This window comes from Leuresthes tenuis, unplaced genomic scaffold, assembly GCF_036924035.1.
Source record: "Leuresthes tenuis unplaced genomic scaffold, fLeuTen1.0.hap1 SCAF_10, whole genome shotgun sequence".
In the NCBI taxonomy this organism is placed as follows: domain Eukaryota; kingdom Metazoa; phylum Chordata; class Actinopteri; order Atheriniformes; family Atherinopsidae; genus Leuresthes; species Leuresthes tenuis.
The window spans coordinates 30131101-30275279 of record NW_027325364.1 but is presented as its reverse complement, the minus strand read 5'-3'; the positions used below and the strand labels follow the sequence as shown (position 1 = coordinate 30275279).

Sequence of the window (144179 nt, the reverse complement as noted above, 5' to 3'; positions counted from 1 at the left end):
CCTCCACATACCTCCACCGCCTGACCTTGGCCAGGAAGCGGTCTGGCCTAACCTACCCCCCCCCCACCTCGCCATGCGAGCTGGAAAGGAAGTCGGCCACCGCCATCTGTGCCCCCAGCCTATGGACCACTTAGAATTTAAAAGGCTGTAGTGCAAGATACCAGCGGGTGATCCGTGCATTGACATTTTTCATTCGGTGGAGCCACTGGAGGGGAGCATGGTCCGAGCAGAGGGTGAATGGGCGCCCCAGCAAGTAATACCGCAGAGCGCTGACCACCCACTGGATGGCCAGGCACTCCCTCTCCACCGTGTTGTATCTGGTCTCCCTCTCGAACTTCAACACATTTACTAAACACGTCTACTATTACTGACTCCCTCACAGATCTCCATGCTTTGCAAACTTTTGCCTCTGCAGATGGAAAACGCATTTGGTCCTCTGTGGGTGCAACTCATACGGATGGTGTTTGGATGGGACCTGATGGTAAACCCTGTCTACCTAAACATTTTTTTCCTCATTTTGCAAAATTGACACATGGGTTGGACCATGTGTCAAAAGGGGGGATGCTGAATGCACTCACTGCTCAGTGGTTCACAAAAGGGTTCAGTTCATATGCGCAAAAATACTGTCAGTCATGTATGGTTTGTGCCACACATAATGTAGGAAAGGCATTACACACATCACAAGCTGCACACACTCCACCAGAGAGACCTTTTGAACATTTGATGATGGATTTTGTTGAACTCACACCAGCTGAAGGAAAGAAATATGCACTAGTAATAGTGGACGTGTTGCAAGTTTTCCCTGCAAAAAATGCAAACAGTAATGCAGTGACTAAAGCACTGCTAAACAGAAATCATTCCTAGATGGGGCTTTCCAGAGAAGATCAGCAGTGATAATGGCACACATTTTGTAAACACTGCATTGACTGAGGTTGGTAAATTCCTGGGAATAAGCTTGCGCACACATTGTGCTTATCATCCATAGAGTGGAGGTGCTGTGGAAAGAGAAAATGGTACATTAAAGTCCAAGTTAGCCAAATGTTGTGAAGAAACAGGTCTGCCATGGACAAAAGCATTACCTATTGTGCTTACCTACATGAGAATGAGAATCAGAGCTCGAGTGAATCTCAGCCCATTTGAAATTTTATTTGGCAGACCTCCTAACCTGGGATTGGGACCTGTAACCAGACCCCTCCCTTCCACAACTGTTTGTGATGATGCTATGTTGTCTTACTGTCGAAACCTTTCCACTGTTCTATCTCACGTTTCACAGACAGTAAAAGCAGCCCTTCCAGCCACAGAAAACACACCTCTGCACCCACTCCAACCAGATGACAGGTGGTGAAGGAACTTCGCAGGAAACATTGGAAGTCCAAACGTTGGCAAGGCCCGTTCCAGGTGCTACTGGTCACTCACACAGCTGTTAAAGTTGCAGAGAGAGCAACCTGGATTCATGCCAGTCACTGTAAGAAGGTACCAGAACCAGTAGATGACTTCCACCCTGACATACATCAGCCTAACCAACACGCCTGCAAGGACAAAGATAAGAGTCAGTAGTAAAAGCTGTACTCCACCGGTGTGTTAAGTGCTAGTAACCTCTGACACCGAAGATTGAAACATCCTTACTGAGACCTGCGATGAAGATGATCATACACATGGTGTGAACCATGGCAGAAACTGTTTGTTGTTTGTATTTTCTTATTTGTAACCAGCATGTGCACATTGTATCTTGATTTCACAGGAAGCAATAATACAGGGCTGCTGTATTGTTCCCTGTGTGCGAGGCCTCATTGTATGTATCTCACCAAATGATTCAAATTACTCAAAGAACTTTTTTGCTTTCAAAATTTTTCCTCTAGTGACTTAGAGAGGGATGAAGATAATCATGTTTAATTGTTCATGTTTTGATTGTTTATCATTGGACCCTTTATCACTATGATGCCTGCATCTTAAACTCACGTTGTGTGCAAATGCAGGCTGATGTTTTACAGATAAAGTTATTATTTTCCTTGTTTCTTTTGGGTTGATTAATATAATGGTATTATTATAATCAAAAGGGAGGAATGTAATGGAAAATAATTCTTATATGCATTGTATTGAGTGTTACTGTGTATAACCTGCAAATGACCGAGTTGCAAGGTACCACCCTGTTTTCTTAAATTCCGCTTTACAATGATGGGCTTGTTATAATGAGATAGCTGCACTTTAGGGGGGACAGGGTTAGGCTGGTATTTACGAGTGTGTCTGGGTAACCTCAACTGATGGTTGGGGAGGAAAGTTAGAAGAACAATCAACTATACCCAAAAACAGATGACGTGATGAGCGGGCAATATAACTGTGTGTTTTTGCTTCAGTGGTCAGAGCAACTCTGTATTCTGTACTGTGTTGTTCTCTCTTGCAAGATATTATTATTAAAGCCTCTTATCTCCTCAGAAGAAAATAACTGACTCCCCAAATGCAAGTGTCAGGACAAATGATCAAACTTCTCCAAGCTTCAGTCTGCAGAGAGGTACAAGACAGGGTTGCCCACTTTCGCCCTCACTTTTTGCTATTTTCATCGAACCTTTAGCAGCTGCTATCAGACAAGATAGAAATATTAAAGGCATCCAACCCCAAAATATTGAGCATAAAATAAGTCTTTATGCTGATGATGTATTACTTTTCCTTCAGAACTCACAGACGTCTCTCACTCACACGATCACACTCATAAATAAATTCTCAGCACTTTCTGACTACTCTATCAATTGGTCTAAGACCACAGTTCTGCCCATTAACTGTAGGGTCCAGAATATACCTGCAATCACTTTACAGTCAGGAAATATTAGATATTTAGGCATAAACATTTCCTCCAGGCTCTCAGAGCTAACAAAGCTAAATTATGTGCAATTATTAAAGACAGTAGAGGACGATCTCTATCGTTGGAAGTCCTTACCTATATCACTTATGGGGAGAGTTACAAACATTAAAATGATGATACTACCAAAAGTTAACTATTTGTTCTCAATGATCCCCATAAAACCACCTGCTACTTGGTTTAAGTCACTAGATTCATGCATCTCCAAATTTCTGTGGAAAAACAAACCACCACGTATTAGTTTAAAAACCCTACAGAAGACCAAGGACAGTGGTGGATTAGATTTACCTCATTTTCAGCACTATTCCTTAGCCAATAGGTTACAGTATATATCGAAATGGTTTAAACCTAGCCCAATAGATGAACCATGGATAAATATAGAACAAGCATTGTGTGATAACCTGGAAATCTCTGACCTGCCACTTATTAGTCAAAACGTAAAAAATCACAAATGTTTCAAAAGCATTAACATCAGCACCTCTCTGACAGCCTGGTGGGAATTTCATAAAATAACAAAGTCTTCACTTGTCCCGTGTAAGTTTACACCCATCTGGAACAATCCTGACATCCTGCAAAACAAAAAAATGCTAAACTTTACTCTGTGGAAGATCAAAGGAATGAAACATCTGGAACATATAATCCAAAATGGACATTTTATTTCATTTGATGAGCTCATATCACAACATGAGATGGGCAGCAATAAATTCCTAGAATATCAACAACTTAAGTCTATAATAACAAAGAAATATATCCTCCACCAACCAGACTTACAACTCCCGATTAGGGTAGCAGAATTTCTAAGCATCTGCACCCAAAAACTACTATCAAAAATATATAAATTATTGTCTAAGATAGATGACATGTCTCTACCGTCCTCAAAATGGGAGGCAGATTTATCCATCAGTTCTAGTCATAGCTTCTGGCCACAAATATGTTTGAACACCTTCAGAATGACTCAAAATCCTAATTTATAGCTCATACAATACAAAATTCTTCATAGAACACACTATACAGGACAAAGGATGTTCAGGATGGGTCTAACACACTCAAACATCTGCTCACATTGCACAGATAACACACCTGATGATTATGCACACGCTTTGTGGTTTTGTTATGTATCGCAAAGAAAACTATTCTCATGAACTGGAAAGCGAAGAACAATCTGTGTATTAACCAGTTCAGAAATGTTCTTTTAGATTATATTAGCATGGAAACAATGTCTGCCTCCTCAAAACATCAATTGGCTGAATTTAATTCTCTCTGGTCCCCTCTGATTAGCTTGATCACATAGTGGTGGTGGTGGGTTGCTGTCCCGTCGCTCTGGGCGGTTGGGTGTGTGCTGGGGGGGGGGCTGTGTGGCTTCGGGCGTCTGGTGGTCTCTCGGGTGGTGGGGACCGGGTTGGTCATTGCTGGGGGGGACTGTGTGTCGGGCTTGGAGGGCAGTTTTGGGGGCTTGAGGGTGGGGCTGTCTTGCAGTGTGGGGCGGGGTCCCTTAGGGGCCTTGGGGTGGTGGCTGCTGGCTCTGTACCGGGTGACCGGGCCGCTCTGGCGTGAGTGGTGGTGCTGGGCCTGGGCCGTGGTGGCTGGCCGCTGCCTTGCGCCCGGGGCGGGGCCCTGCCTGTGCCTGGGGGGTCTGGGTTGCCCTGGACATGCCACCGTATGGGTGGGTTGGTGCAGGTCCTGGTGCCGGGCTTGTTGCTCTGGGAACTCCAAGGTGTCCGCAGGTGGTTGTTTTTTTTAGGGTGTTGGGGTGGGGGGTGGGGGTGGGGTGCTTTTCCCCTGTTGGGGGGGGCCTGGGTGATGGTGGGTCTTAGGCCCGGGCTGCTGCGACTGGTGTGACCGGGTGATTTGTTTGGTTGATTTTTGTTGTTGTTTGTTTATTTTTGTAGAGGTCCTCCGGGGTGGGGTTGGGTTGAGTGGGGTGGGGCGGGATGGGTTCCTTCTGGGGGTACAGTAGCTCCCGGAATATGGTGACTGCAGGCCCCGAGCCTGGTGGACATCAGGCCCTCCTGCCCTGTGTTGGGTCCCAGGTAGCGGGGATGCCTATTGTAGCCAGTCTCTGGCTGCCCTCTCCGGGGTGGGAGGGACCGGGAGGATGAATTAATTATTCTGCTGGTTTATATATTGTAAAAATAAACAATAAACATTTATAAAACTTCCCTTGGCAAAGCAAATCTGTTTGGCATAAAAGGTATTCAGCCTACAATTCTGATGCCATAATGCACAATTCCGGATTTTGATATAAAATGAATTCCTTCACTCAAACCAAGTTAACACTGCTTTGTCCTTCATATTTATCCATGTCTAAATAGCTTTAAACAAAAAAGAACGTAGTGCTTTGCAGGATAGGAAAGAACAACACTACATTTTTTTCAGGAATCCGAGAATAAGCTTCTTTTCACGAGTTCTACACAATTCCGGATTTTGATATAAAATTAATTCCTTCACTCAAACCAAGTTAAAACTGCTTTGTCCTTCATATCTATCCATGTCTGAATAGGTTTAAAAAAAAAAGAAAGTATTACTTTGCAGTATACCAAAGAACAACACTAAACCTTTAGGAATCCGAGAATAAGCTTCTTTTCACGAGTTCTACACAACTTCGGATTTTGATATAAAATGAATTCCTTCACTCAAACCAAGTTAAAACTGCTTTGTCCTTCATATTTATCCATATCTGAATAGCTTTAAATAAAAAAGAACGTTGTACTTTTCAGGATAGGAAAGAACAACATTAAACCTTCAGGAATCCGAGAATAAGCTTCTTTTCACGAGTTCTACACAATTTTGGATTTTGATATAAAATGAATTCCTTCACTCAAACCAAGTTAAAACTGCTTTGTCCTTCATATTTATCCATGTCTAAATAGCTTTAAACAAAAAAGAACGTTGTACTTTGCAGGATAGGAAAGAACAACACTAAACCTTTTCAGGAATCCGAGAATAAGCTTCTTTTCACGAGTTCTACACAACTTCGGATTTTGATATAAAATGAATTCCTTCACTCGAACCAAGTTAAAACAGCTTTGTCCTTCATATTTATCCATGTCTGAATAGGTTTCAACAAAAAAGAAAGTATTACTTTGCAGTATACAAAAGAACAACACTAAACCTTTAGGAATCCGAGAATAAGCTTCTTTTCACGAGTTCTACATGGTCGGCCATTCATATCTTCCTCTCCACCATACTTGTATGGTGGGATATTCACACCCACTTGCATCCGAAGACCTCCGCCCCCACTTTTGTTGATATTTAGTCGGTCATTCGCACCTTACCCGCTTTTGGCAAACTATGGCCTTCTTGCAGCCAAACACCTCTGATCTCGCTTTTGATGATGTAAGGTTGGGCATTCAGACCTTGCTTCACCTGCTTTTCACCAAATATAGTCGGACATTCACACCTTCTTGAAGCCGAACACGTCCGCTCCACCTTTTAGTGTTCTATGGGGCATTCACACCTTTTTTTTCACCGCATTTTATAGATTATGGTTGGAAATTCTCACCCACTCTCATCCGAAGACCTCTCCTCCCGCTTTTGTTAATATATAGTCGGGCATTTGAACCTTTTCTTACCCGCTTTATACAATTTATGGTCGGACATTCACACCTACTTGCAGCCGAATACTTCCGCTCCACCTTTTAGTGATGTATGGTTGGCATTTGCACCTTTTCTTACCCTCTTTTTATACTGATTGCTGAAGATTAAGTTGTTCTTTCTCAAACTACAAATTTTTTTTAATTATTGAAACTTGATTTGAAGTGGATAGATAAGGAGGACAAACAGGTTTAAGTCAGGCTGATAGAAGGAATTAATTCTATAGCAAAATCTGTATTTCGTCATATGTCGGGAGATGCTTATTGCTGAAGAAGTTCTTTCTCATTCTACAAAGTACAACGTTGTTTATCGTTGAAACTTGATTAGACATGAATAAATATGAAGGACAAAGCAGTCTTAACTTGGTTTGAGTTAAGGAATTCGTTTTATAGGAGAATCCGAATTCGTGCATAACTCGTAAAATAGAGCTTATTTTCGGATTCCTTAAGAATGAGTCTGGTTCTTTCTCATAATACAAAGTTTGTTGTTTATTGTTGAAACTTCATCAGAAGTGAAGAAATAAGGACAAACCGTTTTAAGTAAGTTTGATGGAAGGATTTCATTTTATAGCAAAATCTGTATTCCTTCATATCTCCTCGAGAGAAGCTTATTGCTGAAAATTAGGTCTGGTTCTTTTTCATACTACAAAATACAGTGTTGTTTATTGTTGAAACTAGATTAAAAGTAGATAAATATGAAGGACAAAGCAGTTTGAACTTGGTTTGAGAGAAGGAATTAATTTTATTGCAAAATCCGAATTCATGCATAACTCGTCAAATAGATAGTGATGTGTCATTCGTGAGCAATTCGTTCGATATGAACTAATTTTTTATATGACTCGGGAGTAACGAGTTGTCTCAGTGAGTGATTCGTTCATTTTCATGCAGTACCCTTCCTCACCACATGGCAGGTGGCAATTTCATAAGCTCAGTCAGCAGGACAGGAAACAGTATTGATTCGTTCACGACTCAACTCCTCAGGTGACGGGTCCTCGCACAGGAAACAGTATTGATTCGTTCATGACTCAACTCCTCGGCTGACGGGTCCTCGCACAGGAAACAGTATTGATTCGTTTACGACTCAACTCCTTGGGTCTTCGTTCATTTGTCACGTTTCAAATTCTACGTTTCATTTGACAGGCTGAAGAGCAGTAGGCACAACAGTTCGTTCACAAACCGGATCATTAATCTCATAGACTATTCTACCATCAACAACTTGGAAACCACAATCGACTCTCTAGATGCAGAAAAAGCATTTGATGGAGTGAACTGGAAATTTTTATTCGCAGCATTAAACAAATTCGGGTTTGGGTCACACTTCATCAACTGGATAAGGATATTATATAGCTCCCCAAATGCAAGTGTCAGGACAAAGGATCAAACTTCTCCAAGCTTCAGTCTGCAGAGAGGTACAAGACAGGGTTTCACCACTTTCTCCCTCACTTTTTGCTATTTTCATCAAACCTTTAGCAGCTGCTATCAGACAAGATAGAAATAAGGCATCCAACCCCAAAATATTGAGCATAAAATAAGTCTTTATGCTGATGATGTATTACTTTTCCTTCAGAACTCACAGACGTCTCTCGCTCACACGATCACACTCATAAATAAATTCTCAGCACTTTCTGACTACTCTATCAACTGGTCTAAGACCACAGCTCTGCCCATTAACTGTAGGGTCCAGAATATACCTGCGATCACTTTACAGTCAGGAAATATTAGATATTTAGGCACATTTCCTCCAGGCTCTCAGAGCTAACAAAGCTAAATTATGTGCAATTATTAAAGAGAGTAGAGGACGATCTCTCTCATTGGAAGTCCTTACCTATATCACTTATGGGGAGAGTTACAACCTTTAAAATAATGATACTACCAAAAGTTAACTATTTGTACTCAATGATCCCCATAAAACCACCTGCTACTTGGTTTAAGTCATGTGAGTGAGGATAGCTGTATAAGGTGATATCCTGTATAACTGGCTTGCTCATTTCTGTGCTTGCACAGCAGCCTGATAAGGAGATATCTCTGAGAACAACATGTTGTAAAACTAGGACCGCACCCACAACGGTCTTCTGAAAGTAACGCCTTATACCAGTACACACACGCACACACATAGAAGAAGAGATAAGATATAGACGCACACACATCTCATAAGGCGGAGACTGAACTCAAGTCTATATAACATCACACCCCTAGACAAAGACAGAGCTTTTCCGTACTTTGTGCTGTTCGCATGCATTGTACTGAACTGCTCTCCGCACTTTGCAAACTGCGTAAATAAAACTGTGATTCTTATATCGTCTCCTCTGTCTTCCTCCTTCACTGCATCAACGGACTCGGAAAGAGGTACAGGTTGACCTCAACAATTTTGGGGGCTCGTCCGGGATGTGGTGAGGAGAGGACGGAGTTCATTCGGATAAAAGATTCCTTCACGGTGACAGAGACGGGACACGAGCCGGCACGTTAACACAGAGGTAAGCAGAACCTGTTTTATCAAACTCTGCACATTGAATATCTTAAAACAACGTGTCCTGTCCTGAAACTGGTGGTTGAATCAGCAAAAGACGATAAAAATTTATGTCGATAACTGCGTGAAACTATAAGAGAAAAGTGAATATAAAAGAGGATAAAACAGACTGTCTTTGGTCGTGGCGGACCCCACCGGTTGCCTGACGAGGAACCGGAAGCCTGAGAGGCTGCTGGGTTAGAGTCCCGGGGAGGTGAAGACACCCCGAATTCTACTGGGTTTGAGTCCCTGGGGTTAGAGTCCCCTAAAGTAGTATACTCTACGGAGTTGGGTTAGAGTCCCTTGAGGTTATACTCCTCATAAATTCTTGAAGTCTGTTTGGGGTTAGAGTCCCCTAAAGTAGTATACTCTACGGAGTTGGGTTAGAGTCCCTTGAGGTTATACTCCTCATAAATTCTTGAAGTCTGTTTGGGGCTAGAGTCCCCTATACTAGAGTACAGGAACAGGGTTCCTGAGGTATTTTTCTATAAGTGCATTTTGAAAAAGTTTGTGAAGATTTTAACGTGCTTTGTGTGTTTTGTATTTGTTTGAGAGAGAGAAGGAGAAGTGGGCTGTGGGAAAAATAAAATTCTGAGGTGTCTAAAGGTGAATGGGTACATAAAACGGTGTCTTGACAAACTCGACAATCAGACAGAGGAAACCTAACGGTGATAACGTAATCTGTCTGAGCCATCGAAACCTAGCGGTGCTAACATAAGTGGCTTGGTTTGTCAAAAGGGTCAGTTGCTCGGGTGTTATGCCATACAAACTGACTGGCCGTTAATAAATCATCACCTTACAAGGCCTGTTGCTCGGACGTACGTCATACAAACCGGCTGGCCTCAGAATTTAGAAAAAGAGAAGTAAAATGGAGGGAGAGTTTGACAGAGAAATAGATGATGGGGGATGGGGCCCAGGTACGGGTGCCTGGAGGCCCCTCGAGCTGCAGTTAGAGAATACGTTAAAAGCAGCAGGGGCAGTGTTACCTAAAAAGGGTAGGGACAGGAAATTAGCCGACATGAAGGGACAAGTGGAACAATTGGTGAGATATAAGGGCAAGAAAATGTCAGACCCCGGTCCGTTAGGGGCCTGGTTGTGGGAAAAGGAGAAAGAATGTAAGGTGAGGAAAGAAGAGCTGGCAGAGCAGGGACAAAAGGCAGGTGTGCTGCAACGTTCAAAATTAAAAAAGGAGGCGAAAGAGCAGGAGGAGCGACGACGGGGCTGGTCTGAGCTGGCGGTCTTCTGGCAAAGTGTGAGACATCTCCATGAGAACGCAGGAAAACCAGGAGGCAAACAAATGGTAACTGCACCTGACACTCCTACATGCCCACCTCCATATGCACCGCCTGCTGCACCGACACCAGGGTTATATCCCACACTATATGTGACTAGTGGTACACTTCAGGTTGGATCCTCAGAAGAGACACTTGTAAGTGACAGTGTGACTGACGCAAGTGCAGCCACTCCTACAGCATCAATCTCTGAGACGTCCGTAAGGACAGGGACGACGTCCAAATCCTCTTATAACCCCTTCACAGGTGATAACCTTTCGGCGCCCCCAGACCCATTCTCGCAGAGACAGGCAAGAGAACAGGCTCCACAGCACACGGTAAAACGAAAAGTCACACCACAGCCACGGAGGCAGGTCATGAGGGGAAGTGAGATTTCAGATTGTGAGGAGGAAGCAGAAGCAGCAGGGACAGCTTCTTTTCAAGGAAAGGGACAGTGGGAAGGTGAAAGACAAGAAGTACCAGTAAGTTTTAGCTTGGCAGGATCATGGAGGGAAGAGGAGGAAGATTCAGCCGTCAGGAAAGAGAGAGAGCTAGATGAGTTATGTCGGAGAGAGATAGAAGAGCTCTGTCAAAAAAGGGACGGACTGATGAGAAGTGTAGAGAAAGAAATGAAGGTGGCAGAGGAACTGACAGATACGATAGGCAGAAGAGTTAGCCAGCACCGACGTGGTGGGACAATCCTTCCGGTCACAATGTACCCACTAACAGCAGTACCAGGACAAGGTGACCGGTACCGACCATTTACTATAGGGGACATACAGGCCATAGTGGAGAAATTACCACCTGTAGCCGAGGGTGGAAATTTGTGGCTCAGCAAATTGGATTCTCTGACGGCAGGACAGAAATTGGCATTGGGGGACTTTAGAGCTATTGCAGGACGATGCATGACGGGTGGGGACATGAGAGAAATTGAGACTATCGCTCATACAGACAGGGTGACAGATGACACCCCTTTCACGCATCATAGCACTGAAATAGGGAAAGCTATGAGAGAAAAATATCCACTACCTAACGCCACCGTAATGCCAAAGATGAGATGGGACCCCAAACAAAATCCCAGGGAATATGTGGATCAGAGCAAGGATTTATGGTTGAAACACACAGGATGCCACCCAGGGAGAGCTGGAGCTCAGAGAGAGTGGTTTAGACAGGCTATACTGGAAGGAGTGCCGGAGAATGTCAAAACAGCCATGGTAAATAACCCGGACATGCTCGGTAGTGAATCCCATGTCTGGGAGAAACACTTAATACACCACCTCACCCGTGCTCAAGATAATACGCAGAAGGAACAGGATGACTTAAAAGAATTGCAGGTTCAGCTGTTAAAATTACAGTTAACGGAAGCTAGACAGAAATGTAATGATAAAAATAAAAAACAAAAAGGGGAAGCTGCGAAGGTCATGTTAGCTGCCGAGCCACCACAGGTTCCTGATTTATTTCCGGTCCCACCATGGGTACCGCAGCCCCCATCAGGCGGGAGAAGACATGGGGGAGGACCAATGTGGGGTGGAGGCTTTGGGGGAGAGGTCGGGGACTAAGGGGCGGTACAGGAAGAGGACAGTCAGGGGAGACTCGTTGTTGTTATCTCTGTGGAGACCCTAATCATTGGATAAGAAGCTGCCCACATAATCCAAGAGCACAGAAAGGTGTGGATAGTGGTCCTCCTGGGAGAGGCAGGGGTCGCGGCTCCGGACCTCCTGTTACTGCACCTATGTATCCTCAGCAGCCTTGGGGAGCAGCTGCTGCTGGTCAGTTCCCATTGTGGGACAATGGGGAGAACCCTGACCAGTCCGGTCAGTATTGACACACCCCACAGAGACTCTCAGACGGCATCACTACGGCAGAACCGATGCTGTCAGTTCAGATTGAGAAAAAAGATCTGCCTTTCTTGGTTGACACTGGAGCCACATGTTCCACATTGAAAGTTGTACCATCTGGTTCCCTGTCATCGCATACCATCACGCTTATGGGCTTCTCTGGGGAGAAAAAGACACTGCCGTTCACTAAGCCGCTACTCACCCAGGTGGGAAAACAGACTGTGACACATCCATTTGTACATTCACCTTCTGTACCGATGAACTTGCTGGGAAGAGATCTCCTGATAAAACTGGGGGCCACGATACTCTGCAGCGCCGATGGCCTGGTTGTTGTCATGCCTGATGGATCTCATTTGCCGTGCTCTGGACCGATGGAGAACATCACTGGTCAATATCTTGTGCAGCCAGTGAATGAACAATACGTGGACATATACTGGGGTCTATTACAGCCGGAAACATCTGAGCGGCGTGGTATCCTCTCGGCTTACCTCCAGTGGAAACCCTGGATTTCCCAACTCGAACCCTATGTCTCACCTCCAGATTCCCCCCATGTTACTCTATTCTATGATGGGTTACAGACAGATTGGTATCAGGAAAATTTTCAGGACCAACTTGAAGGTCGAGATTGGCAAATTAAGACACATAATATTTATGTGGCGCCTGAAGGCGTGGCGGCAGGTGTTGCCCTGACCTCTGCACAACTTCCCTGGTATATGATGGCAGAAGAAGCGGCCCCACATGTATCATTGGCATTACACCCACAGCATCAGGCAAAAGAGCTAGGGAGTATTGTTAAACGGGCACTCCTACAATCCGATTGGGTAAATACACAACTTCCACAAGTTCAGTATTCTGCGCAAGCTCGCACATATCGCATTCAGGTTTCAGGGGAAGATACAGTCACATTAGAGCATGCACAGATCTCTAGACATCATGGCCGTGAACGTACAGATCACGTGGAGGCGGCAGCTCTACTCGCCAGCCTCCCTGAACACCTATGGGCACAGGGTCCGACAGATGTTGGACAAGTTAAGTACAAGCCCATTACATTCCAGGTGCGTGAGGGTCCCCCTATTTGGATAAGGCAGTATCCTCATAAACCTCAGGCGGAAGAAGGACTTAGGGACACTATTGATGGCCTGTTACAAAAGGGGGTGTTAGAACCCTCGTCCTCAGAGTGGAACACACCCATTTTACCTATTGAAAAGAAAGGGACAGGTAAATATCGCATGGCACATGACCTACGGGCAATCAACGATATTCTCCTCACTCCTACAGTTCCTGTTCCGAATCCATATGTGGCTCTAACCAATTTGGATCCTAAACATGAGTGGTTTACCTGCATTGACTTGGCTAATGCATTCTTTTGTCTTCCCTTGGCGGAAGACTGCAGGCACATTTTCTCGTTTTCGTATCAGCACAAGCAGCTACAGTACACCAGGCTGCCACAAGGGTTCGCTTTGTCCCCAGGGATTTTTAACCAGGTTCTAAAAGATATCCTGAGTGATTGCCCACTACCAGAGCAGGTGACTCTCGTTCAGTATGTAGATGATTTGTTGTTGGCAGCGCCCACTGCGGCTCTGTGTTTGGAAGCAACTAAAAATGTCCTTTTACATCTTGCAAGAACAGGGTTCAAGGTCAGCAAAGCCAAACTTCAGGTTGCACGGCGGCAGGTAGCGTTTTTGGGCAGGCAAATTTCCCAAAAAGGAGCAGGGCTCTCCCCTCAGCACAGGTCTACTATTCTCCATCACACTAAGCCAGTGAAGGTAAAGGACATGTTGTCTTTCTTAGGGTTGACGGGCTATAGTAGGACTTACATAGCCAATTACACCGGCTTAACTAGACCTCTGCGGGCCCTAGTGAAAGAACAAGGCATGCGCAACCTGTCAGCGACCCTGAATTGGACTCAGGAGGCGGAGGAAGCCTTTATTGCACTAAAACAGGCCCTCTCCACAGCAGCAGACCTAGCTATACCCGATTATAGCTTACCATTCTACTTGGATGTCTCTGGAACAGAACTTTGCACTAATGGCGTCCTGTTCCAGAGAAAAGGGGGTGAGAGAGTAGTACTAATGTATATCAGTGTGATGCTAGACAATATGGAAAAGCGCCTTCCTATGTGTACACAACAGGCAGCAGGGATAGCAAAGCTCATTCAAAAAACTGCACACATTGTCATGGGACATCAACTGCACATTCTGACCACACATAGCGTTGTGGCCTATGTGAACTCACAGACTTTTACGCTGACTGCTCTGAGACAAAGACGACTGAGCAAAATTCTCGAGGCACCAAACCTGACTTTCACTCATGAAGGCATAAACATGGCAGATCAGCTAGGAACAGGTGAGCCACATGAGTGTACGGACAGAGTGCAGAAAGAGGAGAAAGTACGACTGGACCTACAAACAGAACCGATACCAGGGGCCAGAGAACTGTACACAGACGGCTGTTGCTTCAGGGATGAACGAGAAGGACTGAAAGCAGCATATGCAGTTGTAGAAGACGTGCAAGGGGAACTGATCACACGACAAGCAGAGAGACTGGAAGGACAGCAGTCAGCACAAAGAGCAGAAGTATTGGCAGTAATAGCAGCACTGAGGCTAGGGGAAGGGCAGGAAGTAAAGCTAAAATCTGTGCACAGACCAAAATGAATTGGCTAGATGCGTTGCCCTTAGCCTTAATGTCCATCAGGAGCTCTGTTAATCAGTCCACAAGGTGTACACCACATGAGCTCCAGACAGGGAGAGCTTTTCCTGGACCTCAATCTAAGTTGCCAGGAACAGGACATATTGAACAACACCTAACCCACAAAATGTATTTCCATGAACTCCAAAGTCTCGTTGCAGAATTTTCAAAGCAGGTGGCGAGTAGCAGAGGAGAGGGCCAACCAGCGCCGGCTCCAGAGGCTGAGTGGGTATTGCTGAGGGTCATCAAACGAAAGTGGTCGGAGCCAAGGTGGACGGGGCCCTATCAGGTGACCGAGAGGACCTCCCACGCAGTCCGAGTCAAAGGGAAAGGTGATACGTGGTTCCATTGGAGCCAGTGTGCGACAGCCGAGGAACCTCAACGCTCCCTAGCAGCGACTCACCAGGCGCTGAAAGATTTGCACACTGTACCGGCTGGTACAGAGGAAAAGACCACCAACCAACAAGGGGCAGAATAATCCCCTGGTGGCATTTTGCAGGCAGAAGTAGTACACTTCTGCCTCCTTGCAACGACATCATTTACGAGCAGGAAGGGTGTTAGACCCGGGCTCCAACTCAACCCTCATCTGGAAACGTCAGCCCTCACCTTCTTCATATTACCAGCGACTGACTTTCCTTAAAGAGCACCCGGAGTTGTGCTTCTCAGAAGAACGGGACCAGATGACGTCATCGCAGTTGAATTTGTTTATTTTTGGATTTGTTATACTCATAATCGTGTTTGCTGGGGCTTTGCTTAAACTTGCTCTTACAGGTCATACCAAATTATAATCATTGCAGTATCACCCTTATGTTATCTTTTAATAATGTGTGCTATTTGCTAAGGAGTTGGGTAATGTTGACAAACTATAAGGTTTTAAGCTCCTCTAGGGGTAACCCCGCCTAGAGCACCCTGATGGATAAGGTCTGACTTACCAAGAAAGTTTTGCTTGCTATTTTTATCATACTTGAGACACAGTGAAACATATTAGAATGTTATTGTTTGGGAGTTGGAAAATTCTCACATGTTGTGCAGCCATCACGTGCGTGATTGTACCCCTGATCTTCTGGTTATGTGAACCCAGTCTCTAAAACAATGCATGAACACTCTGGGATTGACAATCCGCTGGATGAATGGCTGACCAAGGTGTTTGGGAAATGGAAGACTCTGATAATGTCACTTTTTGTATCTCTTGCTATATTCGTCGCTATTTTGGTGACTTGTGGTTGCTGCTGTATCCCATGTATTCGTTCACTTGCCATTAGACTTATAACTACCACTATAGAGGGGAAGGCTCCCTCCCCTTTGGTAATGCCACTGCTGAACCCTCCCGATCCTGATACAGATGAAGATGATATCATCAGAATGTCAGAGATTGTGTGATCACCTTGTAGTGATCAAAAGGGGGCGTGGGGTTTTTCAATTTATTTTTAGTCATGTATTGTTACTCAGCCATTTGTGTGATCTCTTAATAGAGATCAAAAGGGGGTATTGTGAGTGAGGATAGCTGTATAAGGTGATATCCTGTATAACTGGCTTGCTCATTTCTGTGCTTGCACAGCAGCCTGATAAGGAGATATCTCTGAGAACAACATGTTGTAAAACTAGGACCGCACCCACAACGGTCTTCTGAAAGTAACGCCTTATACCAGTACACACACGCACACACATAGAAGAAGAGATAAGATATAGACGCACACACATCTCATAAGGCGGAGACTGAACTCAAGTCTATATAACATCACACCCCTAGACAAAGACAGAGCTTTTCCGTACTTTGTGCTGTTCGCATGCATTGTACTGAACTGCTCTCCGCACTTTGCAAACTGCGTAAATAAAACTGTGATGATTCTTATATCGTCTCCTCTGTCTTCCTCCTTCACTGCATCAACGGACTCGGAAAGAGGTACAGGTTGACCTCAACAGTCACTAGATTCATGCATCTCCAAATTTCTGTGGAAAAACAAACCACCACGTATTAGTTTAAAAACCCTACAGAAGACCAAGGACAGTGGTGGATTAGATTTACCTCATTTTCAGCACTATTCCTTAGCCAATAGGTTACAATATATATCAAAATGGTTTAAACCTTGTTGTTGTCACAGTTCCCAGAGACGTAATCGTTGAGGATTCTATATTCACCCCCTCATTAGAGGCACGTGTTGCAGATTGATGACACTGAATCTTCTTCTCTGTTCATTGCTGGCATCATTCCCAGCATCGTAAGTGTTCGTGGCATTGTTAGCCTCTTCTTCTGGATCTTGATATCGAGCATCCTTTTGTATTTCTGGTTTGTCAGTCCTCTCTCTTCGTTCACCAGAGTCTTCGTCTCTTTGTCCTTGAGTTTGGTGATTTTTTCTTCTTTTGATGCCTTGACACAGTGTGACAGGTGATACCACGTGGGAGATCCTTTAACTTGGACTGCTGTACCTGTGCTGCGAAATGGCTGTGCTGCTCAAATGGTCTCTCCTTCATCATATACACAGTTATTTATACATCACCTTCCACCATGAAGCGTTGTCCCTTTTTGTTTCTCCCTTTGTTCTTAAAATGCTGTTATGCATGTCTAAACCAATCTTAATGGATTAGATCATTTTGGCAGTAAAGCGATCTACAATGTGCTTGGTCACAAAGCTGCTCATCTGTGGTAAACAGCTCTTCAGAAATGCATTCTTCAATTGATTTCACTAATTTTATGTAATAATTTTGTGATTTCCTACAAAACTACACTTCTTCTCCCATCTGTCTGAGTATTTAATATTGTCTGGGTCCCGTTAAAACATGAATTGTTCCCATCTAATTTCTTGTTTGCTTTAAAACAAGTATTCCCCATTTTCTATCCCTTCAGTAGCCAACCAGTTTGTATGGAGTACACTGGAGCAACTTGACTGATCAGTAAAACACTGCTTTTGTTGTCACCCCGTCGGTTGTTTCACTGAGACACTACTGAGTAACTACAACTCAACACAGTTTATACACATAACATTCATATACATACTAACAAACAAACAAACAATTATTTATCGCAATTTTGTCATCTCTGTTTGAACGTACACCCAGGTAAATATTCCTGTAGTCTTCTCATACCGACTATGGACCCATTCATTGTTTAACTTCACTGTTTTGCAAATCCTAATTGAATATTACACATTGACATTGAACTTTACTGGATAAGCAGGTCTTCATTGCATTCAGCAGCCTATATATTAGCATCTATGTGTAAGCTGTTCTTCTTTGCATTTATCAGCAGCAAGCAATTCTTCATTGCACATGCATATGAAAATAGTAAAACAATTCCAATGCGTTAGCGAAACGTTCTATATCAGGAGTGTCCATCATGATGCTGGGAATAGAACCTCTTTCCCAGAATAGTTCAACCTTCATTACTCAACTGATCATAACTCCGCAATGAGCACATTTCAAAGTATCATTCCTCTACATGTATTCAAAAATCTATGTGTAAATGTTTAATATTTCTTATATTTGTTGATGTCATTCTGTGTGCATGTGGCCTAAACCCAATCTCTGTGTGACAATTTTAATTTAAACAAGTTGAACACTGGCTCTGATCATTTAAAAAAGGTGTGTACCAATATCAACCTTTCTCAGGTAATTACTGATCCTACAAAACCAAACTTAAGAGATCCTTCAAGGTTGTCCCTGATTGGCTCAATCTTAACAAATCAAAGGTAGAAAATCCGCAGTATCTGAACTTGGTGTTAGTTATCACTGCTCGATAGCCTGTATCAGAATTGCAAAAATGAAAACATTAGGTCAACGCTTGGTATCCAGATCCTGAAACATCTCCATGAGCAGGCTTTTTTTTAACTGATCTGTTGAATAGTTATACTCATGACACTGTTAAAATGGGCATATTATAGCCCAGCTAGGCAATGACCAGGACCCGGGTCATTGCCTTGCTTTTAGGAAGCTTAGAAATAAATGTACAGCAGAAATAAGAAAGGCCAAGTCTGATCATTATCTAAATTTGATTCCCAGAGCTTACTCAGATTTCACAAAAGTCTGTCCTACTGCTCCTGTTTTTAATTAGACTTCTATGCCTTCGCAGTCGCAGCTTTGTCACTCCTTTTAAGCTTATTGTATGTTCTAAATGTTGTTTTAATCGTGTCTTCAAAAGTTTTTTGTTTTTTCTGTCTCAGCTATTGTATATGAGATTATTTTCTCCATTTATCTCCAAGTTTAAATAAATGTTATTACTAGTGTGGCACTTTCTATGTCAAGGGGACAGTGGTGGTACTCTGTCCTGCATCATCTTTATTTCTGCTAATCCATGCTTCATACCATAAAATTGGGAATACTATAATAAGAGTAATGATTAATAATACACAGCTGGTTCCTCTTAACCCACAAAATCCTGGTAATCTGAATGGATGCCACGGCCTTTGTCCATCCATTTTCCCTGTCTTATTTTAGTCACACCCTATGTTCTCATGTTAGCCGTTGTTTTCTTCACTGAGGTTGAGATGAACCCCCTCCTGTTGAGAGAATTCCCCTTTGTAGTCAGACTTTTGCCTCAGAAAACAGTGGTGGGTAACTAATCTTTCCCTACTTCTGAAGGTAGTGATACAATGTGATAAGTGAATCCAAGAAGTCCTTCAGCTGCTGTGGGTGATGTAAGTAGTACCTGAAATGGACCTTCCCCCCATTGGGCTGGACCAGTTCTTTTTCTTTATCACTTTGATGATGATCCAGTCCCCGGGTTTTACTGTCTTCAGAGATTCCTTCACCGGTTCACCTGGAACAGACTAAACAGAAGAGATCTCTCTACTTGTTAATATTTGTATTCTGCTAAGGTTTCTTCTCTTTTTCTTTTTTTCTTCATCATGTCAGTTGATGACTGTGTTTTGACTGTGGGAGTACAAATGGTCTTCCATACCTTTTCTCAAATGGAGTTCATCTTGTGCTAGTTGGAGGATGCATTTTTAGGATGGTAAACAGTAAACCCAATATTTCCCATTTCTTCCATGATTTTTTTCAGTCTTGACTTAATTATTCCATTGTGTCTCTCCACGAAACCTGCTGATTGTGGATGATATGCACAGTGGTTTCTAAGGTCTATTTTAAGTTCTTTGCCATCAGTGAGATGACATTGTTTACAAAGTGTGTCAAATTATCACTGAAGATCTTTTCAGGAATTTCAAATCTAGAAATGATTTATTTTACCCGTGCTTTTGCTACTGAGAGTGCATCTGCTTGTGCACATGGAAATATTTCAGTCCATTTGGTAAAAACCTCTGTTGTCACTGAGCAGAATCGTTTCCCTTAACATTAATTTAGTTCAATGAAATCTACACAATAATGAAATAATGAAATCCAAACAAATATGTTGAAAAAGATACACTGGCTTAGGGAATTATCTTCGTTTTGGTCTTAGATTGCCCTGTGGATTGTATTTTGCACATATTTGACCTGCTAGACAAAACTTTATTCATTTATTTATTCTAAAAAAAAAATTTCAATAATTTGTAAAACCATATGCTGTAAAACCTTGTTCATTATTGCTTCCATCCCTCCTGTTGAGACATGACATGGTCCGTGGCTCAATACTGCAGCATATTTAAACAAATTCTTTGGCAGTATGATTTTCCTTCCGGTCATTCATACGAGTCTATTGTAGATGGCAATTGAATAACATCTAATAATGCTAAAATATTTGTAGTTTATACATTTAGCTGTGGATGTCTACATACCTGTTTTTCCAATGCTGTGTTAACACATGTACAGTTGAGAAGGCATACTGACTGTCAGTGTAAACGTTAACAACCTTTTTGTTATTTAATTTACAAGCTTCAGTTAAAGCTACCAATTTGACTGCTTGAACAGAGTAATTTTTTGGTAGTGGTTGTTTTAAGAAAACTTCAGTTTCTGTTACTATTGCAAATCCTGTAGCATTTGTGCCATCAGGGTTTTTTGCTTGACCTGTCGAATAAATATAGTTATTTCTGCATTTTCATAACGTATATCAGTTAAGTCTGGCCTGGGTAAAACACTGATGGTTATTTCTGACATGCAATCATGAGGCTTTCCATCCGTGGGGTAAGTAGCAGTGTGGATGGATTAAGTGTAGCACATCTCTCGACGAAGGTATTCTCATGAACTGGAAAGCGAAGAACAATCTGTGTATTAACCAGTTTAGAAATTTAGCATGGAATCAATGTCTGCCTCTTCAAAACATCAATTGGCTGAATTTAATTCTCTCTGGTCCCCTCTGATTAGCTTTATCACATAGTGGTGGTGGTGGGTTGCTGTCCCGTCGCTCTGGGCCGGTGGGTGGGGGGGGGGGATGGGTTCCTTCTGGGTGTACAGTAGCTCCCGGAATATGGTGACTGCAGGCCCCGAGCCTGGTGGACATCAGGCCCTCCTGCCCTGTGTTGGGTCCCAGGTAGCGGGGATGCCTATTGCAGCCAGTCTCTGGCTGCCCTCTCCGAGGTGGGAGGGGCCAGGAGGATTAATTAATTATTCTGCTAGTTTATATATTGTAAACATAAACAATAAACATTTATAAAACTTCCCTTGGCAAAGCAAATCTGTTTGGCATAAAAGGTATTCAGACTACAATTCTGCTGCCATAATGCTGAACAGGACAAGGGGAAAAAAACTAAAAACTAAAAACTAAAAGAAAATAACTGACTCTGTGCGTTACTAAATATCCACCACAATAAAAAAAGAACAACACTAAACCTTTTCAGGAATCCGAGAATAAGCTTCTTTTCACGAGTTCTACACAATTTCGGATTTTGATATAAAATTAATTCCTTCACTCAAACCAAGTTAAAACTGCTTTGTCCTTCATATTTATGCATGTCTAAATAGGTTTCAGGCATACAATTCTTCATATTACCCTGTATGAGAAAGAAGCATACTTGTTATGGAGCAATACACTCCTTTTGGGTAACCTAAACTGATGGTTGGGGAGGAAAGTTAGAAGAACAATCAACTATACCCAAAAACGGATGACGTGATGAGCGGGCAATATAACTGTGTGTTTTTGCTTCAGTGGTCAGAGCAACTCTGTATTCTGTACTGTGTTGTTCTCTCTTGCAAGATATTATTATTAAAGCCTCATATCTCCTCAGAAGAAAATAACTGACTCTGTGCGTTACTAAATTTCTACCACAATTTTGGCGTCAAGAACAGGATCCCTCGACTGGTGTCTCTGGACCGGACCGCAGTGCATGGCCAGCCTGGACTGAAGTAGCTGTTCCAGCCTCATACCTCCAAGGCCTTTTCTGAGAGAGAGGACTGGCAGGTCCTTTTCCTGAATACCAGCGCTGGGATCATTTTTGAAATATGATAGTCTGAGACGATAGGACTGCTTTTTAGTTTTTATTTGAATAAAAGAGGGTTTCCCGGTTGTGTCATTAGTGAGACAGAGATTTCACGGGTAAGTGAAACTTTTGAAGCAGTCCGAAGAAGTGTGAAGTACTCCGAAGAAGTGTGAGTACAGATTGAGGTCCTCATTGGAGACATCCTTTGAGTGAAGGAATATATTTCCCCATTCCAAGTCCGAGAATGAGAAACAGTAGGTCTCAGACTTTTGACCCTACCGGGGGACCTAAGCATGATGAAATGAAAAAGAAATATGGTCCAGAGAGTATAAAATGGACAAGATATTGGATAGAAAATTGGGGTTTTCCACCTGAAGGTTCTTTTAGTATGTTAGAAATAAGAAGTTTTACAAATATGAGAAAGGGATGAAGCAAAAAAAAAAAGAAAATGAAGTTTAAATAATAAGTAAGAAAGGTATAGAATGTTGGAAAAAAGAAAGTGTATTAAGAGAAAGAAAGAAAAATGCTAAACAAATGCCATGACGGAATGATGATGATAATTTAATATGTGGACGAAAAGATAATTCAGCTCTGATTAAGACTGAATCTTCTTTTAAAACACCCCCATATTCCACTGATAACACTTCTTCTCCTTCTGCACCTCTGAGCGCTCTCGCTGTGCCGGATCCAGACCTGGACTCCTGCCCTCCATGACGCCTGTAACAACAACAGCCAGCCCTGCCACAAGCCTCTGGCTCTCGGGAAGAAGGGACTTCTTCCATCCTCCCTCGGGAAGAAATTCCATCATCTTTTCCATCAACAATTCTGCCCGACCGGGGTTGAATTGCGTCGCATATTGGCAAAAAAGTTCAAACCGACCGACCTCTGCAAAATAGAGGCCAGTATGCCACAACTGGATTTGCGACTGATGGGGTTTTTCGTTCTTACTTACGAAGTCCCACCTTAAACAGAAAGAACCACACAAGAGATCAATATAAAGTTCAGCTTTTGCAAAAGGGCAGAGCCGTCGCTGCTTCAGCCACAGGTGTATGTGTCTAAGCAACCAACAACAATCTCCGACTACCTCATTGCAGCAGCCTGGTTTTATTCAGAGATAAGAAAGGGGGAAGAGCTTTACAAAAACAAAGGGTTTCATAGAAAATTCAGAACGTCGGTCGTTTACGTGTGCATTTACGTATGGAGGCACATCTGCCAATTAGAGTGTGAGACCTTGACGACAATCATACAAAGAGATACATCAATAAACTAGTGTGAATCAGCCATTGTTGGTTTGTAGTGTAAACTCGGGTGAACTCGGTTGACCTCTGGAAGACTCAGGCATCTCTCTTTGTTCACAAGCACCCTCATTTCCTCGCCACATGACTGGAACTAATGCAGTATATGTCATATAAGATATATATGGTAAAGCGTAGGAAATGCAATTAAAGCATAGCAAGGCACGGTAAGGTAATTGTAACACAGGGTATATCATGAGATAAATGTTAAAAACCCTAACATTTCCCTCCTGTTTATCGAATGAGATACAAAAAACAAAAACATATGCAATCATTTCATGCAAAGCAAGCAAAGTTTCTTTTGGTTCACTGTGGTAGGCAGAAACAGTACATCATTCTATATCACTTGTTTTGGACATTTTCAATGTAGAGGTCATTCTTAGTTTCTTTATGCTTTACACAGTTTAAGAACAGTTATCATAGTCATCACTAAAATCATCATCATCATCATCTTCTGTGGGTTGGCGGAGCAGTTGAAGGTTCACCATGGTGGAAGTAGCCGTCTTAGTGATCACAGACTTGAAACAGGGAATCACACAAGTCGTAAACACACAGAATAAGATCAATACACCAAAGAGGGGGGTCACGATCTTTAATATTGGTTGCCACCAGGTGCCGGTCATCAGCCAATACGAGAAAGTTCCATTGTTGTTGCGCTTTCTCTTGTGACATGGTTTGTTGCAGGTTGAGCAGGGAGGCCATTGCTTCGTTTATGTGGGTGTCATTTTCTCCAGGGATATAGGTACAACAAGAAGTACCTATAATGTGACACACACCACCTTGTGCTGCGGTGAGCAAGTCCAGAGCCAATCTGTTCTGGAGAACCATCAGCCGTGTGGCTTGGAGCTCACGATTCTGGCCATTTTTCACCTGCAAAGAAAAGTTGACAAAAGACTGGAAGCGGTAATTCAGAGTCTCAATATACAGTGCATGTTTTCCAATACCATCCTAAGGGAAAAGGGAATGTATAACTTTTGAGCCTGTGCTCCAAACCTTATGTTCAAATGGGACATCTGAGCTCCAGATAGGATTGTGTGGTTTGAAGATTGCGACACTTCTCTGTTGTCGCTGATGAAGGGAGGGTAGTTGGCCACAGTAGATCTTATAGGTATGGTCGGTGACCCTCACCGGTGCACAGACTCCCGTCCAGTTGATGGGCAACATCGGATATACATTATGTCCGCATAACCACCACCCATTCTGGATGAGGTACGTTCCGTTCGATGGTGCGGACATGTTGGTTGGGGAGCCTTCTCCAGTTGCTGTGGCAATCCCGTCTTGGCACTCAGAAGTGATGTTTAGAGCTCCCATCCAGGCTCCTCCCTGTGGGCAGCCCTTGCTTTTACACAGATGCGTCTAATTTCCTTGAGTGAAGCAAGTGAAGTTCTGCCCTTTGGGAATGTGGAGATATGCTACTTGTGGTGTGGATTTCCTTTGATTGTGATGTTCATGTTAGCCCAGAACAATGTACTGCATGTCCTGTTTTCTACTCCCCAATGGGAATCAGAGTCACTGATCACAATATTGCCATGTTGAAACCCAATACCTGCCATTGAGGCCATATATTTCGCTTCAGTTTCATTCATCCACTTGGCTGCAAGATGGGTCTGCATAGAGGAAGGGGGAAGCTTGGAACACACATAACATCCCTCAGCTCCGTCAGGTTGTCCCACTGTGGATTTCACATACCTTGTGTCGAATGGGTGTTTTGGGGCCCATGTCCAGTCCTTGTAGTCCACATCATGGGTCCATCTCTTTTCCCGGTTTGGTTTGGGATCACTTTGGACACCTAGGATGAACACAGACAATACACACGCTACAGCCGCAGCGCAGCTGAGAAACACCTTTTGTGTCCCCATTGCTGCTCAGTTATCAGAGATGCAGGTGCACCCTCGGCCTATCAGAGTGAGGATCAGTTGGTTTCTTCACTGACGTTGAGACACCTCACTCTAAACAATGAGATCCCTTTGTAGTCAGGCTTCCCCACCACTCTGAAATTAGGGGTCCAACACTCTCTGTAACTTACAGTGGCTGAGGTGGATCCAGCTGGGCCTTTCAGCAATCTTCACTGCAGTAGGTGTGGTCAGGAGCACTTGGTATGGTCCTTCCCACTGTGGGCTGGCCCAGTTCTTCCTTTTGATGACTTTGATGTACACCCAGTCACCTGCTTTGATGGGACTGTCAACCTGTGGAAGAGAGGAATCAGAAGGCAGTAAATTTGCATTGGACACATCTTTCTGGTTTAGTGTCCTGATCATATAATCTGCCAGAGTCTGTTCTTCATCTGCTTTCTGTAAGTCTGATGAAAACACTGGTAACCTATATGGTCTCCCATGGACTATCTCAAACGGAGTTAATCCTTCTGATGTGGGAGTGATTCTCATATAGAGGTTCACCAGGTCCAAGCATTCTGGCCATGGACGGCCAGTAGTTTCCATGCACTTTTACAATCTGCTTTTGATAGTGCCGTTTGTTCTTTCCACAAGGCCTGCACTTTGAGGGTAGTAGGCACAGTGATTTTTCAAATCCATTCCCAAATGCTCTGCCATTTTCTGAACTACTTTATTCACAAAGTGTGGTCCATTGTCACTGTAAATGGTTTGTGGGATGCCGTTGGCTGGGATGATAGTTTTGCAAATAGCCTTAGCTACTGCTAGTGCATCAGCTAGCTTTGATGGAACTATCTCAACCCATTTGGAAAAAGCATCGACCATCACTAAACAGTACTTGTGAGGTCCACTTTGTGTAAGTTCAATGAAGTCCATGTGCATTGTTTGAAACGGGTAAGAGGGTTTTGGAAAAGAGCCTCGTTTTGGTCTCATGTTTCCTTGGGGGTTATGCCTCACACACACAAGACATGCTTTACAAAAATGTTTTAAGTAGGAATTTAATCCGTACGTTGTAAAGTGTTGTTGTATGATAGCACTCATCCCTCCTGTTGACACATGGCAAGGCCCATGTGTCACAATTGCTGCTGCTTTGAAAAGGGATTTAGGCAGAACTGGTTTTTCATTCACTTGAAAAATCCCATCAGAGTTTTGTGTGGCACCTTTTGTGGCCCACATCTGTTTTTCTTGTACTGATGCATTCTGTTGCATATCTGTTAGTACAGTTTGGTCAATAAGTTGTTTATCATCGGTGTGTGATAAAAATTTGTCCATGTCCATGTTTTCCTGTAGCTGCTTCTTTTGCTACTTGGTCTGCAAATCTGTTGCCATTGGAGACTTCATCTTTGCTTGTAGTGTGTGCAGCACACTTGCACACTGCTAATTTGGCTGGCAACTGTATAGCTTGAAGGAGATCAGTCAGAAGGGAGGCATGTGTTACAGGTTTACCTGTGGATGTTGTCATGCCTCTGCGTTCCCATTGTTTTGCAAAATAAAACAAGGTTGAGAAAGCATATTGGCTGTAGTGTAGATTGTTACCTCATGTCCTTCTGCTAATTTGCATGCTCTAGTCAGTGTAATAAGCTCAGCAGCTTGTGCTGACATTTGGCTAGGGAGTTTGACTGCCTCTACCACTCTGGAGGGCAGTTGGACTATTGCATAGCCACTTCGATTGTTACCTTGTGGGTCTTTGGAACATGACCCATCAACAAACCATTTTTCTCCTACAGTGAGAGGTGTATCACTGAGGTCTGGTCTTGGTAACTGCATTGCGTTTTACTGTAGTCTGGTAACACGAGAGTTGTGGTTTCCATCAAGGCTTGTTTTAAAACTACAAATGCTGTCTCAGTTTCAGGGGTCCACTTGATTTTATCAGACATTGTCATGGGGACACCGTAAATGAGATTCTGCAAAGTGTGAGTTTTTTCTGCATAATGTGGAATCCACGCTCTCCAGTAGTTGCAAAGTCCTAGGAAGGACATCATTTGTTTCTTTGTCTCTGGTTTAGGCACATCAGCTATAGGTTGTTTTCTAGCTGTTTGTATCTGCCTGCCTGCCTGCCTGCGGCTGACAGTGTGTGGCCCAAATAGTTCACCTCTTTTCTCATCCACTGGAGCTTATCTTTTGATACTTTGTTTCCAGTTTTGCAGAGGTGCTGCAACAGAGCAAGAGAGTCTTCTCTGCATGCTTCCTCTGTTTCTGATGCCACCAAAATGTCATCCACATACACAAGCAACTGGCTTCGCTCGGGCATGTGAAAATCTGCCAAACAGGCCATTATTGCTTGGGTAAAGATGGTGGGGCTGTCAGCAAACCCTTGTGGCAATCTGGTGTAGGTGTATCCTTGACCCTCATATGTGAATGCAAACCAGAACTGAGAGTCTGGGTGAATTGGGACTGAGAAAAAGGCGTTACTGAGGTCAACTACAGTAAAGAACTTTTTATCAGGCTTTAGAGAGTTCAACAATGTGTGTGGATCAGGTACATTTGGAGCTCTTGTTTCAACTGCTTCATTTACAGCACGTAGATCTTGAATCACACGCCAGTCTTTACCATTTGCTTCTTGCACTGGAAAGATTGGTGTATTACATGGGGAATCTGGGCATGGTCTGATTATTTGCCCTTTGTTAAGGTCTGTTACCGCTGGTGAGATGCCCTTCACTGCCTCATGTTTCAGAGGGTATTGTTTTACTCTGGGCCTCCAGTCTGATCGAGGTTTAATTTGTACTGGAGGTATGGATGTTAAAAGTCCAACATCAGAAGGACCCTTTGACCACAGTTTTTCTGGGATCTCTGCCAATTCAGCTTCTTCTTTGGCAGTTAGAAAAACGTCAGTTTGTCATGGGAGGTGTTGCACTTGTGCTTCGCACGTTGCTGCACCACCGAAAGGTTGTCTCCACATGTCACAGCTGGGACTGTAACTCCAGTTTTCGTCACTGCTCTCATAATCATTTGCAACTGTTGCCATTTTTGTTCTCAGGCCAGCATCTGTCCAAGTTATGTTCTCAGGCTTGAACAGAGAGATATGAGGGGTAGCTGATAACTTGTAGCTGGATGCTCGATCCACAGGGAGGAGTACAGTCACAGCAGCAAATGACCTTCGGTCAGTGTACATGTGAAGCAATCCCACTACAACAGGAGACATTTTGGCAAATTCTTTGACCTATGTGTCATGGGGATCAGTCAAAACATTCATGGTGACATGTAATTGACTATGCGTCATTTCTGTCTCTGGATTTAGTAGTTGTTCACGTGCTTCTTGTAGCATTCTGCTAGGAAGGTGAGGCTCAAACTTTGGGCTCAAATCATATGAACAATACACACTGTTGTCATTTGTGCAGGATGCATAAACGTCAACATCTCTGACTCTGCAAGCTTTCATTCCGTTTTTAATTGGGACGATGGCGATGCCCAGCCGGGTCATCAAGTCTCTTCCCAACAGGTTAACAGGGCATTTTGGTGAAATCACTACAGAGGCTGAAATAGTAAGTTTAGCTTCTTCATCTGCAACAGTCAAAGCTTTAGAAAAATATTCTTTGTGTGTCTGTCCATCTGCTGATTTAACCCAAATGCTATTTTGAGACTGTTTTAAACCTGGGACATGTGTTTTAAGAACTGTTTTGCATGCACCACTGTCACATAGAAACTCTGTAGGTTTACCATTTATTTTCAACACTACATAGGGTTTCTCTTTGAGTGCATTCAAAACGTCCCAAGCTGCATGGACATCAACAACCATCTCATCTGTAGGATTAGAGGAGTCAGAGGTTTTCATGTCTAGTCAGGAGTTAGACCTTCCTCTGTCTCCTCTTCCTCCTTTGTGATTATCTTGTTTTTTCTTTGGACAATTTCTGGACCAATGTCCCCGTTCTCCACAGTTCCAGCATTCGTCAGAATTTCTATCAGATCCAGACTGGAAGGGCCTTTGGCCTCTTCCCCTCCCTCTGTTTTTGCCTCGACCGCCACCTCTCTGGCTGCCGCGGAAGAAAACAGTGGAGCTGCTGGATTCCAAATCATCGGTGTAAAACACATCTGAATATCCTTCTTTCTCATTTACCACTCTCTCAGCATGTCTGGCCCATTGCATGGTCTGGCCGACTGTGCTTTCAGCGGATTCAACATGATGTTTTCTTATCCAATTTCCAATTTCGGGGCGGAATCCTGTGAGGAGACCATTTTTCAGCTGTTGCTGATAAGCAGAACGATCGTTAACATCAACCTCGATTCCGCTATGTATTCTGAATTCTTTTTCAAATCTCAAACGGAAATTTTCAACATCTTCGTCATTTTTCTGTTTTATTCCCGCCAGGCGGCCATAATCTGCCCGTCTGCGGTACAATGTTGCCACTCTTCCTGTGAGAGCGGTCCACTGAGCCTCAAACTCAGCACCGAGTGTGGCTGGCTCATCATTTGGGGCAGGAAAGGCCACATGATTATCACATGCGCCAGTAAAATCTCCTCTGACTCGGGCCCAATCCTTTCCGAGTGAAGTCATGGCTGCTTGGCCTGCTTCAAGCCCATTTAATCTATATGAAAGGATGATTCCTCGCCTGTCCTCAGCCCACTGGGCAGGATCCTCTTTTGCAGGTGTGCATCCTTCCACAGCTTTTCTGGCTTCTTCTAAAGTCCACGGCCTGTACACATACATGTGAGCAGCCTGTCCTTCAACAGGATTAGGATTGGCAACTTGAATCATTGGATAATGTTCGACTGTGTTCTGAGGAGGCATTGTTTCTTTTTTAGAATGACTTCTAAGCCACATAGGGGAAAAGAAGGGGTTTGTGGAACTTGGGTAAAACGTGGAGTTAGGCACAGATTTGCTCAGATTAGGATATAAATCAGAGGTATTCGCTAACTGAGTAGGGGGTGCAGTGGGAGAAATAGCCTCCGCCCCTGCAGGAGGCGAGCGCCCGTCAGCCTGTGTTGGGGGTACCGCAGCTTGAGGTGGGCGCTTGCTAGCCTGTGTTTCATTATTTTCTGGTCTTACAAACAAGCTCGCTGTTTTATTATCTCCCGATTTTCTCTGTTTTGCCTTCTGAATCTGCTCTCTCCTTTCTTCAGATGCCTTCAACCACAAGTTAGCGCCCTGCAACTCTTTTTCCTTTCTCTCCCTCTTTGCTCCATGCTTTGCAGCTACGCTTCCTTCCAGCATCACAACCACTCCTTTCCACTGATCAACTTTCAACTTTTTGTCAACACCAAACTTCTTCTGCCACTTTGACATATAACGTAGACAACCAGGAAATTTGCCAACCATATATTTTTCATCACCTTCGGCACCTCTGGGGGAGGATTTACTGGTTTGATTACCCATTTTTTATTTTAATTTAATTTAGTACTCTGCGTATATTTGTATTAATATATGTCCTTAATACAGATTAAACTTACCTACTTCAACAAACTACTGGTTTGTGTTAACACCGTTAGGTTTCCACCAGTAATGCTGATTCAGTCAGTGTACTCTGTCATTCACACTCTCATTCACTCAGCAAGTATTTTGTACAGCACAAAACACAAATTCTTTCCCTGCCACTCAGAAGCAAACCTTCGACAAGGAACTACTTCTGACAAAGAGCAGTCTCTGCAGAAGTCTCTCTCACTTGGGACTCTAGGCCTCTGCGTACAGAGCCTCTGACCCTTTACTTTCTGGGACTCAAGGTTTTTAGCATCTGACCCTGTACTCTTTGGGACTCAAGGCCTCTCTTCTTACAGAGCCTCTGACCCGTAACACAGCGCTTTTCACTTACTTCTCTGTTGGTTCGTTTCACTCCGTCCGGATCCCATCAATCCACCGTTGGCAGACGAAGTCAGACCTATGACACTGGCCCAGCGAAGAATTTACCCCCCAGGACTTTCTTTCCAGGTCCTGTTGACACTGGCCGTGCACGGATTCAGCGCGTCGTCCTCCGTCCGCCAGCGGTCAGGTATGTTGGGATCCGGGTCACATCACCAAGTTGATGGGGTTTTTCATTCTTACTAACGAAGTCCCACCTTAAACAGAAAGAACCACACAAGAGATCAATATAAAGTTCAGCTTTTGCAAAAGGGCAAAGCCATCGCTGCTTCAGCCACAGGTGTATGTGTCTAAGCAACCAACAACAATCTCCGACTACCTCATTGCAGCAGCCTGGTTTTATTCAGAGATAAGAAAGGGGGAAGAGCTTTACAAAAACAAAGGGTTTCATAGAAAATTCAGAACGTCGGTCGTTTACGTATGCATTTACGTATGGAGGCACATCTGCCAATTAGAGTGTGAGACCTTGACGACAATCATACAAAGAGATACATCAATAAACGTTTGTAGTGTAAACTCGGGTGAGCTCGGTTGACCTCTGGAAGACTCCGTCCTGAGGCATCTCTCTTTGTTCACAAGCACCCTCATTTCCTCGCCACATGACTGGAACTAATGCAGTATATGTCATATAAGATATATATGGTAAAGCGTAGGAAATGCAATTAAAGCATAGCAAGGCACAGTAAAGTAATTGTAACACAGGGTATATCATGAGATAAATGTTAAAAACCCTAACAGCGACCTACCAACAGTGAACGAGGACATAAAGATAACGCTCAATATGAAGCAGCCATCCAAAGACTGTGTCAAGCCATCGCCACTCAATTTCCAACCAAAATCAATATGTCCCACATTTCCACCTGCAAACAGAAACCCGGTGAAGGGACTGATGATTTTGTACACCGCATCCTTGAGGAAGTCAGCAAGCACAGAGACCCTTCACTCCTCCTTCGCTCCTACTGTGCCCAACCCACACACTATTTTGTCTCAAATTCCATCAGATGCACAGTTTTGCTCAGTGGTTGACTTGTCTAATGCATTTTTCTCTGTTCCAGTGCACCCTGATAGCCAATTTTGGTTTGCTTTTTAGTTTGAAGGGAGATCTTGGACTTTTACCCGGTTATGCCAGGGGTACTGTGAAAGTCACACTCATAAATAAATTCTCAGCACTTTCTGACTACTCTATCAATTGGTCTAAAACCACAGTTCTGCCCATTAACTGTAGGGTCCAGAATATACCTGCGATCACTTTACAGTCAGGAAATATTAGATATTTAGGCATAAACATTTCCTCCAGGCTCTCAGAGCTAACAAAGCTAAATTATGTGCAATTATTAAAGACAGTAGAGGACGATCTCTATCGTTGGAAGTCCTTACCTATATCACTTATGGGGAGAGTTACAACCATTAAAATGATGATACCACCAAAAGTTATCTATTTGTTCTCAATGATCCCCATAAAACCATCTGCTACTTGGTTTAAGTCACTAGATTCATGCATCTCCAAATTTCTGTGGAAAAACAAACCACCACGTATTAGTTTAAAAACCCTACAGAAGACCAAGGACAGTGGTGGATTAGATTTACCTAATTTTCAGCACTATTCCTTAGCCAATAGGTTACAGTATATATCAAACGGTTTAAACCTAGCCCAATAGATGAACCATGGATAAATTTAGAACAAGCATTGTGTGATAATCTGGAAATCTCTGACCTGCCACTTATTAGTCAAAACGTAAAAAATCACAAATGTTTCAAAAGCATTAACATCAGCACCTCTCTGACAGCCTGGTGGGAATTTCTTAAAATAACAAAGTCTTCACTTGTCCCGTGTAAGCTTACACCCATCTGGAACAATCCTGACATCCTGCAAAACAAAAAAATGCTAAACTTTACTCTGTAAACCTTTAGGAATTCGAGAATAAGCTTATTTTCACGAGTTCTACACAATTTTAGATTTTGATATAAAATTAATTCCTTTACTCAAACCAAGTTAAAACTGCTTTGTCCTTCATATTAATCCATGTCTAAATAGCTTTAAACAAAAAAGAACATTTTACTTTGCAGGATAGGAAAGAACAACACTAAACCTTTTCAGGAATCCGAGAATAAGCTTCTTTTCACGAGTTCTGAACAATTTCGGATTTTGCTATAAAATGTATTCCTTCACTCAAACCAAGTTAAATCTGCTTTGTCCTTGACATTTCACCATGTGTAAATAGATTTCAACTAAAATCAACATTGTACTTTTCAGTATAATAAAAGAACAACACTAACATTTCAGGAATCCGAGAATAAGCTTATTTTCATTAGTTCTGCACGATTTCATATTTTTCTATACAATGTATTCCTTCACTCAAACCAAGTTAAAATTGCTTTGTCCTTCACATTTCATCATGTCTAAATAGATTTCAACTAAAAACAACGTTGTACTTTTCAGTATGATAAAGCACAACACTAGCACTTCAGGAATCCGAGAATAAGCTTCTTTTCATTAGTTCTGCACGATTTCACATTTTGCTATACAATGTATTCCTTCACTCAAACCAAGTTAAAATTGCTTTGTCCTTCACATTTCATCATGTCTAAATAGATTTCAACTAAAAACAACGTTGTACTTTTCAGTATGATAAAGCACAACACTAGCACTTCAGGAATCCGAGAATAAGCTTCTTTTCATTAGTTCTGCACAATTTCACATTTTGCTATAAAATTAATTCCTTCACTCAAACCAAGTTAAAATTGCTTTGTCCTTCACATTTCACCATGTCTAAATAGAGTTCAACTAAAATCAACGTTGTACTTTTCAGTATAATAAAAGAACAACACGAACACTTCAGGAATCCGAGAATAAGCGTCTTTTCATTAGTTCTGCACGATTTCACATTTTGCTATAAAATGAATTCCTTCACTCAAACCAAGTTAAATTGCTTTGTCCTTCACATTTCATCATGTCTAAATAGATTTAATTCCCCCCTGAGCTGTCACCTTATCGTGGTGGGGGAGTTTGCGTGCCCCAATGAGTCTGGGAGCTATGTTGCCCGGGGCTTCCAGCCCCTGGTAGGGTCACCCAAGGCAAACAGATCCTAGATGAGGGACCAGACAAAGAACAGCTCAAAAGATTCCTTATGATGAAAAAGAAATTTGGACCGCGTCATCCCTTGCCCGGATATGGGACACCGGGGCCTCCCCCAGGAGCCAGGCCCAGGGGTGGGGCCCGGCAGCGAGCGCCTGGTGGCCGGGCCTGTGCCCATGGGGCTCGGTCGGGCTTAGCCCGAAATCATGACGTGGGTCCCCCTTCCGACGGGCTCACCACCCGTGGGAGGGGCCAAGGGGGTCGGGTGCCATGTGAGCTGGGTAGCAGCCGAAGGCGGAGGCCTTGGCGGTCTGATCCTCGACTACTGAAGCTAGCTCTTGGGACGTGGAATGTCACCTCTTTGTTGGGGAAGGAGCCGGAGCTGGTGCGCGAGGCTGAGCGGTTCCGGCTAGATATAGTCGGACTCACCTCGACGCACGGCTTGGGCTCTGGAACCAGTCCTCTTGAGAGGGGTTGGACTCTCTTCCACTCTGGAGTTGCCCGTGGTGAGAGGCGCAGAGCAGGTGTTGGCATACTTATTGCCCCCCGGCTGTGTGCCAGTACATTGTGGTTTACCCCAGTGAACGAGAGGGTAGCCTCCCTCCGCCTTCGGGTGGGGGGACGGGTCCTGACTGTTGTTTGTGCCTATGCGCCAAACAGCAGTTCAGAGTACCCACCCTTTTTGGAGTCTCTGGGGGAGGCACTGGAGAATGCTCCTACCGGAGACTCCGTCGTTCTGCTAGGGGACTTCAATGCTCACGTGGGCAATGACAGTGAGACCTAGAGGGGTGTGATTGGGAGGTGGGGGAGGATGCCGATCAGACCTGGCAGGCCATAACGTATTGTGAGGGTCTGCTGGGAGCGTTTGTCAGAATCCCCCGTCAGAAGGAGATTTAACTCCCACCTCCGGCAGAGCTTCAACCATATCCCGGGGGAGGTGGGGGACATTGAGTCCGAATGGGCCATGTTCCGTGACTCCATTGCCGAGGCGGCTGATCGGAGTTGTGGCCATAAGGTGGTCGGTGCCTGTCATGGCGGCAACCCTCGAACCTGCTGGTGGACACCAGTGGACGGGCTGTGGCTTCGGCGGTTGCTGAGGCAAAAACTCGGGCCTGGGAGGAGTTCGGTGAGACCATGGAGAACGATTTCCGGACGGCCTCGAGAGCTCGGAGACGGGGCCTCCCATTTCTGGGGCTGAGGTTGCCGAAGTGGTCAAAAAGCTCCTCGGTGGCAAGGACCCGGGGGTGGATGAGGTCCGTCCTGAGTTTCTCAAGGCTCTCGATGTTGTAGGGCTGTCTTGGCTGACACGCCTCTGCAGCATCGCGTGGACATCGGGGACAGTGCCTCTGGACTGGCACTGTCTGTTCACCATCTGTTCACAGATGGTTAGGCTACACCAGCACAGCAATGTTAAAACAAATGAAAAAAAAACGTGTCAGCATTTAATAAATACCCTACCTTCCCAGATTTGACTGGGAAATCTTCGCCAGAAAATTATATTTGTGAACAGATGGTTAGGCTACACCAGCACAGCAATGTTAAAACAAATGAAAAAAACGTGTCAGCATTTAATAAATACCCTACCGCTCTAAATACACATTCAGTTATTAAATGTCAAATTGCTATAATTCTCTCGTCTGCGCTTTCGGTCGGGAATTGCAATGCGATTAAAAGTCAAGTAAAAGCCAATATATATTTATAGCCTATATTTGAGGGAATTACCCATTTTCTTTAGTTGTCCACTAGATGGCACCAATGTCCGAAGACGATGAAGCCGTAGACTGACAGAAAAAACTTTTTCAGCTATGGTTTAGAGAGCAAGATAACAACAGAGGTCTCACTTTGCTCTTTTTCTGGATACTACAAATGGCCATAGATGTGGCTTATACACAATCTACAAAAATAAAACCTCGATTTTGACTGGTATAAAATTAATTCAAAATAACCCTTTGTTCAATCTGTGTATAAAATGTATATCCCGAAAGCGTATGCGTGTTTTTTGAGATCGTTTATTCTGGCAAATGCAACGGTTCAGACCGGAAGACGAGCCAGATTTCCTCACATGCAGGACATTTTTTGGTACACTGGCTAAAACTCCAAACACAGTGACACTTTTTGACACATGTGGAGCTGCGTGCATATGTGTGTTATTCTGCAATGTACTGAGCCACCGGCACGTGAAGAAGGTCATTTTTACTCTTGGCGGGGTGAGTTACTTGTTTAAGACTAGCTGTCACTTACGTGTTAAATTTGCTGTTGCGTTATGTTGAGATAAATCAGTGTCCACAAAAATTAAGTGAATGAATCCTCCTCACTTATTTGAAAATGAAAGCAGTCCGATATAAACAACCCTCGAACATGACATGCTAACGTTAAAACAAACAAAAAGAGAACTAGACTAGATCATTGTTTCTACCTTTTTCAGTTCTATATGTTTGGTCAGCTAAAAACCGTTTTGAGGCTTCGCGATACACAACAGCAAACTGTAGCACTTTAGCTTGCTAAGCTAATTGGACTTGATGCTTGAGGTTTTAGAAACCGCCTTTCGTTCCATTGTTATGGCATCGGTCACATTAAGCTGACAACAGGTGTTGTGCTCCGATTGTTGTGAATATGTAAACGAAAACTTGTGCTCGTGTTTGGAAAAGTTCGGAAAGACTTCGGCTGAACTGAGCGAGTTGAGAACGCACACATGACATAAAAAATTTACTGATTACAAATAATCACACACAATCACGCCTCTTTTCTGCAGAGCATTTATAAAGTAAAAGCCTCTTATTTATTATCGTCTCGTTATTATTAGAAGAAGTAAATCTGGTGTGATTAAGTCAGTCCTCAGCTTGCTGGGAAATGTCAAAATCTTGAACATTTTTCAAATTTTCAAACTGTTTGAATATGCTGCTTGTGGAAAAGACAGAAATAACTTAGGGGTCAGCTGACTAAAGGTACACTGGAAGACTCCACTGCGTATTTGTCAGATGGCATTGCTTCTTGTTAGACATCACAGCTCTACTTATTAACATCGGCCTGAATGAATTGTGTAACAGATGCATGGTTGAACCAGGAGACTGCAGAGAGACAGCAGAAATTACCAAAATGCACAATTATGCTTGATCAATTTAGAGAAAGCACCAACATAATATATCATAATTAAATAACATATCATTTACTAAAACACAACTAGCCAGCAGTCAAATCTGAGAGGTTTTCTCACGAATTAGAGCACAAGAGAGTCTTTAGACTGAATGCGCTATTGCTTTAATTATTTATTCATTCATCATTATTATTGCACATTTGTTTGTTGAGATGCATTTAGCATTTACACACAAGGTAGTGGCATAGAAATGAATTTTAAAACTAAGTGTCTGAACATCTATCTCCAGGTGCTGTCAGGTTTTAACATAAAGTCCCTGGTGGAGAAGAGAGGACAGCATAAACTCACTCCTTGGAAGGAGTGTTTCAGGGTTCTGAAAACGTTCACCTGAGCAGCAGGTGTCCACGCTTCCCATCTGGTGAGTATCAGAGCTACTAGGACAGAATTGGTTTGAGCTGGTTGGTGTAGTTAAGAGATGCTAGTGATCAGACTTATTTTTTAGTAAACATAATTGCTGCACATATTGCTTTTTAGGCTTCATCCAGTGATTGATTTGTTTGCACTGAATGTATCAACATTTGAGCTGAAATTTTACATTTTGTAATGCTTATACTACATCCCATTGTTTTTTGTTAGCACACACCTACATTTACACACCATGCTTGTATAAAACCAGTGGCTGACACTGTGCTCAGAGCATGGGCTTCAAACTGTTTCCTGCCACAGTCAAAAAACATGCAGGTTGAACTCAGTGGTGTTTAGTGTTAGCGGTATAGGACACTGTGCAGCACCCTTCAGCCCGTTATTAGTCTGGATAGTTTCAAGCAGTCTTTTTAACTGAAATTCTCAGGTGTGCAGAAGCATTTTCATCCACTGCTTGCAGGGCAGCATATACCCTGAAGAGAAGCATGCAACTTCTGTGCCTGTTGAAACTCTGCACTCTAATCCATGTATCATGTGATTTTGTACATCATTTGTACATTTTGTACAACTGTTGTACCTGGACCAGTTACACTTGATTCTACACATTAATGGCTCTGACAGATATAAGTGTTAACGTAACAGCGTTGCTGTTCTCGACACATGTATTTGCTGGTCTGGAACTGTCGCGGTATAGCAGTACAGCCTTCCTGTTCACACACTCACAGTAAGGTGATGCTCTCAGTTTACTCTCTGGATCCCTCCCACACATCATGATCTTTGGGTCGTGACTCAAGAATTGAGATTGTGGTTAGAAAGGGAAGAAAGGTAAAAGTTTTGATGGTCTGAAGGAGCTCAAAGAAAGGAAAAAGACAACTGTTCCACAGATCCAACTGTGGCATTTCAGGGATTTGATTACAATCCCTCTGGAGGCTTTGAACACTTTGGCACAATTACAACTTGCAATTACTAACGGCAATCACTGCAATTAATCAAAGAAAGCATAGGTGTTATGATGGAGTTTGCATGGTCAGCTCAAGGATAGAAGCTTGCTGCGTTGAATGTCGGTTGGGTTGGTTGAGTAGGTGTATTAAAGAATGACAAATACTTGAATGTTTCACCACAATAAACAAAAACAATTACAAATAGTCAGTAGACATGTTCCTTGTAATGATGTAACAGAAGAATAGGAATGCAGCCTGGGCTGACAGCATAGCATCACTTGTGAGTTGGTTGGTTGTTTTTTTCTGGCTCATTTTCCTTATCAAACATGGACACTGTGGGAAACAGTGTCTACATTTGTCCTTCAGTTTTCCCAGGATGGATAGCCTGGATTGTTTGCATTCCTTATTGAAACCAAGGACATCACTATCCTACAACTCACTGAGGCTCCCCTGCTCCCGAGAAATGTGAGCGCATCAAATTACAGGCAGGAATTTTTATTAATTAATTAATTTTGTCATTTAACATGTCAGCCTGGTGAGCATGATCATTTTACATCTCAAGCCAAATACATACAGCCAAATATCACAACTACTAGTTAGTATACAGAGCCATGCTGTTTTTCTCCTGGGTCTCTTCTCAGCTCAATACCTGAGTGGTATCAGCTGTCAGCTTCATGTTTCCAACAGAAACAGCAGTGATAGCTTGAACAAGAGGACATGATGTGCTGCCCATGGCCTTCAGGAGATACCTTTTATGCTTCAGCCCCTCAATCTATCCATCCGTAGGTGATCTTGTATGGATTCAGTGTTTGCTAGGCTAGCAGAGTAGTTCATACTAGGGATGCAACAGTACTCTGTAAAATATTGAACCGATCGGTCCGCTATGCACGGGACAGTACACCCTTATGGACCGTGGGTTTTCGGTTTTGCAATTAATTTTGCGCTGATGCTTTACAGGCCACTGTGTGTGCCTGTCCAGGCAGGTGAAAAGCCCCCTCCACAAGACACGTGTTAATGTCCAATCACTGCTGTGCCTCCACCCACGCACCCCCTGTCAGTCACACTGTTGTAACTGGAGGCGGGTTCAAAATGCAGCTCGCACACGGATGTGGAAAAAGTGTTATATTATTCAGTACACCAGTGATACTGGTATGTTTACAGTTTTTGCTGACAAGCAAAATAAAGAGAGAATTTGGGGGGGGGGGGGGATTGTTCTCTTTATGCACAAAACACGTACCGAAACCGTGGCCCTAAAGCTGAGGCCCGAAAACCGAGGAACGGACCGTACCGTGGGTTACCTGTACCATTGCACCCCTAGTTCATACTAATTAGTTTCAAGTGCTTTATTAAGCTCCTTTTCACCTATTCTCCATATGTGCATTTCTGGCAGCAGTAACTCCCAAAGATGGCAGCAAACCCAAACTAATGTTGGAAAAGAAGTCCTCTTACAAAAACTATGACTGATGTTACTAGATCCAGGCCAGGCTTTCCTAAAGTAATCTTAAGCAGCATCAGTAGTAGAACATATATATTTGTGCACAGCTTGTGTTTTCTCTCGTCAACCTTCTTGTTGCTCTGTAGTGTCAGTGGTGAAGAGAGACATATTTTTACATGTCTTATCTGGTATATACCCAGTGAAGAAAATGGCAATTCTGAAAAATGAATAGATTCCAGCTTTAACCCTTTAAGGTCTTTTTCTTAGCATTGTTTTAATAATTAAGTTTAAATGGTTACTAGTAAATAAGTAATTATTAGAGTGCTACCTGACTGGATTTGGTAGACATCACTAAATGATAAGGTATACTTCTTAAATGTACACCTAAATTTATTAAGGGGTCTATTGATAGTTTGAAAACTTCATAAATGGCTAAAATGTTTGTTAATGTTAGCTATAAGCCCAGAAGGATAACCAACAATATACATTTGATACATGGTGTCATTTGCCCTGTAGAGGTGCTGAGGTCCATCCATCTATTTTCTACACCCTCTTTCAATTATATGGTTTTACACATCAAGATAGAAAATTTTGAACAATCACCTGGTCCTCACCAGGTATTGAAACGAAGTAATTACAACCTGAATGAAAAAAACACCACATGACATATTACACCGTGTCAATTTTAATTGAACAAAAACTGAGCAAAAATGCTGAAGCAGTGTGTGAAAAACTAATAGAATTTTGTAGCGTGTAGAACCATCTTTGGCAACAGGAGCCAAATGTAATTATTTTCTGTATACAGTTATCATTCTCACAAACATTTGTTGAGGAATTTTGGACCACTCAGTTTGTTTATGCACAGCTCTCCCAAGGCCCTGGCACAGCATTTTAATGAGGTTTGAGTCTGGACTTTGGGACATTTCAACTCATTGCCTTTTTTCTCATTTTCTGCCATTCTCTTGTAGATTTGCTGGTATGTTGGGGATCATTATCCTTTGCATGACACTGTTTCTGCCAAGCTTGAGCAGATGCCATCACAAGAGGACTCCTTCTTGTAAAATGTTTTAGGATACCTTAGTACACAGAGGAATTCATGGTTGATGCTAACTGCAAGGTGCCCAGATTGTGTGGCCTGCGAAACAAGCCCAAATGATCACCCTTCCACCTACTCACACTGCTTTACAGTCAATATGAGTTGTTAGTGCTCATATACTGAGTTTGTTGTTGCCAAACATGTTGCTGGGCTTTATGACCAAACCTCTTTGGTTTCATATGTCTAAAGGACATTCTTCCAGAGATCTTGTGCTGTGTTAAGATGCTTTCTTTTGTCAACCCTTTCAAACAAAGCACACTTGTTCAGTCTATTCTTCTAGTGCTATCGTGAATTTTAATATTTAACATGCTAACTGAGGCCAGGGGATTTTTATGTTTTGTGTCCTGATTCATAAAACATCATATTAAAAAACATGTACTTTATTTTTCACACATCTTTACATATAGTGAAGTTTTTAAACTACCTCACTGAAGGTCTAAATCAATGCTGCTTAGTCCAACCCATTCGAGTGAGAGGGTTTTTCTAAAATTGTACACGGTTACACAGAAAGCTACAGGATTTAACATACTGTGTCAAGATTGGTGTAGTGGCAGATGATATTTTGGGGGCTGAATTAAGCTCACGTTCACACACAAAATCTCTCTGGTGCATATTTGCTCCTGGACTTAGTGGAAGCAAGCATATAATGTGTGTGGGAATTTGCATAGAATGTGTCATGAGTGAGCTTCGGGCTCATAGTTCGCAGATGAGTGATTGCTGACACTCGGCCTTGTGATTGGTCCGATGCCATTCTGTGACCTGTGAGTCATCATGGCTTCCAATCTGTCAGATGTGATGTATCATACGATTGGAAGAAAATAAATGTGATGGCAGATTTGAGTAAGCTAGTTGCAGTCTGTGGCCCTTCTTCATTTTAGATGCACACTCTCTGATATACAAGCTCTTTCACAACTCCTTCCCTTTTGATCGTCTCTTTTTCAATGTATCACTGTATAGAATGTTGGTAGAAGGCAGAGCTGCATCTCCAAAACATTTATTCAGGGATTTTTTGAAAATGGAGAGAAACTATTTACTGATAGTATAAGTAATAACCAGTCTGCTTGTCTTGATGACATAGCACTCTACAGGCTGCAGCTGTCACACACAATTGTTTGAACTGTTTTGAATAGTTTGAACTGTTGAGCTAAGCTTCTTGATAGTTCTACCATGTCTAGAAAATAGAATAGAATAGCTCCTATTTCAATCCATGTGGTTCATCTTTGCAGATGTTACAGTTACACACTTAGATCGTCATACATTAGCTTTCGATCAGTGCTTCATCCTTTACCGCACCCTTCTGTTGCAATACTTGGAAAACAACTTTGCTCTGTGGCTCAGTCATGTCAGCTGTACACACCAGCTGGTTCTTATAACTCAACTGTGTGTGCGCGTGTGTGTGTGTGTATCTCTGTATTTCTGCTTGTCTGACAACTTTGTTTTGTTAGAATTCATTGATCACTGCGAGTGTCTGACAAAAGTTTCCTTGCTTGTTCAGCTGAGTTATGTCTGCTTGTCATCTGCATTTTACAGTTTCTCCTTTCTAAAATATCCAACTGACAGCTTAAACATAATGTAATGAGAGCAATGTAAGAGTGGTGACACATTTTCTGTGTCATTTACAGAATATTTACAACTAATACCGTACTCATAATCATGTTTAATCAGCTGTCCAATTTGGAAAAATAATAGATTTACAATAAGACATGAAAAAGAAAAGAACTGATTCATTATATTTGAGAATTTGTTAATAAAACAATTATTAATCAAAATAGATGCTCCAAAACAGTGTATGAAAATCAGACTTGATATACACTTGACATGTACTGTCTAGCCATAAAAAGAAGTCGCCACCTGAAAACAAATGATCTGGGATTGCTTCTGGTCAGGTGTGTCCTGCACCCAAGAAATGAGTTCAGTCAACTATCCAAATATACTGAATGTCCTTTTCTTTTTCTTGTCAAATGGTTTATGCATATTCTAAGATGTCAAGGTCAGAATTCTTTGGGCTCAGATTTTTAAAGAGTGCTTCGGAGAACACGTGACATCATTTTCACACATGGATAGGCCATGGTAGAGTCCAGACCTTCACCCAGTGAAAAATGTTTGGGATGTGCTAGAGAAGACTGGTATGACTTTCCCATCATCAATACCAAATTTTTGTGAAAAATGAATGCAATGAAAAAAACGTATAAACTCCTCAGGGTGTTTGTTAGTCATCTCAAATACTGCCAAGAATTGGTTAGACACAAATTAGAATTAGTTGATGAATAGTTTTCCCAAAATGACCTCACATAGGAAATTAGCAACCCTCCTGGTCGCTGCATCGCTTTTATTGTGAAAGATGTGCATGGATACCACATGCAACAGCTAAAATGTAGACATGAAAAGTTTGAGTGTTGTAATTACTTTTTTTTAATATCTGTAGCTCAGAACAGTGGTTAACCTCATAGATTTTCAACTTTTGACTTCATTCCACGGTCACTATTCACTAATAAAAACCATGAAATAGAGTTTTAAGCTTTAGAGAAACCAGGGTTCTGTTGTTGTACTGTATCACATGTCAGATATGAGATCAAAGTGGCAGAAGTTTTCAATAAAGAAAAAAACAACCCAAAACCCTACTGTCCTTTGAATTATATGAAGCATTTGGTAAAAAAAAGACGTGCATGTTTCTCAGAAACTTAAGAAAAGCCAAACTGGGCTAAAAGGAAAGAATACAATCTAGATTTTTTTAAGTGGCTCAAACTGTAATTTTTTACAGTTTTTTACATTTTTTTTCCCCAGGCCAGAAGGAATAAATAAATTCTCCAGCGGGTTCTGAATCTGCCTTAGGGCCTCCCAGTCCAAAAACCTCCACAGGGCTGTGACCTGAAGGCATTCTAATCAGAACCACCTTAGCTGACTCCTTTCAGAGGAGCAGCAGCTCTACTCCGAGCTCCTGTCAGATGGTCCAGCTCCTCACCTCATCTCTAAGGCTAAACCCATCCACTCTCTAAAGAAAACTCAATTAACCCGGTTGTATTCATGATCTCATTCTTTCGGTCACTACCCAAATCTCTTGACTGTAAGTGAGGGTTGGAACAAAGATGGACCAGTAAATCAAAAGTTTTGCCTTTCAGCTCAGCTCCCTCTTAACAACAACAAACTGGTACAGTGCCCCCAATACTGCTGACGAAGCTCTATTCCTTTTGTCCATCACTCTATTCAACTTTCCATCAGTCGTGATCAAGATCTCAACATACTTAAACTCCCTCACTTGAGACAGAGACTCATCCTTGACCCAAAGGGAACATTTCACCTTTATCCATTTGAGAACCATGACCTCGGCTTTAGAGGGGCTGATGTTTATCCCGGCCGATTTGCACTCAGCTGCAAACTGCTCCAGTGCACGCTGAAAGTTATGGCCTGAAGAAGCCAACATAAATACATCGTAAGAAAAAAACTGAAAAGCAACCCTAATGTTTCCAAACAAGACAACCTTCTCTCCTTCACACCTCAAGATCCTGTCTATGAAAACTACTTAGTCTTACTGTTACTGATTATTTATCCAATACTTTAATATTTGGAAGAGGAAAATCAAACCAAATATAGATAAAGTCAGCATTCTTTTATTATATCATATGCAATAACTCTCTTTCACTCACATTTACAGTAAAAAAAAAAAGTAAAGCAAGTACCAGTATTTTTTACTGGGTAAGGTTTTGTGTTACTCAAGAACAATGTTTTGAGCATTTCTGTCTCTAGATTTTATTGACGGAAGCAGTACTATGTGTCAGGCTAAATGTGCTTGTTGTTGCCAATATGTGTATATCACTCAAAAATATTGAAATGCATAAAGGAGTCAAAATATTATAGTAAATATAAATGAAGATATGCAGCATGGAAACAGAGGTTATAGCACCTGTACTAAACTGAAAAGAGCAACATACCTCTTATGTTTCGAAGAACAACGTGAGTTTGAAATCAAGTACTGTATGTTTCTTATGTTTTTGGTCTGTGCTGCAATCATATTTCACTCAAACTACACCGAAGTTCATTTGAATGCAGACTGAAACCCACCTTTGCAGATCATCATGTCCCACATGTTTGTGCACCAACGTTCAGATGACAGCGTTCACACTTCCTTAAATAAACAATGCACAGAGCTACTGAATTAGAGTTTGCTTTAATCAAAGTAAACTGTCAAGTTTTAACGCACCCTCAGAGTAGAAACTAAACAGAAATGGTCTATGAACAATAAATAGGAAAAGTGTTTTTTAAAACTGTAGTATTGGGAGCAGAATCAGTGTCTGAGCTTATTAATATCAACCTTAAAAATTTCATCCTGTGCCTGTTTAATACTTAATTTTCATATTTACACTAACTAAAAGAAACATACCCGCTGACATTTGACATTACATGTGTTAATTTAAACACCCGCACCATTTGATACCTGCACGTGTAAGTGGTGACCCCAGTTGCCAATACACCATGGTTCATCAGAGGATTTTCGGGCTTAAAGAACAGCAGCCATAGCATTTCAATGTCAACCTTTGCTTACTTTGTCTGTGGCTTCAAACTTAAAGGCAGCACAGTAGATTTTGGGTTTCACAATAAACTTGAATATTTCACCAAGAATTGACTAAAAGAAACTTTCATTTGAATTCCACATTAGTCCTAGTCTAATTGATCATCAGACTAGCCTCAGGTAGTTGTTTATTGTTATGACACTTTGCTCTTACAAGGCAGGAAACAATCCACCTCTTTTTTGATAAAGTTAGCATTAGATATGTACAAAAGTTGCTTTATTTCACTTTTACTCTTATGTGGTCTCCAAGCCAAAGCATATAACTGAAAATGACATGTCATAAATGTCATAAAATCATGTAAGTGAAACCACACAAAGAATACAGTACCACACAGTGAAAGGAATAGGTTTCTTATAAGGAAAACAAGGGTCAAACACTTGCTGACAAGTATGTAGTTTTAATCTGAAGTGCTAAAAACTTGACACACCACAAATCTTTTACACACACTTCTCACATTACTCCCTACATTACAGCACCAGTTAGACAGTGACAACCCTGCATTGAGGTCAGATAGATTGTCAGAGGGATGGCATCGGTAGCAGGAAAATTGTTGGATGAGAGCAGTTGCTAAGCTTCGCTGACAGGCTTTGGCATCACATACTGGCTGTTCAGGAGTCCATTGGCATGCTGGGAATTAGCACATGGCTTTCCCCTTAAAACTCTGTAGTGGCTGAAATGCCTCTCCCTAACAGACAAGTGTCTGGGAACTGGGTATAAAGGTGTCTTTAAAGGCTGGGGGATTGTACAGTTACTTTACAGTGTTAAGAATGAGCCCTTGATTGTAAAATGTGAAGTTATTTACTCTCCATGAAGTTCCAGCATTTAAAATCTCAAATACACAAATTAATAATTCTATAATGTGTTCGGAATGAATCAGAAATCCTTGTATTTGTTTCACCACTGCTGTTGAGTCTGATTTTTCTCCTTTAAGTTTTAAGTTTCAAACTTTCAAACTTCAGGAGAATCTTTTTCTCTGATAGATTTCTCTCAATGCTGTGTCACCTTTATTCTAAGAGACAGCCATTTTGTATTTGGAGGTAGATTTAATGACAAGGATGGATAATAAGCTTTATTAATAGTTTTAAATATCTTCTACAAGCCCCCAGAAATTTAATAAAGCTATTAAGATTCTGTCAGAATTTACTCAATAATACACGAAACTCAGTTGAGTTGAGTTGAGTAATACGAGTAATGAAAACCTGTCATGATCGCATCATTCTACATCTCATTTTCTTGTCTTTAATTAGCCAAACCTTCCTTTCAGCAACCTTCCTGGCTCATACAGGTGAACGCGCACACACACGTTTGGCCCACATTTTCTTAATATAATATTCCAGTTTGCCTCCCAGTGGGCAGTAAAGCAACAAGGATGAAAGATTCTTGGAGCGACAGTTTTATGGGTGGAACAGTAATTAGTGGGCTGCAAACCATGACAGCCGCTGTGCTGCAAGTAGGGGAGCATGAGAGAAAGAGAATAAGAGGAGGGGGTTACATGTGGGAGGTAACCACAGCAAATATGGAAGGAAGGCAACATGTTGTTGCGGCCTCAGCCCAGTTTTATTGAGCAGATGAGCGAATGAGCAAGCAAGTGTGTCTCGTCCAGACACCCACACTGCCTGGGAAGTTGTCCAAGGGGATTAGAAATATATTGTTACTTCTTTCTCTGTTTGCCTCTCTGTGCATTATGTTGTTTGTAACACTATTCCACTATATATTCAGTCCTATGATTTTAGATTTGCTTTGGAAAAATCCTTTTTACTTGCTGTATACCATATGAGACTTGCCTGATTTGTTTACATGGGGAGCCACAGACTTTTAATGTGTGCCCACATCTGTTGTATAGTACAGGACCAGCTACTGTTGAGTATGACATTATTTAACTCCATTGAGGTAATGCTCTTCACTAGTAATCACAAAGCTTTGTAATTCAACCTTAATTCACATTTCACTGTTCAGACTTTGTGCAACATCAATATAGATTGTTTCAGAGATGGAATTTGTGAGTCATGTCCTTTGCCACAATAATGTGAAATATTTGTCCTAAACAGTGATCCATATGGAGTCCAGACCTTTCTGTAAATAGCAAGCCACCCGTGTGCAGCCGCAGCATAGGTTGGCAGTATTGATTTGCTTTGTGGTGAATGATTTGTTATTCATTTTCATAAAGTACACCACTTATAAGACTAATTTCCATATGGTTGGGATCATTGTTCCAAGCCATAATGTGAGCAACCATGACCAAAGATTGTCACGGTCCTACAGCACAGCAAACAAGCGACCACGTCGCAGGAATAGAACACTGACAATTTTCAAAAGGAAATGCAGAGACCAACAGCCGAGCTTTATGACAGTAAAATTAAATCTAGCTGCACGCTACTAAGTATGTTAAAGTACTCGAATAGTGGAATAGTGTGATTTTTATGTGGAGCTGTTAGTCGCGGAGCTATTTGGTTATTGATCGTTTTATATTCATGAATTTAACAGCAGTAGATTCGTGATGAAATGTTAATCCATTGAATTAGACAATCGTACTGCTCATTTGGTACAGCCACTGACATTTCCTGTATTTCATATTTTGTATGAATGCAAACCCATACTCTCAAACGCATACAGAAAAGAGTTTTTAATGTTTGTTCTCTACAACTCATACAGTGCTGTAGCTTTTACACCTGATTCTGCTGCTTCTTTCTAAGTTACAATTTGCACGAAACATGTTGCCATGGCACCCGTGAAAGGCTGAGGTTTCCCTGGTGTGACATTTTGTTCAAAGAATGCATGAGCTCTCCAGACTCTGTGCCTGTCAGTATCTTGGTGCATTTATTTCCTTTATGTCTCTCTCTCTCTCAGACTGAAGCAATATGTCTCCACAGGGGAGTTATAACTTCCTCAAAGGTTTTCAGAAACTGAAAAACAGCAAACTGTAATCTTTACAAGAACCGAAAAGGATAAAATTGACAGGATTCACTGCTAATTGTAGGTGCTATTGGCCTCCTTGAATGGCTGTAAAATGATGTAATGCTGTTGAATCTGATCTCTTGAAAATAAAAGCTGGACTCCATCAGGGAACTTTAGTTCTATTTTTAGATGTCTTGTAGCCCCCCCCCCCCCCAAAGTGATTTTGTTATTGAGCCAGAAGTTGCATTCCTTATATGGTTATCAGACAGGCCAACTACGAGGTCATTAGTTTTTATTTTAGCCACAAATGGTGTGTGAAATATGCTCAAGCATAGGACCGTCTGTGGTTTCTACCGTCGTACAGTAAGTTTGTGAGTGAAGTGGTTCTGTTTCCACTCATGGGACTATAAAAATTGCCCAGAGCTGAACCAGCTCTCACAAAACCAAGGAACATCATTCTTCCTGATTTGAAAGCATCAATGGGTTGAGGGGATTGTTGTTGGAATGTGTTTTGATGAACAGACTGTTATCCATGGTACAAATCATAGATATTTTATCTTTACTTTTTTTGTCCCTCTGTGTTTGATTGCAAGGTGGTAAAGAAAAGTTGGATTATTACAAATTATTAGGCTGTTTATCACTCCAAATACTGCAGTAGTGAATCTCCCTTACATAATATAACCCAAAACCAGACCCCTCTGGTGGAGTATTCAGGCATCAACTAAACTAACTTGTTTTCTTTACTGTTGACCAATCTTATATTATTTTTTCCAGCTAATCACTTTTTTGTTGAATGTCTAAAAGCATTCCAAAATCCAAAGGTGTCTTTTTTTTATGAGTTATTTAATTTGCCATTGTATATAACAAAAAGTAATAGCTGATCCTGACCTACAACTCAACCTTGTGTCTGGATACATCCTGTGTAGACACATGAGAAACTGAAACAGCTGCTCCTCTGCAAACATGTTGCTCCTGCTGCTCCTCCTGGATAAACCGAGAGCTAATCTTGCAACATTTTGTGCTGCGTACATTTGAATGATGCTATTTTGTCTTTTTTTCCCTGTAATTTTACAGTGACTTAAAACATTTGTGTTTGTGAGAGCGGTTACTAACTACTTTGTATTTGTTAAGAATAGAATAACACTCACCCTATTGCACACATCAGAGTTGTCAGTTTGCCTGCAGAGTTTGTGGCTAGTATGCTCTGTTGTCAAAGGAGTCAGGAGGGTTGTGTTATGAAGGGTTATGTGTTATGAGGGTTATGAAAGAGCCCAGGGAATTGGAAGGACAGGAACCTCAGCAGCTAGAACATGGAAGGTAGCTTTCCTCATGCTTTCTCCTGCTCCAGGTGTCATGGTTGGACTTGCCTGTGGTGCTTTGGTTTTGTTCTGAGTTCCAGGCGGGGCTGAGCAGGTATCCAGGAAGTCTCGGGCGGATTCTGGACTGCTCCTGCCAGCACACCTGCTGCTCGTCCGTGCTCATTTAGAGCTGGCTTCTTAAGGAACTGCAGGCGCTCCAGTATTTGCCAGATTATCTCACAGTCTCTATGGTAATCAGGCTGACCAGTGTTCCTCAGTGCTCATAGAAATCCTTCTTTGTCTAACTTTGTCTCTACCTGTGTTCCCAGTGCAACCTTGCTTCTCCCGAGATCTCTGGATATCTTCTCCGACTCCATTTCTGTGTCTGGATTGACAAACCTGCATTCCATTCTGCCTCCTCACTTTGTACCTGCCTGCTCACCCTGCCGCTATCTCGGACAAACCACCCCACAGCCTGCATCACTCCCTTACCCCTCCTGCGTTGGATCCCTCCTGGAAACATAGTAAGCCCTCACTGAGCGACAGATATCTCATTTGAATTCACCTTGGACTAAAACTAACTGTTACCCCTCTCCTCTTAGATAGAGATATCACTGGACTGGATTCTCTATGGACCTACCTTGTACCATTACTACTAATAAACCAGTTTCTCTTTCCATATCCCCCTGTGTCAGTCTGCTTTTGGGTCCCGCCTTGTGTGGATTGGCTATTTCATAGCCGTGACACCCGGTTCCCAACAGGAACATTCTTTAGTACTTCAGCTTACATTAGTGCAGCTGAGGCAAACCACTCATACTATATATAGCACATCCTATAGCTTGGTATAATTAAATTACTCTTTTATGTAGTAAAAGCACTATAATTAAGTGAATAAATCTACTATAGTTTTTTAAATATTTCTCTTCCATTTGATGCTCAATGCACTATGTGGTCATGACATTAAATCTTAATTGGCTTTTAAATCTTTAAAGTAGAATAAAACATTGTGCTATGCCTGTTAGAATGTTTTTTTTCTGTTATCCTGTATAAATATGTACATATCACATTACAAACTTAATAGGTTAAGATTGCAGGTGTGTAAGTTTAGATTTTTGTGTGGGCTAGTCTACAGCTGTCTGAATAAAATGCTAAAAGTGTTTCAATAGATTAATTAAAGAATATATAAGAAAAGTTATTGATTTGATAAGTGTAGATAGTTATACATTCACATTCTCATTCAATGAGAGTTTGTATTTGAAACGTTTTTGTTTGGGGATTAGATTCCAATGCGTTTCTTTGCAGGGTGATGGCATGAATTAAGGAAGGGGATAAGATAGGAGCATCCCATGAAGTTAAGATGCTGTTGGTAGATGAGCAGAGACTTCTGATAAGGCTCCTATGATATCAGAAAGAGGTTGAGATGAGGAGGAGATGGGTTGCATGAAAATCCGCTTGGAAGGGAAATATCAGAACAAAATAGATTTTTAAATAATTAGAATCATACTGATTGGCACAAAATCTTGTAGCCAAAAAGACTATTAGACCAAAGTCATTACGACAGAATTTAGAATGAGGTGAGTTTGAGAGCATGGGAAAACAGAAGTGACAAAGTGCAGCAGGAGGAAAAACCCAAACACCAGAAATTAAGGCCAGAAGAGAGGAAAATGGATCTTCCTGAATGAACTTGCGCATAAGCTTTATACTGTATGTTGGACACTTAGGTTTTCAGCCCGAAACACACATCGTTATATAAATGTCTCAGTGAATGGATAACCTTCACAACACAACCCCAACCCCCACTCCCTACAGTTTGTGTTCAGTGCTTATTAGTATTGTTAGCATGTTAAGCTGAGATAGTTTGAGAACTATTGCACCTCTGATCAAAAGTGGTCACTCACTACCTATGTGGAAGCACATCATTATATCATGTATAAACTGTCTCACAGAGAAGATTTTACAACCAGGTGGAAACAGCCTCTGACATTTACACCCCCTTTACATGTATTGTGTCAGGCCTGCAGAAGGATCAAAGTCAGCAAGGTTTCTCTTTGTAACTTCCACGTGATGGCCTATTGATATGATGCACTCAGTATTAATATGCCAAAGATTTCTGAGCATAGCTGTAAGCTCTTAGACTTGTTTACCTGTTTGAATATTTTTCCTTTTTTTACAGGTTTGAGTGTGCAGTTTGAAACACAGAGTTTACCCTGTTAGCCAAGAAGAAGACACCAAAGGTTTGCTCAAAAAAAAAAATCTGTTTTCTATCTGACTTGAAAATTACACCAGAAAGCACTTCAGGCTTAACTGATAACCTTTGGGGGTTACGTCTCATTTGAGTTGGTACCAGTGTTCTTTCCGCATTTGAACCATTCATGTTTAGACTTACATAAGGTGCTACGAAGAACATCATGACACATTAAGAAAAGTTTAAAAATGGTGTTGTTTGTCATGTTTTGCTTTATTTAGTTAAGCAGATGTTCATATAGTTGTGCCAAAACAACTGTCACCTTAAAAGCTCAGAGATTCTGAAAATGATGTGGTTATGTGAAATGATAAATACTCAGTGGGAGAGACCTAATGCTGTCTAGATAATGATAAATTTGTCATATCTATTGTGAATGATTCTATTTATCAGCTTACAAGTTGCAGAAAATAATTTAAAGCTGTAGAACTGTATAAAGATCATTGTCCTCTCCCTCATAAAAGGTGGTGTGCAGTGTCCCCTTTAAACAATGAAATGTCAGGTGGTCAATCTGCAGTGCATAAGTCCTGTTGTTTTTAGTCAGTGTTGTTTCCCATGACTCTGAGATGAGCCAGAGGAAACCCAATGTGATTTCCACACTGTTCCCAGGCCCCCAGATCCCACCAAGCTCAAGCTATTGCACATAGTCACACATACACACACGTGCACACTCATAAGTCAGGGACAAGTATGTGTGTGTCTGTTACGAACATTAAAAGAGATAAATGGCCTGAACATTCTTTTCTCTTTGATACACACATATTTTCTCTCTTAACCATAAACACACATACAGGCATGCAAGGCACTTACAGCAATAGACAGCTGCAATTCGTCCAGCTGAGAGGTCCACTGCATTAAGCAAGAGCTTACTGCAACTGGGCCTCACGCTCACACTTTAAGCCCCTTCGAGTCAGTGGGAACCTATGAATTATCCCTAAGATAATAATCACTGAGCTGAGAGCTAACATAAAGGAGACTTTAATATTAATTGTATGCAGTTTACAGTTCCATTTACTGTTAATTTGGTGTCAGTGGATCTGCTGTTTTGGAAAGAAAAAGGTAAATTAAGCTCCCGTGTGAAAGTTTTTAATAAATAACATTTGACTGAGATTAGCTTGTCTAACTGGGGCTTAGAATGTGTGTGTATGTACAGCTAAATTTGATTAAAGCACAATACAAGTTGCTTCTGTTTTTTTATGATTTTGCAGGTATGGGCAGGAGATTAACAGGCTGTCACAACTGAATAGCATTCAACGCACTCACAATTGCATGAAGGTGCAATTAAGTTTTATTATTCATACTATATTCTGTAGTAGTCTGGAACACATGTGGCCACATTCTTATGACAGTGTAAACTCAAATTCTTCCTAGACCATGGTGAAGGTCCAAACTCAATGAATTCATAATTCACAGAAAAGCTCTCACTCTACTTTTGTTACAGTGAAAGTGACCATAACAGCTGTGAACACTTCCATTACGTCTTGTAGCTCCTAGGTGTTGGCATTAACTTCTTACGTTGGACATTTACAGCTGAGTTGTAGTAATAAAATTTAAAAAAAACAAAGTTAAAATTGACATGGAGTGCTGGCACTATGGAGAAATATGTCGGAGCACATCACAAAGTGCACAAAGCCCACAAATGTTTTGCAGGCGGTGGAGTTACATTTTATAAAGAGAAGGGTGTTTTTTCTTTCTCCATGTTTCTGCACAGAGACTGTAGAATGAAAACTGAAGGTGCTCAGAAAGCTTCAGTTTGATCATGAAATCAGTTTATGTATATCTTCATTTTATGCTCATTTTGCTTCTCTTTCATATCAGGTCTATTACATTATAAATCTTTGCGAAAATGTTTGTCTGAATCTGCTATGACTCAGGTCAATGTACTACTTTGTTATTGTCAGACTCTATGATGAATGCAATCTGCAGAAACATTACGAGAGCTGCTACTAATGTCCTGTTTGTAGCCCACAGCTGACTGTATGATGAAGGCTTTGTGTTTATTTGCATGGAGACATGGGAAATGACATTGAATCATAAGTGATCACTCAAGACGCATGTGGATCAGATTTTAACCCAGGTGTAAAGTGGCTCACTTAGAGATTCCTTTTTGTGATTGGAAAAGCCAAGATGCCTGTCTAAACCAGATGTAACCATCTTAACAGAAGGAAGTTAGTAAAGAGGGCCAGACAGTTAAACTCGTCCCTCATTTTCCTCAAATTCCAGTCTTATTTTATGTCAAATGATCAACTATGATAGAAGTGTGTTGGAGCCTCACAAATGGATCAGTTTAGTATGTATAACTTATATATTGTATACACATCTTAATATGACATTGCTAATATTTTGTTTATAAAGATCATCTGGTCTCATTTTACAAGCAAATCTAGACAAAGAAAATATGTTTGGCTACCTTATATCACCTTTTATGTGTGAATGTAATGCATAAAGTTGAAAAATGCCCCTGTGACTCATTAGAAATTCTTGGCTGATCAAAGTAAAAGTGCCACATCTACTGCTGTGACCTGGTTTAGTATGACATTTGACAGGGGAACTGCATCTGTCCATTCTTTCCACCATAGTGGCCTTCAATATGCATAGACAGTGGCTCTATTTCAATGTAAGTTTTATTGATGCAGGTGTAGAACTATCTGTATGTATGAGTTAGTTCAATATACATGTATTTTTTTGTGTATGTATGTCTCAGTAATAGAGCAGGGGACAAAAATATGACTCATAAGGGAGGTGGCGACGTGTCTCTTTTTGCTCCGGAGTTTCAACCTGCTGCTCTCTGATAAGACAGAGATTAACCAGACCTGGTTAATCCTCCCCCTGCATCCAGCCAGCCATCTGCCATAAAAAAAAAGGGATGGGAAAGACTGACCATAATTCTTCTCTTCTGTCTTCTGTTTATAGTTCTTGAATCACTACGGATGGAGTGGGTTGCATTGCTGTTGAGTAACTCTTGAGACAGTTTGCTGGTTGTATAACAAACCTTTTTTACTCTCTCTCCCAATTTCCTGTTTCTTTACAGCCCACCTCATCAGCTATAAATGGAATAGATCAAATTCTGTAAATAATGTTCTCACAATATAATGTGACTCTAATTAATGAATAAAACTGCCAAGATAGATGAAGTTGTAATATTACTTAGACTCTCCTAGGATGAATACATTTGTTGATAACTATATATAGTATTGTACATTAAAATTACTTTTGAGGTGTTAGAATTGTATGACTGGAATGTTGATAGTCAGCATTGCATTTGTGAAAGCAAATAAAACTAGCTAGAAAATATGATGAAATAGTGATTCTGGCCAAGGGTTTGGTGTGATGTTGCATCATTACAGTTCCAAATCAAGTTATTCATGAGAGTGATTCTACAGTCACAGAAGATCAGTTAACATAATCTGTGGCAGCAGGATAGTATAAGATAGAAGGTTTTGTCCCAGGTTTTGTCCCAGAGATGCAGTCTAAAGACCCTTGAGGATTAATAGAATTTGTCTGTGATATATGTTGTTTGAGTTCACTGCTTTTTCAGAGTGGCAGCTCTTGCAGGGTTTTCAGAGGCTTATTTGGACCTATCCCAGCTGTCACAGGGCAGGAGGCAAAGTTCACTCTGGACAGGTCACCATTCTACCACAAGGCCATAGACTCACCCACAATTGTCAAATTTATGGTCTGTTACTTTTCTCTGGCTCTGGGACTCAGATGGTGACCACCCTACAGGGGCTTTTCAGTTTTACCAGGGGCAGTGTTGTGTAATAGCTTAGAGATTTTTCTGCAATTTGTTGCTGACCTAGGTCAGTGGCATACAGATACCAACTTGCTCGGGGTATTATGCACTTTTGCTAAAGATAGGTAAGTATTGGAAATCAGTTTATTCGTTGACTAATGTTAGCAGACAAGATGGTGCCTGCCTGGTAAACTTTGTGTTGATGTGGAATTTTGACTAAAGGTAATCATTTACCTACAACTGCAGAGCAGTTGGAAGGATTGCTTAACCTGTAAGTGCATGCTGGTAATTTTTTTTTACACGATGTCCAACTCGTTTGAAAACTGAATATGATAATAGATGTTTCAAATTGCTAAGTTTAACACTGCACTGTGAACATGCTTTGGAGTACTAATTGCAGGGCTGTGGTCTATTGACTGTTACTGTTTTCTAAATCTTGTTCCTTTGCGAGTACACTATGTGTATATATATATGGAATGAACTGATTTTCTGCTCATGTTCATACACTATTCATAACAGCTGCTGCTGTTTTGACTACCAGAAAACCTCAGCTTCAGTCATCATATTACCAGGAAACAGCATTTCCAACTCACCGACGCTCTGTCTACCATTTTGTCTAACATGATGAAAATGTGATGGAAAGCAGAAACAGTTTAATTCCAATGTATCTCAAAGGGGTTCTTTTTTTCTTACATTTTTGTCAACTTAAGAGACTGTTTTTTCTTTTAATGTGCTCTTTTTATTATGAATCACCGTGTATTGACATAACCCGTTTTGCTATTACACAACAACATAGAGCTCTAAGATGCTGTCGTCATGTGTTTTTGGCTCTGTGTGGTATATTGGATCAGCCTGTTAAGCGAGGTGCATCGGCTCGCCCACCGCATGTAGCACAGTTACATAACGCACAAGAAGGAGATTTGTCTATTCATTTCAGTGATTTGTGAATTTAATCTGTTGTACTGATGGAAGCTGTGTGATCAGTTGAAATCGGGCTGCTGTTTGTGCTCTCTGACTCCAGCTGCTTTACAATGAAGTAGGGTGTGCAGCCACAAGAAATCACCTGTTGTTGCACAGTGCAACACCTTTATAAAACATTTCTGTGCCATGTGAGTTCTTGCATTCATTTGGTAGTTGTAGTATATGTGTTTTTCTCTCTTGTCTCTCCTCTCAGGACAGTGCTTTGTCAGATTTAGAACCATATTGCGTGTGGGAAATTAATTAATGTCCCAAGCTACCAGCCAGGTTTTTGCTGATTCCTGTGCATGTGGTAATTGGTGGTTACACAAAAATCTGATACTTTTAATTGTGCAACACCATTCCTTTCATCACTGTTGTCTCCACAAGCTGTATCTGTCCTGAGATGGCAGGAATGCTCTGTGCTTTTCCAAACAGTTTCTCTTAAGGGCTCTGCACATAATTATCAACTCACCAGAATTTCAACAGAAACTTTGATGTGATGAGAAGGTGAATGAAGGTATTTTTTTAAAGTAATTAAGCTGAAGTAATTATGCTTTTTTAAAAAGATTAATCAACATAGAAACATGCTCTATAAAACCCTTTCATTGTAACAGTGTAATTAAAACAAGGACCCAAATAAGTCCAATCATTTATCTAATTTCAGTCTCCTTCTCTTCTCTTCTTAGAATCTGCAATTTCTAAATAGTGTGTGGTGCGTTAATCTGTCAATGGAATTCAAAGTAAATATGTACTTTCTCATCAACAAATTTAATGTTCATCTGACAGAAATAATCAAAATACAGATGTGGGCCCCAACCAAACTTTGGTTAGATGATGCAGTTATGTCACAAGTTATTTTTAATTACCTTCGATTTAAAACGATGGCTCTGAAATTATGTCTAATTTTGTTAAATGGTTCTCACCTTGTCATGTCTTTCCTCCCCTCCTCTGCTCACCTCTCTAGTGGGAGGGACAAAGATGCAAATAGAGGAGTATATTAACTGATTGAAAATGCTAGCCGAAAAACACTTATTGTTATAAAGCAGTTCCAAAGCATAGGATCTGACAAAGTGCAATAATGAAGATGTAAATGCTGCTTGGGTTGTCAGGACAGTGATTGCAAGTGTGCTGATAATGAACAGGCAACAGGTGCAGTAAGAGGAACTCTAAACTCATGAGAACAGACACTATATGTTTATGGATTTAGCAGACGCTTTTATCCAAAGCAACTTACAGGTAGGCAGTCAGGGTAAGGGGGTCTTGCCTAAGGTAGAACCTTTGATGCAGGGGATTTGAACCCATGTCTCCCACATGGAAGGTGGCAATCATACCACTACGCTATCCAGCCACTATAGACTTCTGGTGGTGGCTGAAGAGAGTCAAAACAAACTTATTGAAATGTATACTTCTATTATATTTCTGACAAACTTTTGGAAAGCTAAAGTGTAGCAGAGAAAGAGGTGTGCTTGAATTCTTCAGAGACCACTATGAATGGATTTGCCATTTTAACGACACAGTTGAACTCTCTGTAAACAGCATTAACAGAAAGTCCCAGCCAACTGTTGCACATCTGGGATGCAGAGACACACCTTCTCAACAACCTGTCCAGGATTGTACCATATTTTGTTAAGAATAGTACCTTTTCCCATACTGTTTCTGCTCTGTCTGTAGTCTCTGTCTGCCCATTGAGTCTGTAAGCCAGATAGAAAGGCGTTGGAGTTGCTTCTACAGCCATGTCTCAGTTGTACAAATAATTTTGCCATCCTGCTATTCCCACTGTGTCCTCATCGGGTTCAAGATCATCAATTTTATATACCACTGAGCTCACGTTTCCCATGACAATCAAGGGACAAATGGTTTAAACCTCCTCCTCTTCCGTTGCTCGTGCTTTGGAAAATAATATCAACTGCTTCCATGTGCAGGCAACTTTTTTGTTGGCATGGTTATACATCATTACTGATGTAAAAAAAAAAAAAAAAAGATGCCAGAATTAATTAATTAAATAATTCCAACAGCACAGCAATCCAGTCCAGCACAAAAATGCCCCAAAAATAATTTTTTACCAATAAAAGATAATTAGAAAATCTCAAGAAGACAGAGACAAAATATGCCCAGATCTATGACAACAGACTGGTACTAGTGTGGCACCATTTTAGAACTCATTTAATTTTAGAAATCATACAGTTTCTAAAATGGGCTACCACGTTTTCTGGGCTACACAGAGGTGTGGTGATTAACTCTGTCACGTCACAGCAAGAAGGTTCCAAGTTTAAATCCCAGCTTTGGCCTTTTTGTTTGGATTTTTCATGTTTTGCCTGGGCATGCTGGTGTTCTTTCCCAAATACTTGCAGTTTACTCCAACCATCCAATCACCATTCGTGATTCTTAAATTGACCCTAGAAGTGAGTGAAAGTGGGCATGATTGTTTGCCTCTATGCTGGCCCAGTGATGGATTGGCAACCTGTCCAAGGTGTACCCTGCCTTTCACCTAATGGCAGCTGGGATAGGCTCAAAACCCTGAAATGATATAGAAAATGGATGGGTTTATAGAAATCATGCAGAGGGTTTTTTATTTCAGCCTTATATTTTCTTTGTCTGTGTTCATTGCATTTGTCTATTTCCTCAAATTAGCCATAACACATGTATTACGGGCATTAAGAATAATGTCTCTTTGTTAGGTACTGTTTGGTTTTTTTCAGCCATTGTACTGATAGTTTATTGTGTATAGTTTGTGATGCTTTCCTGGAAAGACAAAACATGATGAAAAGTTGTGCACCTCCCCTCTCTGAGAGCAGATTATATAATTTATAATCTGTAGTCTTTTTATATCTTCAGTCCAGATTAAAACCTAGTTTTCGGCTACAGGTCCAACATTCTTGCGCAAAAACTGATTACCCAATAACAACCCTAATAATTCTGACAAAAAAGGTGTTTTTGTGAAAACACACTTTTCCCACACTAATGGCATTCATTAGTAGTGTTTTTGGGTTTATTTGCCATTGTTGGAACTTCTATTGTTTTATACCAAATTTTTTTTTTTATCTGCCTTCAGCTGATTTTAGTAACGCACTCCAAAGAAAAAATTTGTTATTTAAGTTTCAAACACTGAGTCATTGTTCAGGGGGTGTTTTTGTTTCCAAAGGAACAACTTCATAAGCGTTTGCCTTGGAAAGAGAAGTTGTTTTCACTTCCACCCATGCTGTTGCTTCCTGAGTCTTCAGGAGGAAGGAATTCCCTCTTGTGCCTGTTACCCACCCTACATCCTAACACACATACACATTGAAACACATGCATACATGCCTCCACTGGAGCTCCTTTGATGTAATGCAAGTGGACCACATTTCCAAATCTATATATTTTTGTTACTCAGTGTCTTTAATCTCCTGTACCAAGAAATACTTCTTCATTACCCCCCCACCCCTTATTTATTGTAGTTAAATAAATTGGATATAAATATAATGTCTAAATGTATATAAAATGTATTAATTAACTAATATATTGAAAGACCAGTTTCTCATGTCACCCACAAAAACAGCGTGTATATTTAATGGTCAATGCCTCTCCCAGACTCCCAGCCCACTAATCCCAAGATTCAGACTTTATTCTAAATAATTTCTCTCTCAATCTATTTACCCACTTAACAATCATCCTCTCATTTTAGTTTCTTGCATCATCTGAGCTGTGTACTTTCCTCTTTTTTGTCGTGATGGCCTCCATTCTTGTCTCTGATTTGCTTCGCAGCGTGAGACGAATAATCATATTTATCTCAGCCGCAGGCATTATTAAATGACTTTTCTCTGCATTCTGTCGGTTTTCTCCATGCTGTTCAGCATTTCGTCTTCTCTTTTCCCGATGTCGCCCACTCAGCCGTACATACCATTACTCACCATGGTCCTCTGGGGGTTGTTTCCACCAAGCTGACCTTGCCCCTGCCCCCACCCTGGGCCCCATTGTGCCCCGTTCAACTGACCAACTGATGCTATTGAGATGCATGTAATCAGACCAAAGCTGTTCATACTCACTGCTTGAGCGAGTGGAGGATGGGATAAGGAGAACCTTTGGTAATGTTTACCTCCCACTGTGCACACCCTCAGTCTCATACAAAGGTCCTGCTCCAGATACGTTTAACATGATCATAGCTCAAGTTGAGTTCAGGTCACACTTAGATGAGTATGAACAAAAAAGCAAAAATTCTTCAATTCTCTTTAAACACAGTACAACTTATCAGCTTCTTGATTTTTTCGAAAAGAAAAACAGTCCAGAAGCCCTGCAGACATGCTGATACTCTGTTTTCTCAGGGCTTTTGCTCTCCTGAGAAAATAAATGGCCATATAATGTTGATAAGTTCCTGACTTTTTAAATACACTAACTGACATAATAAACAAACACTATTGCACTAAGGCAGCCTTTTGGAAAGTATGTTTCTACAGTATGTAAAATTAATGGCATAATTTTTTTAAAAATCCTAAAATTTCTGAGCATGGACAAATGCATTAAACATTATTCCATAAGAAAAACAAAACCGATGTAATGCAGACGGGTTTCTAGTCGAAGGCTAATTTGGAACTCCTGTCCCTGTTTAGGTCTTTAAAATTAAATTTTTTAAATAAATATTTTTAATAAATAGGCTGGATAAAGATTGTATTAAATTGTAATCAATTTGTTTGCAATTTCCACATTGTCGTTACTAACTATTCCATTTAAATTCAGTTCCACAATTGATTTTTCTGATTAGAAGCTCGAATTGTCAAAATATTTAGATGTTTCCAGAGTAACGAGCTTTTCGCCTCTGAATTGGTATGCGTAAAATGCAATTACAATTGCCCAATTACCTTATTTCTTAACCTTAAAAAATAAGTGTCAAATACATTTCTACATTAGATCTGTGTTTCCATCATTGTGGCACAGCAATAAATTATATTGTTATTTTATAGCATTGCCCCAGTTAATATTCTGTAATTTATTTTCAAATTGTATAATTTTTTTCTCGGGAATGCCTGCAGGCTCTGGTTTAACGGCATCATTGGACCAGAATTGTAGACATTTTATCATTCATTTTCTAACAATTAGAAAAACATATTATGGTCGGACAGGCTTGTAATCAGATAATATATCTTTGTCACTCTTTCAGTTCTATTCATGACGATCAGATCAATGAGAGTTTTGCTGTCCTTTGGAAGTCTTGTTGGTACTTTGGTACATTCTAACAGTATGCACATTAATTTCACCACATTTAAAAAAATGTCCCTAATATCAATCAGCACTCCACCCCTCTTTCCTGTCAATCTGTCTTTCCTAAATTAGACATAACCAGGTGCATCAATCATATGTGCTGGGATTTTACAATTTAGCCACGACTCAGTTAGACATAGATAATCGAATTTAGAGTCCATTGGTAGGTGTTGAACTTGATCTCTTTTGCTATGATGCTTCGGATATTTAAATGTCCTCCCACCCCTTTGGTTTTATCTTGAGTCTCATATGACCTTTGCATGATTTACAGTGAAAAAATCTAAACTGCCTTTGCTTATCTTCCACATGTCCTGGAAAGCTTCTGTTACCGTGTGTGCAGAATTTGCTGGTTGTCTGTTTCGCTGCATGTTTTCTTCCCATTTTCATGCGATGACATGAGCGGGATAGTTCTAACTCTGTCGGTAGACCAGATTAATCTACATGAGGTGTAGAATCACAGGTGAGTTGTTGAGGATCAGGTAGCAATTTCTAATGAAGCATGTCTGTTGGTTCCCTCCCTCCAGTGGAAACATGCTGCAATAACGTTGCAACAGCTGGACCCACTTGAAATACCCACTTTTCCATTGAAATATTCTTTTTGCCAGAGGATGGAATACGTAGCTAGATATCCATATCCAAAATGATTCAGTTTAGTTGTGTTATTAAAGGCAGTAGAAAGTCCAAAATTGGATTATCAATTACTGGACAAACAAAGGCCTTGAACAGGTTGAGCAATCAGAAGCCTCAGGCAAAGTAACAGTGTCCACATCCATTTTCCTGTTGACATTTACCTGTTGTTTGAGTCTTGACTTGGATTTAGTTATTTATTTGAGTTAAAGCATTTTTGTTGACAAACACAGGCTAATACTGACCAGAGATGGAGAGAAATGTTAAGAGTAGAGGAAAAGGTGCTGAGCCTAACAAAATACACCAGTCCTCGGTAGTCATCTTGACACTGCTTCCTGTGACCCTTTCCTCCTTCATAATTCTGTTCAAGCGAAGGCAGACATTCCTGTTTATGTGATGAAGGAGACATGGTGTGTGTGCAATACTTGCAGTTTTTTAAAGACAAAATAGGATGGTCCTTATACAGTCAAAATTGCTCACAACAGCATGTCATATTGCTATAACAATTCATAATAGCATGACTGTCTTGCGGTGGTTGCATCAAACATGAATAAATAGAAACATCTGAAAATATGTTTAAGCTTAATGAACAGCCAGTGTTGTACTCATGAGTAGGACTGCATGATATTAGGAAAACATGCAGTATGAAATGTCATTGAATATTGCAATGACAATATGGCTTGTGATATATAAACAAATCCTTCAGTTTATTTAGCTAATCTCATGTGGGTGAACAAATGCTGCATTCCACTTCTGCACCTGTGGATGCTGGTTAGTTGTAGAACATGCACAACAGCAGGGCTTCCTCTAAGTGGAATGCGGTCCTCATTAATACATTTGTCCCATTTCAAGCCAAAATGTCTTTGCAATGTTGACATTGTTTTTCTATTAATATTGATACTGTTCCATGCTGATACTGCGATAGCAAGACATTTGGGATACATTGTGCAGCTCTGCTTGTGAAGAAAATGGGATGTTTACTTCAGTCCCATTGCTGCTTGTCTGAAGAGAAGCTGCACCAACACAACACACTATAAGTCCCTCCAAAGTCAAGTTTTTTGTTTATCCAGAACAATTCATATCAAGCTTCCAAATATGTAATAAAATAAATAAATAAATAAAATGTGGTAGATGGTAACAGGAAAACATTGATACATGTGATCAGACGTAGAGCAGGAACAACCGCTACACTTCAAACTTTTCTCTCTAGTTGATTTGTCTCAGATGCTGATTAAAAAAATGCAGCTAATTGTTGTAGATAAAACCATGGGAGAGGAACATTTGGACAACGCTGTTATTAATTTATTCAGACCCATCAGATTCCTCTGAATAGTTGATCATTTGTTAGACGTCTGTCCGTTAATGTGACTGCAGCATGTGCTGTGTTGAAAGTGATAGTTTATGTTACTCGGTCCAACTTAGTCAGATAGCCACCTTAAAAAAATCCCCAAAAACCGCCGGGAGGTTATTAATGACCCCAACACGCTGACTTGCGACCTGATTAATATGAAGCAGTGTATGTCTGAAAAGGAGCTGCATAGGTTTGTGAATTTAGTTGGGTTTTTTTTTAAGATTTGGGCAGAGCTGGGACAGCCATTTTTCCCTGTAGTGTTTTTGTTTGACTCTTTATCATAGTGTTACACTTGAAATTGACTCTATACTAAAGTACAAATACAAGTCAGTACGAATGATTAATGACATAAAAATGAAAAACCTATTTCAATTGGAGCTACTGTATTCCCCCATTTCCCAAATGTTATGAAATATTTAGATTTTCGATTCTGGGTGACATTTTTCATTTATTTCCTTTTTTTTAAAGTTCCTTTATTGATTATATGTTTACTAAATTGGTGGCATTCTGAAGGAATTCTTGAAAACTAGAGAGGAAAAAAAACACAGGAAGCACAAACCATTGTTGCTCCTTCACTCTGTCCAGCTTGGCTGCTGTAGATTAGTCTGTCTCTTAACAGCTTCCCTGCACGTAAAAATCTTTTATGTACGTCAGATGACCTGTTGAAATCATTGCTGTGCAGTGCGCCTGTTGCCACGGCAACACAGGCTTCTCCGTCTCTCTTTATGCCTCTCTGTCTGCATTCCCTCCACTTTCATTTCCCCCCACACACTCACCAGAGTGAGGTCATGTGACTAGCTGACGTCAGGCTGGGGAGGCAGGCAGAGGAGTGAGTTAGTTTGTGGGCTTTGAATAAACCTCCTACTCAGACTGTAGGAGACTCCGGGAGTCTGTCAGTCAGTGTTTGCTCTGTTTTAGTCATTCTTCTCCTCCCCCTCTCGGGTGCGCTTTCCCCCTTTCTACTGCTCTCATCATTGTATTTTCCGGTGCTGTCTTCTCTTCTCGCCTGTTGCTTCTTCTCCTCCTCCTCCTCCTCCTCCTCCTCTTGCTGCTGCTGCTGTCGCTAACTTAGTCCAGACAGAAAGCGCTGTGTGATGGACTGCTGAACAGCTTGTGCACCGCTATAAAGTGAGGTAAGCTCCCTGTGTTTTCTCTTTGTGCATGTTGTGTGCTTTAACAGACACTAGTTGCCTCCAGAATCAGGAGTAGCAACTTAAAGCTGGATAAAGGATGGTTTGTTTTATTTTTGAGTCTCTTTATTGTGCTGAAGGGAAGTTGTGAATGCATGTGTGTCTTACCTCCTTTTTTTTGTCACCTTATGAATATTTAGTTAAATATTAGAGTAAAAAATACAGCGTGTTGTGTGAGGGTTTCAAGAAAGACCCCTGATCAGGGTGCTCTTTTGAAGACTAGTTTGCTTTCTTATACAACAAACACAGCTTCATCTGTTTTCAACCCCCCTACAGGAAGTGACTGCATGGTAGAAAAGAGAAGGAAGGAGAGTGCTAACGTTACTGTATAGAGACTGTTCGGGTGTCGTGATGTGTGGCTCCACATGGCTTTTCCTCCCAAAGCGTTGCTAATGTTAGAGGCAGTAGTGTGGGCTGGAGCTTCTGGCTCTGTCTACCAGAGACAGAGGCAGGGGGGGCAGAGCAGCTGCCACCTGCACCCTCAGTAGGAATGGGAAAGCCTCAGAGGTATGCAAGGCAAAACTGTAACTCTTGCAATCTCAAGATCAGTTCACTTTTTTTTTTAAATAAATCCCATGGTATTAGGGGTATAATTTAACTTTTTGCTCAAGGAGTTTTTTTTTTTTTTTTTAAGTTCTCTTTTCTAGCAAGAAAATGTCAAAGTTGAGCCCCTACTCAAGCCCTCTTCATCAGTGCTTAACCAACCCCCCACCTCCACATCCCTCTAACCTCCCTGCATGCCTCAAACAAAAGCATAGGCTACTATCTTGAATTAGACCGAAGAAGAGTGGACAGAAGGAGCAATGCTGAAAACAATTGGTTTGGACCCTTTCTCCACACTACTCACTGCTTCTCTTGAGCACATTTGCTATAAGACTATATCTTCTGTCTCTTCCCTTCTTCAGCAGCCTTTGCCCCCAACCTAATGATGTGGACACCATCCAATGGCATGTAACAGCTCTAAAGTATCCTAGCATCAGATCTACTAAGTACATCTAATTAAATGTCCACTGCTGTTCAAGAGATTAGGGCACAATTTATAATTTGTCGATGAGATTTCAGATTTGTGGCTTCGTTTTTAGAGAAATGTTATTGTGAATGTTATTATAGCACCGGATTAGATAACGTTCAGGCAAATAGCAGAGATAAAGTAACAGTTTCCTCCTGTACCTACATCCTATGTGTTAATGTCGCACTAAGATATTTCCACTCTATAGTGAACACACGAGTGAGCTCAGAAGCAAAATGAAAGTAAGAATTTTTAGATGCAATTATTTGCACAAACAACAGTGTGTGAAAAACACATGTTATTTGTATAATAAAGTATATATTATCTTCATATTAATCAGATTAGACTCAACCTTTCACGAGGCAAGATTAAGGAGAAGGGAGCTAAAATGTAGTGTTTCAGAAAGGTTGTACAAAGCAATGTACAATGTAAGAAAATAATGTGCCTTTTGCATTTCAGGCCTTGTGTTCTAATAGGCCTTTACCCCTAAAAACAACCCCTAAAAGTACCTTCAGTTACGGACAAGTTTGCTTGACAAACAAGCAAATCCAAATATTGCTTTGCTGCAACATCAGTGATTTTAAGCAAATGGAGTGTACAGCATTATAGAATGCTGTTCAGAGTCAAGGTCCCAAGGCCACCAAGTTATTAGCATCTTAAATCTGCACTCAGATCATCTACTACACCTGTGCACAGCTGTTTTTGTATGTTTGCAGATGCGCAACAAACGACTGCATTCATACCAATATGATTCTGTTTTTAATGTGTGTGTGTTTACTTACTGCATTGGATCTCAATTAATATAAGGTAGCTATGTCTAGGAAAAGTTGACACCCATCCCACTTAGTGTTTGTTGAATGAGGGGCACATACACAGAGGCATGTGTTTATGCCTACATCCATATAAAAAAAAAATAACTGTTTAATTCTGCAACACACACACTTAGCTAAACTTTATGAACCAGGATTCTATGATATCCTGTTTTGTGCTTAAGGGAATTCCATGTAACACTAGTGGAAACTAACTTCAAGGCAGTTTATGTAACAGATGATTTTTGACCAGAGGCAGAGAGAAATAAAAAGGAGTTTAAGTGATAAATATGCTCAGAGATACGAGATTTGGCAGACACCTGGAGAGGCAGTTATACATTTGTTCTTGTCTTTTACCTTATCAGGTTACTTATAATCTTATCAGATGTTAAGTAGCTGATAATGAAAGCGATGGAACATTTTCAAATTCAGGAGACTGTTTCAAGTTGTCTTTCTGATGTGTATAATTGTTCTGTAAAAGAGATATATATAGTTATAGATCAACTATAATTCTAGTTGAACAAATTATTCTAGAGATTATAGCTATTTTTTCATGGTTTAGGTATTAAATGTAATTTTTTTGTGTTATTGAATAGTACTTGATTTGAAGAACCATGCAGAACCCAGAAAAGAACTGTGCATGCTAGATGACTGCAGCCACTGGCAATCCTGTACCTAAATGTTCCCTGTTAAAGCGCCGTTATAATCAGAAGCATTTTCATTAATTTTGTTGTCAGCAGAAATGTATATGATGCATGTGCTTCCTTGTGCACGCACGACGGAACACAGCATAGAAGCCAGAGATGCAGCTGCACATGAAAACATGGTTCTAAGGCTTTAGTATTAGTCAAAGGATTCACAGAGTTTGATTGATGAGGTGAAAATAAAATGTATGGTAAAATTCAAAGTTTTTTGCAGCAATTAATTTAATTTGAAATGGAGACAATGTGGACCCACTCACATAAACACCTGTCAGGGAGCGTGCCGATAGATGTGTCAGACATTCATTATACATTCATTATTTTCATGACGTACCGAGAAAAAAAAAGACCCAGCATGACAAAGTCACCCTTTCTGTTAAAACGAACATCCTTTCCAAAAAGGTTGGGACACTTGGGAAAATGTAAAAGACTGATTTGCAAATCACATAAATCTTTTTATAAATAAAATAAAATATTTTATTCACAATAGAACATAAACACATATTAGATGTTGAAATTGAGACATTTTATTATCATCTTAAAAAAATATTAGCTCATTTTGAATTCGATGGCAGCAGCACATCATTAAAAAAGTTGAGACAGGGTAATTTTTACCTTTATGTATCATCCTGTCTCCTTTTAACAACAATCCATAATTGCTTAAGAACAGAAGGGACCAGTTGCTGGACCTTTGGGAGATTAATGTTGTCCCATTTCTGTCTGATGAAGGATTCTGGCTGCTTAATAGTCCTGGGTGTTTGTCATATTTTGCGTTTCATGATGCGATTTCATGATTTTCAATTGGTGAAAGGTCAGGACTACTGGCAGACTAGTCAAACAACAAGACTCTTCTACTACGAAGCCATGCTGTGGTAATAGATGCAGTATGCGGTTTGGCGTTGTCTTGCTCAAATATGCAAAGCCTTCCCAGAAAAATATGCTGTTTGGATGGATTATATGATGTTCTAAAACCTGTATATATCTTTTAACATTGATGTTGCCTTTCCAGATTTGCAAGTTTTCAGTTCAATAGGCTCTAAAGCACCCCAATAATATCACAGATGGAAGCTGAGTGCTGGAAAAAGCTACATGGTCTATCTCCTTTTTTGTCCGGTGGATTTGACCTCCCATGATTTCCAAAAAGAATTTCAAAATTCGATTTGTCTTACCACAGAACAGTTTTACACCTTTCTCCTCAATCCATTTTAAGTTAACTGTACCCCAGTTTTCAGCTTCATTTCTGACTTATGTTCACACAGAGCTTTAACCTGCATTTTTGGATGGCACCGCGAAGTGTTCCTGAGCCTATGCACTGATTTCCGTGACAGAATCCCATCTGCTTTGAATGCAGTAGTACCTGAGGGCCAAAAGATCATGGGCATCTAATATGGATTTTCAGTTATGTCCGATGCACACAGAGAGCCTCCAGATGTTCAGAATCTTTTGATTGATATCATGTACTGTTGATGAGGGAATATTCAAAATCCTTGCAAATTTACACTGAGAATCATTAGTCTGAATTGCTTCACAATTTCTAGATTCAGGTTTTGTTACAAATTACTGAATCTCTGCCCATTTTTTTTCTGTGAGGCTTTGCCACTTTAAAGTGCTCTTTTTATACCCAACCATGCCACCTTCTGTGTCCTCACTGGTCTAGGAATGACAGTGGAAGAATACTTGGGTGGTGCATGAGCATAATTGTTCAAAGTGTCTTCTTTGGCTTAACCTATGAAGGTGTGCATAAAGTATGGCTGATGTGGTTTGCAGAGAGGTTACTGCTTCTGCTGCTTGTGGTATGTTGCTGCAGAGTTATATTCATAAGCATAAGCATAAGTTTAGTCTCTATTTTATGTCGTGGCCCAACATGCCAGGTCACAACATAAATTGGGTGCTCGTCCGCGATCTTTTGTCTTAAAGAGACTCAATTTTGTTTGTGTGATTGTTCTTTATTATTTTTTACTTTGACAATACACGCTCTTGGAATTACTAACTGTAGGATGGGACTCTTTTGAGATTGTTAAAAGGAAAGAAATAAAGGAGGGTAACAGTAATCATACTTAGGTAAATGTAATTTACCAAACTGCAGTGTTGGCAGTGTTGTATCTTGGCAGGGGACTCCTAAATCATTGGGTCAGTATATAGGAAATGGTTTAGGAAACAATGTGTAAACTTCAGGTATTTTGTATCATTTTTTTTTTTATGGGGTTCACTGAAAGAACAGCAAAGAGCAGCAAATAAAAGTATATCCATGCCACGATTTGTAGCATACAAAATGAGTGAGTGCCTTGAAACAGCCAAATACTAATGGTGGTTTTTAAGGTACAGCTGGTCACCCATTCTCTTTGTTGTTCTCCAATGGGCTTCTTTATGTAGAGATTGTTAGTCTTTCAGCTGAATTCCACCCCCAATGAGGTACAATGAGGGATTTCCTGCACTATAAAGGTCTCACATAAGGTGACAGCCACTGACATAGATCTTTTTCAAGGAATTAACTTGCCTTGAGGCTCCCATGCATTGGTTTAGAGGAGCTATGGGAAACAGATGTTCTATATTTAGTCGCAGTGTGGAATTTGCACACAGTGTCATGTTATGCTGGACACTGGAGAAAAAAAAAGTTTATTTTCTGTGAACTTTCATTTTCTATTAAATGAAGTTTGGTTTTCTGACTTTGTATGACCAAAATTATTTGTCACATTCAATAGTTGACACTTTTCCACCTCTGTGAATCAAAAGCTGAAAATATTATCATCAGTTTCAATCATCATGTTTAATCAAAGTGGAGAGAAAAGGTTTATCCCTCTTTATCTTTAACTATATAACCGTTATTATCACTACATTTTTCATATAGTGAAAAAATGGTATGTTAACTTTGCACACCAGATGATTTGAATAATTAATAAAAATAGAAATTTAGATTATTTTCATGGGCATGGAACCGTGCAAACCTTTTTATTTGCCTAAACTAAATGCATTTTGCCAAAAAATTGCTAGTTTATCCCACTTCTCACATGGGAAATCATGGAAACAGGAAATTATATTCTTTGCCATCTGATCTATAACATGTTTACATACTTTACTTTAACTGCACACATGCTTTTTTGTAATGATGATGTAAATTCAAGATTCAATACCACTGTTGCAGAGATTTCTATTTTTTTTATTTTCCTGTTTACATTGTTACACAAACAGAAGAAGTTGTTTGTTCGTGCCTTCAAACATTATAAAAAAATCATCCAGAATTATTATTCTGATAACAAAAACCTTTCATTTAGTTTCCTCAAGGCTCACACAAGTAAATATTGTCAGTGAATACCCAAATTCCCCAAATGGTTTGGATGCTGAGTAAAATGCGAATAAACAATATGCAGTGAGTTGCAAATCTCATAAACTGATACTTTTTTTTTTTTACAGTAAAACATATCAAACTTTTCAAATGCTGTAAGAAAGACATTATACTATTTCATAAGAAATGTTAGCTGATGGCAGCAGTTGGGACAGGGCCATGTTAAACACAGTGCAGCATCTGTCTTCTTTAAACAACAGTCGAATAAATGCTGCAAACAATGATTTCTGGATGTGTTCCTGAACCCATGCAATTTCTGTGACAGAATCACAACCTTTTTAATGCAAGGCCACTTGATGGCTTGAAGATCAAGGGCCAATATTGACGTGGGATGCGTGGGATTTTTTTTGCTTTTCATATAGCGGAACCCCTCCCTGTCTTTCCTTCTGAGACACTTCAGGATACTCTTTTTATGCCCAACTATGTTCCTAACATGTTGCCACTGTTAGGCTAATTGGTCCTCCAGGTGTTTATTTCTTTGGTATCACTTACTTTTCCATCCTTCTGTTGTGCATGCTAACTTTTTTGAGATGTGTCACTGCTATAAAATTTAAGATGAGGTCATTTTTATGCAAAATAATTAAATTTCACTTAATTTGATGTGTTTTCTATGTCCTACTTGTGAATTAAAACAAGCTTATGAGATTTTCAAATCATTGTATTCTTGTTGAGGTCCAGCATATGGCCTAATTGGGAGCAACCTGCGATACTTAATGATATTTAATGATATGGATATTTTTAACCTGCTTTGCAGAATAGACCCACGTTCTGGGTACAGATGTAGACATAAACTGTGAAATAATTGCTGTCTCGATGTCGGTTCTCCTGGTTTATAAGCCTTGCTCTCGGATTTGTAAGTCATGTATTCCGTATTTTCAATCCATAGCCACAGATTTGTAAACCACGCTCATGGATTTGCAAACAGCGTGCATCAGTGTGGAAAACAGGCCATACACATGTCATCTGATTAGTAAGATTTTAGGTGACAACTTTAAACAACAACATTTTCAGTTTGTACACCCCCCCCATCTGTCTCGAAGCTGACTCTCAATCATTGCCACATATGTTGTATGACCACAGCTCTGGTAATGATTAAAAATGCAGTGAGAGATTGACCTCCTCCTCTAGTTCACAGGGGCTGTTACCCACTTAAACTGTTGACTGATGAGTGAGTGTGTAATTGTATCTGTTTGATCATCTCAGGGTTACTTGGCTTTTAGTGATGGACAAGGGTATTTTTTTGTGTGTGTGTGTGCGCGCGCGTGCGTGTGTGCATGCTTATGTTTAAGATACAATATATTTTTACAGATTGAAACTTTATTCATTTTTGTATTCATCAGTATTTAATGAGAATGGAAATTTCTGCTGAAGGTTGACAGCAAAATGCATGATTGCAACAGTAGAAAGTTTCCATTAGTATTTCACTTTGAATTTTTTACATTGCCACATACTATCGGCAGCTGGAAAAATTGTAATTGTGAACTCATTAATGAGTATATGTATGTAGGAGACAGGCAGAACGTTTGAAAAGAAGCCAAGAATGGAAATGATAGCTCATATGGTCAACTTACGATAGAAAGCTGTACCAAAAAGCTACATATTTTTTAAAAGAAATATCCATTACTTCATAGTTTACATTTTTGTCAGCACAATTGTGATAAATAATCTTAGCTTTTTTGCTTTGCTAACACTACCATTACTTTTACGTTGAAATCCAGTTTTATCTGCACCAGCTTAAAATTATAAGACAGCCTTTGATGAAATATCTCACATGTATTCATATTCTAAAGACCCATTATCGTTGCTTTACTTTGCCTAATTTTTTTTGGGTTGGATTCTTGTCTGCTTAACTGTATCACATGCTAACGGCTGCTCCTGGTTCTCTTCTGTTAAACAAATAGCATCTGACTCCTGTTCCAGGAAACATAGAACATTACTTTATGCTGAGGATTTTCACTGGAGCGAAACACACACTTGAAACTGTACAGTGCGTGACTGTATAAAGCCTTTTTCAGACACAAGATGGGTAACATCAGTGGTTTCATCACCATTAAAATGAGAGCATTTTGTCTTCTAAATGTTGATCACGCACAAGTTAATGTGCCACCCACAGCTTGATTCGGATGTACCCAAGACAGTGACAGAGACGCTCAGTATGCAGACATATTTGTCATATTAATTATTGATGAAGTTAGAGTTTTCTGACAACATATTGTCAGATGCACATGGCACATCAACTCATACTAGAAAAGCATATGATTGTATGTACATGTACTATTAAATAAATGCTCATAAACAATAGTGTTCATCTCAGACACCAGACATCTATAGGCAAAGCTCACTTCATGGACCTTTGATAGATCATGCTGCTAATCCCCTCTGCTGGAACTCTTACCAGTAGTGCATGGTGGATGTGAAAGGCTGTTGGCCTCCTGGCTCACCCTGCTCACCCTCTGCCCAGGGCTTCACTGATGGGTGTCCCACCCCACATGGGCTTGTCATTGTTTTCCCAGTCCACCACAGCAGTGATCCAGTCCATCACTGTGATCAAACCATCCTCTGAGGCCTCATTATCCACTGGACAATCGCACACCTGGTAGCCTGTTTCTAGGACTCAACAGACTTAGCGTTAGGGTGTGTGTATGACTGGTCCATGACTCATTTGTCCTGGTATCAGACCGAGCACACAGGGTTTAAAATCTTTTGCCTTGCTCTATTTAAAGTCGTTATGGATTATCTTCAAATCTAACAAGAAAAGTCCAGTTAGAGTAACATCTCATATTGGCATTACAACTCATACAATCATAGGAATCATGAAAACAGCAGTGAATGGGATGAGTTCAAAACCTATATCAAAGCTTCTTGGACAGCTTATTAGGGTTGTCAAAAAATAAATACTCAGATCCTAATCAAAACTAAATATACAAAACTTAAATATACTAAACTGAATATCGAATTAAATACTAATTTTCAGCAGTACTGACGCATATTCCTCAATCTACCCAACACAGCCCAGTTGTGGACAGATAGGCTCATGGCCCCTCTCCTCACAAGCTGCTGAACACTTTTGAGTTAACACATGTTGTGTTATCTCTCCTGAGCTGCTAAATAGTTCAGTGTGCAACTTTTCTGACAAGAGCAACAGGTGTGTGTGTTGTAGAAATGGGCATTTTAAGTGATTTGTGAGTTAGAGTTATCAAGCCAGTCAAAGGCGATTAGTCGTAACATCATCATTAAACCAACATTAATCACCAAAGCGGTTATTTGTTCCTGTCGTTTGCTCTAGTATTCATTGGCACTAACTCTGGCAGAAACAGTCCCACATCTCTGATGTATGGGCTTAAATTTGTCTAAAAAATAACTGCAATTGCACAAAAGGGGATCAAGAAATATGCCTTGAGTTGCATACGTTTTGCTATCCACAAACACAAATTTCCTATTTGTGACTTGTGTGTTAGTTTTTACTACTATGTGTGAATTTTAAAAATATAAATATATAATTTTCCATTTGTAAAACAAAAAGTCATTTGTAAAACTGAAAATTCTGTCGTCCATTCTGTCTCCTACCCCAAACAAAAATTAGTCGACTCTTAAAAAAAGTCGTCATCTTCACCGTTCCAATCAATCGATTAGTCGTGCACATTCCTAGTGTATAGGCAAAGCTGCTCACTGCAATCACTTTATTCTCATCGTTGTTTGGACAATTAGAGGCCCAATATAATCAGTCAAAAACCAGGGAGGATAGCAACTGGTTTGATTATGTAGCAGTGAACTCTGTTTTCTTTAATAGAATCATAGCGTAACCAAACATTCAAAGAGTGCTATTAACAAGGTTACCAGACTTCTCCCGTAGCCGTGTCAACAAAGGGGGACCTGGAGTCTATTCTGACATTTTTTCAGCCCACTCGTAAATATTACATTCGGAGTTAGTGAAAATCTTCAAAGATATTTTTTTCGATTCAGTTTCAGTGCCTACATTCGTACGTGCAGGGAATTCGTCAGATTGCTGTCAGAGCTTTACTTGCTAAATCAAAAGTATGTTGGATGACACATTCTCTGCCAGACTGATAGAAAGCAGTGCATGTCTGAAAGGGGCGTAACTTTTCCTTATTGGTTGAATTACTGTTATTTAGAGGAGAACTCCAGCAACAGCTAAACTAATGCTATTCTAATTCTAAAGATATTTTTATTTATGTCAGTAAATAACAGAATATTAATTGACTTGGCACAACACCGAATTTCTCATTAAAACTGTTTACAAGTGTCCACATTTAGAGATCTCTTAACCTTTTCCAAAACCTTCTGCTTTTTGACACATCCCAGTTCACTGGGTTCCTCCTACCTAACCCCTGACCTCATCTGTGATGTAACTTACCTTCCATTGGTTATTTTCCATGATGTAATATCCTGTTTCTATATTTTTCTCTGACCACAGGAAGTGGTGCAAGCTTGTTGCTAATCCCAGGGGCATTCATCAATCAGAAATATCTTCAAGCTCTGCACTGCCTGACTCTCATTTTCTCTTTTCATTTCTCTTTCTCTTAATCTGCTTTGTCTCCATTTATGCATACACATCACCCTCATCCCTAACTAATATACATTCTCCAGCTGCTTTAACAGTTGCTCTTCAAACAGCTTTTACCAGTTACAGTTTAGTTTAGCCAGATTCTACAGCCACCCTGCTTAATTTTTTTCAGTGGAAATTTTCACTCAGTAGGTGTAACTGAGTGGGAATCGGATCTTTTTATCATCAGTCATCCGTTCTGTGGAAAAGGCAGTTAGATTGAAAAGAGCAACAGAAACAAGCAATTGACACGCAACGATATTAAAACGTTTTGCTGCTTCGTGTGTTTCCTGTATTGTGCTTGGAGATTGAAGATTTGATCAAAATGTGTTCCATAAAGAGTATAAGAGGGAAAGTTTTCGACCATTTCATGAATTAAATTTAGCTTGATTAGCCAGCTAATTGTGATAAAAAGTCAAGCAACTGTTGTCGACTTTGAGAAAATCAAGTTCTGTTAACATTAAAGGAACTTTTATTCTTGAGCTCACGAGTAAGAAATCATAGAGCCACATAAAATATGTAGGTGGAAAAGTATACAGTATGTATAAATCTTAGCAGACGATCACAGAAACGTACTAGGCACAATATCTATGAAACAGAAATCTTCTGTGTTTCTCCCCGTTGGGACCAAGGAGTTAGTCATCCAACCAATTAAGCAAGTCCAGTGATCCAGTGCCAGGCAGACAGAGCCCCCGCCAGGCCAACACAGACAGGGAGCTAAACAAATTAGACAGAATCTCAGGGGCATGCAGGGGTCGTTTTCAGGCAGGGAAAGAGGAAGAGACGTAGAAGAGATTCCACACAGGCATACAATTAGAGCAGATTCTCAGATGAATGCCCTAAAATAGTTGAATGAGCTGAGACATTGCATAATCCCCTATTTCCTGTTATTTTGGAGGGTTTTTTTGTTTGTATCTAGTACTAACAAACAAGAGGACATGATTAGTAATAGCTATTGCTTGATACATGATAACAAGATGTTGGATAATACAGCTAAATAGATCTATGCACTGTGGAACATAGATGAAATTATATAGCCCGTAAATTGATTATGAAATTAACTTGAGGAGGTATGTCATCCAGTGCCTCTCTTTCACAATTTTTCTCCCGAATCAAAAGCCGTTACGTGTGGTTGCCTTTTCCTTCTATCAGGTCTGTTACTATAGCAACCTAATTAAGGCTAAGGAGCCGATTTATAAGTATAAAGGCTGAAAATAACGACTGTGGGCAGCCACATTGTGTACATCAGGTTTATTGTTGATTTGAAGGCAACGTGCTTGTTCACCAACAGTCAGCTTTCTTCCAAAAGTACAAGGAAGCAGTAAGGGGTCAGGTCCTTGAAAACTTGACTTCACTCCAAGTCGTACAAGCTCAACAAGTCCCTTCTTTCAGTTACCCTCTATCCAGCTACTGCCTGGACGTCTGCCAGCGCCTGTGCCTGTGTTTTCCAACCTCCCCTCCCAGTGCCAGAGCATTGTCAGGAAGTCTTGAGGGGAAAGGTTTATTTCTTTTGTCATCGTCTTTGGAGCCAAGGCATGTTGCAGACTGTTTACAGATTAACATTTAGATTTTTCACTGAAGTTCCAAAACATGTTTTTTGGAATTATATATTTTCCCCCAGAAATTGTGACAGAAATTGGCAAACAATATGGCCTGAGTAGTAAATTATTGCAACTTTATGAACAGCATTGAATTGTACCTGTGCATGCCAGTTAGTGATACAACATGCTCAAAAGCAGAACATCCTCTAAGTGAAATGCAGCCTTAATTAATCCATCTATGTTTGTCCTATTTCAAGTTGCAATGTCTTTACGATGTTGCGATTGTCTTTGTGTTATTAATATAACATGTTGATATTGTGATACGTCTTTTATATGTTGTTCAGCCCTATAAATCAATTAAAAAAAACTCACCCCCTTCATTACGCTTGTCAAAACTTGCTATTTTTTTGTTTGTTTTCACAGACTTCTCTGTGGTTGCACATCACTGTGTTTAGTGTTGAGATTGGTATTTTTTGTTTTTCTCTAAAAGTTCCTTGGTTTTTCACTGCAAGTTTCGCATCTCTACTCAAATTTCCATTTAGATGTATGGTATGCGTCACATATTGGCTCCAAGCATTCCAAAATCAAGCACAAGTAAGCAAAAGAAAAACACATTGCATAATGAATTACACCTTGCTATGTAAATTGCTTTAAGAAGTTCGTCTTAAGGAGAGTGAAGCAGAGGCAGAAACTTCTCCCACCGTCTGAGCAGATTAGAGCACAGGTGGAGTCAATAAAATTTTTCTGAGGGCTGTTTATGTTTTATTTATGCAGTTGACAGATGCTTTTGTCCAAAGCAACTTACAGGTAAGCAGATAGGGTAAGGGAGTCTTGCCTAAGGTAGTACCTTTCATGCTGGTGAATTGATCCCAGATGTCCCACACGAAAGGTGGCAATCATACCACTACACCACTGATATTCCTTTTATGATTTCTTTCATCCACACACAAAGACTTAGTTGGTGGGATCTCCTATATCAGTGAGTCAGATCATCTGACTGAATATGGCTACGTCCCAATAAAATGTGTCCATCTTCCAAATGATTTCTCATTCAGATGGTTAGTCAAGCTCGAGTCAGGTGAAGTCATCAAAAAAAGGATTTTGCTAGAATTGCTCATATTTTAAAATGTAAAACCAAGGAAATTACTAGAATGGACCATCAATCCATGATAGAAACTCATGAATACTGACATCTGTACTCCCCAATTGAAAGAAAAAAAGAGAGGAAAAAAACTTGACATGACATATTTGGTCTAAAAATGTGAATCTGAAAAACATTCAGCCCCTTGGTCAAGAGGCAGCTGCCATTTGTTGATATAAGATGTCATAAAGTCAACAGTGTTTGAGATGGCATTTTTTCATTTTCTCATTCTACTAGATTGTTTACAATTGAAGTCTGACATCTTAAAATCCCCACACATCCTTTGACAGGTCTTTTTCTTCTGAGATTCTTTCTCCCCAGGAATCTGGCGCAGCTGGGCCTTAAGCCCCCTTTAAACCCTTTGCAGCAGCTACTTTGCACCCATGTGTGTGTTATACACATACTCATATGTATGTCTTTTAGATTTTCTAAAAGCTAGTTTTTGTGTCATTTGGAAAAAAAGAAAGAATAGAATATTATTTGATCCATTTGAAGCATCCATGTTAAAAACAAACCTTTTTCTCCATTTTTTCCTACAACTCTTGATCCCAACTTGATACATTCTGGTCACCTCACACCAACACAATTATACACACGCTGCAATGACTGCGCTGCTGTATATGATTGAGAGTTTTGTGTGTGCGTGCGTGCGTGCGTGCGTGTCCATTCTAATGTGCATACAGCGCACTCAGCCAGAAAGCTCATCAATGGCTGTGAGATTTCACTGAATGTTACTATGGTAACTGCAGTGAAATGTCCTTATAAGAGAGAGATGGTTGTGTGTATACTGAATTAAATCAGAGGAGAACAAATATAGAAGGTAAAAGCACGGTGCAAGAGACACAAGGAGTTTATGAATGGCAAAGTAGAAAGACTGAAAGGTCTGTTGAAGTGAAAAAAAAATCATTCAAGGAGAGCATCTGCAGAGTAATGAGATGAAAGAGAGAAAAATGCAAATGTAAGTATAAAAGGTTCAAATATGACAGATAACGATATATGATAAAGATATACACATTGTGAGGCACTGGTCCATGTCTTGTTTGCCTCTGTCACAGTTTCAGTCTCCGTGCCTACCAGTCTATGAGAGCCACCCTCACAAATGTATTCAGGCAGAATTAACACCATCATAGCCTTTCAAACTAGAGATGCCTTGTGTTTCATATAAAACTGTTTTTGTCCAAAGAGGAAATAACTGAAAATGATGTACAGCTTAGCTGGAGAGTGTGTGTGAAGTGGTTCCATTGTTAGAATGTGAAAGTGAGTCCAAGCTAGGGGATTAGTTTTGTTCCCTATTTGAAACTGAAATATCTGCGATTAAAATTATATTCATTTCATGATATTCATTTCATTGATGCGAGTTAAAGCAGCTTCCAGGTGCTTGTACAGTTTTTTTTTTCGAGAAATGTGGTTAGTTGAGTCACAGAAGCAGTTGAAGCTTCTGTTTGATTGAGTTGGTAAAAGGCTGGCCAATATTGAAAGGGTCACAATTACAGATGAATGCCCTAAAGTTATTATTGAATGTATTTAATGAAGTAGCTCCAAAAGAGTGTTAGATATTCATTGACCCCCGGAAATCAGGCATATTGCTGATATACCCCCAGTCTCTGGTGTTACTTTAACACTAGTTGGTTGAAAAACGTTAACCCTATGATATGGGTCTTGGAGGCTAGAATTACATGGTTTGGGCAAACTGTCAGAAATCTGGCTCTACATAAAAAGTGTGAAAATGTAAACACTCAGATGATCTGAATAATCCTGTTTGTATTTTTTTTTACATTATTATTTCCAATATCCACAGTGACACATACAAGGTGATATTTCAGTTACCAATAGTGTAATGGTATGATTTCCATCTTTCATGTGGGAGACCTGGGTTCAAATCCCCTGCATGAAAGGTACCTGTAAGTCGCTTTGGATAAAAGCATCTGCCAAATGCACAAACATTAAACATTAGGTCTGCATATCCCACTCAGATAAAAGTTCATCATTTATTTAGCATGTTGATGAGTCTCTTAAGTTGTCCACATAACTGTAACATCTTGTGGACTGTACCGGACTCTTTATGCTCTAGATGTGTTTAAACAACTTTTCAGATTGGCATTGTGTGCCTTGGGTTCTCCCCAAAAGAAAAAGCTGGTGTTCTGTATGATGTTGTCAGTCTCTCTAATTGTTGTGGAATTTTTTTAGAGGAATTTTGGTCCACTCTTTTTTGCAACCTTGCTTCAGGTCATTGAGGTTTGCGGACATTTGTTTATGTCTTAAATTTTCACCACAACATTTCAGTTGGTTTTAGGTTTGGACTTTGACAGGGTCATTGCACAATCTTGACTCTTTTTCTTTTCAGCCCTTCTGTTGTATATTTGCTGCTGTTCTTAGGAACATTGTCCTGTTGCATTGCAAGATTTGGGCCAATATTTTGCTTTAGATGGCCTCACATTTGACTCTAAATTACATTGATATACAGAGGAGCTCATCGTTGGCTCCAACTTGAGCCCAGGTCTTGTGGCCACAAAACAAGCCAAAATGATCACCTTTACAGCACTATGGAAAGTTGGTATGAGGTATTTGTGCTGATATTCTATATTTGATTAGTACCAAACATGGTGCTGTGCACTATGGCCAAACATCTCCACTTTGGTGATGTCCATCCAAAGGATATCGTCCCAAAACTCTTTGGGTTTCTTCAGATAAAAATTTGCTATCCTAAGCCATGCTGCCATGCTCTTTTTGGAGAGAAGAGGCTTTCTGCTGGCAACCTCTTACAAACTAGACATGCAGCCCTTGATGTTATTCACCTTATTTTAAGACCCCTAAAAAGAACCTTAGAGGTGAAAGAGGGTATATTGTTTTTTTTGTTTTTTTTAAAGACTGTGAGATAAACTTGCCTCTGATTGCGGACCATGACATTGCTTCTTGTTAGAAGAGAATATACAACCCCCATTCAAGGGAGTAACTTTCCAGAGTTGTTTGACACCATGAACAGTACTTTGAAGCATGCAGCTGCCTTGAAAGACAGAAATGCGTGTTGTCATTCAGCAATGCCTACTCATTTTTATGTTAGCTGTTGTCAATCTCCAGTATACAGTAAAACACATATGGAAGTCTGAGTTGTTCATCACAGACATGTATGTATTTATTTCATGTTTATGTTTTAATAAACCAACAACATCATAGAAACGATCAAATTCAGAAGCCAACCGTAAAATCACCCTTTGAAGCACCACAACGGGTGGTTATTCCATTTGGCCAAAAAATAAGTAGACGTTGGAGCACACAAACACACAAAAAACATGTCATCACAAGAATTGGTAGGTGGTAGCGTCCACTGTTGTCTGAGCATGTTGTCATTAGGGACAGAGTGGGCGCAAACGGACATGTACAGGCTGAAGATAAAGTGTGTCATAAAATTTGACAGGTGAGCGCAGTGGCACAATGATAACAGCAGTGTGTGTGTGTGTATTTGTGAACACTAAGAAGTCAGGGTGCAAGAATGGTCCAAAATAAGAAACATGGGCTTTCACACTCCAGCCACTGTACCTTGTAAACTGATATACTTTTGAAATTTCATCTCTGTTCATTTGCAAGAATAATTCTAAACCTCTTTCCTGTTGAGACAACCATCACACTAAAGGTCGAGTCATTAGTTAACCTAACTGGAGTTTTTCTGTTTTGACTTTGGGAGAAAGTCGGAGAGCCCAAAGAAAACCTTTTTTTATAGAGAGGTGACAATGCTCACCATCCTACCAATAATACCTTATGGTTATCAAAGGTACAACATCAATTCCAAAAAGTTGTCTCCTTGAGTAAAAGTGACGGTTCAGCAATCTGCTAAAAACTGTGTCTAAAAAATCTCAGAACATTGTACTTTAGCCTAAAATTGAAGACTGAATAATCCATCATCTATAGTACATAATGTAATTAACATTGACATCTGTGTTGGCAAGGGACAGGACCAAAATTCAATATTGGGTGTCCAGGATATTTGGGCCCTCAGGCAGCACTGCTTCTTTGTCTGTGAGCACAGTTCACTGTGCCGTCAACAAAGGCAGGGTGAAGCTCTATCATGCAGAGAAGAACCCATAATGATTCAGAGACACTGCTGTTTTCTCTTGGCCAAAGCACATTTAAAATGGACTGAGCCAAAGTGGAAAACTGTTCTGAAAGTAACAACTAATTCAATTGCATGACTGTTTGAACTCCAACAATTGAAACAAACAAATTAGTGTTGTTACTAGAAACTCTTTGTGTCTTATTTTGCCCAGCCTTGCATCCACTTTTCAGGAAGTAGTATGTTTATAAACCTGGCAGCTTGGCTTTAGAGATGTCAGTTGGATGCTCCATCAGTCAGAAATTTCAACAATCAGATGGTTTGCTGTGAAATTCTGAAAAGACATTCCTGATCCTCCTCCATGAATATTACTATTAACAATTTGCACAACTATGAAGGTGATGTTTGTCGTTTTGCCTGGATTACTACTGCCTGGATTACCATGAAGTTTCATACATACATTCAATACAGATGTTTTTTTTCTTTCTTAATGTAAACCTTGTAAATGTGTGCATGTTGACATAAGCGTTTAGATTACTGAAGCACAAAGTTTAAGAGGAACCTGGTGCTCAAAGCTGCAGCACCAGGTTTAAAAAAAACATATATCCATTTCCAGCTTGTCACATACTGCCTCTAGGTCAAGAGTCCAACACATTAGTTTTCAACATTCAATTTAGTGTCCCTTTTGGACACGAGGATCTGCTCTACTGCTGCATATTTTGTGGCAATAGTAAACAGTATCAGGAAAATGTCATTCTATGGTGCGAGGTGATGAACAATTAACTGCTAAAGTCGAGGATTCCAAGTCATGTTTTTTCCAGCAGAGAATAGATGTTTCAATTTAGTGTAAAAAATAGTGCCTGTGAAAATTCATCCGTTCATTCATGTGCCAGTCAAGTGGCTGTTCCTGTTGATTGTTAATCTTTCACATCCAGACATTGGAGGCCTTTCAGTCATTCTGTCGAGAGGTCGAAAGCTGTTCTGTAGCTCCTTTATGATTATTTTGCTTGGAGTTAGGGCATGGCAGGATCTCATTTAAGAGAAGATAATTCCACAATTATCATTTTTTTAATAAGCTCCTTGTTCACTTTAGTTGAACCTTGGTTTGATCTCAGCTGTCAGTAGATCAGACTGTAGAGTTGTCACTCATTCTTTTCTCTCAGTATGAGATTGCCGTAGCATATGACACACAAGAAAGTGAAAAATAATCTCTCTGCTATTGTTTTCACTTTCGATGGTTTCCAACAGTGCAGTTTTATTCACTGCGGTTTTGAGGACATAAGTGACTCATTTCCTGAGGCTTTTCAGAAGAAGTCCATGACATGGCCTTCTGGCCATTGCACGAAACGCCATATATACTTTACACAAAAGCATAAAACCTGAGTTCAATTTACAAGCGGGGGGTAGGGGGGTTGGTTGACTCTCTTAATTGCATTTTATTGCACAAAAGCTAAAACCGTAATATTAAAGTATGAGCATGCACATGTATCTTTCATGAACATACACACTGGCTGTATGAGAGAGCAGTCTTACTGAGAGCCGGCATTTCCTGTTTATGCATCCAAAAGCACAGATAAGAAACAGACTTATAGCATTACCACTGTGTCTCTTGTCACCATATTCCTGTCATATTGACTGTCCATCTGTCTGTGTATTTGTTTTGTCTCTGATCTGTAGCCTCTTAAAACTAAAACTCTAAAAAAAAAAAAGATTGTCTGTTCGTTTAGATATTTTATGACTTTAATATCCAAATAATCCCATAATTTCACAGCCCTTAGTCTACGATGACTCAACAAAATGGTGGGCAAACGGGGACCTTTATGAGCACTTTTGCGTTTATTGTCAGAAAGTAATGCATTGTCAATTTAGTTTAACTCAAATGCTTAAAGGTAATGACTCATCGTTGTAACTATTACGAGTAAATGTTTTATTTCTCATTTAACATGAACGTTTCAATTGACTACAAACACTGTAAATGGGTGTTATAAAGCTTTATCCAGCTCATAAAGAGGTGCACTACAAACACTTATATGCAACTCCAGGAAGAGTATAAAGAAATGGTTTCTCAATAGATTATGAATCTGAATGATGTTGGTTGAGCAGCTCATTTTGAATATCACCGTTCCACCTTTTCCTTCCTGTGCATCCAAGCCTAGTTTAATGTGTGCATAGAGATTTTATAGAGTAATAAAACCCATGCAAGGCGTATGGTACTGTGTGTACTTAGAGTAAACACGTCTGTTTTCTGTGGAAAGTTCCATTAGTGTTTAAAAGGAAGTAATCTTGGTCCGAGTGACGGACAAAGCCACTTGAGAGCATAGCATGGTTATTTGTGTGGTTAATTTGCTGATCCATGCACATGATATTGGCATGAAAACCTACTGGTTTCAGCGGAACAACAAGTGAAATTTAGCACCTAGTAATGCCACTGATCCACAGGAAAAAGGAATTGCAGAATGACCAGTTATTTGTTCTGTTGATGGACACCATTACGGCTCAGCATTTCTAAACTTGGTCACCGTATGCCTCACATTGGTAAACATTTGCCAGCTCCAGCAATCCAACGGGACTCGTAAAATCAGTACTGCTGCTCTATCTTTTCAGCCAAAATCGCCAAGGCAGTAGCTGTGATGATGCTGAAGTTAAGAGCGTTAGCACGAAGGTGAACAAGTGTGATGAAATGTTTCTTATTCCTTTCATCTCTGTGCTACACGCTACAAATGGTTTGATGAAATAGATCACATCTTAAAATCAAACCCTTTTTTCCTCTGTCTCCCAGCTCTGAGTAAAGTGACTGACATTCCAGACAGACATGGGGAAGCAGAACAGCAAGCTCCGTCCTGAGGTGATGCAGGACCTGCTGGAGAGCACCGACTTCACCGAGCATGAGATCCAGGAGTGGTACAAGGGCTTCCTGAGGGACTGCCCCAGCGGAAACCTCTCTATGGAAGAGTTCAAGAAGATCTACGGAAATTTTTTTCCCTATGGCGATGCTTCAAAGTTTGCCGAACACGTCTTTCGCACTTTTGATGCTAATGGCGATGGGACTATAGATTTCAGGGAGTTTATAATCGCCTTAAGTGTGACATCACGTGGCAAGCTGGAGCAGAAGCTGAAGTGGGCTTTCAGTATGTACGACCTGGATGGAAATGGGTACATCAGTAAATCTGAGATGTTGGAGATTGTACAGGTGAGTGTGTCTTAAAAATACAGGATATTGAATGGACTATAGCTAACAAAAGTTCTCTGTGTCTAAAATACCAAAATTCTCCAGCAGAAAGAATGTCTCTATCACATGGTTGCCTTGGGTGTTTTCTGTGACTGGAAGGCAGTCAGCTCTGAGTTTCCGTCAGGTGACACGTAGACACATACGTATCCACTAACTGTAATATCAGCCAGGGCAGTGTTTGTTAAACACTGTTTTATTAACAGTGCTGCCACTGTATCCATAACACACACTTTACAAGACTTATAAAACCAGTGCTGGTATTTTAAGTTCATCAGGATATGCAGCTCCTCCTCGGGGTAAGAGGAACTTTTTAAAGACATGGAGCTGGATGTGCCTCCTCCATGACTACAGGGAGATATGTCATTCAAGAACAATTTATTGTCAGCATTGATTTGTCACTGAGCTGTAAAGATGCATTTAGATGATATGAAACTTTTCTTGCCTTGCCAGGGAAAGCCGTTTTAGAAACAACCAAAGATTAATGAGGTTTACTCCTTTTTTAAATGTGGTTTCTCAGCCTTCTTGAGAAAGGAAAATAATAGTTTTTCCATCTGCTCCACACGAATCTCAGGAACAAATGGAACGCCGGCTTAGCCAAATCCCTGTCTGAATCACCTACTTTATACTGTATATGCATTCTTTTGGCTTTTAGTTTGTGAGAGGCAACAAGCAGCAGAGAAGAGATGTAGGGCTAATTCACACATCCCACAATACTAAATTAGGCAAAAGTGTGAAGTTGTATTTCAAGAGATGATGGGATTATTCTTATTTTGGCAAAAATCTGAATATGTAATATTAAAAAAAACTTTTCTGAATTCTAACTAATGCCTGGAGAAATACTTCACAATGATGAAAGCTAATATCCAACCAACATGCTCATCAGAAGAAGCAGTTTTCTCAACAAAACTTGAAAATATTAAAAAGGGGAAAAAAAGGCATACAATTTTTAAAAGCTTTAAGATTACAACCCTACTCATATTCTAATAAGAGATATTCATGGGTTTCTACAAATGTCTGTAAAACAGCGCAACGGCTGCACTGTCACAGTAATGGCGGACGCCATTTCCTGCAAAGAAGCTCTTTTTGTAAACAAGCTATTACTTCAACACACAAACACTGTGTATGTATGAGTGTGTATGTGTGTGTGAGCTCAGATTTATATAACAGCAGCTTGTTTCTTCTAGTTTCCTCTCTTGTTGAGCAGACTTTATCTTTGTCTTTATTTGCAAAACAGGAAGTAGCATCATGCATGTAAGGATATTGTAGGAACATGTATAGATGAGCAGGGGAGCTCTTCTCGGGAAAAGGTGGATTAAATGAAGAATATCTGAAAAGAGTAACATTCTTAATTTCACTAAAAACTTCATCTGTAATATTCTGGTGAGTAATTGGTGGGAGGTGAACACATTTCATCTCTTTTGCTTAGCATCAAAGAAGAATCTGTAAACTTTGACATCATATATCTTCATAAAGATAATTTGGAGACCTTGCCAAAGTCGTGGGTTGTAAAAAACAGTGACGTAAACATTCCTGTATAGTTCAGGAGACTGGCAGAGTAAGGTGATAGTTCATCAGTGTTACTTTAAACATATTGACTATTATCGCTCAGGTTAGAGGTTTTATTGTATTATTTGAATCACTGTTGATACAAGAATTAAAGTTTTAGATCTGAGCAAACGATGTAAACTTCTCAGACTCATTTTTCTCTGGCGTCCAGAGCCAGTCACAGCAAACAGGAATGTAATGCCTCGCATGCACCCACCTATCTTCACTTTGAGGCTGACCACGTAAATATTCTGCCCACTTTCCATTAAAATGTGCAGCTGTTTGCAAAGACAAAAGACCAGAAAATAATGACTCATGCTCTTGTCTGGCTGTTTGCAGGTCCATCGCTTGAAAGGAGTGTTGAAGGAATGCATGTATGTGGCTGTTGCTAATTACATAGCTGCTGCTGTTACCTGGGAAATGGTTTCCTGTTGAACAAAGCATACAAAAGAAAAGAAAGAAACAGTGTTGTAGTTGTAACTGTTGTAGCAGGTGTCTGCCTATTACACACATAGACAGTCCTTCCTCATTGCTGTACAGCTTTAGAACTCTAAAGATCTCTGCAGAAAGGATGTCGCCATTTATCTATCCAAATTGGTGTTTTTCAATCTCAAGACTTGACTAGCAAATTAGTCTTGAAGCTTGCATGTGCTGATAACAAGAATGTTGTTGGTCATTGAGACTCCCCACAATAGAGAGGAGGAAGTAGGGCAGCAGAGATATTAAAATTACAGTTATATTTTAAGATAATGTGGAATTTGTTACAGGAGAAAAAACCTTAATGGGTCACCATTCAGTCTCAGTATCTGATTAATTCTGCCATCTGACTAAAGAAACTGAAAAATATGTGAATGAGAGCAGCTTCTTCAGGGAATTCAGCTGTATTAATATGCAGTATATGTAGGCACAGAGTAGGAGAGCAGCAAACAGATATACAGGGCTGGCACAAAGCCGAATGCAAATGTATGTGATGACATCATGAATATGTTAATTGGCTGACTACATCATTTAACAACATTTTACTTCTTCTTTTTTTTTATTTCAGATCTTAGCTGAATTCCATTAGAAATTATTGGTGACAGTATGCTGCTACTGTGTTATTGGTTATATAGCTAATAGATGCTAACAGGCTGTATCCTTATTCAACTAAATAGGTTTATGGCAGAAATACATATTACAGATGGTATAGTGGGAATTTGTGTCCCAGTCTTCAAGTCTTCAAGTTGTTTAACGGGCCTTAACCACTACTAATGATTACAACACTCCTCCTTCCTTTCTTTAGAAAGAACCCAGAGCTATGTCAAATCTTCCTCTCTGTCACAGACACAAAAACAATATAGTATTCACATTTTATTCATTTATCCTCATGTCTATGTATTCTTTCACTGCATTTGGCTGGCTGGCTGGTTGGCTCTCCTGGTTCAAAGCCACCCGCCTGTGCACAGAGAAAGCAGGCTTAAGAGAAAAGTTTTCCTTTAGCACTAAGTCTTGAAAGTAACTGCTGAATTTAAACTGAAGCCATCTGCAGCTTAATGTGATCACAGTATTTGTTTGTAGGAGTATCAGAGGGCAGATATGACAGCTGGTTCTCACAAAACTACATTTATCTATCTCTTGCTGAGTTATTATTTTAAGACCCAACTAGGTTAAAAAACGTTAATATGATATAAATCTTTTATTTGCCATTCGTGTGCCACCTCTAATTAGTAACAGCGTGGACTTGTGCACTAAGCAAGCTCAGAAAGTGTATATATATATATATATATATATATATACACTAATTGGGACTTCACCAGTTCAATATATTGACTTGGACTAATTGGATTTAGCTGGCTTATAAGTAGCCACACAGAAGCTTACATAGTAATCCATTAAGTTATAAAGCCCAACTGATGTCATTAAAAAAGGACAACCAAAAAAAGAAAGTCTTATACTTGTGCTTTTTTCTGATGGCCAACATGATTTCTTGCAGACACTTTTGAAAAACATTCAAGTATACAGACCTCTGATCATGTTAAATGCAAGTATGTACAGTCTACACATAATCAATCATATCTTTATTGTTGTTTGCATTCTGTGTATACAATCCACTGCAGCTGTTTGACAGTTGCCAGCACTCATCAATGCTTCACCCAGAGGACCGTATCATTCCTCCCACTGATATCTCCATGTTTTCTATTCACACTCACCTCCATTTGCCGGAGTGACAGGGAGCTGTGGCTCACTCCAGCTAGTGGAGGCTCTCTCCTGCAGAGAGTGTGTAAATGCTGGTGATGCTCATAATTAGCCTTAGTGTGGGAGTAATTGAATGGGACAGATAATAGCCAGCCCCACTCATCTTCAGATAATGACAAAATCTGAACACAGACACAAAGATAAAACTATCTCATCCACTCATCAGTAGTGGATTTCTAACCTCTGTCTACCTTTAATCTGAAACACAGTGCTATCAGCAGAGCAGATGGACACAGAGGAGGGTTTATTGTTCTGACTGGCAAAAGAAGGGAGAAAGCATTTTATATGGGTCATTTGGTGAGACAAAAGCAGGGAAGATTATCAGATTACTGCATTGACTGATAAAGTTGACTTGGAAAGCACATGTAGGGAGAGGGTGAGGCAGTGTGTTTGTGCTTTATAACCTTAGAACAACTCGAACGCCCCTCTCTAGTTGTCTTTCTTCTTCTTAAATGCTGTCTTTCAATCTCTGCATTATGTAAAGCAAAGGTATAAACCAAGGTCATTTATGTGAAGACATTTTCCCTCTCTCTCACATCCTTAAGTGGCCTTAAATTAGACCTGAGCTCGGACTTAATCGCAATTGCTCACTTTGATGTGACTCGGGCTGTTTCGGCCTCACAGGAGACCATGATGTGTTCTTGTCTGGAAGCTCCCTGTTCAAAAGGCACAAAGAACCTTCTATTAACTCTGTGGCATATAGGTTGTAGTATAGATATTTATTAGACCACTGAAGAAAATTCTGTTCAATTTATAAAAACACATATGGCTGTTACAGATTAATAAAGAGGGTATTGCTGGTAGAGAAGATAGAAATGTCCAGGCATTTTTTATTGTTACATTCACAGGAGAAGTAAAGAGAATCCATAGTAGGAGGTGTGATGTGAGAAGGAGGTGAACAATCCAAGGAGGACAGACCGGCTGGCAGGGTGTCATTTGTGGAAAAAAACAGATAGAAAGCACCAACCTGTTATCTGGTTAGCAGTCAGCTACGGTCTAAGAACTATGCCTCAGGGGCAGCGGCTAATATCTCTGGGCTTCTGGTTTAGCTGATCAGATATCCAATAATGTAAATAATTTAAATAATGTAAATTACTCTTTGTATTCAAACTGATTTAAAAAAAGATAATAATAAAAAAGTTTAACAACTGTCAGTTGAAAACAGATATTGTTGGATGCACTTAACATCTGTTTAAATGCAACCAAAGCCCACTGAAACAGGATCGGTCAGTACAACCCAGACTACAAGGAGACAAATGAAAAACTCTCAAGTACAAATGAAAACTAAAAAAAGCCTCTGGTAGTCTTGTCCCCTGCCTATATTTATGTCCAGATATAAGTTTACAAAGATTATTTTTGTGAAATATCCGCCAATTTAATTACATCAGCTTTAGCTGTGCGTTGTGCTCAGAGCAAACAACAAATGTTTGTATTCTAAAATATGTGAAATACTTATTCTTGCTACACCTCAGCATGTAAACCCATAAACTTGAAAAAAGATAGATGTATATAATGCAATTCTGGACCTAAAAAAAGCTAACACATTAGCATCGGTCTCCAGCTGAGCAGTCTCACAACATACACAGGAAAGCCTTTTTCCAGCTGACTTTCTGTTACTTACTTAATATACTTGCTTCACATGACTTTAGGTGAATACTTGCTTTAAATGAAATTCCAGTCAGTGCTCACATGAACTAACGTTGAAAGAACATTGAACATATCAATATCATATCATATGAAACACCAGCATCCTGGGAAGGTCTGGTTAGTGGAACTTTAGCATCTCAGCAGAGCAGTGTCACAGTTGCCACTCCTTATAGCAGACGTTGAAACATGTTAGCAGATTTTTGGTAGTTAATGAATCGATAACCAACAAACTTAATCAAAGTCAAAATTTAGCAATTGAGTATTCCTTGGAATCAGTTCAGAAAAGTTCCTTATTGTTTTCGTCTAAATTCTGCTGTCTTACGCTGGAAAAGACTCACGACTAAAACCCTAACATGTAATATCTGCTAAATGTACTAAACTTCCCGCCATTTGAAGGATTTCCATTGATAAAAGACCCACCTTAAAACTTAAGTAAAGGCTGATATTAGCTGTCACTTCTGCTTGTTCCTCAGCTCCACTTTGACCTGGAACCTGAGCCATCCAGCTACTGCGTAATAGGCAGCATAATCAGCACCTTTATAAAGCTCTCGCTGCACTGTAATCACAATCAGCCTTCCTCTGTTCACATGTCAGCTCCCATTCCCCTCATATCCGCCTCCTTATTAAAGACAGAGAGAGTGGGCTGGGATTTCACTGTTTACTGCCAAACAGCCTGCCATGCAGCAGGGAGCAGAGGAGACACAACACTGATAAATAGTCTGCGAGGGAATTGTGTATGCGCATATGTTTCTCTCCAACCAACTCTAACTAAACCATGAATATATATAACCGCAGAGCGGTGAAGTAGAGCAACAACCTGACAAGTTGGAATACTAGAATTATTTTAGTCGGAGCATGACCTGTTGAAACACCTCCCGGTTAATTTTGAATAAGAAGTTGGATTGATGGTGTATATTGACTCAAACACCTATGGACGGACGTGCTGGAACGTTCTGATTTTGTACTTTGGGTGTTTGAAGTGCGAGTATCAAAGTTTTGTTATGCACATGCACAGCAATCACAGCACAAAATATTCAATGTTCAGTAAAGCAAGTTAACTCAAAAACAAACATTTTTGCTTTCCCTTGGTTCGTATTTTCTATTACAGTTCTACTAGATAATCTGTGGACACAACATAATTTACTCTGATTTAGGGTTATGCACAGAAGTTCTCTTTTGATAAGAAAACACACTTTGTTTGTTGCTATTTCGTGAAACAGGCTCTACACACAAAGTGGAATGACTGTAGAGTGGGGGGAAAAAAACAGCTTGATTGTAAAAAAAAAAAAAAAAAGGAAATGCAGTGTTATTTATTTGGAAATATTTTGGCAGATGATGTTAACCAAAATAAAATTAAACATGATGTGCCGCCCCCCGATATCACTTCAGGAAACTATGTTATTAACTTGTTGTTTTAAAGGCAGTTGTATAAAACTTTCAGGTTTTTTTTAATTCTGTTTATTTTTTTGAGCCCCTGTCCTAGATCACAACTGTCATTATGCAAGTCACTTTTGTATTTTCCCATGAGCTGTATGTTTTCATCTCACAGTATATGTTTAAAAAAATATGATATGCAGAATGTTTATTATTCCATATCATGTAGCACCACTGTCAACTTTGTCTATGCACATTGTGAAAAAAAATATTTGTTAAGCTGGGGGCCCAGAACGAATGTTTCTATTTATTTATGTATTTAAATCACAACTGCACATCTGTAGTCTGAAGTGCTTGGATGCTAATTGCTGGACAAGGTCCAAAGACTGATGAAATGACTGTGGAATACAACAGCTGTGTTGGAAGTAAAGCACTCAATATTTATTCATTATAAGCTTTGTTGTTCAATTTCTAATCAGAACATATAGTGAGATTTTAGGCACCTCTAAGGAAAATGTAGTTGTCCACATGTCAGGTTTCCATTGCCTCTCATTTGGGGTTAAAATATCTGAAGAAGCTATGATTACATTAATCACCAGCTGTTTCTACCCTTAGCGGGAAAGTAATAAAGTAATGAGACTAACCAAGGTTTTGAATAAAATATCTCAGATATTCTCAGAGATAAAGTAATGCCTGAAAAGGATCTATCTCAGTTTTGCTCATGCGGATGTCCACTGAGGTTATTTTATTTGTTCTGTTTCCAGTTAGGACAACTGCTTCTTCTACTGAATTAATAACTACTGGCAATGTAACCTGTACCGCCACAACCTCGTCCACTCTATGGAAATATGTCTGGTTCACATTTCTTTTTTTGCTGCTTTTTAGAAGACTTTTTCAAAATCAGAAGAGCCTAACTCAGCAATTGGCATCATTTATTTTTTTCTGTTGTAGAATAATTGAAGGCAGAACACAAAACACACAGTATCAGTAATTCTAATTAAAAATAGTAGCTTATTTCTTTGAAAACATTTGCAGAGAGGAGAGGAGATTTGCATAGGATACGAGATACCCGGACAGAAACAGAAAAGATGTCTAACAAGAAGTGAACCTGTACCTAAGGATGATATGCCTGACACTTACCACAGCATTCAGTACAAAAATGTGAGATAGAATCCAATCGTGAGTTCTGGCATCCCTGGGAGCAACTATTAGCATTGTAGCATCTTCCGATTTCTGACGTCACTGTATGTTCTTGTGTAGGCAATATATAAGATGGTGTCCTCGGTGATGAAGATGCCTGAGGATGAGTCAACACCTGAGAAGAGGACAGAGAAGATTTTCAGGCAGATGGACACCAACAGAGACGGTGAGCTACGCTCATTTACTTTTATGAGGCTAGACTCACATTTAGTTAACTTAACATTCTCGAAATAAATATGTGAACTTCATATACTGATTTCAGACTATTGAGAAAGCAGCGTGCATGGAAAAAAACAATCCTGCTTTGATGTATTACTTTTGTACTTGTTGTCTTTGACATGAGTCTCATTGAACAGTTAATTGCTTCTCCCTGGAAGCCTGAGTAGTTAACCACAAATGTTACTTTGTACAAAAGTACCAAACCGAGTTTTGATCATTGAAATTGAAACAATCGTGGCATTCTTACACCTAATCGATGGTCTTATGTCATACTGTGAGAGATGCTCAAAGACAACCATTGTCATGGTTTTGTGAACAAAGATACCTTGCAATGATTTTCTGATAGTGTCAGAATTTTAGGATGATCATCTAGCTGTGTCTGCTGCTATGACCTACATCTACTAATCAACCGATAGGAACACAGCATCGAGTGACGTATTGGTCAATGTGATGCTGGTGGCCTTGTGTGACAACCAAAACCAAGCTGAACAATGCAGATGGAAGCCCAAATTTTCATTTTCAAATATAACTAATAACTTAAAACTCTAACATCCAAAGAAAAGCACAACATCCAGGAAATCATCAGTTCAGTTGTGTTTTATTTATGTAGCGCCAGATCACAACAAATGTCATCTCAAGGCACTTTAAATATTCAGTTCAGTTCAAGCCAATTACAATCCAACTAATTGTAATACAATTAAAATGTTTAAATCCCAAAAAATTTAAAAAGTTGCCTAGCTACGGAAAACACCAGATTGCATCAAAACTTTTCTTTGATACAATCCCCCATCCTGAGCGTGCACGGAGCAACGGTGGAAAGAAAAAACTCCCTTTTAACAGGAAGAACTGACAGAACCAGACTCAGGGAGGGTTGCCATCTGCCTCCACCGGGTTCAGAGAACAGGAAAGAGGGGACAACAAACATCATAACACCAAGCCAGGGATACCTACTGAGACAGAGAAACACGTTAATGACAACAATGATGTTGTATGTACATGGAGAGTAAGGAGACAGAGGTGCATCATGGTCCCCCAGCAGTCCAGGCCCAAAGCAACTATGGGATGTTTCAGGGCCACCTGAGCCATCCCTAACTAAAAGCTTTATCAAATAGGACCGTTTTGATCCTAAACTTAATGGTAGAGAAGGTGTCTGCTTCTAATGACAGCTGGTCCCACAGAGAGGAACCTGATAACTGAAGGCTTAGCCTCCCATAACCATAACCTGACCTGCAGTCTGAGAGCAAAGTTCTCTGTTGGGAAAATATCCAACTATGAGATCTTTAAGATATGATGGCGCTTGGTCATTAAGAGCTTAATATGCAAAAAAGGAGAAGGTCAAAGGGAGCCAATGTGGAGAAGCTAAAACTGGAAAAATATTATCTCTTCTGTTAGTTCTCATCAGAAATCTGAGTGCAGCATTTTGGAAAACAACATGCCACATGTTATCTGATGGAGAAGAGAGGGACCATCCGCCTCGTTATTATTTCAAAATCTAGCATCAGCAATGCAGTGGGGTCTAAATTACATGGGTAGCTCGCATGTCTGTGCACAAGCCATTGATACTAAATGCTGAAAATATAACTTTCACTTCACTAAAGCAACTTGTCTTAGTCTTCTCATAGTCTAGTCTTGTCTTAGTCTGTCTTAGACAACACCGTTTTAAAATGACGTCAGATGACCTGTAAATCAGGGCTTTCTTTCATTTTACATTTTACTCAGTCTCACATTTTTCAGAGATGGGGTTGTGTCGTTTACGAGCCACTTGCGTTACATACAGCTGGAGTAAAGTTACTTAATTTGCCCTTTCATACAACACTAACTCCATTAGCAGCGGAGACACAGAGATATGGAAGAAAGGTGGACTAGAAGAAATCACTATGTAGTATAGGAAGGGGTAATGACAGAGTTTGGTAGAGAAAGAGGAGGAAGAGAAGAAGTGAAAAGGAACAGCACAACAAAGAAATAAACACAAAGTGTGCTGACTGGTATATGGAAATGTGTTGTATTTACTTGGCTGTTTTTTTTGATGAGATGCAGCATGACTATGCCTGCAGTAGAAAAAAGAAGCCATCTCAACACCACCACCTGTTGGAGAGAGTCAAACACAATTATGATGCACTGACTGAGGTGATGAGAGCTCTTCAGAAAAGAGAGAATCTCTACAAAATCTTGAACAATTTGCTGCACTGAACTCAGTCACTGCTCCTAGCAAGTTTCAGGTAAATAGCCTTTAATTGCCCCTCAGGGAGAAATAAAGTTTTTTTAATTGAATTGAATTGTTATAGATGAGGTGTTACTTTTAAGTTGAATGGCCTAATATGGACAGATCAGTGTCACAACACATAAAGCCTATTAAAAAAAGAACTTAAAACCAATGTGAACAAGCCAATCTCCCTTAGTGTCCTTCTGTGCATTGAAATGACCAAAATATGGTTTTGTGTATGTTACAGGCAAATTGTCTCTGGAGGAGTTCATCAAAGGGGCAAAGAGCGACCCCTCCATTGTCCGCCTGTTGCAGTGTGACCCTAGCAGCGCTGGACAGTTCTAAACCTGAAGCACCAATACAATCTGTAAGGCTCAGATTCAGCAGCTTCTACAAAGTTCACTTAACTTTTCAGTGTGGTTGGAGTAAAGGTGATGAAACTTCTGGTTATAAAACATAAGTGCAGTGATGTGCCCGTGGTTCAGAGTCGTGCAGACCTTCCTGCTGTGCTGATGTAACAGAGTTAACAAAGTTAATTCTCCCACGAATGGTGGTGCCTACCATGCAGAGAAGACTCCTGCTAGAGGGAATCTATTCAGAGGCTCTGTGTGCCCTGCAGGGTGTAGGATGGGTCATTCATGATGGCACTGACTTTGTGACTATATGGATTTTATGATATAAGACGCTTTGTCGATGGAATGGTATTTTTAGAGTAATTATTAAAGGTGATGATGCACAGAAATGCTTCTTTTTAAAGCCCTCATGCGTAAGATATGAATGGGCTAACAGTTACCACTTCAGTTCCTCATCTTGTCCACCTTGGTGGAGAAATAAGGGTTTATTTGGAAAGTTTGCTAGTTGGACCATTATTTTAAAAAAATGCGTGTGTTAGGAGAACATATTCTCATTTATTACTGACAACAAACTTAGCTAAGTTCAACAACCTGCTTAGTTTGCATTCATTTACACTAACTTCTGTATGTATGAGTAGGGGTTAGAGATCAGCCAGGGGACCATTGATGGGCAATCTTCTAGGAGTGAGATAAGTTCAATGAGCATATATTTGGTGAAAAGGAAGCAAAACGATAGTCCATCCATCCATCCATCTTCTATACCGTCAATCCGTTAATCGGGTAGCGGGTGGGCTGGAGCCTATCCCAGCAGTCATTGAGCGAAAGGCGGGGTACACCCTGGACAGGTCGCCAGTCCATCACAGGGCCACATAGAGACGAACGAGACAAACAACCATGTACGCTCACACTCACTCCTACGGACAATTTGGAGTCACCAATTAACCTGACATGCATGTTTTTGGATGGTGGGAGGAAGCCGGAGTACCCGGAGAGAACCCACGCATACACGGGGAGAACATGCAAACTCCACACAGAAAGGCCCCAGGCAGGGATCGAACCTGGAACCCTCTTGCGGTGAGGTGACGGTGCTAACCACCACACCGCAAAAAGATAGTCCATCAATTAAAATCAGGTTCCAGTTCTGGGACAGGTGTAACCACTGTTATTAATCCGTCTGGGGGAGAAAAAAAAGTTACAGCACTGCAAGCCACAAGAAACAAGCAATAAATGTTGCATCATTTGTCCTTTCTTATTTGCAGAGGGTTTCACTTCAACGTCAGTGTGTATATTCAAACATACCAAATCTTTAAAGGGTTTAGTGAAAATGCAAGAAAAATTTTCGAGTAAAGTAACGCAAGGAAACACACAACCTGCAGGATGTATAAGGTTCCAACAGGTGATGCTCCAAAAGAATGAATAACTATGCCCCATGATCATTTAGAATCACTGTACAATGCACAGTCAACATTTTCATTTTATTTCAAATCAGAAATGAAGGTGGGGTTCAGTGGGTTCCTCATGCACATGTGCAGCAGCTTGGGATTGAACCTCACCGCAGCGGCCCCCAATTTAATTAGAAAGGCAAATAGGCCGAGGGTAGTTCGACTCTGGGATCTTGGTGGGTGTTCTGCTACTATTGGGTGCAGTTGTCATAGTTCACCTAAGTCACATCTAGTAGATGTGGGATGCCTACTACTTTAACACTTTCTACACTTCTCAGTATATTCGTCAATTTCATCTTCATGTTATGAAAAGCATTTTATTAAAATTAATACATGCATACATAGAAAAAAGGAACCAAATGTGATCCAAAATACTCACAAACTATGAGGTTTCATATGTGATAAAAAATAACCAACATACTGACACCTGTGTCACTATTTGTATCTTCACAGTGCTTCTTAGGGTGACTCTAAATACCTGTAACTCTCCATTATGGAGCAGACTGATGATGAAGAATGATGAGATGAAGATGATGAAGAAGTCAAGCCTTCAATATGAATTGGAGGACTTTCAAAGATGGGCACAGGAGCCACATTTTCTAGTCACCACCGCCATACCTACCCCCCCCTCTACACTTCAGCAAAGACTGATCTCTCATCACATTCTCCAACCACTCAGACTGCAGTTGACTCCCTCAATTTCTCCTATAGACATGTTAGAGTATAAAGAAAGTTTACAGTGGGTTGTATAAACTGCAGTCTCTGTATCTGTGTCTTTGCTCGGCTCTCTGTACTCTCTGAGGCTCCAACCGAGGCCATTCTGAGCTTCTATCACTCTAACATGTAAGACAGACAGACAGACTGTGTGCATGAGACTTTAAGAGAGACCTGATGGTGTTGAGTAACAGGACGCACTGTAGGTGAGATCGTTTAATCTGCAGAGAGGACCTGTGAGGTTTGTCCTTCACTCAGACGGAGTACTGCTTTCTGTTTCTTCTTTTCTACTGTGAGAATGTGTCTGGGTTTCTGCAAACTTGATAGACCTTGTTTATATTGTGCTGGGACAAAAAGAACATGTAATATTATGCTCCTATGCATATGCGCCCTAATCAGTAGTTTTATTTTGTCAAGTTTCACTGATGTAATTAAGGATGAAGAGCTTCCCTCTCTCTATTATCAGTTCCTGTGTATTTTTATTTTTTTCATAGCAGTAACAACAGCAGAGTTGTTACTGCACTCTAGCTTGTAATAGAAATGTAGTCTTTACAGGTATTTGAATATAGTTGAGATATTTTAAAGTGCACCTAAAATTGTTAAATAAATCCACATAGTCCTGGATGCTCAGTTCAGAACAAATGTTGTGAAATAATAACTGAAAATGTTTGTTTATTTAAGCTGTTGCCGAATTATCAAGCATGCAAACCAGACTTGGTTTTTGTGAATAACAACGGTGCACTCCCTCACGCTCACTTTTAGGTGTTTTTAAGTGCTGCATGTTGAATTAGTCGTGGGGTACAGGGGTACGTAGACTAACATAACACTTATGCATGTGACTTAACTCGCATGTGTGTTTTTCTTTTTAATGTTAGTTTATTGATATCAAACAGCCAGTCCAGTGACATGCTGTTGGTCACACATCAGTGTAGGTGTTAGCATCTCGCTAAATGGCAACAGGTTTCACCTCCCATTGTTTTCCTTATTGCCCTTTTTAATGTAGTTTCAGTAGAGGGTGGGGGTCATTTAGGAAATGACCCCAAGTGGGAAACCGAGCAGCAAAGCTGTTTCTCTAAGCTCATTGTTTTCCAATGACAAAAGCTTTGAATGTTTAAAAAAAAAAAAAAGTTTTTTTTTCTTTTTTATAAAAGAGAAAAGATGCAGACCAACAAACATAGAATCATAACTACTGCAATGATACTTTCACAATGTGTCGCTTTTATTGTTTATATATATAGATATATATATATATATATATATATATATATATAGATATATATGAATATTTTTTTCGTAAATAAAAAAGTTGTGTCAGATGTAACATTTCTGTTCAAACTCATTACAAATTGTGATCAAGTGCCAAATAAACACAAAACAGTATTGTATAAATTTATACTGTACAATTGTTATATGTTGAACAAAATGTTTGTAATTGTTGCATTTTGTAGATTTTTGGATGATATCCTGTATTTAGTGACTGCAGTTTTGGAACACAGGATTCTGTTTTTTGGTCAATTTAAAAGGCAAGAATTAAATTTTCGATATATTGTGTGCAAGTATTCATCTGGTGTCTGGGTAATTGTATGATATTGTTGGTTTTAGCTCACAGGTGTGTGTGTGTGTGAGTGGGGTGTGTGTGTGTGTGCGTGTGTGTGTGTGTATAGTGACTAATACATGGAAGACAAAGTGCTTTGGTGATTTTGAGATGTAATGGTGTCATTGTTATCCACACAAGATTAGTTTACTTTTTAAATGTAAAAAAACCTACTGAAGACACTGTCAGAATTCTTTGAAAACTTCAAAACAATTACACTAATAAATGTTTCTAAAATATTTTCTGTAGACAGAGCTTTCATCAAATCTTGAATATTTTGCTATCATTGTGTGGGGCCCGGCTCCAATTACACATTTCCCAGAGCCATTATTGACATATTAATTGGCCAAATCTGGACATTAGAATATTAATAAAAGTTCTTTACATACACATAAATGATGAACATTGCAAACATTTACACAATAGAAATAATGTTGCTGAGCATGTACGAATATGTGCCGATGTCTCCCATTTTCTTATCACATTCCACCAAGATGTTTTTTTGTTTTGACACTATCAAACTTTAGTTTGGTTTGGTCCATGCTTTCCTCAGTGGGTTAATATATTATATACTGGGTGTTATATGTCACCCTTCTTTTTCTTTCTAAAGAAGCCTGTAAGCATTGTTCTTTGAGTGTCTGATTCTTTAAATTTCTACTATGAACATTAAAAATGATCATTTATTAGCTTTTGTGACTGACCCACTGCCACTTATTACGTACTTGATAGATACAATTTATATTGTAAACTCTCAGGCAATTAAATTGAATAAATCTGGCTCCGTACCTTTATCTCCCTTGTGTCATACGCGTGGGAAAGAAAATTGCAATTTGAAGTCGCCTTCACTGAACTTTAACTGAACATTAAAGAAATTATACAAGAGTCAAATGACCCTTTGGAGAATCATTTCTGCATAAAAACTGACAGCAGTTGTCCAACTGAATTATATACTAATAATACTGCCTATCACAGAACCATCCTCCGTCCTTAAAAGGCAAGATGTCATAGTCAAACAGAGGAAAGAAGCCAGGATCATATTGATCAAATTGTCTGCTACTTTATGGTCTATAAATCAAAATGCCCAAATAAAACAAATTAGACTGATTATACACTGCAATGAAGTTCTGTTCACATTTGATGATAAAGGTTGTTCGTCACAGCCGGACAACACAACAAATTCACCTCAGAGTACCACGGTAGTCTGAATATATAGTGCATATGCTTCATGGCGGCATTATGCAGCTAGTTATTTAGAAAACACATGCGTAATGGAAGCAGTGCCACTGAAATTGCAAACACATCAGATTTGTATAAAGATGGTCAGTTAATGTCTTCATTAACAGTTAATTTATCATTTTAGTCTAAATGGAAACCAAGATATGTGGAAATATCAGAATTTTTATCTGTACCATCGATATTCAGTCAGGCTACAAAGAATTGAAATTTGGACAGTCTGAACATGGAACGGCAGGGTGAATCCTCTAATGTGAAATTGTTATGCTCAGACTATAATACACTTTGAGCATGACAAAGAACAGACAGCAAGAAACACGAGGCAAAATGAAAGTTTACACAAGATTGTATACACTTATGAAAACAGAGATATGCATGTTTATGAAAATGTGCATTAGTCAAACCATTCTGGGTTTAAAATGGTGGAGGTCTGAAGTACAGTGGCTTGTCAGAAATTACCTCAACTTGTCAGATCCTTTACATACATACGCATACTTTCTGGGCAGGACACTAAAGAACAACCAAAAAGATCATGATTGATCCTGAAATTACTTCTGACCAAACCTCATGACAATCTAGCCAATAGTTCTTGATAAATTTCAGTTTGGACCAAAGCAAATGACCAACAACATTTTCTTCCCCAGAATTTTCAAACCATCCAAACTTTTCCTTTTTTAGATTTAATAGCTCTCTAATGTCAAGGAAAGACCATTGTCGGTTGAGCTTGCAGAATGTGATCACTGTGCCCTGGCATACTAAGTTCCAGTCCCAGTAAAAACTATTCTGATCCAAATAATGGGTTGAATAGCTTTAAGCTGACACAGCTCCAGTATCTTTCTCTTATATGGGTGGGAGGGACTCAACAAAAAGCCCTGACAGTTTTGTTAAAGCAAGCTGGGACAGCTTTCTGAGAGGCTGTCTTAGTAAGAATCTTCTTAAGTTGTAGCTGATAGTTTATCAAGCATTAATGTAGCAAAACAAGTACCATTACTTCAAAATCATGCCTAATGAAAAGGAATGCTAATGCATACACAAAAAAGTAGAGGTTCCCCATTTGGAATAATATGCTTTCTGCATTTATCAGTAAAAATGTGGCCTTGGTTACAAGCATATTGTTTCTCTTTACTTTAAATAATTGTTTGTTTATACAATCAATGCCCCCATACAGTGCATATAAGATCACATTTTCTGATGGGTTAAAACAGAAAACTGTTACTTCAGAAGGTTTACATACTTTTTCTTATCATTCAACGATATTTTCAACGATATAGCTATGGTTATTATTTACAAAAAAAAACCTAATATGACTTCTGAAACTATATACACTGACACATTTTATTCTTATGAAGCTTGACAGTTTTTTAAACCCCATATTGCCTCTGATGCATTAATCAGAGTGTGAATGTGTATGATAGATAAAAAGCCCTGAGTAAATTGGAACGACTAAGAGGGGCTGTATGAGTGCTAGTATGTGTGTATGGGTGAATGTGGCTTGTAGTATAAAGGTGCGCCGAGTGGTCAACAGTACTAAAAAAAAAAAATGCTATAAGAAGAGGAAACAGGTGACTCCATATAAAACTATATTTATTGGCTCATTTAAAAGACTGTACATCATGGTGTATAAAACATATGAAGGATAAAGGAGGTGTTGGTGAATCGGGCATAAACACAGGCAAGGGCGCTTGAACAGTGTACTCTGCTGTTAAGCTCCGATGGTTTGTTACAGCCTCAGAAGATTGTGTATACAAATGAGTCCATAACTGATGTCATGAATACTAATGACTACAGTCTCTCTTACAGGAGAGAAAGCATTAAACACAGCACAGAGGAAGCAAAACAGTTTAACGGCATCCTGGAGACCATACTGGTACATCATGTTATTTTAGATCTTGAGACAACGTGTATTCACAACCCTAGATGACTGTTCTTTCACTGGCACTACTAGAAAACATTTGATATACAAAAAAAATTCAAATGTAAAAATATTCTTAAAAACTACCAATAAACCCTTTAGTGCATTCTCTTCGACACAGAATCAAGTAATAAGAGCAACTTTCCAGAAGCATCTAAAAATACTTAAAACATATCAAACAAAGAGCCACAATAATGGTCAATTCTTTGGCAACAAAAGATGTTTTGTAGACATGTGAAACAAGAGCCTTTCACGTATCTTATCGAGTCATTTACATCTTCCACTACCAGTAGAGACAACAGAAAGGACGGCGGGAAGCACAGATGAAGCCAACAGCTTTCCACTCTACTGTTAGTCCAATATATAGTTTTCCTCCACTGAAACCACAGCAAGCTTTATGTAGATATGATTTTTTTTATTTTTCCCCAATCTTGTTAGGTAAAGGCCAGTAGGCAGCAGGAGATGTTTCAAATGCAGCAGAAAATCCTAAGATTTTAGTATTTCATATTAACCCTGTGTTCCTAGTGCAAAAATTCCACCTACAGCAGGTTGTCTGCGAAACATAAACTGCAGCAGGTGAGGTGGATTTCTATTTTCCCTGCTGGGAGGAGTTTAGCCAGTGCTCACTGCTGTGACAGCCATGAGACCGGTCTTCAATGAATGCAGTTTTTTTGTTTTTTGTTTTTTTGGGGGGGGGGGGGGGGTCAGCACCGTGGCTGATAACTCTCAGATGTCTGAGAGAGTTACACGCAAGGAGTTGGCCGAGCTCTCCATAGCCAGGATAAAGGTATCCTCATTGGAGTAGTGCTGGATGATGTTGTCATCCATGTTCACCAGGACCCTGTGAACAAAACACATCTGGCATTTTCTTCTACCACATTTGTCACTTCAAACAACTTCTCTCAACCAAAGTCTGACTGCTGTGAAATATGCTACAGGCATTCATTTTAATCACCTTTATGATCTTTAAGATTTTTTCTCTTTTCCTTGCTGATTCTATGCATAGTTTCTGACAAACTTACAAACTCATGAGCTGGTGGCTGTTATAAACATGCTAGGATGCTCACCACACTGCTGTGTCTCATTTGAGCTTTTCAAAGCAGCTTTGATGACTGCAAACTCTTAGTTTTGTTTCTGTGGAGTTTCTCACCCTTTTTTGTTTTTCTGGTAAACTTTGGCCATCTTGTCAACAGGCACTGAGTATTTCTCAGAGATCTGTGAACAGATTAGCAGAACATGTTTAAGCATCCTTAGGTCCAAACTGTTGTGACTGCTTAAAAGAATTGAATCACCCAACATCAATGAACTGCTCCAATTTTGTACCATAGATGACTTATGCTCATCCAACTATTTTAACAGACAGCTTTATTAATACTCACTGCCTCCATAAGTGCTTTGAGTGTCGGGGCATGCAGCATTAGGGCATCAAACACTTCATCACACTCCTTCCGCACATATAACAGAACTAATGAAGCATTGGAGTAGGGAACACAAAAACGTTCATTAATTCAAATAAAGAGATATAATGATAAAAATATGATTAAAATTCAATCTATCACCTTTCCTTTCCTGCTCCAATTTGGACTTCTTGGGCTGAGGCAGACTGACATCTTCCTGACAGGACAACCTCTTCATTGGAACACATCTGATGAACACACACACATTATACATAGAATTTGAAAGGAATATCACTGAATAGCTCATTTGAAATGTCAAATTTTTGAATTTGACATTTCAAATTAATTTGACCAGACTAGAGTGATGCTCACCTGTCTTTGACTACCTCTTCAGTGTTAAAAGCAAACACCTGGGAACAAAGAATCGCAACATGAAATGCAAGTCTAGGCACAGACATGCTTATGTAGCTCTATGTACATGTGAGTGTGTTTGAAAGTCACCTGTCCTGCTCTCTGCAGGTTTCCAAAGTGGACATCAGGGATGAAGAGAACCGGCTGAGAGTCCAGGTCAAACATGCTTTTGAGCAGCGTGCTTTCAGCCCTCTTAATGGGGGAGGTCTGCCCCGAGCTGCCATTTTTCGCTAATGAAGAGAGAGCGTGAACTCGGCAGCTGTTGCCAGGCAACCACTCAAAGTACACATCTCATGAGGTTTAATAATATTTGTTTGGCTTTTTAAATTTTCTCCTGTCCTCTCTGTGCTGTCAGTTTGATCATTTTAGGAAAGTGCCTTTTAAATCAAGCCAGCTAATATTAGTAATTTAATATAGCCATGAAGAATATCATCTTTTTCAGCATTCACCATTAAGAGAAAATTTTTTTTTCCACCTTTAATCCTTTTCCTGAGTTGCTTCTTCTCCTCATCACGAAGCTTCCTCTCTGCGCCCTACATAACACACAAACGAAAGAAAAAAAAATGTTTTGCTCATCCAAAATCCAATTAATCTTGTTGATCAGCCAACTGTTTTTGCCATTGGCTCTCCTCACTTTGTCACAGAAGACCTTGATCTGAGCAAAGGCCCTGTGGATGGGTCTGCTGCTGCAGCTGTTGTAGCTGTAGGTGTCAATCTGGATGATCAGAGGCATGCCCTTCACCCCCTTCTGCGAGGAGAAGTCTGTGCTCAGACAGTTCACAGAAATAAAGACCTAGCAAAAAATACAAAATAAAACAGATGTGTGACCTGAAACATAGCCCAGATGAATATCAAATAGCCTATGAAGAGCAGACTCGCCATGAGGGTTTCTTACATGGAAAGAGGTTCTTCTACAATAGCTCTTAGGAAAAGCTCTAATAAAATATATTAAATTAGCATTAAAGCTGAATTACCACCTTAAAGCCGACTCCTTCCCCAAACCAGTCATGTTGCAGTTCATATCCATGTCTGTCCAAGCTCATTTACTATATGTAGGTTAGAATATTTAGGTTTTTTTTTTTTGCTAGACCAATAAAGCTGATTCTGGTAGAGTACAAGGTTACAACAAGGACAAGCCTCACTTCAAATGTGGCTATTACTAGCGGTCAAAAACTCAAACGTGTGTGCTTTACACAAACACTCAACCCTGCAGCAGAGAGCATCTATACTGTACACGTACTGTACAGATGTATTCATTTTTTAAAGCATAAAGTAATCATTACCACTAATAAGTTAGCTACTGTAAAAATGGCATTGTGGGTAGGAATGACCTCCTGTAACATTCTGAAGAAGCCTCTGAATGAACATACTATGTTGTTTGATCAGTGTGCAGTGTAAAGTGTGAGCAATATTTCCCATTACGTTGAGCAGCTCTTGAAACATTCTTCTTTGCGCAATCAGCTCATAGAGGCTATAGAACCGTTCCCAATACAGAGCCAGCCTTCTTTATCAATTTGTTCAGTTTCTCTCAGTCACTGGCTGTGAAGCTGCTACCCAACCAGATAGCCGTGAAGCAGATTGCACTCTTCACCAAAGACTGACAGAAGACATGTAACACCTTGCTGCAAGGTGTAGGACCAAAGCTTCCTCAAGAAGTAATGTCTGATCTGCTCCCTCTTGTAGACTCAGTGTTGCATTCCAGTTCATTCTGTTGTCCAGATGAACACTGAGGTATCTGTAGTCCTCCACCAACTCCACCTTTTCCCACAGGAAAGAAACAGTGTTTGGCTCATTTTTGGCCCTCCTATAATCCATAATCACAACTCACAAATGAAGAGTCATCTCAGTGTTTCTGGAGATGACTGGACTCTGAGTTTTCCTGAAAGTTTGAGGTGTACAAAGTGAAGAGAAACGAACAGAGGACAGTCCCCTGTGGTGCTCCTGTGCTTTCAGTCTTAAAAACTGAGGTAGGATGGTAAGCAAACTGTAGTGGGTCTTGGAAGGTGTTCAGCCACTCACTTAAAAGAATCAATAACAGTCTCTCCAGGACCTTCTTGTTGTGGGATGTTAGACCAACTGGTCTGTTTAAGGCATTCAGGGCAGACAGAAGAGATTTTTTAGGTACGAATGATGTCTTTCACAACACTGGAACTTTCTTGACTATGGCTAAAGGCTCGTATACACCAACACAACATCAAGAACAGGCAGCAACAGCAGACCTTCCAATGTCTCATCTCGTCAGCATTGTAAGGGAAAACAGTTGCACTTTAACACACCAAAAAGACGAACTCCAGCTGTCGACTCTGGCATACGATATACACATGTGCAAAGGACACAACTTTGCTGTGCAGAATAAAGCGCTATCGTATAAATTATTCACTAAAGTGATACCAAGCATAAATGAAACAGTGTTCGTATTAAGTCATTAGTTCAGTTTTTATTTATTAAATTTTAGCCAACCTAGTTCTAGCTCAGTTTGATGTTGTTGTAATATGTTTATAACAAAAAAAAAATCTGCGTTTCAATTTCAGCTAATAATGATTTGGACGTCTACTTTTTATCAAACATCGAAAAATTATAGTTAAAGTCACAACAACTTACCAGAGATTTTGTTCACTACACTGAACAGTCAATCAGAGAGATCTCTTCCACTGCCCAACCTGACCACTTTCAACAAGGCTAATCGGCTGAAAAAATGCCTCATCAGGCTCCAATGGTGTATTACAAACCGAAAAGACTAGAGAGGAAAAACATTCACAGAGGTTCCCAACGGCTGACTGTTAGCTGGCTGTATAAAAGCTCTAAGGTTGAAGTCGGGCAGTGGAATCCCACATAACCATTCCATGCAGGCCATCCCAGGGGGGCTGATGCCATCTTTCTCAACATGGAACACACATTTTTTTCTTCTTTTTCTTTTTCAACCATTTCTGTACACGCCTCAAAAATCCCCATCTCCCTCCCTGAAGGCCGACTTCATGTTCAGCAGCTTTTTCAGGTCACCACTAATCAAGGATCAATTACTGCTGAAGCGCCTCACTTGTGGGAACAGTAGCCTCCACACAGAGGTTGATATAGCCTTACAGACACTTCTTCTATTCAGTTTCCTTTTGTAACTTTTTTTTTTTGCGATCCTGCATTGCTTGTATCAATGAGAATGCCTTAGGTGCCTGTGATCAGCTCAGTTAAAGTCCTGATAGTTTTACAGACTTTCTGGTTAAGAGCTGATAAGGACCTTTGCTCTGTTTATGGATCTCAACCTGACTCGGTATGCAGTGACAGCTGAATGGGTCACAAGTCCACAGCAAAAACCAGATCTCAAACCAGAAGGGAATTTCAGTCATGCAAATGTGTGTAATACCTTAGAAAGATAAAGAAAATAAGACCCATATTCAAAGGGTTCAAGTGGAAATATGCTTGTGAATTATACAAATTTACAAGAAAGTTTGAGTCCTACTTCTGAAACTTTCATAGATTTAAGACTGTTCTAGACTGGTCTGTATCACAGCTTTTAGCAAAGCATGGCTTTAATCCAAACTCATTCTGTTCCAAAGCTAAATAATACTAAATAAAGCAGTACTTTTTAGTGCTTGTGGAAGAAAAACAGGATTAAGTAAATCCCAACCAAATCACAGAACAGTCATTAGTGTACAGTGTAAACACTACTACGTGCAGTTACCTTACATTTGTATTTACATAAAGGAACAAATTCTCACGATGGATGCCAAACCACACAAATCAACAAAAAACTCCAGTTGAAATTTCCAGTTAGACAGGACTGACAACTTGAGCAACAGGCCGGCAGAAATGGATAACGGTAGAGATTCCTCACTGTAGCTCAACAGCAATTTTCCCACTACGCAACATCGACAGTATCGTGCCTGAACCTGCAGTGAGGGCTGATTGCTGCAAAAGCCTGGAACACAAATGAGTCTCCCACACACCTACACAAATTCACACCTCCAAGCACCACATGCATTGCTGCTAGCATCTGTGGATGCGTGCGAGTGGGAGGTTTATTGTATGTGTGCTTACAGCATGTAAAAGTAGTCAAATACCTTCCTAAAATGAAAAGGACACGAGAGCACTGTAAAGTGGCTGCTCAGAGCCACCCATTTTAAAAGGGCACCAAAAACACTCAAAAAAATAAAAAGCAGATTCATGCTTGAGGAATTTAATGTTAAAGCGAGGTGCTTGTTGTTGCCTAGCAACAGACAAACCACGCCAAAAAAAGAAATTGTGAAAAAACTGATAAAAAACTGCATAAAAATCTTAAAAAATACCAGTTCTGTATTGTTCCATCAAAGTCGGCTTTGGACATCCAATCATATTTGGAAGCTGAAATTTCCAGATGGCACCAGAAAAAATATATATAGAGAGAAACTGACTGCAGTGACATGTGATGTTCCTGACTTCCTCACAGTAACAAGGTTGTTTTTCTCAAACTCTTCCTCCCAATTTCCAGCAAACTCAGGTTCTGTGTGAAGGCTCATGAGTCAGTGTGCAGCAGTAAGGAGGAGAATGATCATTCCTGGTATGAAAGACACACATTCTCATTCACAATCGACAAATCACCTGCTCTTGTAATACATACACCCTTTAGCTGAGTATTACATAATGGTACTGTGGAAGAAATAAATATCATAACATTATTATTACCTCTTCATTCTGCAGAGGGTTGAGCCACACTGGAGCACTGATAGAGCTACACTAACATCTCTGTCTAGGTCGGGGTATGGCAGTGCTGATAGCCATGCTTTAAGGTACTTGGTCGTAAATGACAGCACAGAAAAAAGTCAAATTTTCACCTGATGATGTTGCAAGACAGAATATTTCATTCTGAGGGGAACTTTGACATCTATGTTTTAAAGGAAGAACCAAAAATGCAGAGCCCGTACTGAAATGGGGACAAAAAGTCTTAAATAGAAATGAAAAAGAAAATGTGGATGTTTTCAGGCTGAGAGATTCAGCACGAGCAAGGTGATGCAAAATGAAACCAAATACCCTTTTCACCAGATTTATAAATTTGTTAAAAAAAATTTCAAAAAAAGATGCATATGCCAATATGTTCATATAGTTAATAGCGAATCTGCAGAACTTCTGTATCCTGCCTCTGGCCCTCTAGAACAATGCATTCTCAACAGATTCATGTGAAACAGAAATAACTATTGTCTGGCTACAGTCAAACCAGAAATGTTTGGGACAGACGAATGACAACTTTTACAGAGAAGGACTTATTAATAAAACCGAGACACAATGTCCAGCTGCGTTTTATAACAGCAACTAGGAATGCAATGACCTGTGTGACTAAGGATAAGGCTCCCTCGCTGCCTCTGGGACTGGGCAGTTTGCACTCTCTCATTCAACTCAATTTTGTATGATATCAGTTTTTTGTAGAATGTGAGCAATCAATCCAAAGGGTGAGTTGACCCAAGGAAATGATCCGCTTCACATTAGCAAAAATCCAAGAGCACAATTCCTTTTTCCATAGAAGTTTAATATGTTGTTGTCTAAAATACAATTATTGTCAATATTTAATATTTTTGAGCGACTTGACTAATTTGAATTTCCCCCACTGGGGGATGAATAAAGTATTTTTCTATTCTATTCTATTTATTGATATTTTTTGCTGAATACACTTATTTTTTTTTAAAAAGCCTTGTACTGTTGTTAACTATTATCCTCATCAGTAATGTTTTAGAAAGGAATATTTTGTCTTGTTCAAATATAACAAATAGTCAAAAGTACTTAATATTTCACATAACTGTATTTGAATGCTCTCTGACTACTGATGATACTATCCGTCTTAGATATGACTGCTTCCATCGGCTCACCATCTCACTTATGTGCACAAAATAGTGTTACATTCAGTTTCTAACCAGTATGCATAGCCTGATGCTGCAGCCTTCCAACACAGCCTGAATACAATGAAAACAAGTGTGGTGTAGTGAAGGTGTGTACACAACAGTAAATATTTACCCTAAAACCTGCAAAGCTGCAATTACCTGTTGTTCAATACGGCTGTTTGTGGAGCTCTCATAAACAGTCGAGCTGAATGCAAGCCTCAGGGCCCAAACACCCTGAGGATAGGCTAACTCTTTGTAGGTGTGGGAATGTTTCCATGTGGTTTGCTGCATGTCCTCCAACCTGCAAGTAAGCTGGACCTGACACAAAGCAGGAGGTGCTCCCTCTGTCACGGAAGACAGGGGGAAAGAATAGGAAGGCCCTGGCCCTATGATCCCCTGGCTTTGAAACCATCAGTCCACAGGTAAGCATTTGTGTGCACACAGACTTCTCAAGACAATTTCTTCAGCTTCAGTTTGCAGTCATCCTCAGCAGGAGGAATTTGGTACAAACAATGAAAAAAATAAAAATAAAACCTTGTTACCTTGGCTTCTTCACTGACATCCCAGGTGAAAGACACTGCATTGTAGGCAATTTCCTCCACGTTTCCAATTGTGCTGAAGCTTTCCTTGTAGTCAGCTGTATCAAAAGAGAGAACACAGGAGAAAATATAATCAGTGACTGTTACATGTGGAAGTTAACCAAATAAAAAGTTCTTATCTAAAACCACCCACTTCCCTAAAATACCTTAAAAAATCTTATTTTGCAAGAAAATGCCTTGTGTCGGATATCATTAGAGCAATAATGACACATAATTGTATTCAGTAGTGCTTGGCAGTTTTGTAACCTTTAAAAAATGTTCATAATTCTACATACTATTGTATGAACTACAAATTGTTTGGTATTGTCAGGTAATTGGATAAAAATGAGTGGGTACCATGGATTCTGTTTCACTGGAAGAACAGGGATCTATCAAAGCCTGAGCTTCCCAATATGAGTTTATGTATCCATGATGGAGATTTTACAGGAATGTCAGAAAGGCAGTAACTGATTTTCATGAGACTAGGAAAGTCATTTCTACGGCTGTTTTTTTCAACTTCATCAATCCACAGTACCACAAGCTGTGTACAAAAGGAAGATATTCAAAACCATTTTAAACTTTCACAGATTACTGTAAGTGTGTTATAGTCTGCATGATCAAAAAGAAGCCCGGACTACAGGCCTGTCCCACATTGACTACTGTAAATGTTCATGAGTCCTTCATCAGGACAATACTGAACAACAGCACTGTGTATGTCAGGGCTATAAGGATGCCACACAAAAAGAACACTGCTTCCCGACTGCAGATTTCAAGAACACATAGACAAGACAGAAGGCTGTTGGAAAAATGTTTTGTGGATGGATCAGACCAAAACAGAACTTCTTTAAATTACATGAGGAGGAATGCAGGGAAACACAGCATTCCAGCATGAGAACTTCATCTCATCTGTGAATCGTGATGGTGGTAGTGTCGCCGTTTTTTTGGTCTGTTTTGATTAATCTGGGCCAGAACTGCCTGCCATCAATGATAGAATGATGAAATCCACATTATGTAAGTGAACTTTAAATGAAAATGTCAGGACATCTGTCTTTGCATTGAATGTCAACTGAAAAGAAGTTATGCATCAATACAACAACCTAAAGCACACAAGTTGAGAAGAAGCACCGAAGAATAAAGTTAACATTTTGGACTATCCAAATTAAAGTAGTAGTCCAGAAGTGAGCACTTCATGTGAGGAAACCCACTAACAGCTACGAATAGAAGATTTTCTGTTCAGACAAATGGGCAATAACTCCTCCAAGCTGATGTGAAGGGCGGATCAGTTATCTGTGTTTAGCGTTTAGTTGCAGTTACTGTTCAACAAGTAACTTCTCTACTTGGTGTGTAACGTACTGAAATCCAAAGTTCACCAACCTTGCTAGTCAAACACAAATTCTTTAACCAAAGTGTCTATTCTGTCAGTTTAACTTTCTCTGTTAGTAAATTATAGTCTGACATGCAGATATTTTCCCATAACAATTCAACTTCTAAATAAACAAACAATTCCAATACACACTGCTCACATTTTAATTTCCATTACCTTGCCATTACAAGTCCACGCCAGTACCATTATTGGCATGAACTTGCCACAGACAAAAACCACAGACAATGCAGGCTCATTCCTTTGAGTTTTAAACCGCAGGTTGAGGCCTGTCTCCTGCTGATCATACAGGATATGGCCACTATCCAGGCCCCCACCTATTTCTCCAGTCAACGTCTATGCAAATGCAGACATGTTGGCTGTCTCTTCACAGAGTTCTTGTGGGAACTGAGGATTGACTGTTACTCAAATCATATCAGTTTTCACCTCAGGGTATGTAATGGATTCTCCAAGAGCCTCCTGTAGGTTTGTCATCTGCTTATACTTTCTTTACCATTCTGTTTTTTTGGGGGCTAAGGTGAAAACATATATCTAGGGGTGATATTCAATACCAAATTGAGCAGGACTATTACCCATCTGTTCTACTTATGAATGAGTAATGAGGAAAAAAACAGTGCTCTTACCAATTTCCAGGACCCTCTGTTTGGCAGTGTGCTGGCGGGAGTGCCAGTATTTCCAATTCTTTAGCTGCTCATCTCTGCACTTCTCTTCCGCAAAGACAACCATTATGACACTCTGCAGTAAAAGCCAATATGTAGGGTTACAACGCAAAAATAGTTGAGGCTACTCAAATCTGAGCCCTTCCATGTGCCATGTCCGCTCCCTCACCTGTACAATGCTGTTGCACTGCAGCTCAGAACCTCCCACGGCACATTGCTCAGTGCTGGATGGGTTTCCATCAGGCCTGTGTGATGGCACTGCTCCACTCACCTGCACTTTGCCCTTGGGTTGACAAAGGGACGATTTGAAACCAGACTCAGCAAGCGTCAAAGCATAGAATTGACCCCGGTTCAAGTAAGCCATAGGTCCTTCTCCTTGCCGTGGCCGCAGCGACATGCTGGCATCCAGAATGTACTTGAAGCTGTCCCTGTGAGATCAGAGAAACACAGAGGAAGGTGAAGCAACCCTGATGAAGATAAAGTTTCTTCCCTGATATAAGGAACATTACATGACAGTACTGAGGTAAAATTGGCTAAATTGTATCAACATTTTAAGAAGATAGAAAATGGGGAATTCTGAGGATGTGATTACTGACTGGTGCATTTTGGTGGGGAAAAGGGTGTATTTTCATATTTTATAAGGCAGCAGGTCTTTATAACACAATGCTCAAAAGATTCTCCATTATAAAATCTTTGATGTTAAGAAGCACATTTTTATAAGTTATATTCCTTTTTTTTTTTTTACTTGCCACCAGTTCTGAAAAGACCAGAACCAACAATGACTTGGGCAAAGAAGTAGCACATATAAAGCTTGACACTTGTAATCTAAAACTATATAAAAAGAACGGGCCACACTGTTTGTGAGGAAGACCCTCGTTATCATGATCACACACAATGTGGAATGTTCAGTTCTCAGTTCCACATAAACCATACACCACAGCACCAAATCTGTAATAATCCACTGCTGAATAGAATCCTGAAACATACATTTCTCCAAGTTTCCCCCAAATGCAAAATTTGTCACCTGCTGTGTGAGTTAGCACGTACTGATAGACAGACTGATGTAATGTTGGCTTCTGTCTTTATATGTCATTCTTTTTTAGCAATTACCAAGATTACGGACTTTTTTTTTTTTTTTAAACCATTTTGCATTAGAACATTGTCTGTGCACATGACTGTCAACCTCTCTATATGCAGTGTTTGCACATTCAATATCTTTGTGCCTGAAAGTCAACTTACGCTGGTAGGTTGCAGTGGAATTCATCAGCTTCTGAGGAAGCCTTTCTCTGGTACATCTGTGAAGGTTGACAACGTGCATATTTAAAACAGTAAATGCAGAAATCTGCGACACACCAAGTAGAGAAAGAGCATATACTTAATATGATATAGACTGGTAAAGCCAGATGCAACACACATCCAAAGAACTCTTCCCAGATAAAAAAAAAAAAAAAAAGACTGACCTCTACCTCCACACTGTCCTCATATGTGCTGTCCGGGGTGCTACTCTGCTCATCTTTCAGATAACCAGTGAGGGACAAATCATAGCAGTTCTGCTCATAACCCATTAACTGCCCTCTATGTTCTTGTTCGTAAGAGCCACCCGAACAAGAAACTGGCATGGATGTGTGGCCCTCTGCTTTGACCAAGGAAAGCGGTCCACTGCCTCTATCTTTAGTATCTTCTCTTCTATTTTCTCCTGTGAGACCTGTAGATCCATGCTTGGAGCTGTGAAGTTCGGTAGTGGTGCTGTTGTTTAGGGAGAGGTTTACTGGCATGGATCTCAGGGCCTGACAGTGAGGATCTGCCATTTCCAGACTTCCGTAGCTATTTGATGTGACAGCAGAGGTGTCTGTGGTTTTAATACCGCTGGGGGAGCATTTCCTCTCTCTAGGAACCTGATGGGGTTGGAGCAAACACAAAACAAAACTAGGACCTGGCAGAATTTTTTTTTTAGCAAATTATGTGGAATTGTAACATTTTGGCTGCAAAGCAGGATTTTCACACCTTGTAGTAGTCGTACAGCAGTCCCAGCGCTGCTGCGCTATCCTCGTCTCCATTGATGCTCATCATCGCCTTTGTGGCAGCAGTCAGTGGGTTCTCCAGGTAGCTCTTCCATGCCTCATCCTCGCTACTGAACACTCTGCGGGGGGTCACTGAAACTTCGTTTGGTACCACCACCACCAACCGTTTACTGTTAAGTCAACAGGGAAGCAGCAAGAGACAGCAAATCATGTTGTTACAGCAAAACCAGTGTCTCATTAACAGATGTTCTGCCAGGTCAACAGGTATGCCCCAGGCTGTTTCTCACAAAGCTTCAGTCTAATTGCCTCCTCCATGTGAGGTGTGTAGTTGTAAGTTTAGTTTTAAGGAGTAAGTACTTGCATAAGTCACGTGGGACTGAGAACGCAAACTCATTCAAAATTGACAGTGATGTTTTTCTGAGATCAAGACAAAAAGATTGTTTACAAGGTGTCAGTTTCTGAGTAGCAGTTGATATATAGTTAATATTTCAGATAAATGGAATCTTTCACGGACGTGATACTCTATTTCAACACAGAGAAATTTAATGGCCAAAACTGAATGATAATTTCATTAGTCTAACACGAAAATTCTAAGACCAATTATTTTGCCATTTCTATCATGCATTACAACATTTCCTTTCTCCTGTAGAGCCACAACTTGATATCAGTCTCACTCTTCATGTAGATGTTAAATTAATTTCAATCAGGAATAACACCCCAACATGTGCATATGACAAAGAGAAAGAAGTTAACTGGAATTTGAATAAAGCTGACAGAGGTTAGCCTCTCTGCCATAATATTGACAGCTTTCTCTTACCTGTCCAGGTCCATGTTGCGTCCAGGACCTTCCGATGTTTTCCTGGACTTGCTTGAGGAACTGGCCTTTCTAGTTATTGTAGGTCAGTTTGTGCGGGCAACTGAAAACACCAACTATGTAGGCCCGTAGGAGGTTGGCTCTATTTAACTTCGCGGTCAAAAAGAGCAAATTAAATCATTCGCAAATTTACAAGCCTGTGTCGCGTCTGCCAAGATCAAAACAACACTGACTTGATAAAGCATTTACATTTGGAGCACAGGGCAGGTAGTTTTCTGTTTGGAAAAGTTACGAAATAGGAGATGGGCAATGTGGCACCTGAGGAAGCAGATAAACAAGGAAGCTTGGTTGGCCTTACTGATTGGTTAGATGTCTATTAACAGGTGGGACACTCATTCGCCTATTGGTTAATCCCAAGGTGAAAGGCGTGACTTGGAACGGGCCATTTCTAGTTTCAAGTAAAATCAAGATTTAATTTCATTCTAACAAGAAGGTAACCGCTTTTACAGCTTCCCAGTTTGATTTAAACTTTACTTATTTATATATATATTAACCTGAAAGTGAGCTACAACACGCATAGACATATACAATAATTATGTATATACTGTATGTATATATATGTGTGTGTGTGTGTATACGGTTTAAGAGTAAAAAGAGATGATTTACTGTGGGAATTCCTTGCAACGAGATACAAAAAATTTTTATAAATCCATATTTGACTTGTATTTTTGCGTGTTGTATCTCACGTTCAGGTTTAAATTATACACACTGTACTGTTGTATTCTAGAGGTTACACTCAGTTGTGAGAACGGAACATGTACCGAGTAAATATACTATGACACCTTGTGGTAGGAATCTAAGCTTACACCACATATACAGAAACTGATATCTAAAAGTTAACTGTTCAGATAGCTATGGATGAATGACCGCTTTACGCTTTTGTGGCTGCTATATATTTTTTTATAAATCGGGTTGTTATCACTCGATATAATCACAAAAGCCACCAGGAAAGATTATCTATGAACATTCAAATTTTATCGCAAAAGTAACCATAGTTATTTTTACCGACTACCCTTGAATGCACCTCTGTGTACGGTTGGTGCATGCGCGTTTGTGCGGTAAGGCCGAAACTACTGATTGACGGAGGCTTTAGAATAAGTCATTTGTCGTTTCTTCAATCTTATTTAAGTGGCTGTCGTCAGTAATACGGCTGTTCTTATTGGTGATGTATTTAAAACATATTGTATTAAGTTTCTTTATGCCTTCTATCTATATTAATTATAACTCACTGTCTGACTCTTCGTATTATTGTAGCTGCTAGCCAACTTAGCGACAGCGATAGCAACCGGCTAATGAAAAGCGTGTACGAAATGACATTAGTGTTAACTTTGTGTGTATGTTTGATTTGTGTGCTAAAGTGGAATATTTAGACCACATTGTCTCTCAGTGTTGTAATTTGAAAGCGTTGCTGTTGAACTAAACGCTCGAGAATTGGGCCAAGGCTGCGGTTCTGCCAGTCTTAAGAGAGACTTGGAGAGACATGGCGGAAACTGTACTTACGTCACACTCAGTTTTTTGCAACATATTTCATTTTGAGCTTTGATTGACAGAAGTGAACTTACTGTAAATTAGCGCTTCTCTTGTCCAGCGATCACACGACCACTGACACTGACCCACTTCTAACATTCTGTCTATAACAACTTCAAATATATCTACAGTCAGATTTTCTTTGGGGAAATTTCCAAGTTAATTGCTTCATCCATATGACCTAAAAAGCGGCAAATAACCTAGTTCTGAAAGATGCTTCCCAGCCACTGCTGTCTTGCACATTTTGGAATCTTTTATTGTAATGAGGAAAGGGTTCTTGATTTTTAAGCATTTAATGCCTCAGCTGGTGTAACTGTTTTGCATCTAAAGGCTGTGACTTTTAGCCCATGGGATTTTCTCCCATTTCCATCACCCTCTTCTAAGTCATATTTTCACAGTTTTTGACTTGTTGTCACAGGTCTCTCACTGTTTATGGCTTCTTTCTTTTTTTCTTAACATCATCATGGTGGTGTGCTGATAAATTTCTTGTATAATTCCTTCAGGTTTAACATTAGATATGGCCCGTGGGCACCAGAAGTTCCAGTCCCAACAAAAAAATGCCAAAAAGCAGGCGGACATCAAGAAGAGCAAAGGACATGACCAGAAGGCAGCAGCTCAGGCTGCTTTAGTATACACGTGCACTGTGTGTCGGGTATGTGCAGAAGCTGCAAACGGAACATTTAACCATAAAGTTGAGCTCAAACTTGGACGCTGTGGTCACCCACTTTTTAAAATTGACATATTGTTGTTCAAAGCTGGTGTCAGTAACACTGCTGTGTTATCAGTTTATTGGGTACATTGTTTTGGGTTTTTTTACTGTACAATGAATTAAACCTATAAGCAATGTGCTGTTGAATTGAAATGAGTTACGATTGCCAGCTGTGTGTCATATTTTGTGAGGGTGAACAAAACAATAGATGTTCATCTTCATCATGATGTATGAAAATATGTTAGCTGAACGTTAGGAGCTTCATAATAACAGGATTTATTTGTATATTATGTAAAAATTACACTGTTACACATTATAATTTCTGCCTTGCTTGTGGGGATGTGAGAAAAGACAGAATTGACACGAGTGCATATGCTTCGAAATATTCCATTGCCCTAGAGTAACCGTGGCGACACTTAAATGGAGAACATGGCTTCACAGAAAGTTATTTTTAACGAGCTGGGGAAAAGAAAGAAAAACTTTTCGTTTAGGGTAAAACATCCTTGTTCAAACTCTCACGTTGCACATTTGGTGACAACACAGCAAACCTAAAAGCATGCTAGCACTGTGACAACTCTGCTGCAGGGAATTCAGAAGGGAAATTCGATAGATTCATACACTTGTTGATCAACGTTGTGTTCAGACAAAGCTTTGGATAGCAGGTGGGTAGCATTCAGATCTCTGCACTTGTCTGTCAGAAGAAGATGTTGTGCGGAATTTAAATGATAAACCTGAATCTTTTTTCCTCATGGCAGCAATTGTGAGACATGGTTAACAATGTACTTGTTTTTGGTAAACGTCTTTTCTGTAGTCGGGATACTTTCAGCGCTGCATTTCTTTTTGGGAACCAAACTTTGTTCCTCCCCTTTCCATTGCTTATTTTGCATACAGGGCCTGCATGCAGCAACTGCTTTGTAAACCGTGAACGTTATGCAACAAAGTCATTTTAATTCCTGCTGTGTTTTTTGATCTTGTCTTTTTTTCTTCTTCTTCCTCCTCCTCAGACACAAATGCCAGACCTGAAGACCTTCAAGCAGCACTTTGAAAGCAAACATCCAAAGTCCCCAATGCCCCCAGAGTTAGTTGGCGTTGAGGCGTAATGGGTCCGCCTGTTCCTCAGTATGACACTTTCAGGACGGGCCTTAACATGCTGAGCATTTGCATTCAGTGTTTCAGATTTGATATCTTGCGCACAACTATGGTTGTTACTACAGCTGATTGGCTGGCTTGTGGGTGTTTTTTTACTTACCTACTTGCCTTTTCATTTGATTTTTCTAATTATTCTTTTAGAACATTTTTATTTTATTCACCCACCTTTCAGAATATGATATCAGGGTCATTGCTTGAGGATACACAACAAACAGCTACCCTCTCTTGACTTGCACCCAAAAAATGTATCTACTCTATTTTTGATTGTATGCAATATTTGCAGTATCTGATCATTTCAAAATGTTAAACTTCCAAGACCAGCTTGTCCTCCAGCTCTGCCACAACGACACCATGTCAGCTCCTCCACTGTTGCAGAAGAAGCTTTGAAGATGTAAGTTGATAATCACTTAGCTTAAAAAAGTTGTTTGGTGGTTGTCATCTGTATTCATTTATTTTTGAGATTCACTCACATTGCACCAGGTTTGAGCTCATTATCATGTGTCCACGATGTCGAAGTTCACATCGTGTTTCGAAGGGCACATTTAATCCACAACCAATCTGCACTGGTCTACATGTTTTCCCTTGAGGCTAGATATTTTTAAAGAAAAAAAGTTTTGTCTGTTGAAATTAAGAACATGTTAAATACACTGTGCTACACGGGTATTGAAAATCGCTCCTACGTCTACACCATATATTTTCATATAATGTATGTAGTTGGTGTCCTGTGGAAATCCTTTTGGGCAGCAGAGTTTTAAAGGAAATTTACCAGAGACGGCACTGCGAGTCTATTCGCAGCAAGACTGAACAGGTTGAACCCTGCTATATAAAGTCTTTTATATGTTAGAGTAAGGGTATCTTCATTGATAACAGTTTGAGGTGTTGTAAATGACAGTTCTGATGAGCGACTCCTGTTTCCTCAGTTTTTCATTATCTTACTCATGTTGCATAAGTGTGCACGACTGTTTTGTTTTTTCTTCTTTTTTATGAGTAATTAATCACTGTTAAATTCTGCAGTGTGCCCCGTCTCAAGTTACTATAGAACACTCCCCTAGTGCAGTCTTTGTATTGTTATCCAGTCACGATGGTGCAAAAGTCTAGACTCTGAACCGGCATTGTTAGTTTAAATTGCATTACACTGTAAGTTAGTTTTGATTCTTATTTTTCTCTTAGTTTCTTCTTTTAATTTTCCTTTATTAGTGTCCTATTATAACATGCTAACAGACAGATTTCATTTATAATGCGGAAGTATTTTCAATGCATACAGACCTACTGGTCCAGTAGGAGTGGAGAGTCTGCACTGACAGCCAGCCATGTTTTTAGTTTTGTAATAATCATATCTTTGTCCATGCAATGTAATGTATAGCCTCTAAATAAAGGTCTTTTTATATAATTTCATGTTTGATTAATTCCCATTCAAACAAGTAAAGATATTCCATATCGGGTTCCTGCCTGGATGGAGGCCCAATAGGTTGGAAATGTATAGTGTTGTGAATGCATGTAGGTGTTGCTTGTGTGAAGCTATTTTTGTATGACAGCAGGTGCTGTTCATTATAAATACTTTGCCGTGTGAAGGTGGAAAATCGATGTAAATAATTAGATCCTTGTTTCCTTCATTCACTTGAGTCAGTTAACACTCAGCTCCACAAGCATCAGTCATTTTCAGTGGTGTGGTCTGCTGTTGGAGCAGCACAGACTGGAGGAGGCTGGACAATGTGATCAGACATGCCAGCTCTGCCCTGGGATGCCCCCTTAAACCTATAAAGCCAAACTTATCAATGATGGCCAGCAACCCCTCCCCCTTCCAGGACACACTCATTGCGCCACACAGCTCCTTCAGTAACAAGTCGCTCCACCCAAAGTCCGTGAGGGAGAGGTATCATTGATTATTCCTTCCAGCAGCTGTCAATCAGTGTCCAGTGCTCCCATTGACTGAACTTGTGCAACATTTCCAGTTCACTGCATTTTACACACTTGTAGATATTTGTATAAAATCTAGATCTATACTTTTATATATATATATGTACAATAATAATCCATCACCTGGCTGATACCAGCATTTGTAGATAATGTGCTGTATGATGCCATATATATATACATATATATTTAAATATATTTGCCTCAGCTGTTTTGTTGTCATTTTCTATTACTATTATTCCTGTACTGTGTACTATTCTTTACTCATTTGCTGCTGCAACATTTGGAATTTTCCCTTCGTGGAACAAATAATGGTTTGTCTTTTTTTTATCTTTTTCCTTTTGAATGTACAAAAGTCTAGTACTCTGAAACTACCCAGAAACTAATCCTTTAACCTAGAGTTGGAATAATTGTCTTTCATGAATTAAGTCCTTGTGTGTTCTCCCCGTGTATGTGTGGGTTCTCTCCGGGTACTCCGGCTTCCTCCTACCGTTCAAAATCATGCACGTTAGGTTTATTGGTGACTCTAAAATTGTTCTTAGGAGTGAGTGTAAGCGTGCATGTTGTTTGTTTCTGTGTGGCCCTGTGATGTCCTGGTGACCTGTCCAGGGTGTACTCCGCCTCTTGCCCAATGAGCGCTAGGATAGGCTCCAACCACCCCGCGACCCGACTGACGGATTAAGCGAGTATAGAAAATGGATGGATGTAATTAAGTCCTTATTTTTTAACTGATAAATAAAACAAAATGGCAGCCAGCTGCTGTGAAGTAAGAACGGGCCTAAAACCTGACTGTTTGGGTTAAGACAGGGATGTCAAACTCAGGTCCTCGAGGGCTGCTGTCCTGCAGGTTTTGGATATTTTCCTGCTCCAACACAACTGATTCAGATTGATGCCTCATTAACTTGTTTGTGCAGAATGTAACAATCTTTTGAAGAGATCCATTTAATCTGAATCAGGGAGACATCTAAAACCCGCAGGACAGCGGCCCTCAAGGACCGGAGTTTGACGTTAAGATGATATAAATATGATGCCCTGAAGTCTGACCTTTCTAAAAAAGCAAACTACTTAAAAATCAGTCAAACTTTGACAGACTTAAGACTATTCCAGAGGTGTTTAACTCTTGATGAGCTAGTTTTTCATGTCATTTATATAGTGGGAATGGCACAAGTAAAGCTAAACTGCTTTGCTTTATAGCTCCAAAACTCTCACATTCTTAACTGAGGAGGAAGCCCAGAACTTATCTTGTGACTATATAAACATTGGGGTCAAAATTACTGGGCTGACTGGTTTTGTGAACAGGCCTTTTCAAAAACTTGTTTTACCCTGAAGACAAATCCCGCCCTTTCTGCAACCCTCCACAATAGTCACGATAGGTTACAAGACAAAGGCTTGTTGCAGACGAGATTTTCTGTGACATAATTTACACACAGCTTATTTGAAAACCCTATCACAACAGACTACAAACCATGCCAGAAACTTGGGTGTTATATTAGATGCTGACTTACACTTTGAAAACCAGATTAATTTACTAACCAAGTCGGCATTTTACCACCTAAAAAATATATATAAGGATTAGAGACCTTCTATCTAAGCCAGACCTGGAAAAACTTGTCCATGCTTTTATCTCGAGTAGACTAGACTACTGCAATGGGCCTTCCAAAGAAAACCATCCAAAAATTGCAGCGTGTTCAAAATGCAGCTGCATGGGTACTCACAAAAAACAAAAAATACGACCACATCACACCAGTTCTCAGATCTTTGCACTGGCTTCCTCTGTGTGAGAGAGTTGAATTTAAAATTAATTTGCTGGTCTACAAATCCCTAAATGGTTTGGGCCCAAAATACCTGCTAAATCTTCTTATTGCATATCAACCATCAAGAACCCTTAGGTCATCTGGAAAGGGACTGCTAACGGTTTATAGTCCTAAGACAAAACATGGTAAAGCATCATTCAGATATTGTGCTGCTTATTTCTGGAACAAAGTCCCTGAAACACTTAGATGTCCCCCGAATGTTGCTACTTTTAAATCAAGGCTCAAAACTTTCTTGTTTTGTCAGGCCTATGAAATGTGATGATGGGTGCCAATGGTTAGAGTTATAGATACTCTTGAGTGTTTATTATCTCCTTTTTACTTGTGTTATCCTTTTTTACCAAAGCATTTTATTAATTCTATCTTGCACTACCTCTGGTTCCAGCTGAGTAGATTTTACAGAAGGTTTTATTGTCTTGCTTTGTTCTACATATCTTTGCACGTTTTTATCCTTTTATTCTGTTATTTATTTTCCTGCTATGTAAAGCGCCGCGCCTCGCCTCGCCTTGCCTCGCCTTGCCTTGCCTTGCACATGTTTTAGTTTTCCAGGTTGCTATATTATTAAAAAGGACGCTATTTAGATATAAAGAGAAAAGCAATAAAAGAGAAAAGCAAAGACTTGTGTATATATATATATATATATATATATATATATATATATATATATATATTTATATATTTCACAAGTACAGATATAAAAGAAAAATGGCTTTGTATACATTCTCGTTCAGTTGATTAAGATTCTATTTACTCTCTCTAAACTATAGTTGTAACTTCATCAATCAAACATGTAGATATGCATACTTGTATGTAGTGCCTGAAGTTGAAGATGAAACCTTCCTTCTGTTGTTTAAAGAAAATTTGATGTGTCGTTTGTTGTTATCAATTCTTGGGTTTGAAAAGGAACCAAAAAGAGCACAATGAGAAAATATAGATGCCACCTAAAATAAGAAGGTAAGGTCCAGATTGAGATTTGACCTCTCAGATTATCTAAACTAAAATAAAATAGTGCCAAACAACCAGGAGGTAGAGTGCTTACAGGTAGCCATTTAATCAGTTCTTAATCTAACTTGTTAGATACACTTAATGGAAATGGTGGAAGTTACTTTAAGCTTGGAAGACCAAACACACTTCATCAAAACTCTATGTGGCAGCAGTCTCCTTTAGGAAAATTCAGCAGTCTCTGCAAACTTTTCTGCTATCCTTATCTCAATGGTCAGTGTTGGAAGTTTGCAAATGAACATTGAAACTATTTTAGAAATAAGTCCTGTGAATAATGAAGTTAAAATCTGAAATTGGCAAAAGTAGTTATGCCACAATTATTCCCACCTATGTCATATTTTATGGGTGGGAAAAGCTTTCAATACATATGTATTTGACCAACAGGATAGAAATGACAGACTCTAAGACATTGCAGTAGAATACAAAAACATTTTTAGTAATTCTTTAATTGCCCAAAATTATAAAAGTTGCACTATAAATGATAGTCTAAAGAAGTCCAAGATTCAAAGTTTAATTCCAGATATATTCCAGACATATAGAAAGGCAATCAATGTTACAACCAAAAAAAACAAGGTACAGGTAAAGGTTTTTAAAAAATTCAATCCTTAACAGTCAAAAAAATGCATAGGGGAAAAGAACCAGGAGAAATGAGACTGTGATGGACCGGGTGTATTGTCCAGGGTGTACTGTCCAGGGTGTACTGCGCTTAAGATGTAAAAAGTGAAAAAAATAAAAGAAATTTAATTCATCATTAATATTTTGATGTTTTCATTGAAATAAAAGTAATGAAAATATTTTTCTAATTATTTCACTTGCTTGAATCAAGAAAAACAGGAGATTCTTTTTTTTTTGTTTAAATAATTAAGATATCATTTCATGGTAAAGGCAGGGTGTCTAAGTGTCTTTTTCACTTATTTAAAACCTGTCTCATGATATGCATAAGTTAAATACAGGGTTAAATGTATGTTGGGGGAAAAGAAGGGAGGTTTAAGGGATTGGGACAATTATACTTTGTGCTTCTGTCAATCCTTAATAGTAGGGCCATGTTTTACAGCCTGCATCTCCACTGGCCTTAAAATGGCAGCGCGAAAGTGCCTTGGCTGTGCATGGGCTTCTTTGTCTTAAATTTCTTAGTGGGCAGCATCTGTGAAGATATGGATAAAAATGAATGCCTGTGTGAGCTCACAAGAGAAATTAACTATTTTGCCTTTTTTTGTATTAATTTGACACTAACTTGTTGTTTTTTTTTAACAAAACCTATTTAAACTTTCGTGTTACTGTCTGTGAGTTGTTTCGCATCATAAATGCGGGCTTGTCTGGGATCTTTTGAGTACTGTAGTGTAGGATGTGTAAAGATTGATCTGAAATGTTCACTAACTGAGCAACCGCTCTGGTGGTTCTGCTTGGTTGCTGTGCTGTTCGAGCAAAGCGCTTTGTTATTCCGTGACGTGGACTGCATAGTCTTTAGGTTGCACTTTTGTAGACTAAGTGTTTGGTCAAACTGTGTGTTGTCCATCATGTCTGTTGGTCCAAGCTCAGTTTTATAAACAACCATTCGTGATTGTGTTAGTTTATTAAGAGATCATCTTCATCATGGTTGTAATTTGGCTCATGATGACTCATTTTTGTCTGTAAAGAACACACACACACACAAAAAGAGAGATATATCAGGACAAAAAGTCTGAAGTTAACGTTCCAGTCAGGTAGTTGTACAGGCTAACTGTTCTGTAAGCCCTTGATTCATATAATGTCATTTCTACCCCAGACCGTAATATTGTGTGTCATACTAATATACTTAAACAATGACTTGACTGTGAAGAATTTACTAGTTATGTCATAATGTCCTGTTTGTTGCTGCCCTGCTCTCCCAGTCTGTCTTTTTCTTTGAGTGTGTGCAGCAGGCAAAGCAATCCAGTCTCCTGGTGATGAAACCTCAACACCTGCAGTCCATCATCTCATCAGTATAGACTCTCAATTTATTGTGAGGTTGCTGGCACCATTTGTCAAGCCTTTGAATTTTTTTAAGACCTCGTTGCCATTCTTTTTTTTTTTTTTTATAACCTCACCACAGTTCCATCTTTCTCTTTTTGCATTCTAATGATTCCTGTTACACATGTTCTCAGCTATCTGTCTTCCTGCCACCACACCTTTGCTGCCGTGAGTTTGTCTATTATTTACCTGCTTCTCTTCAGTTCAATAAAACACATTTCTAATACTGTACACAGCTTCTTTGTCTGCTCTTTGGCCCAAGACTAGTAACTCTTAACAACTTTATATTTCATAGATTCTGTTGTGGTCTGTCAATTCCACAATAACTATGGGCAACTAGTGCAGCTCTATTTCCTGTATGGACCAGTGTTACCCAACACTTGTCCTCAAGGCACACAACCCTGCATATTTTCCATGTTTCCTTGCTCCAGCACGCCTGATTCAAATAAGTGGGTTTTCATCAGCCTTCAGTAGAGCTTAAAGAGCTGAAGAGCTGACCCATTTATTTTAATCAGGTGTGTTGGAGCAAGGACACATGGTAAACATGCAGAGTTATGTGCCTTGAGGACCAGGGTTGGGAAACACTGCCTCAGATATACTGAAGTATAAACTTTGATGCGTATCAACTGCATCTTTGTTATTTCGTGATGTCCAATATTACTAAGCTCAACCAAAACCACTTGGTCTTTTCTATTAATATCCCTTCACAAACTAATATGTTAAGCAGTGATGATGAGGGTTTTCATAAGACCATAAAGCAGTATGCCAACTGTATCCATCCATTGAAACATGAGATAATGTATTTATTTGACTGTTGCCCCAATCAAGACTTCCTGGTGCTCACCTTTGCATCCTGTCCATCTGTCTGACCAAACTCTCACCCTTTAATGACTTTTAAAATATTAATGCCATCATTAAAGCAAATTTTCTTTAGCACTTACACATGTGGATCTCTGTGTTGATGATGCAGGACGAGCAAAGTTTAACACCAAATAAGATCTCTTGGAAGTATATTTGCACATTCCATGAACACAATGTGCCTAAGAAAACCAGATCCTTCAGTGAACTTTTTTTTTTTTCCCCTTGTCCTGTTCAGCATTATGGCAGCAGAATTGTAGTCTGAATACCTTTGATGCCAAACAGATTTGCTTTGCCAAGGGAAGCCCCGCCAGGCCCCAGCCGCCCAGACACGGGCCGTGCACTGGACCCGGGCCCCAGGAGCCCGAGCGCCCCCAAACCCCCCGGCAGAGGCCCCACCCAATACCCAGGAGGGCCAAGCGCCCCAGACAGCCACACAGTGGGTCAGCGCCTGCCCCAGCGCCCCTGGCCAAGTGCCCTGGGAGTCAAGACGTGCCCACAGGTGGGTGAAGTCGCGAGCAGCGGGGAGAGGCAACGCCGCCCCCCCATCGGGAGAAGCACAAGCAGGCCAGGCGACAGCAAGTCCCAGATCCAGGCCCAATCATCACCACACACACTTTCACGTCCCATACATCCACACATCCTCCCTCCCTCAACTCCGCTGGGGTGTAGCGCAGCGGGCACACCAGGGGGCCAGCAGCCCCCCAGCCACCACAGACCCCGAACAAGCAGAACAATTAATTAATCCTCTTGGCCCCTCCCGCCCCGAGCAGCAACCAGGAAGCAGGGGTGTGGGAAGAAGACCCCTCAGTGACCATTTTTGTTGTTGTTGTTGTTGTTCCTCAAACCACTTTTCATCAGCTGATTAATTGGGAGTTATCTAGCGTTAGAAAATGTGGGGTGTACTGTATGATTAAGTAGCATGATCATCTCAGTAGTAACTGGGCATTTTGACTGCTTGTTTACTGCTTTCCTCACATTCAACTTGGCCGAATGTGAGCTTGGGAAAGTTCAGATTCAAGGTCAGATCTTCCCTGTTGATGTAAAGCTATAAGCTATGTTAGATTTCCCAGCTTCACCAGTATGGTTTAAAGGCTTTTGTTTTCTATGGATGGCTGGTTTTGCACTTAAAAACTTTTCTGCTGACAAGTCTGTCAATCAGGCTTGAGGTCATTCAACATGTTTTGTTGCAGTAGATCTCACTCTCTTCCCCCATGAGTGTGTTTGTGTTTTGCAGATCTCAGTGAGGGTGTTTACAGTAATGGAACAGGTGGGGTCAAGGTATTGCTCTATTTGATGGAACTGCCTCCTCTGGATTTGACCAGTGGATGAAGGGAGTGTTCTCAGCCTTGCTCTGATGTCAGTTCTGCCAACATTTAAACAGTATTTAGTCTGTGTATGGTTTTGAGAGCCATGTATATAGTTTGTGGGCGCTTAGTACTGTCATGTTAGTACTTGCTTATAGTTAATTATTTGTGTACATACATCCATCCATTTTCTGGGGGCTGGAGCTTATCCCAGCGGTCATCGGACAAAAGGCGGGGTACACCATGGACAGGTTGCCAGTCCATCACAAGGCCACACAGAGACAAATGAGACAAACAACCAAACACACGCTCACACTCACTCCTAAGGACAATTTTAGAGACACCAATTAACCTAACATGCACGTTTTTGGACAGTGGGAGGAAGCCGGAGTACCTGAAGAGAACCCACGCATAAACGGGGAGAACATGCAAACTCCACACAGAGAGGCCCCAGCCAGGAGTTAAACCTGGAACCCTCTTGCTGTGAGGCGATGGTGCTAACCTATTTGTACACAGTTTTCTGGAAATATGGAACACCTACTGTTGTATCAGTTTGGTAGTAGAGAAGAATTTCTTTTTTAAAAAACAAATTCTTTCTGATTTTTTTGGTAAGGAATTTAGTCTGAAGACCTGTAAATTTTTTTGATTGTTATTTAGCACATTGCTCACCTCTGAGGTTAATCATTTGCTGCTTTAAATACCTATTGTACAGCTGACCTGTCCTGGGAAAGTGAAGAGTACGGAGTCACACAGAATGTTATGTCTTCCATGAACCAAATCAAACACATGAAAAAAATTTCAAGTTACAGCCACTTTTGTGGTGGGTAGGTCATAGAGTTTTAAAAATTAGTTTTTAAATTACTGTGTAAGATTAATGCTTCAAAAAAGATATTTAGAAATGTTGCACGGCTATACTTTAGCTTAAAGGATCTTACAGTTTCATACATTTCACTGAGATTGTTATCAGACAGAGGCACTCAAAAGATTTGGTCAAACAAGTTGAAATATTCAACTTTTTTTTTTTTTTGCTAACTTATTGGCTCAAAACATTGAAAGCGTTGTTCTTTAGCTTTTTAAGAAAACATTTTCGAATATCTATGATCAAATGTGGGCTTTATTGCGAGAACTGTTAGGGCAAAGAATTAAAAATATTTTGTATATTTACAAGAATAAACATCAAGTTGGACAAAGTTGTTTCAAATAAGTTTTTATCTACGAAAATGTTCAGTTTCATAAAATAACTTTGGAGGCTAAAATAATATTCCTATTAAAGACCAAATTCCACATAAATACATTCCAAAAATCTCTCACACCAATATTAATCCATTTAAATGTCTAAATCCCTGCGCTAGAAATATGAACCGTTTCAATGAAAATTGGGAATTTTTCTCAAATTTGACAAATACAGTCTGTAAATATGTTCATTTGTTTGAACTTGTATGTAACAAACACAACTATGAAGGAAATTATTTTCAGTCTTTACTGACCAATTTCATTGTATTTAGAAAATGTAAACAAATTTAACAAAATTTAATTCCTACATCAAACTCAAAAGTTGAGAGAAAGACAAAGAAAGAATATAAATCTTATAGAATATTAAAAAACACCCTTGTGGAAATTACATACAGTTACAGTCAGGTTTCAGTATAAAAGGAGCATCCATTAAAGTCTCGGTTTTTCCAAGCAAAGTTGGGTCATGGCTCACCAAACTGTGCAGAGAAAAAAACATAGTTTTTTCAAAAGATTTTGGGAGTCTGCAAAAATCTCAGTGTGTAAAGGCAAAAGCTGGAAACCACTGTTGGATGTGTCTGACCTTTTTTATTAACAGTTTATTAGGCACAGCCTAATAAACTGTTACGCCGCTGTGATCAGTATGGTCCTGGTCTTGCTTGTGCCATTGATGCAGAGGTGTATATTGAAATTTTTTCACAGACATTTGCTAATATCAAGAGGATGTATTTTCCCTGGAAGTCCATGCTTGTTTCAGCCAAGACCAACCAGTCCTCCAACTGAAACAGTCATAGGCCATTTGTACTATATCTTCCTGTAAAGTCCCGCCCCCCAAGCAACAGGATGAAAATACAAATCCTGTGACCATTTCCACATCAGAGCACATGTCACTGTCAAGTCTTTGTTTGAGAAAGCCACAAAAGCCCCATAATATATCCTTTGAGTGTAATTATAGTTTGTATCTGCTTGAATGAATGAATGTATGCCACATTAGCACATTTTAGGGAGACGGGCAGTCTCAAAAATCTATGAAAAATTATGAAGAGGAGAATCACATCACAACCCTGGACTGGTGAGCAGCTGAATTTTGTATTCATCTATAGTGTATACCGATTCCTCTTGCTAAATTGCAACAATTAGTATCCTGAGATCCTAAACAATTTAAAGACAAATGAAAGGGAAGGCTGATGTAACACAATGGTAAAGCATGCCTCTAATCCAGACTTCTTTTCTTGTGTTTCTTTAATGTGTGACTGGCATCAAATTCCACATTTGTGTTAATTTTTTTCAAATACAAGATGGTCAGTGAAGTCTCTAGAGATAGTAAATAAATAAAGGTTAAATTAAGGTGCAAGCTATTTAACAATCTAAAGATTTAAGTTTTTAATGGTTATGATGTAACAAAAATTAAACTTGGTTGATATATAATATCAAACTAATCATAATTCCCTCAATGCTGTTTGGAAATCAGGTAATTTTTCTTTTTAATCTTAAATTGCTTTTAACTGAAAATGTAACCAGTGTCTGAACTTACTGTTGCATTCCTTCAGAAATGTTTCTATTGCTCTGACATATTGTAGCTCTCGCATATTGTAGCATATTGTAGCCTGACTATCATAAACTTATGTAACACCTGAATTCTCATAACTTGTAAGTCTGTGTGAGCTTTCAAGACATGCTTGATGTACTGAGTGAAAACTGACTAAACAGGTTTTAAGGCTTTTAAGTCGTTACATCACTTAGCTTTTTTTTTAATCTACCCAATACCAGGTGGAATATTCCTGGTGTGCAGTTTCACCCTTCCTAAACCACAATACAATCTTTTCTTTTTCTTTTTTCTTTGCTTTACTGCCCGAGCATCGCCACAGCCAATACTGTCTGATCTGCCCTTAAATAGGTTACAAGCTTGAAATCTTGGCCCAAGGGGGAAACATGTGACAAGGCAAAAATAGCTTCACTCTCTCCCCTTGGAAACCAACCAGAATGCAGAAATAGTACTTTCTATTAGAGAAGAAATACAGTATCTATGTCCTGTGTTCTAGTTTGTGATGCCCTTAGCTATTCTGTCAAATAGTCTTATGTCAATGACCAAGGTTTTTTTTTGTTGTTGTTGTTTTTTTGTATTACATAGAACACTGTGCTACCTTGATTCTTTAGTGAGAAAAATGGAACTGAACACAGATTGGCGCTGCCTCTCCAAAGATGGTAACTATATAGCCTCTGTTCTGATAAAACAGAAGATAGGAATTTACAGAAAGGCAAAGTCTGTGTTTGAACAGGTCCCCTTTTTGTCAAAGTAGCTGTGATATGGTGAGGTGGCTGGTGGTGAACATGGTGAACTTAATCAGAAGTGCCTGTGATATATCCATTGTTTTAAAGTGATGCTTCAGCAGTATGACAGAATATTTAATACTTTTCTCAGGCAATAGCTGAGGAAGTTATGTCAGTGGTAAACTACAACTCCCACATTCCCTTACGTTTTGTTGCCGAGGTAACGTTTGACGTCAGTCCTTCCCTGCTCCGGCTGTGTCTTGGACCGGTGTGATTGGAAGGAAACCCCGTGGACTGCATTCACTCGGAAGGTCTGAGAGAATCAGCTGTACCTTGGTACGCCGACATCTGCTAGTACTCAGGTATGAAATTACTAAATTTAGAAATATCACTTTTGAGTTTGCATAAATAATTCACATGGCTTCATATTTAAAATCTAAAATAGCTTTTGATAATAGAACCTCATTGTTGCTAGTACGGATAAGTGTGGCGGCGACGCTCATCAAACTAAAGAACAATAGCTAGCACAGCTAACAGTACAGTTGGGATGTGTCTAATGGCTGGTTTGAAACGAGGACATTAAACGGGGAAAGGGAAAGGCGTGTCAGTGTTACAGGCTGAAGCCGTTGTACCACTGGCTATAAACGTAAAAGCTGTGCACTGAAGTAATGTCTTTTTCAAATGTTCTTACCTTGAGAGGGCAATTGTGATGGAAATGGTCACAATTGCCATTTGGTCCTTTGGAGTAATTAGTGTCGCTAATAGATATATCTCGGCATTTTTTCTCTGGTGGCACATTTATTAATAATGGCCCGAAGTTTTTACATTACTGATACAGCGCTGCATTGTTTTTTTATTGTAATGTGCCAATTACATTGTACATTATTATTAAAACTATAAAACAAGATAAATTCAGTTTTCACTTAATGGACAGCTAGCCAAGTTATACTATGCACGTGCTTTTAAGGCGTCACATTCTTTAAGTTTATTGGCGTGGAATGGTAGAGTAACTTGGAAAATTTGAATCACGCAGACCGTTTGTAAAACTGACTTTGAGAGCTTCTGTTTCAGGAAATAGTTGGCGCCATACTGGAAACGGGTCACGAGGGCCTAGCTATAGCCGTTGTTTTTCATTTATTGAACTGATTTTTTTTCTCTCCAGAAATCTGCTCGTCTGTTTACGAGTGGTGCTTTTTTTTGTCAGTTTCAGCCAGGAAGTACAGACGTTGGTAATCGTTTGCCACGTCTAAATGCACTTTGAGGACTTTAGTTTCCGCTTGTTAGTCAAGCCACAGGTACAGAGATGGGTGTGGTGCATATGTTTGGGAGAAAGAGGGGGGCACATTTATCCTGGAGGCTGGCTAGCTAGACTAACTCAAGTAACTATAGCGAGACAGCAGTATGGATTGTTTTAGCAAGAAGTGATTATTTACACGCGACTGAAACCATACATTTAAACTGCTTTTTTTGTATTAAATATCCACGAAAGTGGATTCACTCGAGGCGTAACGACCAGGATCAAATCGTCCGCCTACTCCGGGTGAAACTTGCTTATTTTTTCTTTTTTTTTTTTTAAATCACATAACTGAGGTGTTTCCTTACATATGCCCCTCTATTCGACAGGAATCTAACCACTTAACCACCTGAAACAGTAGAATCGTTTGTTTGGAGGCCCAGTTCTATATTGGTTATGATATGTGAAGTCATCACTATGTGAAGTCGTTTCTGCTCTTAAATTGAAAGGCTAATAATGGTGTGGTAACGCAGGGTTTAATGATTTCACCACTTCTTAAATTACAATGGTTGGACAGTTTGTGATTAATGTGCAACTACTTCTTTCCTTTCCCTTTCTTCTTATTTGGTAACAAATTCATTTTTAACTCAAACATTTCTAATTTCTTCTGTTTGAGTACATAGTCAATGTTTAGTTGTGCTTACCTTTGCATTGCTTCCCTGCCCAGTAATTCCATAGCCTTAAACTGCCATGTGTGTAACTGTGTTTTACTTATAATGGTGGCCAGATAAACGGTTAAACCAAATACATCCAAAGATTCACACCTATTTGTGTCTTTATTTTCAGAGTTAACACAAATGTTTCCTGATACATTATATCCCAGTTTGACTTCTAAATGTTTCTTGGAAATTTGCTTCTCTTATTTGAACTTATACATTGGTACCATCAAATATGTTCACTTGCTGCTTGATTAACCCTCAGCTTTCCCCTTTTCCTCTTTGCTTTCCATTCTTTAGTGAGCAGTCATGAGCGAGGCACCTCAGAAGGAACTTGTACAAAAGGCCAAATTGGCCGAACAGGCTGAGCGTTATGACGACATGGCTGCAGCAATGAAAGAGGTGACGGAGGACAGTGAGCAGCTGTCAAATGAGGAGCGCAACCTGTTGTCGGTGGCCTACAAGAATGTAGTGGGTGCCCGACGCTCTTCCTGGCGTGTGGTGTCCAGCATCGAGCAGAAAGCGGAGGGCAGTGAAAGGAAGCAGGGCATGGCCAAAGAGTACCGAGAAAAGATTGAGAAAGAGCTGAAAGACATCTGCAATGATGTTCTGGTGAGATTTGTTTGATTGGACAGCAGCTGTTGACTTAAAAGGCTTTTCTTCTCCCCGTGATAGAGAAGAAGAATCTAATGTCTGTATAGTAAATCACAAGTATGAAAACAGGATACAGTCATTAGCAAAAACATAGATTGAGTGAATTCATACTTTAAAGATTGAAAGTCAGTTAGAAACTTAGAAATGGAACCAACAAACATGTAATGCTAAATTTTACGTACAAAGCTGCATGTCTGAAAATTAAATTAATGAACAAAGAATGTGTACAATTTGAGAATGTTATGCTTTTCATATCACTTATGTTGTAGTTGGGTTAACAGTTGTGTTCATAGAGTAACATACTGAAAGTGGTTCTAATACAGTCCACTACCACAGCATCATGTTAATGATAAATTAACACCTAACATCACAATAAAGAGGACATTAGGCTTTTCACTTTGTTTTAGAAATCTCCCCATTTGAAATTGCACTGCACATCCTCCAAATTTGTTGTGACCCTGTGAGGCTCTCTCATCCGAGAGACTGTTTAAAGTATCATCGTATCCTTTTTATTTTATAAACCTGTTAGAAAAAAGTATAAAGACATAAAGATTGCTCATCATCAGGGGGGGAATAAGGACACTCCTCCCCCAAAGTTGTGAAAACATCCAGCTTAGCTAATGCAATAAGCTGCTTTTCTACATGTTTACCAGTTCAGTCACTCTTTATTTTAGTGACGTTATTTAATATTACCCATTTACCATATTCTAAGTACTTCAGCTGTCAGTTGGGCCTGTACTACTCTATTCTACTCAGCTTGTGTATTATCTGCTTTGTGATGACTCGCAAAGTCTTAATCCTATAATTATAGAAGCTGACCCACCAACACTCTGCATCGCTGACCTGCACTCTAGCCAACAGCCTTACAGAGATTGAAAGAAAGGGATTGTAGTAAAATGGATGGATTAGAAGTGCGTGACAAGTTTATGTATTCTTGATGTAAACTAGTTTAAGTTTCATTCAGCCAAAGTCAAAAGGTGTGTTGATTCTTGTTTTGAATGTTAGTCAAAAGGCCCTTTTTCAGAGATGGGAACAGAAATGATTGATCAAATTATCTTCTCTCCTCCAAATTATTTGTTATTGCACTTAGCTAAACAAAAAGTAATAAAGCAGTGGGGTAACATTTATTAAAAATGAGAAAAAAAAGAAGTTTATATCTTCTTTCCGGGCACATTACTTTGGAAATTGGCTCCACATCTGTTCAGCTCAGCAGGCATGGAATTTTCTGGGTTTGTTGCTTTGGTGTTAGTCTTGTAGAAGTCCTTTAACTTAAGACATGAGTAGCTTTCTTTACATTAGCAGAGATGCACTAATGTTACATCAGATGTAGGGGTGGGCGATATGACGATATATCGTGAACGATTGCAACTTGAAGACGATCTGTCAAACTGCAGAGATCGTGAGATTCGTCTAGGGCACATTCTATAAATTGCAGTTCTATGCTGACCGACCAATTACGGGCAGTGACGTGCTTTTTTACCCGCCTCCTTGTTTGTTTGTTTAGCAGTAGCCGAGTTGGTCGCTAAAAAAAAGCCTCCTCCATTATATGGAATTGGTTTGGATTTTCCGCAACTGATCAAGTGCAAGTAAATGTAATTTGCAAAGTTTGCACAGAAACGGTTCGCACGTTGGGTGGCAACACGACAAACCTGTTAAGAAGAAGCATCCCAAACAGTACGCTGAGAGCCAAACAGCGAGGGGCCCGGCGGCACAGTCACCACAAGCCGAGGCAGCAGCTAGCCTAAGACCAAAACAGACAACATTAACACAGGCATTTGACAAAGGCACTCCGTATGACAAGTCAAGCAAGTGATGGAGGTAACAAAAGCAGTTACCTTTTATCTTGCAAAAAATATGGTACCTTCAAGGCGGTAGAAAAGGAGGCATTCGAACGTCTGCTTCAAGTAGTTGACCCGCGGTACAAGCTACCCAGCCGAAAATACTTCTGCAACACTGTTTTTCACTTTTCAATTTAAGATTGTAATAAAATCGAAATCGTGATTTTATTTTTAAAAAATCGTGATATATTTTTGCCGTATTGCCCACCCCAATCAGATGTAGTTCCATTATTTACTTTCAATTTCTTAAATATACCAGAGGATCTAAATCATTTTAGAAAAAAAAAAATATCACTGATCTGACTTCAGATACACTATAGTACAGATTAGTTGGATGAAAACGTTGCCTTTTTCTGTGCTTAGTGTTTAGCAGAACCTACAGTGGTGTGTTAGTGCTGGTGTCCCATACTGCCTGATCAAATCATTAAACTACTCAAGTGTACAGTCTCTTGCTTACTAAAGCTGACATAAATTGATTTTAGTGTATCCCGCAGATGCAGTATGACATCTATGTAAGTGTCCACAAATTTCCAGAGGTCTAATCTGTGTCTGTTAAGAAGTGTCTGGCTTGTTTAATTTACTCTCTACATTACCATAATGGTTGTCTGATTTTAGCTATGCCCTTGTCAGTGGCCCAGTTTTACATTCAGATCCCAGAGGGCTTCCCTGGTCCCTTATACCAGTTTAAAAGCATTCAGCAAATACAGGCTCTTGTCAGCCTTGTTTATTCCATTACACTTGTAATACGCAAGTGTACATAGAAGGACAAAACTACAAAAAATCCATGTCTCGTCAATTCTAAATGCCAGTTGGTGCTATCTGTCATCGCATACTGGAGTCTTTAGTCAGAGATATCTGAATTATATTTCTCAGAGCAAAGCTCTGCATTTTTCATCTTGTGACTTTGTCTACTTCTTATGGGTCCAGACTTAGTTTATTATGTAACTTTCCCTTTGAGAGGAATATTAATCTGGCCCATGCAGTCCATACTTTCAGAAATCAAGAAGCTTTGCTAATTTAAAAGAAGATCTGGGCAGGGTTTCCCAGTTTATTACCATTGCCATGAAGAATTTATCTTCTTTCCATTTAAACTCTGCATGACAGATGTTTCCCATGACTGCTTGGTCAAAAAACAGTGATATGCCAGCATAGAAACTACACTGAAGAAAACACGGTTAAGCCATGAAGAGATAAATTCTTCCCTTGAAATTAAGTATTGATGGATCTGTAAAAGCAGTTCTAATCCTTTTTGTTCTATAGCACTTAAACATAGCATACTATCCCTTTTTGTGCTTTGTCGTTTGCTCGGGTATACTCCTGCCACTGATTAGTCAGATACTATGATGTCCTACAGTTTGAATTCATATTAGCCATGTGAACAGCTCATCAAGGAGTGCATCTTTGTGTTATAGAGTGCCAAGCTTGGCTCTGTGTGACCTATTTCCTCATCAGGAGTTCAGCAGCCTCTCTCTCTCTCTCTCTCTCTCTCTCCACCCCCACCAGCTTTCATCCATCCTCCAAATCCTGCCCATCTGTCCCCCACCATCCTTTCCTCTCAACTTTCTTCACTCCATGCTCATCTGTTCAGCCCATCCTTTTCTCCTCCCTCACCCTCATAGATCCATCCCCCATCAGTGGTCCCTGAAGCATCTGTGATTTGTCTCAGCCAAATTCTTAGTCTAGAGCCCAGAGGCAATAGGAGGTAGCCAGCTTGTCTCTACACATATTTGCATCTGATGAGAAAAGATGCCTTAAAACACTGGTTGATATTACAATCACTGCTCCTGTGGGGTTTGTAGATTAGTGAAATTAAAATGGTAAATGAGTAGCAATCTGTTCGAAAAAAACCATTTGTCATTTAGTGAAATTCTAATATTGGATAGCTTGAGGTGTGTTCTTACCTAAAATTCAGTATTGTTTTTCTGTTTTTCTACAACAGGGTCTCTTGGACAAGTATCTCATTCCCAAAGCAACTCTTGCAGAGAGCAAAGTCTTCTATTTTAAAATGCAAGGAGATTACTACCGCTACTTGGCTGAGGTGGCTACAGGAGACAAAAAGATGGGTACATGTTCAAGACCTTTTCAGATGTGGCTTCATTAATCTGTCATGGTGTCTTTTTGTAACTCATAACACACTATCACTAAAACTTTTTCACAAGGTTGTAAAATTTTATGGCGGTTACATTAACAAGTGTTTTGGTCACGGCTCAACAGAAACGGTTCAGTGTTTTCCACTGCCCTCTTCTTATTAGGAGAATTCCACTAAAAAGACTTGCAGACCCTTATATCTTATCTTTTAGATATGTTATAATCACAAAGTTATTTAAAACATGTTGTGAATGTGAATATTGGGTAGGCCCAATAGAGCACACTGCCATAACCAATCAAAAGTTAAACTTTGCTTTATTTACCGTCTCAAAATTTAACATTTAACATCTTGAAAGAATATTACGTCTTAGACCAAATCTCACTTCTTTTTTTTTTTTTTTTTTGCTGTAACCATGTACAAAAGACCTATTTTATTCAAGGTCTCTTTTGGATTTCATTAGATGCATTTCCACTGCAAGAATCTTTTCCAAAACAGTCTTTCTGGGGGTTTTATTCGGCTCCTCCGTTTTAACCGCAGCAACCAGGGTCTGAAAAGAGTTACTGGGGAGAGATTTTTAGGCCTCAAAAAGTGTCAGGGCTGAAACAGTCTTTTGGTTCCCAGAAAAACGGCACTGTGCTTTTTAGGTTCTGGGTGCTGTTGGTCAAAATGCAGCTATTTTACCCTCTTGAGCCACTTAGTCCTATTGGCTGTGAAGATTTGAATCTAAAAGCTCACACTCTGGCACTTCACTGAGTGGCTCCTAATGTTCTTTTAGCGTTTAACAGACAGATTTAAGTGATTTATTTTATTTTTTTTATATCCAACTATCAAAAAGATTGTTTGTTTTAGAAATTGGTTTGGACCCATCAGATTTGAATGTCTCTTCATATAAAATCAGTTGGAGAGTAAGACAGAACTTTAAAAAAATCTCATCTACGATTTTGACTTGTTTTCCAACCTGGATTTAATTTCAATCCATAAAATGACATCACATCTTCTGTTGCTGATGTCATTCCAGCCCTCACCTACATATTTTCTTAGTTGAAAGTTGGGGGTCATTCAATACAAGCACAAGCTGGTAAATAGACTCTTTACTGAGTATGCAACACTTTTTACATTTGTGCTCTCAAAAAGTTTGAATTTTTATCCTTAACAATTTTGTGGTGACTCTTATAAAGTAATGACTTGCCTGGTGGCTTCTATCCAACATTAGGAAAAAAGATGCTCATTTACCACCACAAGGTGTAGTCGGTCTGTAGTTTTAAAAAAATAAAATAAAAATAAAATTGTTTTGGATACATTGGATACATTTGAATACATTTCAATTCAATAGCAGCTACAATGTTTAAAATGGTTGCAAAATATGAAACGATTACTTTGAGAGAAACTGACAATCATCACAGCTGTTAAAGGATTTATTGCAGAATTTTAGCTGGTTGCGCACAAACTGGCAACTTATTAGTGGATGGGTTTTCATTTTCTACACTAAACCATGAAGAAATACTTTCTTATGTCTCTACAGTTTTTACATAGTTGTCATGCTTTTTTCCCCCTCAGACATTATTAAGAATTCACAGAGTGCATACCAACAGGCCTTTGAAATCAGCAAAGAGGAAATGCAGCCCACACACCCAATTCATCTGGGTCTCGCCCTTAATTTCTCAGTGTTCTACTATGAGATTCTCAATTCACCTAAAGAGGCTTGCAAGCTGGCCAAACAGGTAAGTTTACGATGCCATATCAGTTAAACTTGTCAAATAAATGGCAAGTTTGTGTCTTTATTTTTTTTCCACTTGTTAAAAATTTGCTTTTATTCCTTTAGGCTTTTGATGAAGCCATTGCAGAGCTGGACACACTGAGTGAAGAATCATATAAAGACAGTACACTAATCATGCAGCTATTGAGAGACAACTTGACAGTAAGTTGCCTTTTGTTCATTTTCACCACTTTTAGTAACGTCTATGTTGTAACAAGTCTAATTTACAGTTTACAACCAGAGAATTTGAAGTTTTTGCCCTTTTTAAAAAAAAATTTTTTTAACTACAACTATTGTACATTATCTTTTTCGTTACTGACTTGCTGATGAATTGTACCCACGGCTGACTTAAGCTCTCAGAGAGAGCAGCTTGATCAGCTGTTTTCTCAGCTTTCAATGAATGCAAAAAAGAAAAGTGCCCCTGAAATACATGAGCACTTAGGGTTTACTGCAGACGGTCCAGTGGACGGTCCCAAGGTGTGAAGGCTGAGCACTCCGATTGTGTAATTATCAATTGACTGTGCAATTCGAGAATCTTTTTAAGAGTGATTGAACATTAAATGTCTGTTCTACTGTCTCTGACCCTCCTCTCTTCCCTCTTGCTGCTTCCTGTCCCGCTTGTCCTGCCGTCTCTCTTCAGCTGTGGACTTCTGATAACCAAGTTGAGGGAGAGGAAGCAGAGGATCCCAGAGATTGAACCAGACCCCGTAGTCATTCCTGTCTGCTCGCCATCATCCCGCGTCATCTTCATCATGATCAACACTGCGAACACCTCATTATCAACATCCAACTCGCAATCTTTTTCTAAGCCTCTACTCATCTCACTCCTTTCGGTTTACTATTTTATTGTGTAGTAACTGTGGGGAAAGGGGATGGGTTGGGAGGGTGAGTTTTTACATGGTGTGGTGGGAGTTTTCATCTGCATTTGGGGTTGGTTGGATGCTTGGTAGTTGACCTTTCCAAGTCAGAGCTAGAGTGGTGTTGGATTTTTACGGTGCTGGGTGAGGGAAAGTTCTCAACTTGTGAAACATGCAGCAAGTTAAGAATAAATAAAAAATATTTCATGACTATGTGTATCCCAGTTATGAATGGTGCTGTTTGAGTAAATTCATCTTTTGAAGACGCATCCGTGGTTTCTTGAAAACAGGAGCCAGCTCCTCGCATCTGACTAAACGGCTGCTATGAGTCTGTACTGAGCAGGAGGAATTACAGAAGAGGTGAACACAGTGGTTGTGTAATGGGGAGTGCTGGAGATGGAGGGCAAGATTTTTTTATAAGGGTTACATTCCATTTACTGTTAGTTATTCAACCTGCTACTCAATGTTTGTTTTTCTTTTTTTTTTACGTGCTTTGGGGGGGGGGGGGGGCTGCTTTTGTATTTCTGTATTTCAATTACGAGGTATAGAAAATTACAAGAACAAAAGAGCACACAAACTTGTATTGTTGCTGTTTTGTGTCAGCACTGCAGTAAAAACAAATCCCATCTTTGCGTAGTTACTGCTTTTTCAAAATAGGTCTTTTTGTTAGGGGGGAGCTTGATACAGCTTTTTTTTTTTTTCCCAAATCTTTCATGAACTGTTAAGGTTAGTCTGTGGAGAAGTTAGGAAGGTTGTTGGGGTGGTTTTCATACTTAACACACGAACATAACTGTTATTTGGGGGAAAATGTGTGATTTCATGTTATTGGAATTAAAAAAAAAATTAAAAATTTAGCTTGTCTTTTTTCTTTTTTTTCCAGTGATGTCATTATTTTAAAACTTCTGTTTTGTGATATTTCTCTGTATTGAGCATCCACATCAACTAAGTGCTCAATTTTGTATTAAACACTTTACAACAAAGACTGAAGCTGTTATAAGGCAACATCTATAGTTGTAAAGCCTTGGGTGTTTTGTTTTTTTCTTCCAATTTGGACTTTGACGATAGTATTCAATTAATTTAAATGCAATAGTTTGTTAATAGACTTGTCACTGCATAAGGAGTACAGGTGTCATGAATGATACTAACGAAGACCAAGTTCCTTTTAGTGAGAATCACTGAAAATAAAATAAAAATTAAAAAAAGGTTGAATTTCCCACTTGAAAGTGTTGCTGTCAGCGATATTTGAGCTAATGCAGTGGACTAATACTTCTTCATTTTGTGTTAGAAAAAATAAAGTCCAACTACATTGCACAGACTAACATGTATCTGGGAATTTATACATGGAACTTAAAGAAACAATTTTTAGGTTAGAAATACTACATGATTTAGAAATAAAAATCCCTTCGTTATTGAATCATGGGATTCAAAGATGTTTTCTTTCAAACTGCTATCCTGGCTTGAATCATTTCTAAGGGATGTTTGAAATGTTCCGTCTGAACTTCTGGGTTTGACTTCGAAACTGCCACGAGAGTACTTGTGGGAAGGGCAGATGCCAAAAAAGAAAGCTGTGACTTCCCTGTAAATAACATAACTACAGTGAAACAGAACATTGCTCTCACCTTTTCCTTATTACAATATAACCAAGGTAGCACAGTAAGCTGTGAGAAAGTAAAGCTATGCCCTATTTTCAAAGACAGTACCTTATTCAGAATCAGTGTTTTAAGATCAGAACTATGCACAAGAGCTGTAACGTATAGCTCTTGACAAACAAATCGTTTGCTCTTTAGCGCTCCCTACGTGTTTCATACCGAATTATTCTAATATGCATTAAAGCAGAATTGTCAGCTGAAAAATGCACGTCCCCTGCAGGAGTTCTGTGCTCGTCCACGTAGATATAAACTACCGGGACAATTTAGCAGGGTTTTAAGTAACTCAGATAAAACGGTAATGAACGTGTAACGTATATATATATACAACGTATCAAATGTGTAAAAGCATTTTCTTTTTATGATTGGTTTTATCTGGTTATGAATTTGCTATGCAGAGTCCAGTCAAAGCAAACTTGTATATGCTGAAAACACAACTTGATTTTTATACATATTACAATGCACCTTATTCCATTCAACAAGTGTCTCGAGCTTTTATCGTTTACGATGAAAAATGCCTTAACAGAGAGAAGCCAAAAGTGGTACAAATTTCATCATAAAATATCGCGAGATATGTGACGTCAACCTTGCTTTAGTGACCGCGCCGTGGTTTCGACTGGGATCTGGAAACAGCCACTGCAGTTCCTCCTTTCGTTCCGGTAATCCGTCTGCGTAGGGTGTGCTCCGGAGCTAGTCTCGGCACACATTTTATTATTATGAAACAAACCAAAAGCTAGAAAGAAACGCAGACATATTTTTATAAGAAAAACAAAAATCGGTGAAGCAGGATTTGATTTGCCAACCCAAGCAAAGCGAAAAAGACGCTGCCTTCGATTAAGAACGAAAGACTGAACGAGACGAACGTTACTAGCTAAGCAACTAGCGTCATTGTTGAAAGCGTGGACAATTAGCATTACTTATATTGTTGTAATTATTAACCTTCTTAAGGGGATTTTGCTCATGTTATAATAAGTTAGACTGTTTGTTTCTTAGTTTACTGACAGCTAAGCTCTCTAGATAACCGAAGCAGCTGAAATTAAAAATTTTGAACTCTGAGCCATACCGGGTAGGCCACGTTCCGACATTTTGCTAATCAAGCTAAATAGCCCACGTTGCTAACGATTAAAATACATGTGTTTATGCTCTTTGTAAGCTACCAAAGAGATCGAGTGAAGGCACCTCTTTATTTTGGATAATCGTGTTAAACGGTCATTGAGAAGGGAGGAAACG

General features: G+C 39.8%; 5 protein-coding genes across 12 annotated transcripts in view; 4 read left to right on the top strand and 1 right to left on the bottom strand.

Moving 5' to 3' along the window:
- Positions 1–36154: 36154 nt before the first annotated feature.
- On the top strand, positions 36155–100035 carry ncalda (neurocalcin delta a). 4 transcript variants are annotated; one of them, XM_072394930.1, is made up of 8 exons: positions 36155–36294; positions 37481–37599; positions 50167–50361; positions 52011–52071; positions 85108–85518; positions 93619–93724; positions 96228–96347; positions 98229–100035. In XM_072394930.1, exons 5-7 carry the CDS (start codon positions 85141–85143, stop codon positions 96323–96325), a joined length of 582 nt encoding a protein of 193 aa, XP_072251031.1. In that variant the 5' UTR covers positions 36155–36294; positions 37481–37599; positions 50167–50361; positions 52011–52071; positions 85108–85140; the 3' UTR covers positions 96326–96347; positions 98229–100035. The 4 variants fall into 4 exon arrangements, with proteins under 4 accessions (XP_072251031.1, XP_072251029.1, XP_072251032.1 ...); XM_072394928.1 differs by lacking the exon at positions 50167–50361; XM_072394931.1 differs by lacking the exons at positions 36155–36294; positions 37481–37599; positions 50167–50361; positions 52011–52071 and adding an exon at positions 64808–65110.
- A 3881-nt stretch (positions 100036–103916) lies between these two features.
- On the bottom strand, positions 103917–116641 carry LOC140316879 (grainyhead-like protein 2 homolog). Of its 2 annotated transcripts, none has more exons than XM_072394926.1 (15): positions 116336–116641; positions 115502–115688; positions 114958–115392; positions 114737–114792; positions 113667–113925; positions 113462–113573; positions 111422–111516; positions 105671–105829; positions 105512–105569; positions 105127–105266; positions 104998–105035; positions 104788–104873; positions 104608–104693; positions 104379–104443; positions 103917–104069 (listed from the first exon to the last, which is right to left on the bottom strand). In XM_072394926.1, exons 1-15 carry the CDS (start codon positions 116347–116349, stop codon positions 103955–103957), a joined length of 1905 nt encoding a protein of 634 aa, XP_072251027.1. In that variant the 5' UTR covers positions 116350–116641; the 3' UTR covers positions 103917–103954. The 2 variants fall into 2 exon arrangements, with proteins under 2 accessions (XP_072251027.1, XP_072251028.1); XM_072394927.1 differs by having other exon boundaries at positions 113769–113925.
- Positions 116642–117432: 791 nt separating this feature from the next.
- Positions 117433–121160, top strand: LOC140316877 (zinc finger protein 706-like). 2 transcript variants are annotated; one of them, XR_011917349.1, is made up of 4 exons: positions 117433–117490; positions 118423–118571; positions 119633–120397; positions 120522–121160. XR_011917349.1 is itself a non-coding variant. In XM_072394925.1 (3 exons), exons 1-3 carry the CDS (start codon positions 117436–117438, stop codon positions 119726–119728), a joined length of 300 nt encoding a protein of 99 aa, XP_072251026.1. In that variant the 5' UTR covers positions 117433–117435; the 3' UTR covers positions 119729–121160. The 2 variants fall into 2 exon arrangements, 1 of the variants encoding a protein (XP_072251026.1); XM_072394925.1 differs by having other exon boundaries at positions 119633–121160.
- An 11252-nt stretch (positions 121161–132412) lies between these two features.
- Positions 132413–141869, top strand: LOC140316876 (14-3-3 protein zeta/delta-like). Its single transcript, XM_072394924.1, has 6 exons — positions 132413–132521; positions 134410–134721; positions 138541–138664; positions 140248–140411; positions 140513–140608; positions 141087–141869. Exons 2-6 carry the CDS (start codon positions 134419–134421, stop codon positions 141141–141143), a joined length of 744 nt encoding a protein of 247 aa, XP_072251025.1. The 5' UTR covers positions 132413–132521; positions 134410–134418; the 3' UTR covers positions 141144–141869.
- Positions 141870–143587: 1718 nt separating this feature from the next.
- Positions 143588–144179, top strand: part of pabpc1a (poly(A) binding protein, cytoplasmic 1a) — a 5974-nt gene continuing 5382 nt past the window's right edge. For all 3 annotated transcript variants that reach the window (XM_072394923.1, XM_072394921.1, XM_072394922.1), the window contains exon 1: positions 143588–144179. This exon is cut by the window's right edge and continues 245 nt beyond it. The gene's annotated coding sequence lies outside the window, so the exon portion shown is untranslated.

Excerpts from the sequence above, each read along its gene's own strand:
- LOC140316877 (XM_072394925.1), top strand. The coding sequence starts at position 117,436 with ATGCGCGTTTGTGCGGTAAGGCCGAAACTACTGATTGACGGAGGCTTT. Across the intron at positions 117,491-118,422 it reads TGACGGAGGCTTTAGAATAA|GTTTAACATTAGATATGGCC; the intron begins GTCATTTGTCGT and ends TAATTCCTTCAG. Across the intron at positions 118,572-119,632 it reads ACACGTGCACTGTGTGTCGG|ACACAAATGCCAGACCTGAA; the intron begins GTATGTGCAGAA and ends CCTCCTCCTCAG.
- LOC140316879 (XM_072394926.1), bottom strand. Across the intron at positions 105,267-105,511 it reads ACTCAGGAAAAGGATTAAAG|CGAAAAATGGCAGCTCGGGG; the intron begins GTGGAAAAAAAA and ends TCTCTTCATTAG. Across the intron at positions 104,694-104,787 it reads ATTGGAGCAGGAAAGGAAAG|TTCTGTTATATGTGCGGAAG; the intron begins GTGATAGATTGA and ends ATGCTTCATTAG.
- LOC140316876 (XM_072394924.1), top strand. The coding sequence starts at position 134,419 with ATGAGCGAGGCACCTCAGAAGGAACTTGTACAAAAGGCCAAATTGGCC. Across the intron at positions 134,722-138,540 it reads ACATCTGCAATGATGTTCTG|GGTCTCTTGGACAAGTATCT; the intron begins GTGAGATTTGTT and ends TTTCTACAACAG. Across the intron at positions 140,609-141,086 it reads TATTGAGAGACAACTTGACA|CTGTGGACTTCTGATAACCA; the intron begins GTAAGTTGCCTT and ends GTCTCTCTTCAG.
- ncalda (XM_072394928.1), top strand. The coding sequence starts at position 85,141 with ATGGGGAAGCAGAACAGCAAGCTCCGTCCTGAGGTGATGCAGGACCTG. Across the intron at positions 85,519-93,618 it reads AGATGTTGGAGATTGTACAG|GCAATATATAAGATGGTGTC; the intron begins GTGAGTGTGTCT and ends GTTCTTGTGTAG. Across the intron at positions 93,725-96,227 it reads GATGGACACCAACAGAGACG|GCAAATTGTCTCTGGAGGAG; the intron begins GTGAGCTACGCT and ends TGTATGTTACAG.